The sequence below is a fragment of the Chiloscyllium plagiosum genome, unplaced genomic scaffold, assembly GCF_037043375.1.
Source record: "Chiloscyllium plagiosum isolate Xiang-an unplaced genomic scaffold, Cpla_swu_hap1 HiC_scaffold_5, whole genome shotgun sequence".
NCBI lineage: Eukaryota > Metazoa > Chordata > Chondrichthyes > Orectolobiformes > Hemiscylliidae > Chiloscyllium > Chiloscyllium plagiosum.
In genome coordinates, this window is record NW_028270143.1 from 99,134,739 (window position 1) to 99,278,917 (window position 144,179).

The 144,179-nt window shown below is 42.0% G+C and overlaps 1 protein-coding gene and 1 long non-coding RNA gene across 2 annotated transcripts; both read right to left on the reverse strand.

Annotated features, from left to right (window-relative positions):
- Positions 1–5,659: 5,659 nt before the first annotated feature.
- Positions 5,660–82,604, reverse strand: LOC148149995 (uncharacterized). The gene is made up of 3 exons (XR_015757261.1): positions 82,547–82,604; positions 14,629–14,677; positions 5,660–8,512 (listed from the first exon to the last, which is right to left on the reverse strand). It is a non-coding gene; the product is annotated as an uncharacterized LOC148149995 (long non-coding RNA).
- On the reverse strand, positions 21,930–25,294 carry LOC122550089 (frizzled-8). Its single transcript, XM_043690646.2, has one exon. It carries the CDS (start codon positions 24,286–24,288, stop codon positions 22,510–22,512), a length of 1,779 nt encoding a protein of 592 aa, XP_043546581.1. The 5' UTR covers positions 24,289–25,294; the 3' UTR covers positions 21,930–22,509.
- Positions 82,605–144,179: the final 61,575 nt, after the last annotated feature.

Below are 144,179 nucleotides of genomic sequence, written 5' to 3' on the forward strand. Positions count from 1 at the left end.
CTCCTCAATGTTTCCAGGGGTCAACAGCTTACACTGTTGTGTTCAGCTTCCACGTTCCCTTACCAGCCCGCTGCTCGTCCTGTAGGTGACAGTCGGCCAGCAGGAGGCATTGGCCAGAGAAGAACACCGGCTTGACATCAGTGGATCTGACCGAGAGACTTCGGGACACAAACAGGTAATCTATCCTTGAGCGGATAGACCCGTCTGCCCGTGACCAGGTGTATCTACGCTGCGCTCCATCTGCAGGGGTGCTGAAGACGTCGTGCAGCTTGGCATCTTTTACCGTTTCCATCAGGGCTTTGGACGTGGCGTTCAGTAGCCCAGTACTCTGCATTCCTGTCACTCCTTTCAAAGTGAATCACCTCACACGTTTCCACATTAAACTCTATTTGCCACCTTTGCAGCTTATCTATGTCTCTCTGTAACCTACAACATCCTTCGACACTGTCCACAACTCCGATGACCTTAGTGTCAACCGCATATTTACTAACGTATCCTTCTATGCCCTCATCCAGGTCATTTACACAAAAGGCAAACAACAGTGGACCAAAACAGTGGATTCTTGGGGTATCCCACTAGTAACTGAACTCCAGTTTGAATATTTCCCATCAACCACCACCATCTGTCTTCTTTTGGCGATCCAATTCCTCATCCAAACAGCTAAATCACCCTCAATCCCATGCCTCCATATTTTTTACAATAGCCTACCATGGGGAATCTTATTAAAAACTTACTGAAATGCATTTACACCACATCAACTGCTTTACCCTCACCCACCTGATTGGTCACCTTCTCAAAGAACTCAGTAAGGTTTGTGAGGCACTACCTACCTTTCACAAAACTGTGTTGACTATCACTTAACAACTTATCCCTCTCTAGATGATTATAAACCCTATCTCTTATAATCCCTTCCAACACTTTACCCACAACCGAAGTAAGGCTCACAGATCTATAATTTCCAGGGTTGTCTCTACTCCCCTTCTTGAACAAGGGAACAACATTTGCTATCCTCTGGTCTTCTGGCACGATTCCTGTAGACAATGACGACATAAAGATCAAAGCCAAAGGCTTGGCAATCTCCTCCCAGACTTCCCAGAGAATCATAGGATAAATCCCATCCGGCCCATGGGACTTACCTATTTTTAAACTTTCCAGAATTGCTAACACCTCCTCCTTATGCACCTCAATCCCATCTAGTCTAGCAGCCTGTATCTCAGTATTCTCCTTGACCACATTGTCTTTTTCTAATATGAATACTGACAAAAAGTATTCATTTAGCACCTCCCCTATCTCCTCTAACTCCATGCACAACTTCCCAGTACTATGCTTGATTGGCTCTAATCTTATTCTAGTCATTCTTTTATTCCTGATCTAGCTTCTCATGTCTCCTCCTGACTCTTCTTAACTTGCTCTTTAGGTCTTTCCTGGCTAACTTGTAATTCTCAAGCGCCCTAAATGAGCCTTCACATCTCATATTAACATAAACCTTCTTCTTCCTCTTGACAAGAGATTCAACTTCCTTAGTAAACAACAGCTCTGGCGCTCAACAGCTTCCTCCCTGCCTGACCAGTACATACTTATCAAGGACGTGCAGTAGCTGATACTTGAATAAGCTCCACATTTCAATTGTGCCCACCCCTGCAATTTCCTTCCCTATCCTATGCATGCTAAATCTTGCCTAATCGCATCATAATTACCTTTCCCCCAGCTATAACTCTTGCCCTGCAGTATATACCTATCCCTTTCCAACACAAAAGTAAAAATAACTGAGTTGTGGTCACTATCATCAAAGTGCTCACCTACCTCCAAATCTAACACCTGGCCGGGTTCATTACCCAGTACCAAATCTATTGTGGCCTCGCTGCTTGTTGGTCTGTCTACATACTGTGTCAGGAAACCGTCCTGCACACATTGGACAAAAACTGACCCATCTAAAGTATTTGAACTATAGCATTCCCAGGCAATATTTGGAAATTAAAGTCTCTCATAACAACTACTCTGTCACTCTTGTTCCTATCGAGGATCATCTTTGCTATCCTTTCCTCAAAATCTCTGGAACTATTTGGAGGTCTATAGAAAACCCCCAAAAGGGTAACTTCTCCTTTCCTGTTTCTAATCTCAGCTCACACTACCTCAGTGGAGGTGTCTTCAAATGTCCTTTCTGCAACCGTAATACTGTCCGTGACTAACTGTGCCACACCACCCCCTCTTTTACCATTTTCTCTGTTCTTACTGAAACATCTAAATCCCAGAACCTGCAATAACCATTCCTGTCCCTGCTCTACCCATGTCTCTGAAATGGCCACAACATCGAAGTCCCAGGTACTAACCCATGCTGCAAGTTCACCCACCTTATTCTGGATGCTCCTGGCATTGAAGTAGACACAATTCAAACCAACTTCTTGCCTGTCGGTGCCTTCTTGCAATCTTGAAATCTTAGTTCTGACTTCACTACTCTCATCCTCCCGTATACTTGGACTACAATTTCGGATGCCATCCCTCTGCTGAATTAGTTTAAACACACATGAAGAGCATTACCAAATTTCCTTCCCAGGATATTGGTATCCCTCTGGTTCAGGTGAAGATCACTCCATTTGTAGAGGTCCCACCTACCTCAGAATGAGCCCCAATTATCCAGGTGGCTGAAACCCTCCCTCCAGCACCATCCCTGTAGGCACCTGTTCAACGCCTCTCTCTCAGAGAAAGTGAGGACTGCAGATGCTGGAGATCAGAGCTGAAAAATGTGTTGCTGGAAAAGCGCAGCAGGTCAGGCAGCATGCAAAGAGCAGGAGAATCGACGTTTCGGGCATAAGCCCTTCTTCAGGACTGAGGAAGATGTGCCAAGCAGGCTAAGATAAAAGGTAGAGAGGAGGGACTTGGGGGAGGGGCATTGGGAATGTGATAGGTGGAAGGAGGTTAAGGTGAGGGTGATAGGCTGGAGAGGGGGTGGGGGCAGAGATGTCAGGAAGAAGATTTCAGGTCAAGAAGGTGGTGCTGAGTCCGAGGATTGGGACTTTAACTCCCCCTCCCACTCCGCCAAGAACATGCAGGTCCTTGGCCTCCTCCATCGCCAGACCATGGCAACACGACGCCTAAAGGAAGAGCACCTCATCTTCCACCTAGGAACCCTCCAACCACAAGGGATGAATGCAGATTTCTCCAGCTTTCTCATTTTCCCTCCCCCCACCTTATCTCAGTCCCAACTAGTACGTGGCATTGGCAATAAACCAGAGATGACAAGTCTGCTTGTTCTAGCTCTAAGCTTCCACATCAGCTCCCTGAATTTCTGCTTTAAATCCTCATCTCTCTTCCTACCTAAGTCATTGGTACCTAGGTGAACCAGGACTTGGTGCTGCATCCTTCCCCATTAAGGATCCCGAAAACACGATCAGAGACATCACGAACCCTGGCACCTCGGAGGCAACACACCAACCGTGAGTCTCTCTCATTTCCACAGAAACTCCTATCTGTCCCCCTAACAATGGAGTCTCCAATGATTAATACTCTTTCCCCTTCCCTTCTGAGCAACAGGGACAGACTTATGCCAGTGACCTGTTCCCCATTGCTTCCCCCAAGTCTGTCGTTCACCCCCAACAGTATCCAAAATGGTTTATTTGTTGTTGAGGGGAACGGCCACAGGGGGATTCCTGCCGGTTCCCTTTCCATCCCCTGGCGGTTACCCATCTACCTTCATCTTTTACCTGAGGTGTGACTACCACCCTGTAACTCCTCTCAATAACCCCCTCTGCCTCCCAAATGATCCGAAGTTCATCCAACTCCAGCCGCAGGTCCCTAATGTGATTTTTGAGGAGCTGGAGTTGGATGTACTTCCTGCAGATGCAATCAGCAGGGACACTAGTGGTGACCCCTACCTCCCACGTTCTGCAGGAAGGAACATTCAACTGCCCTAACCTCCATTCCCACAATTCTAAATTGTGGGAATTGTGAGACTACTGAAAAACTAACAAAAAGAAAAGAAACCAGTCACCTTACTAATCGATGCATAGAACCTTGTATTTTGGTTAGAGGAGGAGGACAGCTGGGAGACACTACCTGAATAGTGGTTCGGGTAAAGCGACGACCCAAATAAAATCACTTACCCAGCAGACCCGCGTCTGCTCCTGCTCCCTGTGCAGTCCTCCTATACACATCAGGCCGCTGGTCATTGCTGTAGCTCCTCCCACTCCAACTGCCTCTGAAGAAAAATGAAGAATGCTGAATTCCTGAAGTAAGCTTTTATATCTTTTAAAATGTACCTTCCTGTCGGGCCTCTGGCCATGGAATGAGCGCATTCCAAGATTGAGTCCCTTGGCCTGAAAATTACTTGTCGGCCAAAGAAAAACGGGATTGACTCCAAGGTGAAAAGGAATTGCTTTTGATAAAATTCAAAGGCTAGATAGAGTCATAGAGTCATAGAGATGTACAGCATGAAACAGACCCTTTGGTCCAACCTGTCCATGCCAACCAGATATCCCAACCCAATCTAGTCCCACCTGCCAGCACCCAGCCCATATCCCTCCAAACCCTTCCTATTCACATACCCATCCAAATACCTCTTAAATGTTGCAATTGTACCAGCCTCCACCACATCCTCTGGCAGCTCATTCTATACACGTACCACCCTCAGCGTGAAAAAGTTGCCCCTTAGGTCTCTTTTATATCTTTCCCCTCTCACCCTAAACCTATGACCTCTAGGTCTAGACTCCCCGATCCCAGGGAAAATACTTTGTCTATTTATCGTATTCACGCCCCTCATAATTTTGTAAACTTCTATAAGGTCACCCCTCAGCCTCCGATGCTCCAGGGAAAACAGCCCCAGCCTGTTCAGACTCTCCCTGTAGCTCAAATCCTCCAACCCTGGCAACATCCTTGTAAATCTTTTCTGAACCCTTTCAAGTTTCACAACATCTTTCCGATACGAAGGAGACCAGAATTGCATGCAATATTTCAACAGTGGCCTAATCAATGTCCTGTACAGCCGCAACATGACCTCCCAACTCCTGTACTCAATACTCTGACCAATAAAGGAAAGCATACCAAACGCCTTCTTCACTATCCTATCTACCTGCAACTCCACTTTCAAGGAGCTATGAACCTGCACTCCAAGGTCTCTTTGTTCAGCAACACTCCCTAGGACCTTACCATTAAGTGTATAAGTCCTGCTAAGATTTGCTTTCCCAAAATGCAGTACCTCGCATTTATCTGATTTAAACTCCATCTGCCACTTCTCAGCCCATTGGCCCATCTGGTCCAGATCCTGTTGTAATCTGAGGTAACCCTCTTCGCTGTCCACTAACCTCCAATTTTGGTGTCATCTGCAAACTTACTAACTGTACCTCTTATGCTCGCATCTAAATCATTTATGTAAATGACAAAAAGTAGAGGACCCAGCACCGATCCTTGTGGCACTCCACTGGTCACAGGCCTCCAGTCTGAAAAACAACCCTCCACCACCATCCTCTGTCTTCTACCTTTGAGCCAATTCTGTATCCAAATGGCTAGTTCTCCCTTTATTCCATGAGATCTAACCTTGCTAACCAGTCTCCCGTGGGGAACCTTGTCGAACGCCTTACTGAAGTCCATATAGATCACTTCTACTGCTCTGCCCTCACAAATCTTCTTTGTTACCTCTTCGAAAAACTCAATCAAGTTTGTGAGAAATGATCTTTGAAATTCAAGTGTTGATAAAGCTTTTGAAAGTGCGGAGGTTTTTATGAAATTTCATGACCATCTGCATTTGAAATTTTTTAAATTTTAGAAATAACTTTATTAATAAAAATGTCTTTGCATTTATACATAGTCATAAATGCAGTATGGTTCTACACAGTAGCATATCAAGGAAAGAAACGAACATTGGAGTTTATCTAAACAGACCAAGATCATCTCTAACTTTGTACAAAATTATAGTTGCATGTGTTTGAGGCACGGGTGGAAGGTTTGGGGATAACAGAACATACCCCCATTTACCTTCAGCAGAACGATCTCAGATGGTGGTCTTTCCCCTCTGTGCCTTGGCAGTAGCTACCCCAAGCTTTAGGACGTCCCTCCGCACATAGTCCTGGACTTTGGAATGTGTCAGGTTGCAACCCTCAGTTAAAGTCAATTCCCCTTGTTCTGGAAGACCAACAGGTTTTGGGCAGAGCAAAGAGCATTTTCACTGAGTTGATGGTCCTCCAGTCGATATTTGTCTTGGTGTGTGAACCGCCCCATACAGCACAGTAGCATATCAAGGAAACAAATGAACATTGGAGTTTGACCCTGGGGAACAGACTGTAGAGCACAGAATCCAGCCTCACAGAGCTACTGAGGAAAAACCTCGACAAAAGCCCATGTATCTTATTCCAGACTTCTTTTGAAAGGCACACTCCAGAAGGGGATGTGTGATAGTATCAATCCCTTTGAGGGCAGTGACCATTGGAACAGATCCATTGGGTGTATATGAAGGATCTCACAGGTACTGCCCTTCTCACCAGCAGCCAAACAATATCTTGATGCTTGTTGGAAAATTCTGGTGATGAGGAATTCTGCCAAATGACTTTGACATTCTGCTCAGGGAACCACACTACAGGATTCACTCTCTCCTTTTCCCGCAGGGTCTCAAGGATGCTACCTGCTGACCACTTCCTGATGGACTTGTGATCAAAGGTGGTTTTCTTTGCAAATTTCTCCATGAAAGACAGGTGTGAGGAAAAAGTCCAACTAGAGTCCCATCCTTTGAAACACCAGGGACAAGTAGAACCTCAATACTTGGTGACACTTGGTGCTTGCATACCGAGGGTTTATGCACAACTTAATGCAGCCATACACAAAGGTGAGGGTGACATTGCTTGTGTTCATTTGAGTGGGTTGCTAAAGGCATCTGGCTTACCACCTCCATTACTTGCCGCGCTCTGCGTGGTGATCCATCTATGTGTATCTGTCAAGCCATATTTACATCATGTTAATACTGGATGTTACGGTAGAAGTTGTTTTAAAAAAAAGTAATTGATTTTAGGCCTTGCTTGTGGGCTTTTTGGGTGGACCTACCACAAATAAGTTGCAGTGGTTCAAGAAGGCAGTTTACCACCAACATTCCAAAGGAAACTAGAGATGGGCAATAAGTGCTGACTCAGCCAATGACACTCATGTCCCTCAAAGTAACTGAAGAAAAGAAATCCTCACAAATGCACACACTCGTTCACCATTAAGATGGTTTGCCTCAGGTATTATGGTAGGAAAGAAATCCACTGACAGGGAAAACGTAATTCTGAAGATCAAAAGGCCAGATCTTTAGGATGGGTAAGTTGTCTCACAATGACATTTGATTTCAGCAATGATGGCACTTTCATATATAAAATGATGGTAATTTTCTTCTTCAATACTTGATCTACTGACCCTAGGTCTTCTCATTAATATTCTTTTTCTTAAGATTTCTTGCATTTTCCAGCTGTTTATCCACATGGATAGAAAGTGGGGGAGAGAGAGATGTTTTCAGACTGCTGGGTCTGAATGTCTCTGGCCTCCCTTGCACTTGCAGCTTTGTAACATACTGCAACTCAACCAGAAAGCTGTCATCAGACAGACTTTCCTCAACTTAAAGACTCCAAGTGCCACAAAATGTCTCCCTCACTGCTTTTAAAAGCAATGTTAACTTGCACATCTAAAAATGTTCAGCACTTGATTTTTCTAAGTGGCAAAACTTGCCTAGTGTTTAAATGATATAGCAGTCTGGCTTCCATTTCAACTTATAGTCCCAAAAAGGAAATATATGTGATCATTTACACAGCAAAATTAGCAAAATCTATCTTCCCACTGGTGCATGCTCACTGGCACAGATGAGACTGCAGAAATGTGTGAAATTGAACTTATTGTTTATGATTTTCAGGGCAGTGGATGGAAATGGGGAGTGCGTCTCATCATGTTGCTCTGTCAAAGACTGGCACAGGCAGACCACACTGAATGGCCTTATTTGTGCTGTGTGAACTCATTCATAACAAATGCAAAAGTGTATTCATGGGGTCAAAAAAATATGTTTGGCAATATGCTCCCTCCCTTGTTCTCCCTTTCCCTTTATATTCTACATTGTCATGGTTTGTTAAGTCCAAAACCAAACAGTGAGCTGTAAGAAGCTAGCGCAGGGAGTAGGAGTTTGATTTGACTTCCATTCTTTGCTTCAGCATTGATTGGAAATATGTAATTGAATCCCCAATTACTTAGTAAAATGCTTGATAGGTCTAAGATCCAATTCCCTGTCTGACAAAAATTAACTGACTTTGATGAACAGCATTCAAACAATTAACCTCTCCATATCTCCTCTTCTTGTCTATTTCTCTTCTTCTCCTTGAAGTCAGGTCCAACCATGATCTCCACCATGGGAAGGGCAAGGAGGCGGGCCCTCAATCCAGGCCACTCAGAAGGAGGTCAAACCCTGTGTTGTTAGCATGAATCAGGTCCACACAGGTCATTCAATCCATCGCCTTTCCAAGGAATACGTGCTGTGCTGCTCTGTGCCAACACATCCAAATACATGGACCTATGGAAAGTGAAAGTAGAGGCTCCAAATTCTTTCCATCACATGGTTGGCCAGCAATTTCTCATGTTTTTACCACAATTATTGGCATGTATTTGCAGGATTTACAAGTTGGTAATCTGGAGTGTAACTTCAATCCAGAGCTCCTTGGCCCTCAGTTGCCCCTCAGGTTTTTAAATCTTTCCCCTGTCAACTTAAACCTGTGCCCTCTAGTTTTAAACTCCCCTACCCTGGGGAAAAGACCTTTACTATTCACCAAATCTATGCCACTCATGATTTTATAAACCTTGATACAGTCACCCCTCAACCTCTGACTTTCCAGGGAGAAAAGTCCCAGCCTCTCTAGCCTCTCCTTATAACTTAAACCCTCCAGTCCCGATAACGTCCTTGTGAAACTTTTTTGCACCCTTTCTCATTTCATAATCTCCTTCCAATGGCAGGGTGACCAGAACAGTACGCAGTATTCCAAGAGTAGCCTCACCAATGCTCTGCACAGTTGTAACATGACCTTCCAACTCCTATACTCAATGCTCTGACTAATGAAGGCAAGCATGCCAAATGCCTTCATCACCACCATGTCTACCTGTGATGCTACTTTCAAGGCGTTATGCACCTGAATCTCTTGGTCTCTCTGTTCAATAACACTCTACTGGAGTATTGTGTATAGTTGTGCGCATCATAGGTGAGCTTTGAAGAGAGTGCAGATGCAATTTACAAGAATGGTTCCAGGAATGAGGTACTTCAGTTATGAGGAAAGATTGAAGACGTTTGGAATGTTCTCCTTGGAGAGAAGAAGGCTAAGAGGCGATCTAATACCGGTTTTCAAAATCATGAACGAGCTGGACTGAGTAGATAGGAAAAAGCAGTTCCCACTTGTAAAAGAGAAAACAACAAAGGGGCATAGATTTAAAACATTGTGCAAAAGAAACCAAGGTGATGTGAGAAGAAGTGTCTTCATTCAGTGAGTAGTTAGAATATGGAATGCAATGTCTGGAAGTGTGATGGAGACAGTTTTGTTTAGGCATTCAAGAGGACAATAGATGATTATTTGGGTCAAAATGGTGTGCCAGTATATGGGGAAATGGTAGGAAATCGGCACTAGGTATGAGAACTCAGAGTACATACGACCTTGGTCAGATGGGCTAACGGGTTGAGGAGTGGCAGATGGAGTTTAATTTTGATAAATGTGAGGTGTTGCATTTTGTAAGGGCAAATCATGGCAAGACCTATACACTTAATGGTATGGTCCGAGGGAATATTGCCGAACAAAGAGACCTTGTTTATATTTCCTTGAAAGTAGAGTTGCAGATAGACAGGAGAGTGAAGCTGATATTTGGTACACTGCATTGAATAAAGAAGTTGGGAGGTCATGTTGTGGCTGTACAGGACATTAGTTAGACCACTTTTGGAATATTGTGTTCAATTCTGTTCTCCCTGCTATATGTAAAATGTTGTGAAACTTGAAAGGGTACAGAAGATATTTGCAAGGATGTTGCCATGGTTGGAGGGTTTGAGTCTGAATAGGCTGGGGCTGTTTTCCTTGGAGCGTCTGTGGCTGAGGAGTGACCTGAAAGAGGTTTATAAAATCATGAGGGGAACAGGTAGCAAGGTCTTTTATACAGGATGGGTGAGTCCAAATCTATAGTGCATCGGCTTAGGGTGAGAGGGGAAAGATATCAAAGGAACCTAAGGGCAACTTTTTCACACAGGAGAGTGGTGCGTGTATGGAATGAGCTGCTAGAGGAAGTGGTGGAGGCTGGTACAGTTACAACATCTAAAAGGTTTCTGGATTGGTACAAGAATAGGAAGGGTTTAGAGCGATATGGGCCAAATGCTGGCAAACATTTAGAATATCTGATTGGCATGGGCAAGTTGGACTGAAGGGTCTGTTCCGTGCCGCACAGCTGTACGACTCTATGACTCTATACCTGATGCAGGAAAATTGGGCCAAATGGTCTCCATTTGCACCATAACAATTCTGTGATTGTGTGAAATTGTAGGCTGCATCATTTATGTTCTCTCTACCCGACTCATCACAACAGCTCCTGTGTAAAAGGAAAGAACTGAGGCAAGAGACAGAATTTCCTTCCTATTGGAAGGGTGTTGTGGAACTTGAAAGGATTCAGAAAAGATTTACAAGCTGTTGCCAGGTTTGGAGGATTTGAGCTATAGGGAGAGGTTGAATAGAGATGTACAGCACGGAAACAGACCTTTTGGTCCAACCCGTTCATGCCGACCAGATATCCCAACCTAAATCTAGTCCCACCTGCCAGCACTTGGCCCATATCTCTCCAAACCCATCCTTTCATACACCCATCCAGATCCTCTTTAAATGTTGCAATTGTACTAGCCCCCACCACTTCCTCTGGCAGTCATTCCATACACGTACCACCCTCTGCATAAAAAAGTTGCCCCTTAGGTCTCTTTTATATCTTTCCCCTCTCACCCTAAACCTATCCCCTCTAGTTCTGGTCTCCCCCACCTCCCTGGAGCGTCGGAGGCTGACGGGTGACCTTATAGAGGTTTATAAAATTATGAGGGGCATGAGTAGGATAAATAGACAAAATCTTTTCCCTGGAGTGGGGGAGTGAAAGAAAGTGTACACTGAAGGCTGTAGAGACAGAGGAGTATATTCTCTAGCATGTTGTGCATGTGTTGGCATGGAAGATACGCACACATATTCAAAGCTGATCCCTGGTGTCATGGATTTGAGTTAATGGTAATGACAACAAAACCTCAAGGGATCTGAACCTTTTGGCCCACAGAAGGGATGTCAAAGATGAGATCCAACAGAGGGTATAAAAGATAATAATTGTCATGCTAAACATTAATCTGAAAAACTTTTAAATGAAACTGTGGCAGAAGATATAAGGTCACAGATTCAAAGTGACAAAGACAAACTTTAGGATTGATATCAGGAAGTTCATCTTCATCTGGAGAGTGCTCAAAACACTTGGGACTTGGAATGATACTTTCAGGCAAAGTAGAAGAGATGAAATCATTTAGAAAAACATACATGCAGCAATGGGTGAGTGCAGGGCACCATGAGATGGATTACTTAATATGATCTGAATAACTTTTCTCATTGTTATATAAAGTACCTGCTCTGTATACCTGCTGAATTTCATTCTGTAATGATAATATTACTCACAAGGGGGCAGCAATGGCTGAGTGAAGAACGGGTCACAGCTATGGATTCTGTGGGTATAGTCTTCTACTTAAATCCTCTCTTCAATGTCCTGATCTTCTGTCAAAGTGATCATCTCTAATCAGCAAACTTTGTCAGTCAGTGCTGGTGAGTATTTAAATATCGTTTTAATCCTATTCTGATGTGACATTGATAAATGTCCTTGTCCAGTATAGTTTATTGAATAGTGACTGGGAGTAGGAAACTCAGTTGACCTCTAAACCAGGGATACAAAGCCAAGTGCATGGCTGTACTAAGAAAAAAAGCAATAGCACAGGCTTGGGGCTAAACATGGGATTGTCCTGTTCTGTGTGGATCAGGTGGATATGCTGGATAAACTCGCTGACCCCTTTGGGAATCCAATTTTCCTAGTATTGATAAGACTTTCCATCAAAGTACAATAAGTCGATTTGAAAATAGTTGTGTGCGCTATTTGATTCCTACTTTGGACTGAGTTGATTGTGAAATACTAAACACACTGAACAGATGTGTATTCACATTTTTTTCAATCTACCTCGTGTTTTATGACCTGTCAAGCTATAAACAGCTAACTCAGCACAAACACAAGTGTTCTTATTCTGGAAACACTTCCAGCGTAATCTGATTCAATTCCTGATTTTCTTTTTGTCTTGTCAAAACTACTTTTCAATGCACCCCCTGAAAGCCCAGCCCTACTTCTTGACCTGCATTATTATCTCATATCTTTCCCATCTTGTCCAATGACCTCTGCAAGTTCATTTTGATACGCTGCTTCTTGACTGCATTACCACTAAAGCCCTGACTATTTAACTTCCTTTCTTTGGCCCGACAGTTCATACTCCTTCGGTGGTACTTTTCAAAGATACCATCATAACCCTCAGCAATCAGCAGTAAGTAATCTGACAGGTTAGATTCCTGAAGAAGGGCTTATGCCCGAAATGTCGATTCTCCTTCTCCTTTGATGCTGCCTGACCTGCTGCGCTGTTCCAGCAACACATTTTTAAGCAGGTTAGATTGGTGTCTACTGAGGGAAGGTAACCAATGACTGCTGTTGCAACTGTGCCCTTTCAGTACAGAACGGAAATTATACAGACATAGCAGATAGGAGCAGACGTAGGTCATTCAGCCCTTTGAGTCTGTTCTATCATTCAATATTATGACGGCTGATCATCAAGTTCATTACCCTTTTACTGCTTTCTCCTCATTCTGTTCGATCCCTTTAGCTCTAACTTCTTTTGGAAACATTCATTGTATTGGCCTCAGCAACTTTCTCTGCCTGACAATTGCACAGGCTCACCATTCTTTGGTGAAGAGAATTGCCATCATTTCAGTCCTAAATGGCCTTCTCCATATCCTTAAACTGTGATCCCTGATTCTGGATTCCCTGGTCATCAGGAACATCCTTTGTTCTGTGATGGTTTTATATTCTTCTAAACACCAACACATATAGTCTTAGCTGGTTCAGTCTCTCTTACTATGTCAGTCCTGCCATCCCAGGAATCAGTCTGGGAAATCTATGTTATACTCCTTCCATAACCAGAAGATTATTCTTCTGGTGAGGAGATCAAATCAGCACACAATGCTTTGGGTGTGGTCTCGCTGAGGCCCTATATAACAGGACATTCCTGCTCCTGTACTCAAAATATCTTGCTAGGAAGGCCAACATGGTGAAAGGATAGTTGAAGCAGACACCCTTATAATATTTAAGAAGTTCTTAGATGTTTATTTATAATATCGAGACTAAAGACGAAGTGTTGGAAAATTGGATTAGAACAATGAAATGGTTGTTCTTAACCGGTGAGGACAATGTGGGCTGAAGGGCCTTTTCCTGTGCTAGAGACATCTACAACATGCCATTTGCTTTCTTCACCTCCTGCTGCAGCTGTGTGCTTACTTTCAGTGACTCATGTACAAGGACGTCCAGGTCTCATTGCATCTCCTCTTTTGTCAATCTGTCATCATTCAGGTAATAATCTGCCTTTGTGTTTTTGCGACCATATTGGATAACTTCATATTTATCCACATTGCACTGTGTCTGTCATGTCATTTACTCACTCACTCAGCCTGTCCAAATCACACTGAAGCATCTCTGCATCATCCTCACAGCTCATTCTCCCACCCAGCTTTGTGTCATCTGCAAATTTATAGATATTATACTTAGATCCCTCATCTAAATCATTAATGTATGTTATGAATGGATGGGGTCTCATTTATCTCTGACATCTCATCAGTTGCTGCCTACCATTTAGAAAAAGATCCATTTATTTGTACTCTTTGTTTCCAGTCTGCCAACCAGTTCTCTATCCACGTCAGTAGTCTGCTCTCAATCCCATGTGCTTTAATTTCATCATCCATTGGGATCTTGTCAAAAGCCTTCTGAAAGTGCAAGTAAACCCCATCCACTGGCTCCCCCTTATCAACTCTACTAGTTTCATCCTCAAAAAAATTGCAGTAGATATGTCAAGCATGATTTCCCTTTCATATATCAATGCTGACTCTTTCCAATCCTATCACAGTTATTAAATCTTTAATAATCTACTACTAAATCTTTTATAATGGAATTCTCACGTTTCCTCCACTACCGATATCAAGGTAACTGGCTTGTAATTCCTTGTTTTCTCTCTACCTCCTATTTCTAAGGAGTGGGGTTACATTAATATCCTCCAATCCATCAGAACAAGAGATGTAACTAGCAGAGTAATATTTTGTCTTTACATAACCACTAGTGGGAATTAAAACTCTAACTAAATGAGATACTTGATACCATTAAAATATTTTTGCATGTTTATGTGCTGCAGACAAATTGGCATTCATGTACCACACTGTGCCTGACACAGATGGAAGTTATGAAGCTCTTCAGAAAGGAGTCTTATTAACAGGGATATTTTAGAAATTAATGTAGGGATAATTTGAAAATATTTTACCTGTGTCACTTAACATTCATAGTGCTTACCTCTAGGCTGATCTTTAAGATAAAATCATCTCCTTTAGTATAAGGGTCCCTAAAATAATAATAAAAAAGAAATGTTTATACACAAAATCATGTACAACAATGGTGTTATGAAATGTCAATAAATAATTAGTGCTTGTGGAATATGTGTTAGGACTTGAAATAAGTCATATGGGTGTAATGGGATTTATCATTAGACACATGAGATCATTATGAATGTGCAGAAGAATTGATCTAAAACATAAATTAATGCTGCTTAGTTTGGTCTTGATAAGCAGAAGCACAGGTTGCCAAGGAGTCATTCATGGTAGTAAAGTATGTCTCCCTTTTAAATCTATTATTTGTTTTAGGCAAACAAAATGCAAACTGAGCTGCATGTTACTTGGATAGAATCAGGGCACCTTATAAACATAATTATCAAATTAAAATTAATAAGTAAACAAACTCTAAAATTAGTACCAATGCTATCATCCAACTTGTGGATTAGTTAAACCCCTAATTCACCAGATTTGCTCCGCTGGTTAAAATCACAATGAGAAACCACTGGACAACTGGTTTAATCCACAGTGTGGCAAAATGTTTAGACAGCACCCAACTCACAGAATGGACCACTCAAGAACAGAACACTTATAAAGTATTTTTAATGATGCAAAACGATTTGAAGTATGTCATCTTCCTTGTATGGTAGTTTCGATCATCCTCACAATCATCCACACAAATTCCTGGAAATTACATTGCCTGCACTCTCCTGTGTGTGTGTGTGTAGTGTGTGCGTTTTGGAGGGCTTAGGGGCCTGGTCAGTCTTTTCATTGTTTTTACCTTAAGGACAGCCCAGTCCAGGCAATTCTCTAGAGACACATTTATATCGACCCATGCTTTGCAGCTCCTCTTCCACTCTTTAAATCCCTCCATGCCTATTATTTTATATCCTTTATTATTCAGGTTGGGGGCACGTCCTACGGTTCACCCCTGAAGGATACCACTGTATCATTATAATGATGACAATTAATAGTCGGCGCACTAATTTGAGTCCCAACAGCTCTGCATTTCGCTGAGAATTTCTCCGGACGCATGAACCAGTAACACGCACAAAGTAATTTTGCGCCAGGGGAGAGTATGACTTCCCATAGCCACCTGATGGCAGCAGCGACTAAACAGTGAATCCTGACCGCTCGAGATAGATTTTCCCACAGATTCTTACAGCGACGCTTTCTTGGATAATGATACTGTACGATCGAGTTTTCTTTTTCATTGTAACCAGTTACTGGTCCATCATTTTGCTCGCTTCAAAGCTGCCAATATTGTGTGAGGCGCCGTAGACATCGTTTCACACTGAACTCTGGCGGAAGGTGTATTATATGGATGTTGACTTCCAAGAGAAGACCATTTCAAGATACCTCTGTCTATTTGTAGTCATGAAAAGTTTATGGACGATGTAACCTTAAATTTAGAAAGTACTGGCTGCAACCCAACAAACTTCATCTTAAAGGTCAAATCGGGAGGCTTTCCACTGACTTTCTTGGAAGCACGTTCTTAACCACTTCATTGCTGAAAGGAGCGAGTCCATAGGGAGAAGTTGAAAAAAACAATCGATTTAGGAAATGGGTTCATTTATTTTGTTTTGACAAGTATGTTTTATAATACAGGAATGGATGTCGTTAATAACGTGTAAAACTAAGAGAGGAAGTCTACTGTTAAGTCTGGGGCCTTTTTGCAAACCCACTCAACAATTATGTCTTGTATTAGGGGTGGCAGAATGCCAACAGAGTTGGCAAAATAATCATTTCACATTCACATATGCCAGTTTCTGCACCAGGAGCGTCCATCAATTTATATAGAGGTTGTCCTAAACAGGAAATATTTTATTCCTAAATAAATCAGTTGTTACTGTGTGTGTGTCTGGGAACCTCACAATACGAAGGGAAGAACGAACACTGTCGTCCTGTTTTCCCATGTCAACCCCTTCCCTCTGAAACACACATACACACACATCGACCAACCTTTAGCTATATAGTGTGAAGATAATTTGCTGGGAGAGACGGCCGTGGTAAATACGTGGATACGCTAAAGCCAGGAGATAGTGTTACCAGCGGGTCTTGCAGTGTTAAGGCAGACAGTACAATTAGCCCCTTGTTGTACAAGCACATCGCCAGAAGCCAATGTCTCCAAGGCGTCCATGTAGGACAGAAAAAAGAATTGCATCATTGTTGAGTGATAAATTTGTCAAGAATATGTTTACAGCGACTACATTTTTTCACGATTAATTTTGACAGTAGCTGTAACTTGTTTAAACAAAATTGCGTCGCTCGTGTGCCAAAAAAACGTCTTTATTTATCGGCCGTTTGTTCGGGACGTGACAGTAATACACTCGAATCAGACGTTTTGAAACCAAAAGAGAGAATGCTGGAAAATCTCAGCAGGTCTGGCAGCATCTACAAGGAGAGAAAAGAGCTGACGTTTGGAGTCTAAGTGACCCTTTGTCAGACGTTTTGATGTGGGTGTTTATACATCGAGAAATTAAAGTATTAACCAACTCCTGCTTTAAGACGTTAAACGAGGTGATTAGGAGGATGAAAGCCGGGATCATAAAATGTGATTTATCACCGCTTTTTTTTATACACAAAGGTGTATCTGAGCAGCACATAATCCGGGTCCTTCGTGAACTGTGCTGTCCATTATATGTTTGACATTTTGGGTTACAGGGTTTGGAAAGTCTATGAACATAAATCATCGCGGAATGAGGAAGTTAGCCGCTGCTTCGATTACACGGGGCATCCTACCAGTGATTTATTTTTGGAGCTGGCGTTCAGAACTGTGTTCCTTGGAATATAAACCCTTTCTTTCAAGAGAAGGTTCAGTTCTGTTGGCTGTACCTACAAACTACAGGCCAATGCCACGAACCATTGAAAGCCAGAAATGATGATGTCCCCAGCAACACTGAACTCTTGTACTGATTCAAGCCTCTTCAGTTTTTGCCCTGAGTACATAGAATTATGTAACATATCGAGATAGGAGGCATACAGTCACAGAGCTGTACAGCACGGAAACAGACCCTTCGGCCCAACTCGTCCATGTCCACCAGCTATCCCAAATTAATCTATTCCCATTTGCCAGCTCTTGGCCCAAAGCCCTATAACCCCTTCCTATTCATATACCCAATCAGGTGTCTTTTATATGTTGTAATTGTATCAGCCTCCACCTCTCTGGCAGCTCAATCCATACACGCACCACCCTCTGCGTGAAAAAGTTGCCCCTTTGGTCCCTTTTAAATCTTTCCCCTCTCACCCTTAACCTATGCCCTCTAGTTTTGGACTTACCCCACTCCAAGGAAAAAACCTTGTCTATTTATCCTATCCATGCCCCTCATGATTTTATAAACCTCTATAAAGTCACCCCTCAGCCTCTGGCGCAACAGGGAATACAGCCCCAGCCAGATATTGGAAAGTTAATTTCCCCACATCAGTTACCCAATGCCATGTTGTACAATTGCTCGCATTATTCCATAGGACTCAAATCTTTCAACACTAATATAGATTGATCGGTTCATCCAACGTACAGGTCATTGAAGGAAGCACCCAACGTATTAATGGTTTATGTTAAGAAGTGGTAATCGGAAGGTACATCGCGCACAATTATCTTTAAAGCTCCTACTGCTTGGCCATAAAAAAAAGTGTTGCGAATGTGTCTCTTGTACATTAGTGTGAAATGATTTGTAAGCGGCATCTGGCAATTTGCTGTCCAAGGTCACTTGAAAAGGTTCAGAAAAGATTTACAAGGATGTTGCCAGGGTTGGAGGATTTGAGCTAGAGGGAGAGGCTGAATAGGCTGGGGCTGTTTTCCTTGGGGCGTCGGAGGCTTAAGGGTGACCTTATAGAGGTTTACAAAATCAAAAGGGATTTGGATATGGTAAATAGACAAGGTCATTTCCCTGGGATGAGGGGATCCAGAACTAGAGGGCATAGGTTTCGGGAGAGAGGGGAAAGATTTAAAAGGGACCCAAGGGGCAACTTTATCACGCAGAGAGTGGTGTGTATATAGAATGAACTGCCAGAGGAAGTGGTGGAGACTGGTGCAATTACAACATTTAAAAGGCATCTGGATGGGTATATGAATAGGAAGGGTTTAAAGGGATATGGGCCAAGTGCTGGCAAATGCGACCAGGATAGGTTAGGATATGAAGAAGTTGGACCGAAGGATCTGCTCCGTGCTGTAAAACTCCAAGGCTCTAACCTAAGATCTGGGAGGAAATATATTATGTTGCTGAGTTTTCAGTTCTCCAGGGGTAGAGAGATAGACCAGGAGAGAGGGGGTTTGTGGGGAGGACAGCAGTTATAGATTAATGTGAGGGCAGTAAGTTACGATTGAAACAGGAGGTGCCTGAGGTTAAAAAAAAACTCGGTGACACTAAGACGTGTGAAAGCTTGCAAAACAACCCTGGCAAAAGGAACCAAGGATAATACTGTAAGTAACAAAAATAATTGGCGCGATGTTTATCTGACCCAGTGCAAAGGACGGTCAATAACCATAACGGCGCAGAAAATCTCACAGAGGATTCAGTGAAAGATTGAATTTATGATTGTTATTGAATAGGTCTGTCAGACAAGTTCGCCCAGAGCAAATGACGCGGCAGCTTTAAGAAATTCCCATTGTTGAACTGACATCTTTCTGTGAGCAGGCACTCGATAAAGAGACAGCGTGTATCTCTCCTCCTCGGGTTTCAGCCCCTTTATTAATTACCCCGCAGGTCTCTGGAGGCCTTGCAGTGGGCACTTCCAATAGAGTTGCCCGTTGCTATGACCGTTTTTTTTTCGCACAAGGAAATAGCATCGCAGTATTTTAAGAATCCAGCGGGCTGGACCACGATTTTGTCAAGGGCTCCATTCCCAAGATTCCCCGCATTGCACCAGCTAATGCCGTCAAGCCAAGTCGCTAAAGGAATGTAAATACTGTACTGGGGTTGGTCTTCATTGGGACGGAGATTTGGAAAACTCCCCACCGCTTACATGGGATATTGCTCCGCCCAAAACCCGAAATTGCTGGAAAAGCTCAGCAGGTCTGGCAGCATCTGTGCACAGCTGAGCTTTTCCAGCAATTTCTGGTTTTGTTTCTGATTTACAGCAATTCTTTTGATTTTCGTTCTCTTTGTGTCGGTGGTAGCGCTTGGCAGGAGGGATATTTTCAACATTTTATTTCACCAATCTACCTGTCTCCTGGCGCCTTGCAATATGCATCTGTGAAAATGGAAGATCTTTGTACACCAGGCAAAGAAAACGAACATGCGTTTATAAATCTGTGGCAAAGGTTTCAATGGTGTCCTATTTATTCTAATCTACAGGCAGAAAACAACATAGGGCACTGTCGAGTTGTACTGCACCCATTTGTGCTTAACTCCATAAAGGTCCACACTCCTGCCTTGTATTCAATTAAAAGCTTGTCCTTCAGATAAATATCCGTTTCTGGTCAATCCTTTAACTACACTGAAACTCAACTTGGGCCCTGTCCTAGCAGTTTTACCTATTAACACGACCTCAGCAAAAATAACCACAGTGGGTTGCTGCAATTCCCAGAGACCAGGACCTCTGAAAGGGCTGCTGAGGAAGTTTTATTATAAATAGTTAAAAATCACACAACACCAGGTTATAGTCCAACAGGTTTAATTGGAAGCGCACTAGCTTTCAAGTTACTAGTGTGCTTCCAATTAAACCTGTTGGACATTAACCTGGTGTTGTGTGATTTTTAACTTTGTACACCCCAGTCCAACACCGGCATCTCCAAATCATTATTATAAATACATTGGGATGAACCCTTTACTTCACATCAACAGGGCTGCCAAATCTCGCCTCGCTGCTGCGGGACGGCTCGTGTTTGGCATCCTCCAGCCGGTTTATTTACTGAATCTGTTGACATTTTCTGATTAAATTCAGTGATAAAATGTACACACGCCACCCACTGAGCCCTGGCCCCTGATGGTTCTACAGGTCTCCATAAAGAAAAATGGTAATAACCAGGGAGAAATAAAGTGTCATACATTTTATTGGGAATTCTTGACATGGTTTTAAGAAGTGATCCCTTTCAAGTTGTAAATTATCTGTTTCGTGTAAGCCAAACGTCCAGTAATATAAAAGTGCATTGCATGACTGAATTCATACAGCACCTGTTCACAAAATTAATACTTTGGAAATAATTTTGCATCATCCAGGTGGAATGGAGAAATGCAAACTTTAGATTAACATCATCATGTTAAACTTGATGAACTTGAATCTATAAAACTTTAGTAAGTGCTGGCTTGCATTAGTGTTGGTTTGGTCACTAGCAGGACTGATCCCAGTGATGGGACTGTCCCTCTCTTATCTTGATTGACAAACGTTGGACCCGGGGGCATTTTTTTTCGTACTAATGCGCAGCCTTCCCAATTACTTTTAAATTATCACTAATCTGCCATAAAATTGCGTGTGTGCTGAGCATAGATTCTCTTTATGTCCGCCAAACTGCTAAAAAGAGTGAAATGCCCTTTTATGAGGAGCGCACACTCGCCTGAACAACGCTGCCATTCCGTTGATCTGCTTGCAACTATAGTCCAGGCAATTGCCATGCAGTTTTTTTTTAAAAAAAAACAGCTTGTATTCTATAATTCTTGCCTATTGCTTCAATTAGGAGCAAAAAAGAGAGAGGGCTTTGTAATGCAATTGTCTTGCAAAGGAGAGCGCCTTAAATTGGGGGATTATGCGAGCTGGACCACCTGTAGGGCATTCATGGGCATTTCTCTGTGTTCAGGCCTATGCCTTGCTGCCTGCAGTCTGGGCAACAATGCAGAAAAAGCTGTTTAAAATACTGTTCTCCGTTCCCTTCATGCTCACTAACTGTTACAAGTCGTTCTCCCCCCCCCCCCCCCCCGTTTAAACGAGTTAAGTCTCAGAAACGTCCCTTTTAATTCATTTTTTTAGGCACCATGATGGCGGCCGACGTCCTTGAAAACAAGGGAAGCTAGAAATGAAGGGGGAAGGGGTAGGTGGGAGGAGGAGAAAGAGAGAGAAGTACTTCAAGCTTGGAAACGAGACATCAAAGTTACTCGATTCAAAAGGCTCACTCCCACAGATTAACCCTATTGAATTGAGCCTCGTTTAAGAAATTATGTACTCAACCAGTAGGCAGCCAGGTAAAAAGTTCAACAATTACCAAAATGTTCAGTTGCTCCTAAACTAACATCTCAACAAACTACCCCACCAGTAAAATGCACATTTCTCTTCCCACCCCTCACCCCTCCCAGAAAATAGCAAGATTTGCCGAGCGTGTTCCAAACGTAATTAAAATCAAAGTTGTTTTATTGCCAAAATAGAATAATTGTTTCAAATAATTCTGGTGCTCCTGCAAGGCAACCACTAAACTTTTTTTTATATACAAAAAAATGTACATACTCTGAATATACTTCAAAAAACGCTTTTGTTATGTACACAATTTACAGATTTGTGTTCATAGTACAAATAATTATATAAATACAACTTTGCAAGAAACCCGTATTACTTGGGGATACTAAAAAAACAGGATTTTTAAGGCAGGTTGATGCACCCAGGCTTATAACCATTACGACCTGTGTCAAGTACTCCATTCGTTCCTCTATTTGAATTAATGTCAACAATTAAAAAATGAAGAACCGACTCCTGGCATGATCATAAAATCGCGACCGGCTGAAAAGGTTCCTGGTCAGGGACACGACTTAACTCCTTTCCCTCTCACATTTCTGACAGCGTGTGCATACCAAACGGTTAAGAGTCAAGAAGTATCAGCGCCCAGGTACATAGTTGCGGTCAGTCCTTCACTTCTGACTAATGGATACCATTAGAAGTCCGCTGACGAGACGCCGGGTTGAGAGAACCATCCCGAGTGTTAAACTTGGGATAACGGCACTTGTTTGGGGTAAGACACCGAGCTGGCGGTGCCAGATCTCCAGGTGAGTCCGGTGCTGGCGTCGCTGTACATGGAGCCGCCGGTGCCTTTGCTGCCCCAGCAGCAGCGCGTCCAGAAGGCCTTCCAGGACTCCAGGGTCTTGCCCGACCAGATCCACACGCCTGAGGTGATGCCGACCAGCAGGCACATGAAGTACTTGAGCATGAAGACGGCGTAGTCCGGCCGGCGGGCCTCCTGCTCGCCCAGGCAGGAGCAGTTGTGGGTGAGCTCCCAGTGCGGGCGGTTGTGCTGCTCGTAGAAGTAGCAGGCGACCACGATGGTGGCGGGCACGGTGTAGAGCACGGTGAAGACGCCGATGCGGATCATGAGCTTCTCCAGCTTGTCGGTCTTGGTGCCGCCCTGCTTCAGGATGACGCTGCGGATGCGGAACAGCGAGACGAAGCCGGCCAGCAGGAACATGGTGCCGATGAACAGGTAGATGACCAGCGGCGCCAGCACGAAGCCGCGCAGGTTGTCCAGGTTCTGGTTGCCCACGTAGCAGATGCCCGCCACCGGGTCCCCGTCCACCGAGCTGAGCGCCAGCACCGCGATGGACTTGACGCTGGGCACCAGCCAGGCCGCCAGGTGGAAGTACTGCGAGTAGCCGGCGATCGCCTCGTTGCCCCACTTCATGCCGGCGGCGAGGAACCAGGTGAGGGACAGGATGACCCACCAGATGGAGCTCGCCATGCCGAAGAAGTAGACCAGCAGGAAGACCAGGGTGCACAGGGCCGGCCCCGTGGTCTCGTAGTGGACGTGCGGCTCCGAGGGCGCCGCCGGGCGGCTGCACGCCACGCTCTCGTGGCCCGCCACCAGGCGCACCAGGAAGCCGGCGGACACGAACAGGTAGCAGGCGGACAGGAAGATGATGGGCCGCTCCGGGTACTGGAAGCGCTCCATGTCGATCAGGAAGGTGGCGACGGTCGCCAGGGTGGAGACGAAGCACAGCACCGACCACAGGCCGAGCCAGAAGGCGGTGAAGCTGCGCTCGTCCGCCGTGAAGTACGGGTCGTGGCACGGCACCGCGCAGTTGGCCGCCTCGCCCGTCCGCACCCGGTTGTACAGCGGGTGCCGCTCGCTGCGCACCGGCACCATCGGCGCCCGGCACTGGCAGGCGGGCTCGCAGCGGCCCGGAGGCCGAGGAGGGAGCGGCGGCAGGGGCGGGCCGGCGGCGGCAGGGGGCCGGCGGCTGGCTCCGGGAGGGGGAGCGGCGGGCGGAGCGGCTGGAGCCCGGGGCCGGTGCGGGAACAGCGGCGCCGCCGTGGTGGCCTCGGTGCGGTTGTAGTCCATGCACAGGGTCTCGGGCTGTCCCTGGCGGGGCAGCCGCTCGCACTTCATCCTGTCCGGCCAGGCGAAGCCGTACTGGCGCATGAGGGGCGCGCAGCCGGCCTTGGCCCGCTCGCACACGCTGCGGCACGGCGGCAGCGGCTTCTTGTAGTCCTCCAGGCAGATCGGCGTGTACATGCTGCACAGGAAGAACCGCAGGTCGGCCGAGCACTGGATCTCCACCAGCGGCCAGAACTGGTGCACCTCCAGGCCCGCTTCGTCCTGCGAGTCGTGGTTGAACTGGTTGGGCATGTAGGTGTAGTTGTAGCCGATGCCTTTGCACAGGGGCACGGTGATCTCCTGGCAGGACAATTCCTTGGCGGCCGAGGCTCCCCTCGACCTCTGCAGCCACGCCACGACCAGCAGCAGCTCCAGCAGGTAGCAGCACTCCATTGCACACCCTCCAGGCTTGGTTATTTATTTGGGGGGGCGGGGGGAATAAAGATTCTCGCAACCAGCACCGAGCACACCGCCTCCTCTTCTTCCTTTACACTTTCTTTTTCAACAAACGCCAAGGTAAAATCCTAGGGTCCAGCAGCAAAGTGCAGATTGTCTCCTTCTCCTGCTGCTCCTGCTCCACTCCTCCTCCTCCTTCCAGGAGCAGCCAGCCTCTCGCCCCCCACCCCAACCCTCCACCTCCGGATCTCAGAACAGCATGCGGATCAGCAGCCGACACTCATTTAGCCTGGGCATCGGCGCTGCGCAGCACTTCATGCAGAGGGCGAGCAGTGAAACGTTAGCCTCCCCCTCTCTCGCAGGTCTGTCTGACTTAAGATGCCCACAACTGCACCTTTCTCTCACCCCTCCCCAAAACAAAACTTCATCCAAGTTCCTCCTAACTTTTTTTCTTTTCCCCTCTTCTTTGAAAGGACACGGGTTTCTTCCTTTTTGTTTTGGCTGGTCAAAGGGGAAAGCGGTCCTGGGTTTTGGAAGGTGGATTCCTTTCAGTCTGACTACCGATCCCGCTGTGGCCCTCCTCTTCCCCAAATAAAAACAAATTCTCCAGGACTGAATTTCAGCGCCGCGTCCCATGAAATGATCACCGAGTGCTGAGAACCTAATACTGTTGTATATTTATAATGTGAGACAAGCCAAATCCCACCCCTTCCCTGGCCCGGGTTACCAATCACACGGTGACAGGGGCGGAGGGAGATGGGGGTGGGGGGACACAGTGTCTGTCAGTCCATTCTCGCCTCAATGAAGAATCCCACAGTGACAGCTTCCAGAGGGGTTGGGCGGTTAGCAGGTTAATTTTCGCTTGTTAGTTCATCGCAGGGGGCTGTCTTTAAAGCTCCCGCCTCCTCGAACAGGAATTGTTTGGGTTTTTTTTCGTGTTTGAATTGATGTTTCATTCGACCAGGGATTCACGCAGAAGCTGGGTTTGCTGCATCTTTAAGAACGGAAACTCGAGTTAGTTAAAGGCGATGGGCATTTTAGAGATAAATACATTAAAGAACAATGTCGACATCTCCTGCTGGGTATTTCCCAGCATTTTTCTGTCTCGAAACAAGAGTGCAGGTGGTGGGTTTCGCTAGATCCTTTTGTGCAGTGGAGGGAAATACAAACAGCGCGAAAAAAGGACGGGAGCTGAGCGAGGGATTGTAAATAAATGATTGCTGATGCGCGTGTCCTTCTAACAGTTTAACTATTGGGCAAGTTTTAGCCGCGCTGTAGTAAGTTTAACGATTGTACACGTGTGCCGTTTCGGATGAAGTTTAACTGATATAAACTTTCTATTTTTTTCTTTTGTTCATTTCAGTACTGCCCGTGTCGTTTGATCACACCCGTCTGTGTATTTCAGCAATTTGCACTTCGCCAGTGAATGTTGGCGTTTATTTTCTCGCCTTATTTCTGAAAATGCAAAACGGGAGGACCCTCATCGTGGTGTGTGCATTTTTTTGAGCTGGGTTGAGGGTCCGTAGCCTCGAAGTGCAATCCAAATTTTCTCCATTTTTGTCTCCTGCCTCGCCACACCCTACCCGAAACTCAAGTGACCGAACCACAAGGACTCCTTCAGTATTTCATTCTCACAGAAATATCGTAAGGCATTCAGACGCGATGCTTTTGAATTCTGTGAAATGGATTTACACATGATTAATGGGAGCCATACTGTTCATGTATATACCCTGTGTTATTACACAGTGAGTAACGTTAGTAGCAGCTCTGAAATAGTACAGGGATTAGAGACCGCTTGAGTATCTGAAGACTGGTCGCCTCCGGTTTCCCTCCAATTAAATCTTTGAAGCACCACATTTAACAAATCCTTATTCTAATAGACTGATGACATTGGGTGCAAAGTGAATTCGCTGGTTAATGTGGTTTTTAGTGAAGGAGTTACTAAAAATGCAATACAGTGATCATATTTCAATTAGCTTCCATTCACATGCAATAATGTTAGCTTCTTTGAAAAATGATGCTTATTCAATAGATAGTTACAGCCCCACCATCCGCCTATGTTATAATCTTTTGCCATGGTCTGGTCTAAGTACAACAAACCTAACTATATTGATGGTAAAAAAAAAACTTAAGAAACTTTGTTAAAGATTCATGTCAAAGACAGGGTCTTCCGTATCATGTTAGCAAGGTAAAAACAATGACTGCAGATGCTGGAAACCAGATTCTGTATCAGTGGTGCTGGAAGAGCACAGCAGTTCAGGCAGCATCCAATGAGCAGTGAAATCGACGTTTCGGGCAATTTTATCCTGTATTTCCTATGGCTAATCCATCTAACCTGCACATCTTTAGACTGTGGGTGGAAACCAGAGCACCTGGAGAAAGCCCACACAGACACTGGGAGAATATGCAAACACCACACCATTTTCCAAGGGTGGAATCAAAACTGGGTCCCTGGCACTAGTGAGCCACCATACAACCCATTTGGCTTCAGTACCTTTGTGACGGAGCGGGGGAGACTCCTGATTGCTAGGCATTAATCCGAGACAGTTGGATGTCAGTTGTGATATGGAATATCCTCCATCACCTCTCATGCCACTTTCAGGAATGTAAGTGAGAATGTTTAGAATGGAAAGGACTTCATGCTCAGGTGAAGCAGACAAAAATTAGGGAGTGCCGTCTCTGTTGTCCCAGACTGAATATGTATCATACTCCTGGCTTCAGAAAAATGCCGTCTACTGTAGTAGAGAGACATTATATCAGCAGTTTTGTCAACCTCCTTGTTTATAGTGACACATGGCAACTACCTTACAAAAATAAAGTAATAAAATGAATATATAGTGCCTTCTATCTCTACAGTAGTTGTTTGTTTACAGGAAGGATCCTACAAACAGTTATGACCTGAACATTTAGTAGTTCTATTTTGTTTCAGTGTAGAAGATTGGTTTACAAAACACTTCACTGTATCTTCAAGACATATATCTATATATGTGACAAATAAATAAATAATTCATTCATTTGTTATTGGAGAAATCACTGCATTTTCTTAATCCTTTCATGGCTCTATGATATTCACTTAAACAGAACACGCATGATTTTCACATTTCACCCAAAGGACAAAACATCTGAGAATCCTGTAATAAAACACTGTAGAATTATGGATATTTTCCTAATCAAACCATTCAGAGATATTACACAGTTCTGAAATCACTGGGATTTGAATCCTGGATCAGAGGTAGGGACATATCCACTGCACCATAAGAGCCCTCCTAGGCTGCTGTACATACTTTAACTTGTGAAGACATGCTATAACATGCCTTGAGAGCAGGTGGACTTGAATCCAGGCATCTGGCCCAAACGCTGGGATACTACCATTGCACCGCAAAATACCTTCTCCTAGAGTCATATGTTCAGATTTATGAGTGGCATTTAAACTCACAATCCTCTTAATGCAGTAATGAAATTGCTTCATCAACTTTCGTTATGCTGATACGAGCACTTAATGATTAAAGGAGGTGATTTAGCTGATATTTGATATCACAGATTACCCTAACTTATTGTATTATTGGAACGTAGAAGGCTCAACTAAAGGTGACGATTGAATCTGAGACAATCACAAAGTTTAACTGGCAATTATATCAGTACGAGTGAAAAGATGTTAATGTGGAGTCTACATCTACAAAATACTACTGTCCATATTGAAATTGTTTATTCTGTAATTTCTGTGATAAAAACAAAGCAAAAATGTATCATGTTCACAGGGACATGAATGAAAGCTTTTGAGAAATCTAAATGTTTTGATACATTTTGGTAGGTTTCAAAGTAATTGTTTGCAATGGTGCAGTACTATCCCTGTGTTAACTGAGTGTATCAAACCTTAGTTGGCAGGCCAAGAAGATAGGGAAGAAACAAATGATTCACCTACAGTTAGTTGGGTTTGGCAGCTGGCTGATGATAAAATCAGGAGGATGAAGTGAGGACTACAGATGCTGGAAATCAGAGTCAAGAGTGGGGTACTGGAAAGTCACAACAGGTCAGGCAGCATCCGAGGAGCAGGAGAATCAACGTTTCGGGCAAGAGCCCTTCATCAGGACAAAATCATTAGCTCTTCATGATGACAATATCACTTAATTTAACATTAATCGGTGAGTAAGTATTTACCTAGATGTTAATTGTGGTCAAATTGTAGCACTGTCATCTTTAAAACAAATGTTTGTGGGTTCAAATCCCACTTGAGACTTGTGCATAGAATCTACTGAAACTTGAATACAGTACTGAGGAAGTGCTGCATTGGAGACATTAAATGGTGATCCTATCTGCTGTTTCATATTGATATGAAAGATTCTATGGCATTCCATATTTTGAAAAGGAACAGTGGAACTCTCTCAATATTTGTTGCTCACTCAGGATCACTAAAATAGATTATTTGGTTATTATTACTGTGTTGTTCCTGGCACCTCAATGTGTTCAAAATTGATTGCCAAGTTTCCTTCATTACAGTTGTGACTGCATTTTAAAAGTACTTAATTGATGTAAAACCCTTTAACAGCCTGAAGTCATGAAAGGTGCTATAGAAGTATAAGTTTATCTTTTAGTTTAAACACAGAAATTGCAAGAAAATCCCAATGGTCTGGAAGAATTAACTTAATTTTGAGTCTTTTGATTCTTCATCAGAACATTTTATTTTTCTTTACTTATCTTTTAGTTCTTAATTTAACCTTAACATATTTCATTAACATTACAAAATACAACACAATATACTTGGTCGAGAATTATGTTTGCATGTAGTGAATATTTTAGGCTGCAGATTTTAAAACTAGTAGAGAAACAAACACTTGCTTAGTTTTTAATGTTTATTAAAAACTTCAGTAAACATTGCTTCTTTTTTTTTGGAACAGCAGTTATTGTGGTAATGGTTCTGATTTTGTCATATTTAGTTCCTCCAGACACATATGTCATCTCTTCTTTTACTTTCCACATTGTCACAAACCATTCAGTTTCTTCCCTTTCATTTCTTAACCTTTCACCTGCCTCTGTACTCACTTTAAACATAGGGGTGGTATGGCAGCTCAGTAGTTAGCACTGCTGCCTCACAGTGTCAGGAACCTAGGTTCAATTCCACCCTTGGGCGGCTGTCTGTGTGGAGTTTGCACATTGTCCCTGAATGGGTTTCCTCCCACAATCCAAAGATGTGCAAGTTAAGTGGATTGGCTATGCTAAGATTGCCCATGGAGTCCAGGTTTGTGCAGGCTAGGTGTGTTAGCCATGGGAAATGCAGGATTAATGGGGTGGGTCTGGGTAGGATACTCTTCAGTGGGTTAGCGTGGACTTGATAGGCCAAATGGTCAGCTTCCACACCATAGGGATACTATGATTCTTCTATGAAACCTGCTCACATCTCTAACTCTGATGTAAGGTTGCTGACTTTGAAAAGTTGACTCCTTCTCTTGCCACAGATGCTACTTGGACTGCTGAATGATTTTCAACATTTTCTGTTTTATTTCAGATGTCCTGAACTGTCACTGATTAAGAGAGTAGACTGGATTTTCTGCTTGGGTGGAATCACAGCGTGTATAATGGAGAAGCACACTTTGTGTCTGTTTGCTGACATGAATGCTGATTTTGCCAGAGTTCCGAGCATCAGCAAAACATGCATGAGCATTGCAAACTGCAGAATGCAATTCACTGTGATCTTGCTATTAGATGCACCAAAGTTTAAAGGTTGGCAGCAGCTTAAGAGGCAATTCCAACAAAAAAATGTCATATCTGTACAACTTATTTATTTATAGGCAGTGTCTGGGTTGCACACTGGTTCTGTCTTGAGTCAGTTCACAAGTTGATTTGTGCACATAGGACAATATGAAATAGCTTTTCATAAGTACAATCAATGTTCATTTGTTAGATCTTTAAAATTACATCTCTTCGTGGAGCTGTGTTTGTAAGTATGGATGTTCATAGCTTGGATGTTTGTAAATCAGGGACCCCTTTATTAAACATCTCAGATGTTTCTGAAGTCTTGCAGGAGGGTTAAAAGCCTACAGTTTAGGCAAGAAAGTAGTGAATTCACTAAGTAAGCAAAACAAAATCTGCAGTATTGATGCACTGGAGAGGCATCAGCCCAAAAGAAAACAGCACACAATAACAATAGCAGGAAGTGTCCAGCAGAGTGAATGCCAACAGGACCACATCGCTTGAACAACTCAATGTCTCAAGCAAAATAAAGGCGTAAGCAGCATTTTGTGGGAACGACAACGACAATAAGGGGTTACCACTTACTTTGCCTCTTTGTTAAATTGACAAAGTCATCAGTGTTCAAGACAAATCATAGTAACCTTTCCCTTCAACTTTCACCTGAAAATGTTCCTTCTGTCACCACTCTGCATGCAACTTATCAATACAGGCAACGTACTTATGTTTCCATGCTTAAAGTCTCTCCACACTTCTCTCCTGCAGAAGATAGGAGCAGAAGTAGGCCATTGACCCCTCAAGCCTGCTCCGTCATTCAATATGACCAGACTGATCATTGAGCTCAATACTCTTATCCTGCCCTCCCTTTAGTCACAAGAGCTACTTCTATCTCCTTCTTGAAAATATACAATGTTTTGGCCTCAGCTACATTCTGTGGTCATGAATTCCACAGGCTTATCCTTCTCTTGGTTAAGAAATCCCTCATCCTTAAACTATAATCCCTGGTTTTGGACTCTGCCATCATTGGGAACATTCTTCCTGTATCTAACCTGTTAGAATTTTATAGGTTTCTATGAGATTCTTCTCATTGTTCTAAATTCCAGAGAATACAATCCTAACCGCCTCATTCTCTCCTCATGTGTCAGTTGTGCCATTTTAGGAATCAATTTGGTAAACCTTAATTGCACTCACTCTATAACAAGAATATCCTTCCTCAGATAAGGAGAACAAAACTGCGTGCAGGTGTGGCTTCACTAATGCTCTGTACGATTGCAGCAAGACATCCTTATTCCTGTACTCGAATCCTATCGCTATGAAGGCCAACATACAGTTTGTCTTCTGTACTGCCTGCAGCACTTGCACGCTTACTTTCAGTGACTGGTGCTTGAGGGCAGCCAGTCTTGTTGAACATTCCCCTCGTTCAATTTACAGTCATTCAAATGATAATCCGCTTTCCCATTTTTGCTACCAAAATGGATAAGTTTGCGATGCATTTGCCCACTCTCTTAGCCTGTTCAAATCACACTGAAGCATGACTGCATCTTCCTCACACCTCATTCTTCCACCCAGCTTTGAGTCATCAATAAATTTTGATGTATTACACTTTAATTCCCTCATCTAAATCATTAACATATTAAATATCAAGACAGAGCAACTGCACATATTCGTTCAAATCAGATAGTGAGAGAGAACATGAGATAAGGGATAAAAATATATGCTTACACCATTAAATCATCTCCCTTTGTCAAAGTTGCCTGCATTCAGTTGGAGTGTATTAAATTCTAGCTTTTTAATAATTTCACAACTAATAACCCTATCTGCTGGCACATTATTGTGTTTGTATGTTTTGTCAATTCTGCCATATTTGGATTATTTACATTTTTATAGCTATTTTGCTCTCTTTACTTTTCCTTCCTCTTTAATATAATAAATTTGCAGATGACATCAAAATTGGGGGTGTAGTGGACAGCGGAAATTGTTACCTCAGAGAACAACAGGATCTTGATCAGATGAGCCAATGGGCCGTAGAATGGCAGTTAGAGTTTAATTTAAATAAATGTGAGGTGCTGCATTTTGGAAAGGCAAATGAGGGCAGGACTTGTACACTTAATGGTAAGGTCCTGGGGAGTGTTGCTGAAGTAAAAGACCTTGGAGTGTAGGTTCATAGTTCCTTGAAAGTAGAGTCAAAGCTAGGTAGGACAGTGAAGAAGGCGTTTGGTATGCTTGCCTTTATTGGTCAGTGCACTGGGTATAAGAGTTGGGAGGTCACTTCTGGAGTATTGTACTATAGGAGGAGGAATGTTGTGAAACTAGAAAGGGTTCAGAAAAGATTTACCAGGATGTTGCCGGGTTTGGAGGGTTTGAACTTTAGGGAGAGGCTGAATAGACTGGGACTATTTTCCCTGGAATGTTGGAGGCTGAGGATCAATCTTACAGAAGTTTAGAAAATCATGAGGTGCATGGATAGGATGAGGGTGGGGGTGTCCAAAACTAGAGGGCATAGGTTTAGGCTGAGAAGGGAAAGATTTAAAAAGGACTGAAGGGGCAATCTTTTTCACAGAGGGTAATGCATGTATTGAATGAGCTGCCAGGGGAATTGTTGGAAGCTGGTATAATTATAATATTTTGAAGGCATCTGGATGGGTATGTCAGTATGAAAGGTTTAGAGGGATATGGGCCAAATGCAGGCAAATGAGACTAGATTTGTTTAGGCTATCTAGTTGGCATGGATGAGTTGGACTGAAGAGTCTGTTTCTGTGCTGTATATCTCTATGACTCTATGACTGTTTTCCGTTAATTGATCCCTTGCCCACAATTTAGTTTAAAGCCTTTGCTACTCCTCTAAAATCATGAGTCACCAGAACACAGGTTCCAGAATAATTAAGGTAAAGAATGTCCCATCTGTACAACTTCCTTTAACACTGAGTGCCAGTCCCCTATGAATTGAAAAATCACCCTACTTGATTTACACTCCATGCATTCCTTTAGACATTCACTGCCTTGAGCACAGTGCTGGCAGAGTGCAGCATCTACAAGATGCACTGCAGCAACTCACTAACAGGAATTCAACAGGACTTTCCAAACCTGGAAACTCTAACGCCTAGGAAACCATGGCTTACAGATGCATGAGATAAGAGTTCCTCTCCAATTCACAATCATCTTGACTTGGACATATATTGCTGTTCATTGTTAAGGGTTAAAATCCTGGAACTCCCTGCCTAACAGCACTGTGGGTGTCTCTACACCCCATGGACTGCAGGGGTTCAACAACACAGCTCACCACTAACTTCTCAAGTGGAATTAGGGTTAGGCAACAAATGGTGGCGAGCCAGTGGCTCCAACATCCCTTGAATAAATAAATTGAAAACACAATAACTGTGACATTAAGAAAGAACGACACAATTGCCCGCCAAACTGGTGAAACATATTTGACTGTGAGTAACAAACCTCAAAACTCTACACATGCTTTGCTGCTGCCGATGTGACTTGACAAGATTTTTGTAGTTGACAATTGACCTGAATGCCATTGACTGAAAGGGTCTGAGGCATTCTATATATAAACAATGGCCAATTGAAGTGAGACTTGCACTGAAAAAAGACAATGACGGCTCTATCTGTTATGGCTTTAATTTCCATGACATTGATTTCAACAGATCAGATGATGGACTAAACCAAGCAGAACTAATTGGAGTTGTTTCTTGGCTCCCTTGCAAGATCTACGTTCTCTTTCTTGTTTTAGAATAAATCTTGATGTTTTATATTTACAATTACAAGATTTTAGTGTGCATGTGTTGTCACATACAATGAGAATTGAAAGAAGAAATGGCAGTTTGAAAAGACTATACATTATGACTCATTTGTAACATGTCACAAAGCCAGTCTTTAAACTATGTCTATTCAGTGTAATATGTTCAAAAAGAACATACAAAGTTATCCCCAAATTCTTTCATGTGCATTATATGAGGAAAATCCTTTAGTTTTGGGAATTCCTAAGATTGATTTTTGGAAGCTTCATAGATGTGATTCTTGTTGACATACAGCTCATCAGTGGTTTTATTTTAATCATTCGACTATTAGCCATTTGTGCAAAGTTTCCTGCACAAATACAAACAATTAAAGATTGTCAAGGGCAGAAGTATTTATGTTTATGATTTTGTAAAGCATACAATATACAGGTTTGTAATCCTGTGCATGTGTGAAAAAACTACTTAGAGAAGTAACTACTGTTTTCCAATAATTTTTCATTTTAGCTGAAGTATAAAAGGTTGTGGAAAGGAACCATTTGGTTACTAAGGGCACATAGCATCATTACTAAGCATGGCACTACCAACTGGATGCATTACCATTTGCATCCGTTACTTCCCCAAATAGTTATTATTCATGCATGAACCTTCGCAATGTATGCTGCACCCAATCATATCCTCACTCAATGTCCACACTTCGAATGGCAATTGCCGCATAGTAACCAGGACAATTTACCCTTGCTGATTTCCTCCTCAGAAGTGCCAAAATAAACAGGATCACATCTACAGTGACAGACATTTAAAAATGGTTTAAGGCAACTTGGGCTGTAAAAATCATCGTATCAATGGAAGTCTTTCTTTGTTTGTTGTCACCTCAACTTAAATTGGAGCTCAGTATAGACCAGGAATTTAATTTGAACCCTTATCAAATTAATGCTCCAACACTGGCTAAGGTCACTGTGCCAGAGGTGCAGATCCATTGGCAATTCAACTATGGGATGACATTCAGATAATATCCAGGTTCACATTTCCAGCACTGTTAAGATGAAATTTGTTCTTTCTCTCTTCACTTGGAAATGCTGTTTCCAGTTTCAAGGACACTCCGTTTGCACTTCAGGACGTTGGTTAACTCAAAAAAGATCAGGAATCAAATCTTGTACCTTGTTTCCTATTGTCAGTACAGCTTAATTTAATAGATTTAATCACTTAAGTTATTTGGTCTTTCTAGATGGAAGCAACAGTAAAAATTGGTTTTACATGTGGTTAAGCAGCTATGTTTACCCTTAGAGATGAGTGATGATTAGATTTCTCAGTGAGCAGATTACTTGCCATGATATGGTATGGTTGTTTGACTGGAATTTTTATAAAAAAAGAAATCTCAATTACTGGAAATCTGAAGAAAAGTTGAAAATTGTACAATCATATAGGTCTATCGATTTGTTTATTGTCTGCATGCTTCATGAAAACTAATGAAGTGGATTTTTCTACAAACTCTTTTAATACAGTGAATATTTTCCAATGGCATTTGTTAAGGTAAACTCACAGTAAGCGCATAACAAAAAAAATCAGGACATGTGGAATCAAGAGTCAAGTAATTGAATAGATAACCAATTTGCTACAAAATAGAAAGCAGACTATGAGGGGTCAAAGGCAGTTATTTGGATTGAAGGAAAATTGATATGTAATGTCCTACAAGGAACAGTGTTGGGGCCACTGTTATTCCATTCTTTACACTGATAATTTTGCATAGGAATACATATTTCTAGTAATATGCAATTTGAAGTAATGAAGTTTTACTAGACTTGAATTGAACTCTAGTCAGGCTGAACTTACTGTGCACAGTTCTAATTTCTACACTATGCAGAGATTATTAAGGCACAAAAGAACACACAAAATGATTTAGAAGTTTAGAACCAGAACTGTAAAATTATAACTTTCAGGAAAGATTGAACAATTTGGGGATTTTTTTCTTTAGAAAAAGAAGACGTTATAAGAGCACCAAAGAGATCTTTAAAATTGTGAATTGTTCATATGTGGTAAATGTGAAGAGAATGCTTTTATTAAAGACCTAAATACAAGACAGTTGTCAATAGATCTATTAAGAAAAGGAAAAGTTTATTTACTCAGAAGTGATCACAAATTGGGAATCACTTCCAATGATTGTGATAGAGGCAAAACTGCTTAGATACTTTCAGAAGAAAACTAGATAAGTTTGAGGAAAAAGAGAATAGAAAGATATGCTGAAAGGATGAGTTAAGGTAGATTCCATGAGAGGAGACTTGTGTGAGTATGCAGGTTGCTATGGGCTAGTTGTGCTGAATGGTCTATTTCTTCCCCAAATGTCATATGTAATTCTATATAACGGACTAAGGCCCAAGGAATTTATTGAAATAAATTTACTTCAATTTACCAAGGAAAGGCAGTAATGTAGAGGGTGTAGATTCACTGGGTTAGTAATCTCGCTTCCCCCCCCCCTCCCCCCTCAGGCAAATATTCTAAGGGATGTAGCTGTGGATGCCATTACAGCAGATGGTGAAATTTTAATTCAACAAAAATCTGGAAATAAAGGACAGTCTAATGGTGACCATGTAATCATTGTCAATTGTGCTAAAAAAAAAATTTCTGGTTTAATAATGACCTTTAGGAAGGAAATCTGCTTTCCTTACTTGGTCTGGCCTACACATGACTTCAAATCCACAGCAATGTGGTTAAATCTTAACTGTCCTCTGGACATTTAGAAATGAGGCAATAAATACTGGTTCACCCATTGATGCCCCGATTCATGAATGAATAAAAAAATTCAGATGATTCTGTTTTCTGATATCTTCGCTGGTTGCTATTTAAACTAGACGTGTATTTTTTTCAGAAGGTCTTGTTAGCATTCCAAATGTAATTGAGAATCTCTAGAAACTGTGATATGAATGAATGGTGGAGACAATGGGAAGTGATTTATTATTGTATAAATCCACTCAGAAATTGGCATCCTCATTTTCTGTAAGATGTTTTGTGAAAAGACACAGAACTTGTCTAGAGTGTTAGTCCATCTGAAATCATCAGCTCTATGGTGACAAAACATCAAGAGAAAGATTTGTGTGCACTATTTGTAGCAAAATTGTAAATGTGTTTTTATAACTAAGTTTGCAATTACCTTGTAGCCCATGGAGAAAAATCTCTCAATCATATGTTGTGCTACTAATTCAACCAGAATGTCGATTAAACACAAATGCCAGTTGCATTCAATAGTAATTAATTGTTTGGACAAACCACTATTGGCAAAATGAAAAGAAATCAGGTCACAGATTCTATTTCCTTTTAAGTAAAATTACAATTCAATTTGCTGACTGCTGTTTATTCAACTGGCTAAACTTTGAGTCAAAGTTTATCTGGTTACTTATATCATCAAAGCAAATGTTAGATTGCTTCTAAGATTATAGCAAGACAATCAGAAACCTGGCTCCTTTCAACTTAATTTCTCCATTTAAAAACCAAGCACAAATATACTTATGGTTAAGTCGAAGGAAGTCTCTGCACAACTTTAATCACATTACACTATTTCAAATTATAGAGAAAATCCTTTCCGTTCATAGCCACCTTTTCCATTACCCAACCCTGGTACTTATTTGCTTATGGCTTTTCTAATAATCAGTCACAGGTGGAACTGGGTGCAGCTGGGCCTTCTAACAGCCTGTTGTCTGGCCCCTTGCAGTGTTAGCACTATGAGCTTTGGATGTGTACACCTTGTATGGTAATCCACCTTCAGCTCATTACTTCAACAAACACAAAATGCTTCTCTGTGTTTCTGCAAATTTAACTATCAATTCATAGAATTTTATAGCACAGGAGGAGGCCACTTGGCTCATCAGCCCTCTGCCAGCAATTTTGAAAGAACTATCCAATTTACCACACTTAATTTATCACTGCGTTCTGAGGAAACATTTTGAATGTTGTTTGAACTTCCTCAGAGAGTTTAACAAACTCACAAATTCTTGCATGAGAGAAACATCAATTTTATACTAATTGAGGGTTGTACATTGGTATGGACTTTATCAATGCATATTTATTCCTGCACCGGTTGTGGAATGTTAAGGTAAGATGTCTCACTGTTGGCAAGTGGAACACGGTTCCAGCTTTGGCACCCAGTCATAGCATCAATCACTTTGATACCAGGTGTAAATCAAGTTAAATTCAGATTAAAGCTTTCTCTGCATTGCTCCAATTAGACCAATGAAGATTCTAGTTCCAAGAGTGTAACATAAGGATGTCGTAGGGTGTATTTTCCATCTTGGCACTGAAGTGTCAGAATACAGCCAACTGAGCTCTGCATGTGTTAAAATTATGCATGACTGACCTCGCAAATTTCCCAAGGCCAGCCTAATTGATACTTAAAGTAAGCTTCTGGCCTGGATTGAACCTTTTGGTGGGAGCTCATGGCCAGTGGGGGTTCAGAAATAGCGTGCACACTTAAAGGAATACAGTTACTTCCTAAAAGTAAAGACTTACCAGTCTGCCGAACATTATTTTTAAAACAATCTTCATCTTTTCCTTTGCCCTTTGAGCAATGATAACCATGTTAGGCTGATTCGATCCTCCAAACACACACACTATATATACCTACACACACACACATATATATATATATATATATATTCCTCTGGGGAGGTTTTTTGTTTTAAAAAAAGTAAAATTGTTGGTCAGAGAATTTTCTTGTAGAGATTATTGAAAAATAACCTTTTTACAGATTGTATATTTAGATGCTTCTTCAGGAGTGAGATGAAATTTGGAGCTCCAGGGTATTCTTCCCACATGAGCCATGCACACCACTACCTCCCAGAAGGGCAAGAGAAGCAGATGGATGTGAACACCACCATTTGCAAGCTCCCCTTCAAACAATCATTTGCTGCTGCTCGGTCAAAATCTTTCTCTTTACAACATTGTGGGTGTATCTATACCACATGGACTGTAGCAATTCAAGAAGGCAGCATACCACTATCATCTTGAGGGCAATTAGAGAGGGGCAATAAAGGGAGACTTAGCTAGTGATGCCTGCATTCTGTGAATAAACTTAAAAATACCTTATGAGATGGTTGTTCAACATGGTATTAAATGCTCAGTGCTGCAAAGAAGACTTCCTGCTCTTTTTATGCCACCAGCACTTCACTCTTCTACTGTAACTCATGCAGTGCCACATCCTTCTGCTAACAATTTAGATCCTCTGCATTTTGATGGTAGTCTAGTGCTTGCAAAGTTGCTTAGAGCATTAGAGTTATTTTCGATGGGATGAGACACTGATGGTCTCTGGGTTACTGGCAATCCATGTCTCTGAGAAGATGAATAAAAGTTAGTGGGTTCACTATAAGAGATGCATTTTCAAAACATGTTTTCATTTTAAATATAATATAAGCATTATGTTTGTGTTTCTGCTTGTGAGTAAAGGGTGAACTCGCCTGAGAACACTATCCCTTGAGTTGAGGATGCATCTGGTTTCTCTATTTCCTACCTCTTCCTTCATAAGTCAATGATGTTAAATCTTAAATTAATTTGAGGGTTTTAACTATCTGGACTTGGCTTCTATTTGGGTCTGTTGCTATTTGTTATGTGCCAAAGTGTCATGATGGCAGAGAAATTGTCCTGAGAAGTTACAAGAAGCTCATAAAGATGTCTAACCAGCAACCCATTATCTTTTTCAATAATATGTCTTCAATAATGTTGGAAGAATTTCCTATGCAAAGTCCCCTAAAATTTCAATGCTTGTAACAGTTTCAAATGTATGTTTCACTTTGTAATTGGATGAAGATGCATGGTAAACATCCAAATTACTGGAAGATTGTGTATTAATAAGAGTAATGACATTCAGGACATAATTTAAGGCATTGTGCTTGGGACGGCTACTTCACAGAAATAATGACACAATGATTTAACCTTTCCCTGAAGATCATCCTGCAAGGATGGCAGATTTCATGAAATTGTGCAAGGGTAACCATAACCATTTGCTAGTTAAATGTAATCTCTGAAACCACGAGCACCACCTATTCATGCTTTCATAGTAATATTGTCCTTGGCTGATCTGCACTTGAGTTTTAATGCTATCCACAACTTTCACCACCTCCAGACCCAATTATCCTAGTGTTGTCCTTAGCTCTGGAGGAGTTCAATCCTTTGCAAATGACAACTTATCCAACACACAACTACTCTCTTTTTTCCCCAAAATGCTCCTGTGTAGCTATTCATTGAAGTCATATATACTAATTAAAAATCTTCTTGCACACATCTTCAAATTTCTCCAGTACCTCACCCTTTCCTACCTGTACAACCTCAATCAGTTGTGATATTCTTTATATTCCCCCTGCTCTGCTCCTTATAGTGCCTGCTCCCATTGTTCTGTTCACTGAAGACTCTTTAGCCATTTCAGCCTTGCAGGATTGAACCTTCAGTCTAATCTCCTCTGTATTCCTACTTACCTCCTTGAAAAAAATGTGTTCAAAAATTAACTTCTTCAATCTTGACTTTGATCAGCGCCATTATCTTTCCTCCATTCAATGTTTCTGTGAAGTGCTTTAGGACATTTTATTACATACCTCTGTTGTGTAAGTATAAATTGTTGCAATTTTATTGACTACCACTTTTATTTTTATTTTCAAAATGAATGGTTTTGGAGTTATCTCCTTAGTGCAGTCCTGAAATGCAGTCCAAACACTTGTCAGATATTGGTCATATTTTCTGATATCAAGTTACAGCCATCTACCTTCATCAGTGGATGCCAATTCTTACAATGGATGTGAGAAAGGAGATGCAGGTACTAAGATCACTCTATATCTTTCTTTGTTAAGTCTTAAAATTCCTGTTCACATCATCCTTGCTCATTATGCAGACATATTCAATCAAGAATCAGGAAGCTTTTCAACTTTTGTCCTGGTTTATATTTATGCCATTAAGATGCATTCGATGAGAGAGAAAATGTAAAGCAGATCACACTGATGACAATTTTTAAAAGCAATCAAACATTACAGTTAACATAGCAGAAAAAAAGGCTTGAAAATCTGATCAAAATGCTTAAATCAACTTCTCCCGTGCCTCTCCTATCCCATGCCACATTCCCACAATAGATACGATTAGATGATATATACAATTAAGAATGGCAAGAATGTATAAAAGGCATTAATTAAATCAAAGATAAGAGGGTTCTGGAGAGGGGTATGGGTACACTTAGGTTTACAACAAAAAAGATTATGGAGCATTGCAGGGCAACTATTTAGTCAGGCTGACTGGAAGGAACGCAGTGTGCAAGTACTAAAGAAAATGGCAAAGGGGAAAAAGGTAGTAAAAAGGCAAAAATATTGGCTCTTTACTTAAATATAAATAGTATTCAGAGCAAAATAAGTAATTTAACAGGATAAATAGATGTTAATGGGTCTAATGTTATCGGCATTACACAGAGATGTTTACAAGGAAATCAAAACTGGGAACTAAATAATCAGGTCTATGTGGCTTTTGAAAGACCAGGGAAAAAGGATGGTGGGGTGACTTTGAAGCCATGAGATGGAATTAAATACAATGATTGGATTAGAGAATGTGAATCCATTTGGGTGGAGGTAAATAATAACCAGAGAAAGAAGACACCAGTGGGTGGAGTTTATAGACCCCTAACAGTTGCTATGCTGCAGAACAGAGAGTAAATCAGAAGATATTGAGGACAGCTAAAAGAGGCAGTACATTAATCATGGGTGACTTTAATCAACTGTGATAACCTTAAATCAGAGTCATTACAGAGGCATGAATGGAGAGTTGGCTGGAATGGACTGGGAAAGGAGTTGGAAGAAAATGCAGTTGAGCAACAGTGGTACATGTTTAAGAAAACCATGTATGACTCACAACAATGATATATCCCAGTGAGGAATAAAAATTTTAGGATGAGGATAACTCAAGCAGGATTAACCAAGGAGGTTAAGAACAATATTGAATTGAAAGAAAAAACATATAACGTGGCAAAGATTAGTGCCGGATGATTGGGAAAGTTTTGTAAACCAGCTAATGACGATCCGAAAAAAAAAGAAAGAGAAGATAAAATTTGAGGGTTAACTAGCAAGTAATATAAAAAGGGATAATAAGGTCTTCTTTAAATACACAAAGAGAAAGAAAAGCCAAAGTGAACATAGATAATGAGGCTTGGGAAATAATAATGGGGACCACAAAATGGTGATGAATAAAACTTTTCATTAGTCTTCATGGTAAAAGAGTCTAAAAGCATTCTGAAATACCAAATAATCAAGGGGCAAAAGTTGTGGAGGAAATAAATATAATAACTATCACTAAAGAAAAAGTACAAAGGAAACTAATGGGACTAAAGTCTGACAAAGTCCCTGGACCTGATGAGTTGCATTCTGGGGTATTAAAGGAACTAACTGGCGGGGGATCCAAGATGGCGGCAACCCAGCAAGTCTGAGTCTGTAGTGTTCTGCCCAAGACTCAGGCAAAGTGGGCTGCCCGCCTCCACCACACCTGCCAAATCATTTAAACTAACTTTTATTTAATACAGCTAGTCATTTTACACCAAACTTGAGTAGTTTAGTGCTCTGTTCAATGACTAAGGGAAAGAATGCCCGCAGCTCGCAGCACACAGGAACCCCTCCCCCACCGTCCCCAGCTGCAGCAGAGGTGTCCGCAGCCGCCCTGGGGGACTTACCTATGGTGGCGAGCCTTGTTGCAGTGATTTCCAAGCTTGAAGAGAAAATCAACGCCTTTATAGAAGAGTCCAGGAGCAGGTGGGAATCGTTGTCGGTCACGCTGCGAAAGCACGACCGAGACATAGAAAAAAATCGAACGGAGCTAAAGGCTGCGACCTCCGAGGCTGCTGCAGAATCGGCCGTGGGTCGGGTCCGGACTCTCAAACAGCGAGTCCGGGCCTTAGAAGATCACATCGACGACCTCGATTCTCGAGATCATCAAACAAATATTTGTTTGCTGGGCCTTCCCGAACAGGAAGAGGAAGGCCAGCTTGCAGTGTTTCTGGAGCAGTGGCTCCCTCAGATGTTGAAGCTGGAGGCTGGATCAGGCCAGGTAAGGGTAGAATGGGCCCACCAGGTTGCAACACACAGGCCTGGGTCCGACCAGTGCCCCCGCCCGGTCCTGTTCTGGCTTCAGTGTTACAGAGAGAAGCAAATGCTCCTGGAAGCCTCCAGAAATCTTGGGAACGATCCCCAAGTCATGACTTACAAAGGATACAAGATTATGCTGTTTCAGGGTTTTTCCCCAGCTTTGGTCCGCAAGAGGAGGGTGTTTGATGAAACGAAGAAGCGTTTAAAGGATTTAAACATTCAATACTCCCTGCGCTACCCAGCGACGCTGCGTTTTAACCACGAAGGATCTGTCTATAACTTCAGATTGCCGGAATTTTTGGACTCTCTTAAATAAATTGTAAGAGTTCACTTGTGTGGTGAATAATGTTGTTCTGCCCCCCCCCCCCCCCACTTTCCCTGGTTTATCCTTTTTTTCTCTTATTACCTTTATTGCTTAATACTATCTCCAGGGGGTAGAGAGGGGGACTTATTTGTTCTCCACTTTGCGATTTTCCCTTTTTTTCTATGTATAAGCTGGGTGGTCGAGTTGATTCAGGTGAGGAGGTGTGCTTGCCTTGTCCTACCTTATCTCTCTTTTAGAGCGGGTTTGTTTCCCCTTATTATTTTGTGTTACTATATTTAATTATTATCTGCTGAGACTGTAATTTTATAGTTTTATATGTTTATATGTGGTATTAACGTTACCAAATATATCTAGGTGTTGGTGTGGGTGGGGAGGGGGGGGGTTGGATAGGGTACTCACTGTTAACTTTAGCTTTATAGTACACTTGAATTTTCTTTATTTTATTATGGGGTGCCTGGGTTGAGGGTGGGGCACTGGTTGGGAGAGGTTATGATGGGTTTTCGGAAAGCAAGTGATGTTCCCTGGAAACAAGGGGGAAAATCTCCGTTTAAATATGTTTTATATTTTTTCTATTTAGAAATTTTTTTTATTATATTGGTGTGAGTGCATTAAAGAATCTCTATTTTTGTGAATTTTCTATGGTCTGTGCTCGGGATGTTTTGGATGGGGTTTCTCCTCCTGGGGGGTCTTGGACTTGCCTGGACAATTATGGATTAAATGGTGCACCTGGAATGTCAAGGGGAGTAATTCACCAGCCAAAAGGAAGAAAATACGATCAAACCTCAAAAAAGAAAGGGTTGATATAGCTCTCCTACAGAAGACACATTTACTGGGTAAAGGACACTTGAAATTACAACAGGGTGGATTTGATCAGGCCTTCTTTTCTTCTTTCAGCTCAAAAAGTAGGGGAGTAGTCATTCTTATTCGGAAGAATCTCCCTTTTAAAATCCTAAGTCAGATAAAGGATGAATCTGGATGATATATACTGATTAAAGCCCTTATAAATGGAGAGGAATATGGGATTTTTAATCTGTATTGTCTCCCGGCGTATCCTTTCAAATTTATAAGGGAAGCCTTCTTCAAACTGATGGCTCTTGGGGCTCATCATACAATTATAGGGGAGACTTTCATTACATTATGGACCCGGGGGTAGACAGGATACCCAAGAGTACTGCAAGTGTATCCCCCACATTCAGGCAATTGGGGGATTTGAATAAAGAGTTAGGATTAGTAGATGTGTGGAGGTGCCTCCACCCGCAAGGCAGAGATTTCTTTTTTCACTCTAATCCACATTAATGTCATACTAGAATTGATATGCTTTTTGCCCTCTCGACCTTTTTGAATTCCATATCATCCTGCAAAATAGGTGATATAATAATTTCTGATCACGCTGCTGTGTATATGGAAATCAAGGCTAGGAACAATGAGGCATCCCCCCGACATTGGCGTATGGATTCCTTTTTAATGAAGGATAGTAAATTTGTAAAATATTTTTCTCAAGAATTTAAAACTTTTTTGGAAATTAATCCAGGTACAGCTAGTAACCCGTCAATGATGTGGGAGACCATTAAGGCTTATGCGCGAGGTCTGATCATTTCATACTCGGCGATCCAGAAAAAACTAAAGGGAGAACAATAGCGTCTACTTGAGGCTCACATAAAGGCAGCTGATACAGCGTACGTTGATAGACCTTCTATTGCTAAATTACAAAGGATTACGGCCCTTAGGATAGCCTTGAATATCGCGCTTACCCAAATGGCAAAGAGGGAAATATTATTTGCAAAGTAATTATATGAATTTGGCAATAAACCTGGTAGATACTTAGCATTTCTTGCAAGGAAATAAAAGACCCCTCAAGCACGTCCATCAGGGAAAGTGCTAGTACTCTGACTCACGATCATAAAAGGATCAACACAATCTTCAGCAAGTTTTATTCTGATTTGTATAAATCGCAGGATTGTGAAGATAGAGCCAGGAAGATGCAGTCCTTTTTTAAAAGCCTGGCCTTTCTGGACTTAACCCCGGAACAGGTATCGGTCCTGAATGCTCCCTGAACAACCCAGGAAATACTTGACACAATCAAGCAGCTTGAGAGCGGTAAAACACCTGGCCCAGATGGATTTCAGGTTGAATTCTACAAAGAGTTTACAGGAATATTAGCTGGTCCGCTTATGGACATGTACAACTACTCATATAGTCAGGGCTGCCTCCCGCCTTCGCTGAAAGAGGTGAATATCTCTCTTATTCTCAAAAAAGGAAAGGACCCAGAAGATTGCGCATCATATGGACCAATATCCTTGCTAAATGTAGATTTTAAAATTCTTTCTAAAGCATTAGCATTGAGGCTGGAGAGGGTATTGCCATATATCATAAAAGAGGATCAGATGGGGTTTATCAAGGGCTGTAGATCATCTAATAATATTAGAAGGGTTTTGAATGTGATTCAAGTCTGTCATCAGGAAAAAATACCGGGAATAGTAGTCTCATTGGATGCGGAGAAGGCATTTGACCGGGTTGAATGGTCATACCTGGTCTATACATTGGAAAGGTTTGGTGTTGGAAAGGTATTTGCTAAATGGGTCTCAACATTGTATAATGATCCCAAAGCAGTTGTGATCACCAATGGATTAGGCTCGGATAGCTTCAGTGTGGGTAGGGGCTGCCGTCAGGGATGTCCTCTCTCACCGTTGCTATTCATTCTAACAATTGAGCCACTAGTGGAAGCTATACGGGCGGACTCTAATATAACAGCCCCGAGGGTTGGTACAGGTAAACATAAAATTACCCTTTATGCAGATGATGTTCTCCTTTTTCTTAGTAATCACCTGATGTCCATGCCTCCCTTAATCCAAATTGTTAATATATTTACTGCATTCTCAGGCACTATTAATTTCTCAAAATTGGAGGCCGTGCAAATGGGTGGCCTCGCTAGTATGTCCTACTTATTGGATGGATCTCACTTTCCCTTTGGGTAGTCTCTGGAGGGTTTCTTATATTTAGGCATTTTTTATCACCCCAGTATTTGGCCAAGGTCAATTTTGTGCATCTACTGGAAAGGATAAGGCAGGACCTTCAATGCTGGGGGATCCTCCAATTTCGTGGCTACGTAGAATAGCCCTAATTAAAATGAATGTCTTGCCCCGTCTCTCATACCCTATGAGAATGCTCCGAGTGATGCTGCCGAGGCCGACACTGTGCAAATTGCATGGTTGGCTGGGTTCTTTCATCTGGAATCATAGACGGCCCCTCATTAAGTTAAGGAAGCAACAGCTTCCACAGCTAAGGGGAGGGCTGGATTTTCCAGACTTTAGGAAGTATCAGCTGAGTTCCCTATTAAGCTACATTGCGAGTCAGACGCGACCCAATCTGGCTGGACATCGAGGCTTCTCAAGTAAAGTGCCTTCTTATTTTTAGATAAGATGAAAATCATTATGGACCACTGTAAAAACCCTATAGTATTAAACACAATTAAAGCCTGGAATATAATGCGGCAAAACAAGGGTATATCACATAAAACATCCCCCTATACTTCTATAGTGGGGGCATGGGGTTTTCAACCGGGGCTCACAGACACCACATTCAAATCCTGGAGGTCCAGGGGTATCTCCTGTTTAGGGGATCTGTTTGAGGAAGGGGTCCTGATGTCTTTTGAACAGCTGCATCAGAAATTTGGACTACCTAATGGAGACCTCTTTCGATACTTCCAAATTCGAGATTACATACAAAAGAAGACTATGCTATTTGATCGCCTTTATAAATCAGGTAGAGAACGTAGAGTGTTGTGGCCAATAGGTGTACTCTTGGTCATCACTCTTTATCATTTGTTACATAATGAAGTGTTGGAAGACATGGACCACCTGCTTAGAACATGGGATCAGTGGCTGGAAATTTCTGCAGAAATGTGGGATGACATCTTGGAAAATGCCAGAAAAATCTCCATTTGTAATAGAACCCAGGCCATTCAGTTAAAGATACGCCGTAGGGCTCATATGGCACCGAAACGATTGGCAAAATTTAGGCAGGAGCATCTCCGATGTGTCCCAAATGTAAAACAGTGGTGGGCACTCTTACACACCGCTTAAGGACATGCCATAAGATCCGTAAATACTGGACCAAAGTAGCAAATGCTTTGACAGAAATCTTGGGAATGGAAATTAGAGTAGATCCAGTATCTCTTCTCCTGGGCTTCTCGAGCTTACCTTCGCTGGATGTGCACAGGGGGAAATTATTTTCCATTCTCTCCTTTTGTGCAAGGAAAAATATCTTAGTAAACTGGGTGGCTGAGGGCCCTCTAGGACTTCCGAATTGACACAGATTAATCATGGAATGTATTCCCCTTGACCTCCTTACAAATATGGTGCACCAAAAAATGGAATTATTCTATAAAATATGGCAGCCCTTCTTGAATTACATAGATACAGATATTTCGGCCATTTTGTCAAGGGCTTTTGTCCGGTTGGGGTAACGGTTCTGGCTGGTCTGGGGGCCCTTGGGGGAGGAATCCCGCATGAATACGGGTTTTATTACGAGTTGATGTTAATTCATTCCAAACATGTACTTCACTGTTTAATTACTATGCTATACTTTGTTTTTCTCTTGAGTAATGTAAGATATTTGATCATACACTCTGGTTAGTTATAGGTTAGATTAGTAGTTAGTTGAGTTTTGTCTTTTTTTTTCTCTGTATCTCTTCTTTTTGTTTGACAGACTTTGGCTATTATTTATTTAAGATTTAATTGTATATTAGTGTTTGTACTTGAGTTTTTAAAATTATTTGTAACCTTGTAAAAACATGTTAAATTTTCAATAAAAATATCTATTAAAAAAAAGCAATTAGCTGGCAATAATCTTCCAAGAATCATAGATTGCTGAAAAGGCCCAGAGGACTGGAAAATTGCCAGCCTAACACCCTTATTCCAAAATGGACAGAGACAAAAAAACCCAGTAACTATAGACCAGTTAGTTTAACATCGGTCATTGGCGAAATGCTGTGATGTACCATAAAGGATGTAATAATAGAGCATTTCAACGTACATAATATATATAAAAAGAGTCAGAATTGCTTCACGAAGGGGAAATCATACCTGATACATATATGCAAGTTGTTTGAGGAGGAAAGAAGCAGAATAGCTAAAGGGGAACTGGTAGATATAACATATTTATCTTTCCAAAGGGTGTTTGATAAGGCAATTTAATAAGACAAGAGCACGTTGTTAGCTATAGTATATGAGTGTGGACAGAGGATTGACTAAAGGAAGACTGAAAATTGGGATAAGCTGGGCATTTTCAAGATGGCAACCCGTAACTCGTAAAGTGCCACTATAAGCAGTCCTGATGCCACAATTATTTACTATATATATATTCATGTCTTGGATGACGGAAGTGAATGTACCATTACAAAGTTTGCTGATGAAACAGAAATGGGTGGGAAGGCAAGTAGTGAGAATGATATAAAGTGTCTTCAGGTAGCTACAAATGGATTAAGTGAGTAAAAACTTGGCAGTTGAAGTGTATTCCATCCAACTCATCCATGCCGACCTAATCCCACTTGCCTGCGTTTGGCCCATATCCCTTTAAATCATTCCAATCACATACCTGTCCAAATGTATTTAAAATGATGTAACTGTACCTGTACCTACTTCCTCTGCCAGTTCATTCCACATATGAACCACACTGTGTGAAAAAGGTACCCCTCAGGTACTTTTTAAACCTTTCTCCTCCCACCTTAAAAATATGTCTCCTAGTTTTGAACTCCTCAACCGTAAGGAAAAGAAGTTTGCTATTCTCCTTATCTATACCCCTCATGATTTTATAACCTCTACAAGGTCACTCCTCAACTTCTCCACCAAATGCAATTTGAAAGCCAGGGATATGATGGAAACTTCTCCACTTTCCTGGTTGAGGCTGGTTCCAAAATGCCCAATAAATAAAAGCAAATTACTGCAGATGCTGGAATCTGAAACCAAAAAAGAGAAAATGCTGGAAAATCTCAGCAAGTCTGGCAGCATCTGTAAGGAGAGAAAAGAGCTGATGTTTCGAGTCTAACTGACCCTTTGTCAAAGCTCGACAAAGCTTTGACAAAGGGTCAGTTAGATTCGAAACGTCAGCTCTTTTCTCTCCTGACAGATGCTGCCAGACTTGCTGAGATTTTCCAGCATTTTCTTCCAAAATGCTCAAGCTTGACACCACAAAGCAGCCCACTTGATTGGCAACACTCACTCCCTCTACCATTGATGCACAGTGGCAGAAATGTTTATTATCTACAATGTGCACCACATCGATGCACTAAATCTGCTTCTTTCAAACTTCATATCTCTACCATCTGGCAGGACAAGTGTATGGGAATGTCACCACCCAAAAGATCCCCTCCAAGACACGTACCACACGTACCATCCTGACTTGAAAATATTTTGCTGTTCCCTCACTGTGGCAGTGTCAAATCCTGGAACCCTTTTCGTAATAATGCTGTTGATTTACCTGCACTAGGTGGACTGCTGGTGGTTCAAGGGGGAAGCTTACATCCTTTGCCAGGGCAATTAGAAACTAGTCAAGCCAGGGATGCTAACTTCCCAAAAAGAATAGGGAAATGGACCCTATATGTGTTATAGACATGCTCAATGGTATTTTGAAATGGGAATAAATTTAATTCATTTCAATTCAAAGTCTAGATCATCCAATGTCAGACAGGTCTCAATGGTGGAGGGCCAATGAGAAGCCCTCCACCACTCACATCTGACAATGGCTAGAGGAATGGTCAGGCAAGTTTAGTTTTGTTTCTGAAACAGCCACAGCTACCTGCAGCGGAGCCCCTCCAGTTGCTATGGTCAGGCAGCTATCACTGATTACAGTCAGAGAGCTCCAATGCTTGAACAATCATCGTTCTATTCTTATCCCACTGCTGGGAAACCACAGTTGTCATGTCTCCTTAACTGAACTAACTTGCAGATAATTCTGCTTGTTGCCACTACTTGTTGGAAGGCAATCAATGAACCATGGCACAGCCTCTTTGAAAAAAAGCTTGGGGTTGGGATGATGCTGGGAAACTGACTCAATGGTTGACTTCACCAAATTATCGGCCTCATCCAAATCCTGACCCTGATTGAAAATTTGGCCCTCGGTGTTATTGATTACTAATGGCTTCCACCAGGGAGGATTAATGACTTACGTATAATTTCTGCACATATATGCAATCATAAGCAACAGTTATTTGGAAGTCATGCAATACATGCAGATTTTAAATCATTTACCGTCTGTTGCAGACATAGCAAGTTAGCATATAAGAGATGTCACAGGCAAACAAAATCCTAAATATTAATACTAATACTAATAATAAATGTTCCTGGTAATCATGTCCAATTTTGAGTAAATTGATATTTCCCAAACAAAACATATAGCTTAAGTGCAAATCAGACTCTTTTTATAGCCACAAGCAACTGTTCCTCTTGGAAAATGGCCATTTTGTGAGCGCTCAGTGCATAGTTTTACCAATGAAGATGTGATTCTTAGAAACTTAGAATCAGCCTCTCCCCATACAATGAGATTTTTTAAAAATGAGTCAGACCAAGATCTCTGCTGGTGGTTTGTAACTTTCCATATCAGTTTTTGGTGAGATTTGCTTTCCTCAGTTTCTCTCCCTTCTTTGATATTATTTCTAATTCCTTCCCAGTTAGCTAATCCAATTAAATAGGCGTAGAGTCCTTTGCATTTCATTCCACCATTCATGCATTTTCCTGGTTAGCAAAAGCATAGGTAATCAGTAATTGGTATGTTTGCTACCCTCAGCCTATCAAGCATTATACATAAAAAAGCTGATCCCAGGATTTCTAATGGGCATCAGTATCAGATCGTATTAGTATGAAAGTCCCCTTCTCACTACACCTTTGGAACCTGGCCAGCGAGTACAGTATCATCTCTTTGTATTAACTGAAAATAGCCCTCTTCTATTGAAAGCTGTTTATCGCAGTGATGAGTTGATACTTGAGAGGTTTGACACACACACACAATACTATTTAGCAGTTCACTAATATCACTTACATGTCTAACATGTCCCACTCTTTCAGGAATATTGCTTTCAAGATTGAATAAACCTATTGCATCAAAGCTGGAAGTAAAGAATAGTCTAGAAATTGCTATTAAGGATATCAATGTACAAATGTTTAACATGACATTCCAACTCGGCTAAGTCAACAGTTAAGCTCTTCAAAGTAAATTGGCTAACACCGCTCATAAAATAGTGTGTGAAAGAATGTCACACTCACCGACGTGACAAGCAATAATTAAATGATGGAAAAAGGTGAGAATCAATGCTTTTGAACACCCCTAATGTTACCTTATACACTGCATTTCACCTTAGACCAAATGTTTGAAAGAGGTAAGAAAAGTTAACATAGGGACAGGTTGAGGCCAAAATATATTGACAAGATACATGTGAACACTGAGTTCACGTAAGATAAACTGCACAGAGCAAATGTTTGCAGATTATTGTTTGTTCTTAGGTCAACAAATGATGCCTCAGGCATCATTTGACTATTGATCTCAGTGGAACTGTTTATTCTCTCCATTGTAATCCACAGACTCATTTTCTGAGGTGAAATTCAGAGGGAAAGAAACACCAGAGATTGCTTAAACTGAAAAATCACTTCTGTTTAAAGAGACTTTCCCAGGAACCTTAGACATAGATGGGAAGCTCCAATGTGTAACATTTCTGTTGAATTCTGTATGCATGGAAGTCACAGCAACATGTTTCCTATGTCATTGTCCTTTTACCTGCCCACTAGGTTCCTTCAAATAGAATACCACCAATAAAAATAAACCTTCATGATTCCAGCCGGTCCTTTCAGATCAAAAGATCAGTAAAGAGATTGTTAGCAAACTTCAAACTTTGCAGACTTTGTGTTTTGTAGGTCTGTAAAAAAGAGCAGCAGAAATATTTCTGAAATCAGGCAGTCACTTCTGAAACTGGTGACTATGAATACTACTGTACATCAAGTTGTGCAAAAATTAATTGAAATGGGAGACTCAATTTTACTCCGATGGGATACAATGCCACAAAGCACTGGCCAATTTATACCAGATGGGTTGGGAGGAAAAGAATCAGTTTGGATTCTCACTTCTGATTGCTATCCTGTGTTTTATTCTGAAAAAAAATGTGTGGAACTTGCATGAATGCCAAGACGGACTCAGATGTGAATTCCTCAATTGCTATGGCTGAATACGTATTTAATAAGCATGGGAGTAACTAGCTACTTTTAGTTCCTGCACCTCCAGGATCTTTCAACAAAAAAGATAATTAAAATAAAACAAGAGAGTCTTTCAAATGCAGTTTTAACTTCATTGTCTGAATGATGGGTATCAATGGATTTCACATTGCGGGCGTGATAATTTAGGTCAATGCGAGGTGTTGCATTTTGGTAAAACAAACAAAGGAAGAGCTTATCAAGTTAATAGGAAAGCCTTGGGGAATGTTGGTGAATAGAGAGAACTAGGAGTGCAGGTACATAGTTCCTTGAAAGTAGCATCACAGGTACTCAGGGCGGTGAAGAAGGGGTTCGGCATGCTTTCCTTCATTGGTTCAAGCACTGAGTCGGGACACCATGTTGTAGATGCACAGGACATTGGTGAGGCCACTTTTGGAGTACTGTGTACAGTTCTGATTGCTGTGCTAGAGGAAGGATGTTATTACACTGGAAAGGATGTTGCTGAGACTGGAGGGTTTGAATTATAAGGAGAAGCTGGATTTCCCTGGAGTGTAAGAGGTTGAAGAGTGACCTTATAGAGGTTTATAAAATCATGGGGGACATAAATAATGTGAATAGCAAAGAGCTTTCTGCCAGGACAGAGGAGTTCAATACGAGAAGGCACAGGTTTAAGGTGAGAGGAGTAAGATTTGAAAGGGACCTGAGGGGCAACTTTTCCCACGGAGGATGGGATGAAATGAACTGCCAGAGGAAGTGGTTGAGGCAAGTAGAGTTACACTATTTAAGAAATATTTGGGCAGGTACATGAACAGGAAAAGTTTAGAGGGATATGGGCCACCACAGGAAAGTGGGACTAGTTTAGTTTGGGAACCCTGGTCAGCATGGACGAGTTGGACCAAATGGCCTATTTCATGCTGTATAACTCTGTGACTCTAAATCAGTGCTAAAAAAGGTTCAAATGCACTATTTTACTTTTTTTAATGTGGCCAAAAATGCCCAGTTGGGGTAACCCTGCAGGCAAGCTGGGCTTGGAAAGCAGACTTACCATTTACTGAGTATTAATGCAACTTTTCCACTAGTACCCATCTGCCAGCCGACCAGAACAAAGAAGGAAATTGACTGGTGTGACTTCAGCATACCTGCGATCTTGTATCTTCAACATGCCACCCCGAGAAGGCTTTGAACAAAGTCTAGCTTTCTCTACACGGCACGGTGGGCGGCACGGTGGCACAGTGGTTAGCACTGCTGCCTCGCAGCGCCTGAGACCTGGGTTCAATTCCCGCCTCAGGCGACTGACTGTGTGGAGTTTGCACGTTCTCCCCGTGTCTGCGTGGGTTTCCTCCGGGTGCTCCGGTTTCCTCCCACAGTCCAAAAGATGTGCAGGGTCAGGTGAATTGGCCATGCTAAATTGCCCGTAGTGTTAGGTAAGGGGTAAATGTAGGGGTATGGGTGGGTTTCGCTTCGGCGGGTCGGTGTGGACTTGTTGGGCCGAAGGGCCTGTTTCCACACTGTAATGTAATGTAATCTAATCTAATCTAATCTACAGTGACAGTAGAGGAGGGACAAGCAAGTTGGTTAACCAGAATTGAGTCCTCCTACAGGTTCACCAGTGGCCATTTGAAATGTAACATTATTAAGATGGTGACAGTGGACCTCTAAGTTTGTTCCCAAAAGAGACTTCAAGGGAAAAGGAGAAAAAGAAATATAAAAACATTCACTGAATCATAGAACTTTTACAAGAAGGCCATTCAGTCCATTATGTCTGCATCAGCTCTCCAAGTGGGAAAAATGTCAATGTCTCTACATTCTCCTTTTTAAAATAACTATCGAATTCCCTTCTGAGTACTTCAATTGAACCTGACTCCACTACATTCTCAAGGTGTACATTCACTGTGTAAAAAGGATATTTTTTTCAGATCACTTATTCTCATTTTACAAATTCATTTTAATCTGTGCCCTCTTATTCCTCATTTCAAGAACAGGAGTACTTTTTGGAAAAGCGCAGCAGGTCAGGCAGCATCCAAGGAATAGGAGAATCGAGAATGCCCGAAACGTCGATTCTCCTGTTCCTTGGATGCTGTCTGACCTGCTGCGCTTTTCCAGCAACACATTTTCAGCTCTGATCTCCAGCATCTGCAGTCCTCACTTTTTCGAGGAGTAGTTTTTCCCCTTCTACTCTGACCAGGTCTCTCATGACTTTGGGGACACCTCTATCAAATCTCCTCTCAGCCATTTATTCTCAGTCACAGCTTTTCTAAACTATCTAACATTCTCATCCTCAGAATCATTTCCATGATTATTTTCTGTACTCTGCCCAAAACTTTTCAATCTTTCCTGCAGCATGGCACCCCAGAACTGTATCCAATGCATCAATATTGAAAACAATGGGCTGAATCTTATGATTTTTTTGGTTAAGTGTTCACTTTATCAAGTTAGCTTTCTCTCTGTGAGGCCTAGCAAGTTTTCTCATGCTATTGTCCCAAGCTTATCTCATTAGCGATCTACTCTATTTCTCTAGCATTCCTGTCGTTTGGTGCTAGCCCACTTCTGCCACTTCCCATACCTTATCCAAGCCCCTGCCTGGATAACTCAGAAAAGACCAACATCCCTGGCACTGCTGCCATCTTTAAAAGGCTGCTGCATACTTGGGCAAGCGCTGTCAGTCCGGATCTGCCCTGCACAGTTCATTATCACTCCTCCAGACGTGATAGAAGAGCTCTTCCTGCTGAAGGGCCTGTGCTCAAAACGTTGACTCTCCTGCTCCTCGGATACCACCTAACCAGCTGTGCTTTTCCAGCGCCACACTTTTTGACTCTGATCCCCAGCATCTGCAGTCCTCACTTTCTCATGGTTGAGGAGGGAAATTTGTTACTTGCCATAGTAGGGCAGAAAGGGGACATGGCTGGTGGGCTGCCCAGCATTTAGAGCTTTACCTCTGGTGAGGAGGCAATCTGGACTCTCGCCATCCCTAGTGGCTGACTGAGTGTTCCCAAGCTCGTGGACTAGTATCAGGGCTGCCTTTCACCTTTTGTGTCAGAACCCCTGACTGAAGGCTCTCTTCACAAGGGACCACTGACAGCCATAACAAGCTTCCTGACTTGTGTCTCTGCTAAAATGACAAGGATTGTGGTGCTGGAAAAGCACAGGTCAGGCAGCATCCAAGGAGCAGGAAAATCGACATTTCAGGCAAAAGCTCTTCACCAGCCCTTCATTCAGGCTTTTGCCCGAAATGTCGATTCTCCTGCTTCTCGACTGCTGCCTGACCAGCTGTGCTTTTCCAGCATCACACTCTTGACTCTAACCTCCAGCATCTGCAGTACTCAGTTTCACCTAAAATGGCAAGGAGGCAAGATGGATGCACTGTGACCCTGGTAGTTCTGGCTGAGGGGCCAAAAGCACAAAAAGGCAAGGCAGGGACGCACCCAGGTCAGCTAAAATAAGTGTTCCCGAAGAAACCAAACAAACAGCTCTGGGATACAATTTGACCCACTCTGGGTGCCTGTGTATGCACAACGTGCCCTTGCAGCCACTTTGCAATGATTAAAGCTGCTGAAGTGTCCCAAGTTGCAGTTTTGAAGCTCAATGTGAATGGATTGGTGATGTGGAGGGGCTGAGAAGTGTCCAATGCTGTGAACATGGGTTACATGCATAACACTACCCATGGACTACTCCCTGAGATACTGGTACTAAGATGTCTAAGAGGGAGGTCGTTCACAGTAAGCAGCAAACTGGAATCACCAGGTTCCCACTCAGATGCCCATGTTTGTGTGGAGCAGATGGTGGGATAGGAGTGTGCATATTAGTAGGAGTGTGCAGTCAAATAAGTTGACAAAATCAACAATTCCCCATAACAAGCATCTCACCTCTGCCAAGTGTGAGTCTTGTCTTGACACCTGGAACTCTATTGGAAAATGCATGTTGCTGCTCCCAATGTTGACATAGGCCTTGCAGAACTTCTCCCACAATTCTCCCAGACTTCTTGCCATAGCCCACATTGCTCAGGCCTTTATAAAATTCCACCCAATATTTAATTTCAAGAATTAAACAAATCACTGTCTAATTGTAGTTTCTGTAAAATTCTTATCAACATATTTCTGATTGCAGTGTAGGTGGGAGTCTTATTTGTCTCAGATTATCAGTTGCCATTTTTGAACACCATTGAAAATAGCTCTGCATTGCATCTGTTATATGAACACTCTTCTCAAATAAAATGAGTAGCAACATTCAGAAATAAAATATCACCGGTTGCTTAAGAGGAGCCAGCCAGCAGCGTAATTTGAACTCGTTTCTATTTCTTATTTATCACCTCCTGCGGTTTCTCTGATGTAACTGACAGCTCTTGTGTTTCTTCCCCCTCCCCTTTGACAGGATCAGCCTCACCAAATACTCCACTTTCAGCTGTGCTCTTAAACTGTGGAATTCCCACCCACTTCAGTTATTGCTGAATCAGATCAACTCTCAAAATACACACCTACCAAACACCAGCTTCACTGCAGAAACTTCTCCTCTATACTCTCCCTTTTAACTACTGCTGGAAATGTGCAGCAGCTGCGTGAGCAATAGAAAGAGCAAGGCCTTTGGATGGGGAGTAGCACTCACCAAGGATGGTTTTTGACAGGTTTTCAAATAATTCTGGGAATTTGGCAGGTAGGGAGGTGTGGGGTGTGTTGAGCATCAGTGGAGGGTACTGGATTATGGAAATCTAGTCTTAGATTTCCATTAAGTGATGTTTCCTTTTCAAATACTGATTGACCTAGGTAGAATCCCTACAGCGTAGAAACAGGCCCTTCGGCTCAACAAATTCACACCGATCCTCCAAAGACTATCCCACGCTGACCCATTCCCCTACATTTTAACCCCTGACTAATGCACCTAACCTACACATCCCTGGACACTATGGGCAATTTAGCATGGCCAAATAACCTAACCTGCTCATCTTTGGATTGTGGGAGGAAACTGGACCACCCGGAGGAAACCCACACAGACACGGGGAGAATGTGCAAACTCCACACAGACAGTCGCTCGAGGCGAGGATTGAATCTAGCTCCCTGGCACTGTAAGGCAGCAGTGCTAACCAAATGAGCCACTGTTCCAACCTACTGGGCATTTTCAGGATTAGAGTCATAGAGATGTACAGCACATAAACAGACCATTTGCCCATATCCCTCTAAGCCCTTCCTATTCATGTACCCATCCAGATGCCTTCTAAATATTGTAATTGTATCAGCCTCCACCACTTCCTCTGGTAGCTCTTTCCATATGTGCACCACCCTCTGCATGAAAACGTTGTCCGTCAGGTCCCTTTCTCTCTTTCCCCTCTTACTTCAAAGCTATGTGCTCTAGTTTTGGACTCCCCTACCCTGGGGAAAAGACTGCGATAATTTACCCTATCCATTCCCCTTCTGATTTTATAAACCTTTATGTAGTCAGCCTTTGATGCTCCAGGGAAAATAACCCAGCTTATTCAGCCTCTCCCTAAAGCTCAAGCCCTTCACCCTAGCAATATCCTTGTAAATCTTTTCTGCACCCTTTCAAGTTTAACAACATCTTTCCTTTGGCCGGGAGACCAGATTTGAACACAATATTCCAAGAGTGGCCTAACCAATGTCCTGTACAACTGCAACATGACAACCCGACTCCTGTACTCAGTGCACTGACCAATAAAGGCAAGTGTACCAAAAAGCTTCTTCATGACCTTATCTACATGTGATTCTACCTTCAAGGAACTATGAACCTGCAGCCCAATTAGATTAGATTTCTTACAGTATGGAAACAGGCCCTTCAGCCCAACAAGTCCACACCGACCCTCCAAAGAGTAACCCACCCAGACCCATTCCCCCTGACCAATGCACCTAATACTATGGGCAACTTAGCATGGCCAATTCACCTGACCTGTACATCTTTGGATTGCAGAGGAAACCGGAGCACCCTGAGAAAACCCATGTAGACATGGGGAGAATGTGCAAACTCCACACAGACAGTCACCCGAGGCTGGAATTGAACCCGGGTCCCTGGCGCTGTGAGGCAGCAGTATGAACCACTGAGCCACCGTGCCACCCTAATTCTTTTGTATCTCTTTCCAAATTTTAAATCATATTTTTTTTGCAGCTTAGAAGTTGAATTACTTACAGCAAAATTTGTAACAAATGGGTTATTGTGTTTACATGCAAATCTTCATTCGCTTGGTTGGTAGCACAGTTGCCCAATGTGCTAATTTAGCAAATGTATCTTCCCCTAACGTTCATGTTCACTTATTTTCCACTGTCTCATTATGTTTGGAATGTTACGCTCTTAGAGAATAGCTACCTACTGCTTACAAGTCAACATGTGGGTGTTCGATTCATGTCATTCCAAGAATTAAAATGTCTCAACAACTTCTGGAGCATGTGACACTTTCGATCTATTTCTATTCTCAGATGAAAACATGATGACCATTATGACAACAGAAGTTCAACATCAGAGATTGATTGTTTGAGATATTGAATAAATAAATGAAGATGTGTAAATAATTTTTGTAAGTTAAGTTACAGAATCTCCATTAGCATTAGCAATATGAATTGTGTGTGCTAATTTATTTCTTATTATATGATGCATATAATTCTCAAAAAACTTGAAGTTTGTGAAAAGCATTACATCTGTGAACACTCCAAGCCTATTATGACTGCTGTAAAACACTCAGCCGTAGCAACAACAAGTCGAACCATGACCACGCCTCAGCACATACTAGAAGTGAAATGGGACTGGAGAATGCAGGCGCAATTGGGTTTCAGTCAATTAATGCTTCCTGTCAATTTTCAAATTGCAATAACAGGTGATTGACAATTAAGGTAATTTTAAAGGGCTGGACTTTCAACTCTGAGCAGCTAAAATAAGAAAATACAAATTCCTCCAGTGGATGAAGATAGTCAGTTTATGTGAGGGCTGAAGGCTGGATGAAAGTGCGGCTCTGCTCCTTTAAGACCACTTCCACAAAGTATGATCATGACCCTTTTTTATTAACTAGATGGATCTGCATTGATTGAATGACAATGAACTATCTGTTTGGGGCCCCATGTCTCACCAACCCCAGATGTTCATAATGCCGTGATTGAAAATCACTGCTGTTTCTGTGCATTGTGTGGTGTGGTTGGCGCCACATGAGAACAAGAAGAGGGCATAAGCCATAAGGCCTTGCAAACTCTGAACTTCTTTCTCAGTTCCACATTCCCATCCCAACTTCCCCTTATATCCACTGATTCACCCTAGTGTCCAAAAATCTAGTGATCTCGGTGACTGGGCATCCACAGCTTTCTGCGGGCAAGAATTCCATCATGTTACAACATGGAGGCCTGTGACCAGTGGAGTGTCACAGGGATTGGTGCTGGGCCCTCTACTTTTTGTCATTTACATAAATGATTTGGATGCAAGCATAAAAGGTACAGTTAGTAAGTTTGCAGATGACACCAAAATTGGAGGTGTAGAGGACAGCGAAGAGGGTTACCTCAGATTACAACAGGATCTGGACCAGATGGGCCAATGGGCTGAGAAGTGGCAGATGGAGTTTAATTCAGATAAATGCAAGGTGCTGCATTTTGGGAAAGCAAGTCTTAGCAGGACTTATACACTTAATGGTAAGGTCCTAGGGAGTGTTGCTGAACAAAGAGACCTTGGAGTGCAGGTTCATAGCTCCTTGAAAGTGGAGTCGCAGGTAGATAGGATAGTGAAAAAGGCGTTTGGTATGCTTTCCTTTATTGATCAGAGTAACAAGGCAATCTGCCTGCCATCTCAAATAGGGTTGTGAGTCTTTTGTCAATTCCACATCTTTTACACAGATTATCTTTTTTGCTTATGCATTTACCCAGACTGCCATGTTTCCACTTACCAAGAGTTTGTGGAAAAACTAAAAAATGCAGTGAATATTCAGAGACTTTTCTCAAAGCTAATCTTTGATCATCCTTGATGTTAAAATGGTTGCATTTGATTAATTTTACCAACAGCGCTTTTAAGACTTCAGGTGTGTGGAGATTTCTGTCATGGCCTCTGAAAATGCTCCAAATGGGCTTGGAACCTCACAGTCGCGAATTAATAAAGGAAGATCCCAGGAAGTTCTGGCCCAATAGCAATGCTAAAAGTCAGCAAGCAGTGCATTTGCTGGATTTATGCCTGTTTTTTTTCTGATTTCTGGAGAATCAATGGTCATTTGAATTCATCAAAGTAAATTTTGTTGATGACCATTAATCTGGTCTTATGGCCTTTACTTTTCTCTCAAGAATACCTTGTTCTTGTCACTCTCCCATCTGATTGTTCTTGAACTTTTACTTCAGGAGTAACTACCCATCAACATTGTGAAATTTGAATATATTGCTGCATTATAATGGTGACCATGCATAAAAAGTATTTCATTGAGTGTGAAACAATTAGGATCTCCATTAGCACCAGGTAGATATCAGTCCCAGTTTGTTCAGGACTTTTCATCTTTTTAGATCTTTAACAACTTTTAAATTCTGTCCCTAATTCTGAGATGTGTTAATTCAGGATAACTGCCTTGTGTTCTCTCTACCCTGTTCCTTTCTCAAATCTTCTCTTGACAGCAATATCCTAATTTTCCTCACAAATAAACTGCACAATCATTCTTGTGTCTCAAATCTATCTCAGTTAAAAACTGGTTCCCAACTATAATCTTTTTTTCTATTAGATTCTAATTATTAGGCAGCTCAAATACTGTATATACATTTTTTTTCCCAAACAAGAACTCTTTGTCTGCGTGTAATAATAAAGTAAATTTACGCACTATTCTGAAGGAACTCATTTGGCAAAAAGCACTTTAGAACTTCTTTGGCCAGAGAATTGGTGTGAGCTATAATTATGTCTCATTAATAGTTACAGTAATGCAGGAAAGCTATAAAGAGTGTGCCATTAGTGGTCTCAGCAATGAATGGGCCAGTTAATCAGTGAACAATAGACAAGGCTCAGGAGCCATTAGCCAAAAAGGAAGTGTTGCTATTGTCACAAGCACTAAGAATGCATGCATAGAAGCTTAAACTAAGGCTTCCCTGGCAGGAGTAAATTGATGAGACTTTAGTTTAGCCTTGTGTTTGGTAGATTCCTTCTTTAATGCTTTTGGATTTGTATTTACAAACTCCTGAGGATTTCCACATGCTTTTATTCCTAAGAGTAAAGATCTCTAAGCCTTGGATAAAATTTTGTGTTCCACTTTTTCTTTTCAATTAACCCCCTCAGTCATTTTGTTAAAGTCAGGAATTGTGTCACTCCCGCATTACCCACAGGTTGCTTACTGTTTCCAAATTTTTAACGAAACTTCCAAACATTATTCTACAAAGCTAGATAAAACGGTGTGTGGCCGACAAGTTATTACGTTTTACGAAGGTAGATCCAATCTGCTTCTTTAGTCTTTTTGAGGGTTAATCAAACTTGAAAAATTTAAAAAGCCATTTGTTTTATGGTGCTGATATTTTGAGTATTATTGAAGGAGAAAAAACTTGTGCTAAATGCATAAGATATAACTTCTTATTGAATGAAACAAGAAAATGAAATAATTTTACACTGTCTGAATTCATTAAAGAGGCTTGCATTCATGTTATAATGTTGCTGGTCCACACATCACTGAATAAAACAATGAAAATCCCATTCTCTTACAATTTATAATCCACATCTCCAGCAAGTATAAAAAAGTTAAAGGGCAGAGTCTGAGTGATGTGGGCTATACTGGGAATTGTGACAGGTTCGGGAGCAGTTCTCTCCATTTTTTACTCTTTTGACATGTGGCATGGCAGTGATGATTTGCCAATTAAGGGGGAATTATTGCTTGCTAAATGCCTTATTCATGGCCCAGTACACTACATTAATATTCAGCATTCTATCTTATCAAATGCCAATCAAGGTAGACATTTACCCAGAAGACAGAGCAGGTACCTATAGACTTGCTGTGAAGGACTTGTACGTTGGACACTGGGTACCAAATCTTCAGGCACACTCCATGGTCACTGGCCAAACTCACTCCATGATTATTAGCATCCAACCTGTGCCAGCCTCTGAGATCCCACATGACACACATGACAGTTATAGACGCTTCTGCATTTCAGTATACCTCAGGCTGCACTGGTAACTAAAACTGTAATGCCACAGCAAAGGCATTGTGCACTCAGGGAAACACGCAATCAGCTCATGGTCTGGACCAGACTACATCCTGGGGATCTTCACTTGCTGACATTGTTTTCAGTCATTTTGGGCCTACCTGGAAGCTCAGAGCACCCCTGCCTTGCATTGGCTTGTCTTACCTTTGTGCTACTTTGTCCCCCAGGCAGAGATACCAGATTGGTATAACTTCTGCTTTTCATGCCATCCAAAGTAGAAACTTGCCATGGTTGTCTACAGGCCTCAGTCAAGTAAGGGGGGATAGCCTTTACTCAGAGAGTCCCATCATAGTAAGTCAAGGGCAATCTCCAATAACGGTCTGTAGACTTGGAACAGTCAGGCAGCCACTAGCAGCCATTGGCAGTCACTGGCAGTCAAAAACAAGATGTTCTCCGCAAAAGGAGAGAGGAGCCAAATGTTGGATAGTTCACCACCAGTCTTGACTCTTTCCACCCTAATGGGGACTGTTTGCTCCTAGATGTAGATGAGAGCGTGAGGGAAAGAGCTGCAGGCAATAGTTGAGATGATCCTCGATTGCAGATGGAAGGTGCCTACTATAGCAGAAATAGAGTGAATGTGAAGTACCAGAGAGAAGATGGCGACATTTACACTGATGCAGTGAAAGGGACATTGGTCGTCCTCCTACAGGGCCAGTCATCCCCCCGATTGCTGAGAATGGCTTGACCCAGGTGGCAACCTCAACCAGGCTGGCATAGTTTGGTTTTGTGACCTCCTCCGCATAATCCAGGGGAGGAACAGCAAACATCACTCTGCAACATCCGATCCAGGAGGTCCCTGTCCACACTGTGGGGTGCTTACAACCTCCTGTCTGCCATGTCTGGGGCAAATGTAATGAACCATGCAGGCAGCCTCCAGACTGGGTGCTTGCCTGGGTGCACAACAGTTTTTTAAAAATATTGTGAGCAAGGGATCTTTGTTAATTCTGAGATATCCTGGCAGTAGCGAGTTTTCTAGGAATGGTATGATGAAACTGCAATTGGATGTGAGAGATACCATAATTTGTTAATAAGGCAAACTTGGTAAGATATGGCATGAAAGCTCACCCTACCTCATTGTAGAAATCATGCAACCCCTAGAGTGCAAGGACAGGCCATTCAGCCCATTGAAGCCACACCAACCATCCGAGGTGCACACAGACCTGGTTCCCCCACCATATCCATGTAACCCTGCATTTCCCCTGGCTAACCCACCTTGCCTGCACATCCTTGGACACTATGGGACAATTTAGCATTGCCAATCCACCTAACCTGCAAATCTTTGGACTGTGGAAGGAAATTGGAGTGCCCGGAGGAAACCCACGCAGACATGGGGAGAATGTGCAAGCTCAACACAAACAGTCACCCAAGGCTGGAATTGAACCTGTGTCCCTGGCACATTGCCAATCACTGTTGTACTGAAATCTCTTCAAAATATTTGATGTGGCTCTCACCTAGCTGATAAAAGGCTCAGCCTATAGGCTTTCTTATCAGAAAAATTTAGTCCATGACTTCCAATATCTCTGCTGTGGAACTTCAGCCTCTCTCTCTCTCTCTCTCTCTCTCACACTGACACCTCCAACCTCTTGGTTTGCCTCCAAAAAATCTCCCATAAGTGTTTCCTTACTGCCCTTGGCCTGAAGCTGCTTCCACCAATAGATTGTCTCCTCTCACTCCTCTTTTCATTCCCTGCTATGGTGATCCTCTGCTCTCTTGAGTCCATCCCAGTAAGTTTGCTGACTGACTCCCTATTTCCCCTTGAGCTCCCATGCTAATTAACATGTATTGTACCCATTCCATTCATAATTATTACAATCATTCACATCCTAAAGAAAGAAACAAAAATCAAGGCAAAATACAGTGAATGCTGGAAACTTAAATAAAAATAATGGTGGAAATAATCAGCAAGTTTGGCATCATCTACAGAGAGAGAGAGTAAAGTTAACATTTCAAGTTTGAATATGACTCTTCTTTACAATATATTCTCCACCTATTAACCTCCTTCACATTTGCCAATATTTTCAGATTTCAGGATTCATCCTTGTTCCCTACTTTTCTTCATTGACACGCTACTCTTTGGCCATTATCACCCACCGGCTGAATTTATATCCACCCTGTTGACCATCAGATTGACCTCTTCATCATTTCACCTGCTCAAATCACCATCTTGGTGCCATCAACTGTTTGTCAAAATTTGGTGATCCACACTGCCATCAGTTATAGATTGTGAAAAGCAAAGCTATTGTCCTCAGTTCTTGCCACAAAAGCTGTAGATTCATCACCAATTCCATTCCCTTCCACCGCCTTTGTCTTTATCTAAATAAGATTGCTTACAATCTCATCACCATCAAACATACCTTCCCCCCTCCTCGAATTCAGCATTGTGAAGAGACCACTTCCACCATAACCCACTCCAAAGTCACCTCTGACGTCTCCTCTTTTCCCTTCAGTCCCTTCCCATGCCAGTGCAGAAGACCCATACCCTTGGCCTTTTAAAACCCTACTTCTCAATGACCACATCCTTAAACACTCCTTCCAAGTGATGAAGCAAATTCTGTGTGTTTTCATCAATTTAGATTCCTGTGATTCTCTGTTTACAATGTGGCTTCCTCTACGTGGGGAGACCATGCAAAAGGTCTGAGAAAATGGTTGAGTCATTTGCTAGTGCACCTCAGTCCAGTCCACAAGCATGACCCAGAGCTTCTGGCTGCTTGTCATTTTAATTCTCCATTTCGCTGAAATTGTTAGTGTTGGCCTGTTCCAGTAAGGCATCATGAAGTTTGAGGTACAGCACCCCACCTTTCGATTTGGCACTCCAAAGCCTTTGGAATTCAAAGCAAAGTTCAGCAATTTTAGATTGTAACTTCCGCCTTCATTTTGTTCCATATGTTTTATCCTTTTCTGTTACCCATGTTAATTTGTTTCTTTCTTTATTCCTTTATATTGCATTTAGTTGCTTCCTGTATAGCCATTTTTGTCTCACGTGAAGGCAATTGTGCATAAAATAATGGTGCTAGAAGGGTTAATGTTGGAGAGAGTATTAAGCTCCGTCCAATCTGGTGATATCATAAGGACTTGGGTGGGGAAAGAGAGCACTTTAGAATATTGTAGGGATGTTAGGGAAGGAGTCCACTAAACCTCAGTTTTACTTCATTGAGACATTTTTACCATTTCTGATGTGAAACAAAATGTAGCACTCTTGGTCAATTACAGACAATGCTGGAAATACATAGCAGGTTCAGCGCTAACGATGCAAAGAGGAACAGGTAAAATGTATTTGCTTTAGTAGTTTCTAGAGATGATTTCTTAATTGTCAGTTTCCCTATCCTGTTAAAGACAGTGGGAGGGTTCTGGATAATGCTGGTCCAAACAGAAGGCTCAGCACCCATTGCTGGGAGATGTGAGCACTGTGAGCCAGGCTGTGGGTTGAGAGGGTATGATAAACAGAGGCATCCTTGTTGGTTGAGATCCAATTTAAAAATTACGAGAGCTGAAACAGAGCAACAGAGCAGAGCAGAAGGGAAAGTCCACCAGGAGAAATATTTTTGCAGTGACCCATTTTGTATTCCCAGCACCAACCACATTTTAGACATGGAATGTTTGTCTCAAATAGACCTTGCCTGTCACAGGAGATGGGAAAGTGACCTCCTTACGTGGTGCTCTGCTGTTGGTAAAATACCAGTAAGACTGTATAATCAGCCCCAGATCGGGCTTTAACCATCATTATTGGTTGATAATCCTGATTGAATGGTGGTCAATCACATTCCCTGCCTGACTGTGGAAAAGATCCTGGTGGTGGGAATATTATAGGGAATTATTTTTAAGAACCTTTCCTCCCTATATTGACTCACCTCTTCATCTTCCATTCCATGTCTGTTCCTCAGACTTTACAATCCAATATTTTAGGCATGTGCTTTTCTTTTTCTCACAGCTCTGATAATAGGTCGTTGACCTGAAGTGTGAACTCTGTTCCTCTCTGCAGATATGTTCCCAGACCTTCCTGAGTATTTCAAGCATTTTGTCTTTGTTTTTCAGATTTCCAGCCTCTACAACATTTTGCTTTTGCAGGTGATTATTGTAGTTTAACTTATTTTAACCTCCATTCCTTGTTCACATTGCATTAATGTCACAAAATGTGAACTGAAATAAGGAAGATGCTGTGTTGCAATGACTAATGAGAGGAAGTCGTCCACATGTTGCTAAAATGGAAAAGTACATGCTAGCCCTACTGCACTTTCTAAAACTGAATTATTTGTTGATTTGTCCATTTTGTGTTGCGTTTCTAAGCCCAAATGCTTTATGTAAATTGGAAAGAGTAGTGATTCCAGTGCTGAGCCCTGAGGGAATCTTCTACTAATTAGACACCGTTGTCTTTACAACTGCTCTTTGTTTTCTCCTCCCTCATTTCTCGTCCATTTCCAGTTTTATCTTGAGTTCTGACAGCTCCAAACCTCGTTAATTATCATTCATTTCAAAGACTGTTACAGGCCTTTGGAAGTCAATGTACACCAAGCCATAGGGTTGCAATAGTTCACTTGAGTCCATTACCTTGAAGAAGTCAGCCAGGCAAGATCCTCTGCTTGAATTACAAGCTAACTACTGTTTATAATACTCAGTTCTCAGGTATACTCCTGACAACTCATTCAAAGATTTTACAAAGAATGGGTCTGTAATTGCCTGTTGTCTGTCTTATCATCTCTTTTGATTATGTTCACCACATTAGGCTGCTTCCAATCTTTTGGCAGATCCATCCAATTATGCCATCATAGTGTCAGCTTCACAAATCCCTTCCCCCATCCCTTTCATTGGATAAATACTTCCTATCCAAGAGGATTTGATTCTGACCTCCAGCATCTGCAGTCCTCACTTTCTCCTCAGATTTATTTGCTTTGAGCCATAATGTTCAGTTAACTAATATCGTTGCTTGAAAGGACCTGTTCCTCATACCTTCATTTGGATTAAACAATAATTGAGAATATTTACCATTTTATGTCGGTTCTCAGATTCAAACCTATTTTCACCTTTTACTGTTTTATTTGATTGGCTTTTTGCTGTTTTTGATATCATTCAACTAATAGTTGCTTGTTTGCCATCTTGAAATTGCATGTTAACATCTGTGTCTGTGAATACATGCATGAGTACATGTGTGCGGTACCCTATTGGATATGGTGCTGCAATTGGGGACAACACTGCAGCTACAAAAGAGGTACAACTGCAACCCTCTCAAAATAATTTAGCCTTCACTCTTTAAGGATAAAAAGCTTGGTGAGTACTAACAACAAAAAGGTACTGAAAGTGGATCATTTTGTTTTGACATCAGCTTATCAAGTGTTGCTTAGCTCTGAGTCAGAAAACGATGAGATTATAATCCCCACCTCGTGCAGTTTTGAGGAAGTCAAAAACAGGAATTCAATAGGTCTGGCACCATTTGTGGAGAGAAAATAGCGTTAATGTTTTGAGTCTAGATTAGAGTGGTGCTGGAAAAGCACAGCAGTTCAGGCAGCATCCGAGGAGCAGGAAAATCGACGTTTCGGGCAAAAGCCCTTCATCAGGAAGTCCAGTGATCTTTCATCAGATGTTCTGAAGAAGGGTCACTGGACACAAAATGCTAACTGAAGAACTTCTGCAGAAAGGTTGCTGGACTCAAAACATTAACTCTGCTTTCTCTCCACAGATGTGCCAGAGCTATTGAATTTCTCTCTCAATTTCTGTTTTTGAATGTGACTTTTTGTCGACGCCTTCTGAGGTGGATTAATAGATTCCAAGGCACTGTTTCGAAGCAAAGCAGGGGAGTCCTTCTTTCTGCCTTGATCAACAATTAACTCTCAAGTAGCACCACTAAAATTCCAAGATGGTGGCAGAGTAGGACGCTTCAGCTGAAGTTCGTTTGCTCTGTCCATTTCTTTTTCTTTTTTTCTAATTTCTTCTCTTTGTGGCTATCTTTCTATCTTCTTTCTTCTCAGTGGTATCCTGCCTGAACTCCTGCCTCCCCATGGACTCAGACCCTCAGCCTCAGCAAGGACCCGGCGAGGCATCCTCTCGGCATAGCCCAGTGGTCTCTCAGCCTGGTGTGGGCAGTCTTTCAGCCCTGCATGGCAGTCACTCAACCTGGCCAGGCGATCTCCCAACCTGGTGTGGTGGTCTCTTGGCAGTTTAGTGTGGTGGTCTCTCATCAGCTGCTCGGTTTGGTGGTCTCTCAGCGGCTCCTGACGGTCTCTTAGCCCAGCACGATGGTCTCTCGAGGTCTATGGTGATCTCTTGGCCTGACGTGGCCTCAGTGTGGACCTTCAGCCCCGAGGTGAAGCCTGGCACCTGAATTAAGGCCTGGTGCAGACAGGAGGGTAGGTGCTAGTGTGGACTGGAATGGAAGGCCTATTGTTCTGAACTTTTTACTTCTCTATTTTCTAATTTATTCCTATGATCTGTCATACTGCACTTTTTATTTCTTTATTTTTTAATTTTTTTAAAAATAGGAATTGTACTGAAGAATCTATACCTAGGTACTTTGTACCTAAGATGGTGCCATAAGTCGCAACTTGTAAACTTTACAGTTTCGAGGAAGGGTCACTCAACCTGAAATTTTAACGCTGAAAGCTAATTCAATTCAATTAAACAGATTATCTGGGGCTCGTTGGTCTAGGGTTTAGTGCTCGCTTTGGCCGTTCAATGGTGGATCTATGCAAGAGGTCCCGAGTTCAAATCCTGGACGAACTCTCATTTCTTAAGATGGCATAGTGGCTCACAGCAGCAGGGACCTGGGTTCTATTCCAGCCTCAGGTAACTGTCTGTGCGGAGTTTGCACATTCTCCCTCTGCATGGGTTTCTTCTGGGTGCTCTGGTTTCCTCCCACAATCTGAAGATGTGCAAATTAGGTGAATTGGCCATGCTAAATTGCCCAGAATGTTTCAGGAATGTGTAGATCAGGTGTGTTAGTCAGGAGTAAATGTAGGGGGGTGGGTCATTCTTCAGAGGGTTGGTGTGGATTTGTTGTGCCAAAGGGCCTGTTTCCACACTGTAGGGATTCTGTGGTTGTTTTCTCACTGTTGTGTATGAGTCTTTGCTGTGCACAAATTGACTGCCACATTCTCTATTTTACAGGTACTCAAGGTCTGTAAAGTGGCCTGAACTCTCAAAGAGCAGCAACACAGTTTCCATATTGTTACCTGAATGATTACTCTGGTGACTTCAAAAGTTATTTAGTATCTTGGGCAGTTCTGACTTTGTGAATAATGCTATATTAATGCAGGATATTCCCAAAACTAATAGCCAACATATTGTTCTGTTGCATTACTTATTTGGATTAAATGGGAAGACTGTCAAACAAATGCTAGTATTTGTTTTGAAGCCAGTTCTATAACCATTAAGGCAAAAAATCCTGCAAAACCAACTGTGTTCAACAGGACACTGTGTCCAAATGGTTGGAAAGTATCTCCCCCCCTTCTCAACTCCAAACCGCAAGCATTCTGGGGTTGGTAAACAACATGCTACATAAACACTCTGAAATTCACCTTGAAGAATAGCAGAATTGACATGAATGGCTGGAAAGCATTTGGCACAAATCATTCAGAATTGTGACAATCTTGGTTGCATCATGCTTTGACTCCAAATGGCTTAATTTCGAAGTGGAGCAGTAGCAGAGAAGGAAAGAAAAGAAAGTCCTGAACTCTGGTCCCATTAGATTAATTACAGTGTGGAAACAGGTCCTCCAGCCCAACAAGTCCACACCGAGCCGCAACCCACCCAGACTCATTCCCTTACACCTAACACTACTGGCAATTTAGCATGGCCAATTCACCTAACCTGCATATGTTTGGACTGTGGGAGGAAACCCACACAGAGAATGTGCAAACTCCACATAGACAATCATCTGAGGCAGGAATTGAACCCGGGTCTCTGGCGCTGTGAGGCAGCAGTCCTAACCACTGTGCCGCCCATTACTTCGTGGGATGGCCTGTTCCATGTGCCTGAAGATCACAAGCCAAGATTTGGCCTGTCACATGAAGAGCACGGCAGGAACTTTCAACCCTGAACAAACAGTATCATTGAATTTAGGGGCAGGAGACAACGATATCAAGACAGTTCCTTTCTTTCCACTGGGTGTGTACAGACCTTCATACAGACTAATCCCTGCACTGGGAATGAACATAGAACATATAGAAGAATACAGCGCAGTACCGGCCCTTCGGCCCTCGATGTTGCGCCGATCCAAGTCCACCTAACCTACACTAGCCCACTATCCTCCATATGCCTGTCCAATGCCCGCTTAAATGCCCATAATGAGGGAGAGTCCACCACTGCTACTGGCAGGGCATTCCATGAACTCACGACTCGCTGAGTAAAGAACCTACCCCTAACATCTGTCCTATACCTACCCCCCCTTAATTTAAAGCTATGCCCCCTTGTAATAGCTGACTCCATACGTGGAAAAAGATTCTCACTGTCGACCCTATCTAAACCCCTAATCATCTTGTATGTATGAAAATTAAGAGGAATTATGTATGTTTAATTAGGAGACTCAGAAAAAGGTGTTCTGCAAATACAGGCATTTCACTTCTTTTCATTGCATGACCCAGGAGCAAAGAGGTAAAAACAATGACTGCAGATGCTGGAAACCAGATTCTGGATTAGTGGTGCTGGAAGAGCACAGCAGTTCAGGCAGCATCCAAGGAGCTTCGAAATCGACGTTTCGGGCAAAAGCCCTTCATCAGGAATAAAGCCTTTATTCCTGATGAAGGGCTTTTGCCCGAAACGTCGATTTCGAAGCTCCTTGGATGCTGCCTGAACTGCTGTGTTCTTCCAGCACCACTGACCCAGGAGCAAAGCCAAAGCACCAGAAACCCTAAGATATTAGGGAATTGCTTTAGCTTAATGTATTTCCCCATTATAAACAGTCAGTCAATTATATATCCTTTGGGCATTGGCATGCTAAACTAGTGAGCATGGCATTCACTCAAACAGAAGTATAAGAACTCCCGAGAAAATCTCCTGAAACAATTAATCAACACAGAGCACCTTACAATTAGCCATACATTATATAAACATTAAAAGGATACGATTTCTGTCACAAAGCATGGACAGCTTTCCCACAAAGGGGAAAAACGAAACTGCAGGAGTTTAAACTTAGTTGTTAGGTGATAATGATTATTTTACACCTTACTAACAAGAATAATTAACACGTGTTCGCTACCAAGTAGATGAAGTGCTGTTCTGCAAACAGATTGAATTGTCTTGCTAATAGATGCATTGTGTTGGCTGATAGTGTGATACTTTTTCATTAGCAGGAAAACCTACTGTGGTGATTCTGGGGGAGGCTTATGTATTTTAAGTGAACACATTTTGTTGGAGAAATCATTAAGCACAAACACCTTGCCATTGGTCATCAGAAAGTTGCCAACCATAAAGGGGGTTGGGAAACTGTCTAATCAGTGTTTGTAATTTTTGTAATCTGCTGTGTTTCCTCTGTCACTTGTTTTCATATTGAAACACAATTAAAACTCCAGCTATGCATTTCACTTGCATGCTGAGTAAAGTTTTCTTGTCATGATAAGAATTGTCCTGCAAAGTTAAATCACTAGAAATAGAAATGACTCATTTCACTAATTGCACGTAGTGGTATATAGTAGATTTAAACATATGTTATCTAATCTGGTGGATAAACATATCTAAAATGCTTTGCCAAATGTTGTACCTATGCAAAACAGAACCATAAAATGCAGGCTTTTCTTTTGTGATAGCGTGAAGAATAAAGTCCACATTGTGGTAAGGCTGACAGAATTATTTACACTCCAAGTGCCTAGTTAAATATTAACACAAATTTGTACGCCCTGTGGTATGTGGTTATTATTTAACTTCTGTCAAAACTGATTCTCAGAAAAACATCTTCAAACCACACTTTGAAATGTAGTATGCTTTTAATTTTGCTACAGTAGGCAATCATCAAATTTCAAATGTCATTTATCACTAAAACATTTGGACTCAAATTTACAGCAACATTGACTTGACTGAAATCTGTTATATTTGTAGTTTACAAACAGCTCCTCAGTTTGTAAAGTGGTAACATCTTCATAAATGCATTTGTAAAACAATCCTCTGTTGCAATTGTAACAAAATTACATGTTCTGAAAGAGCAAACTTCTCCAATTTCACCAGAAATACCAGAAGAACTCCTCCCAATGCATATGTGATAACATGGAACTAAAGTACTCACTTTAAACCCAGCAGAAATAGTTTGAAAGCTGACCAATGCTGCATAGTTTGGTTTTGCACAATTAATGACTTTTATGTGTGTTAGACATCTTTTTTAAAATTCCCTCATTAGTGGGATATGACTTCATTGGCTACACCAGCAATTGTTGTACCTCACTAATTACCCTACACCAAACAAGTCACTGCTCATCCTTGAAAACTCCAGTGGAAACAAGTCCAGCCTGCCCAACCTATCATAAAACAATTCACTCTTTCCATTGCCAATCTAGTAAACCTGCTTTGAACCGTCTCCAATTTATATACATCCTTCCTTTAATAAGGAGACCAAGACTATGCACAGTATTTGAAAAGTGGTCTCACCAATGCCATGTATAACTGAAACATTACAATCTTACTTTTATGTTCAATCCTCTTGTTATCAAGAATAGCATCCCATTAGCCTGCTTGATTACATGCTGGACAAACTTTTCGTGACACTAGCACCAAATCACCTATATCCCTCTGCACGTTAGAATTTTGCAGCCGTTCCCCTTTTAAGCAATACACTGATTTTATATTCTTCCGGCCAAAGTGAACAACTTCACATTTTTCCACCTCTAAACTCCATCTGACAGATTTTTGCCAACTTTCTCAAACTATTTATATTTGTCTGCAACTTGTTTACATTTATTTCACAACATATCTAATCTAAGTAATCTAATCAGTAAATGTAGGGGTATGGGTGGGTTGTGCTTCGGCGGGGCGGTGTGGACTTGTTGGGCCGAAGGGCCTGTTTCCACACTGTAAGTAATCTAATCTAATCTAATCTAATCTAATATCACAGAAACAGAGACAGAAACTCAGCAGGTCTGGCAGATTTCCAGACCAAAGCTGTGGTGATGGGTATCCGCAATGGTCCCAGTTATATCTCTCTCTTTGTGGAGTACATGGAACATTACTTGTTCCAATCTTGCTTGAGACCCTTCCAAGACTCTCTGGTATATTAATGATATTGACAGTGTTGCTTCCCTCTCTCAATCGGAACTGGAAAAGTTTATCTGTTTTGCTTCCGATTTCCACCCTGCTTTCACCTTCATCTGGTCTACCTCTGACTCCTCCCTTCCTTTCCCCGGCATCTTTGTTTCCATACCTGAAGATAAGCTGACCACCAATATTTACTACAAACCCATCAACTCCCACAGTTACTTTGACTATAAATTCTGCTTCCTCTATTCCATTCTCCCACATCCTCCATTTGCATCGCCTCTGTTTCGATGGTGCTAACTTTGACAAGTGACCTCTGAAATATCCACTTCCTTCCTCAACTGTGAATTCTTAACCACCATGGTTGACAGGGCCCTCAGCTCCCATACCTTCAGCACGTCAGCTTTACCCCTTCTCTTCCCTCCTACAATAGGGTCCGCTAACCCTCACAAGCTACTCCACCAGCATTCACTTCCAAAGTATCATTAGCTGAAATTTCACCACCTCCATTGGGATGCCAACACCAGATACATATTCCCGTCCCTTTCCTTGTTAGTATTCCGCAGAGATCGTTCCCTCTGAGACAACCCAGTCCACTGTTCCCTCACTCCAAACATGGCCCCACACCCCTATGGCACCTTGCCATGGAATTGCAGAAGGTGTAATTCCTGTCCGTTTACTTCCTTCACCTCAACTATCCAAGGCCCCCAGACACATCAAAGTGTTTTACCTTCACTTCCCTCAATGTAGTCAATGTAGTCTACTGTATTTGGTGCTCACTTTGTGTTCTACTGTACACTGGGGAAATAAAGCGCAGACTGGGCAACTGCTTTGCAGGACACCTATGTTCTTTTCACAAAAATGAGCTTCCAGTTGCCTACCTGTTCAACACACCACCGTGTTCCTTTGCCAACATCTCTGTCTTAGGGCTGCTGCAATGCTCCAGTGAAGCTCAGCACAAGCTGAAAGAACTGCATGTCATTTTCCGCTTGGGGACCCTGCAACTTTCTGGAGCTCAATATTGAGTTCAATAATTTCTGAGCCTCAGCACCTGCTCCCATGTCCTTACCTGAACCCTTACACTTGAGTCCTTGTCATCACATCAGTTGCTACCACAACTAACTCAGCCACTGATGGTCCCCATTAGCAGCTATCGATTCTCTTAGGCTGACCTTTACTCAGTCCTTTGTCTGCCCAACTATTGTTCTTCCTCTCTGGGCTCCATCTCCACCTATTGTTCACTCCTCCCCTCTAACCACCCTTCTTCAACATATATACAAATCTTTTCCTAGCTACAATCACTGGACCCAAAATGTTGACTCTGTTTTCTTCTCCGCAGATGCGGTCAGACCTGCTGAATTTTCATAGCAATCTCTGTTTATGTTTCTGATTTCAACCCTCAGCAGTTCTTTGATATTGTTTTTATCTTCGTGTCATCGGTGAATTGAACTACCATGCCCTCACTCCCCTCATATAAATGATTGTTATAAATTATGCCAAGCTGAGGACCCAGAATGGAGGCAAAAGTGAGGACTGCAGATGCTGGAAATCAGAGTCTAGATTAGAGTGGTACTGGAAAAGCACAACAGGTCAGGCAGCATCCGAGGAGCAGGAAAATCAATGTTATGGGCTAAAGCCCTTCATTAGGACTGAAGGTAGGGAGCCTCCAGGGTGGAGAGATAAACGGGAGAGGGGTGAGGCTGGGGCAAAGGTAGCAAAGAGTACCTGGGAGTTGCAGTGAGAGAGAGAGAGACTCATTGAGATTCTTGAGGAGAGAGGAGGAGAACGTCTTCAAGGGAGGCAAGGATGTCTACCTTGCAAGAATGCCTAACTTGAATTATGCTGACTCTTCCTGAATACCTTGAGTTTGTCCATTTGGATAGACATAATCTCTGTAATGATCAATTTGAATGTCTTCCCTACAACAGACATCAAGCTAACCTCCCTATAACTTCATGTTTTCTGCCTCCCACCCTTCTTAAATGGAGGTGTTATATTTGCTACATTCCAGTCTGATAGCACCTTTTCAGAATTTAGTCAATTTTGGAAAATCAACACCAATGCATCTATGACTTCATTAACAACTTCCTTTAAGAGCCTAGGATGAAATTCATCTGAACCCAGAGACCTGTTAGCCATTTGGTCAAACTAGGCCATTTGGGTCATCAAATCTATTTCACCATTCAATGAGATCATTGTTGATCTGATAATCTTCAACTTCACTTTCTTGCCTTTTCCTGACAACCCTTTACTCTCTTACTGATCAGAAATCAGTCTATCCCAACCCTTAATATACTTAACAACCCAACCTGTATAGCCTCTGCAGTAAAAAATTCCACATATGTTTTTATCATGTTGTGCCAACTAATAGAGGAGAGCTGAGTTAATGGCTCATGTATCCCAGGCCTTGTGTCCGTGAAGGTCCAACCAATTCGAAATGCAGGAAGGTTCATGGAAAATGTATTCACTCTAAGAATCATTTCCTAATCATGGTTAGAGATGGTTCTGTGGTGAAGCATCATTACCACAGACCATTGCCTGCAGTAACTATTTATATTTTAAAACAAATCTGGATTTGAGAAGCAGCATTTGTGTTTGTAGAAATACAGAAATAAATATTTGGAAATGTTAAAGAAAAGAATTCCAAATATTCACTATCCTCTGGCTGAAGTAGTTTTGTCGATGGGGGTTATGAGATCAGCCACAATCTCAGTGAATAGTGAAGCAGACCTGATGGGTCTTCTTCTGCTCCTAACTCTTATGGTATGTTTCTCATTATTTTCCTACATTAAATTCCACCTCTTAAGTTTTTCTCCACTCACTTAACCTATCTATAATCCTCTGCAGACTCTTTGTAGACCATTGCCTTCTCACATACTTTTGAGTTATCTACAAACCTGGCTACTGTACATTCAATTTCCTCATCTAAGTCATTAATAATTGTGATAATTATTGGTAATTGTAAACAGTAGCTGTGGCACTCCACTAGTTACTTGTTGCCAAACTGAAAGTTGGGGAGGCAATGGCCTAGTGGTATTTTTTAAGACTATTAATCCAGAAACTGGGGACCCAGGCCCATATCCGACCATGATAGATTGTGAAATTGGAATTCAGTGAAAAAAATCTGAGATTAAGAATCTACACATGACAGTGGAAACCATTGCTGGTTGTCAGGAAAAAATCCATCTGGCTCACTAATGTCCTTCAGGAAAGTAAATCTGCCATTCTGAGCTGGTCTGATTTACATGTGACTCCAGATCCACAGCAACATGGTTGACTTTCAACTGCTTTCTGAAATGACCTAGCAAGCTGCTCAGTTCAATAGCAGCCAGGACCAGACAATAAATGCTGGCCAGCCAGTGATGCCCATGTCTCACGAGTGGCTAAAAAAAGTGACCCTTCCTTATCTCAACTCTGTGTCTTCTACAATTTAGCTAATCCACAATCCATATAAGTATATTACCTCAAAAACCATGGGCTCTTATCTTATTAAATTGCTTAATGTGTTGTATCTTATTAAATGCCTTCTGAAAATCCAAGTGTATTATATCCATATGCTACTCCTTTCTTTGCGGACTCTGTTAGGTCGTATTATATGTTTGAGGAGAAAGTGAGGTCTGCAGATGCTGGAGATCAGAGCTGAAAATGTGTTGCTGGAAAAGTGCAGCAGGTCAGGCAGCATCCAGGGAACAGGAGAATCGACGTTTCGGGCATAAGCCCTTCTTCAGGAATTCCTGAAGAAGGGCTTATGCCCGAAACGTCGATTCTTCTGTTCCCTGGATGCTGCCTGACCTGCTGCGCTTTTCCAGCAACACATTTTCAGCACGTATTATATGTTTCTAAATGTTCTGCTATTACATCCTTTATAATAGATTCTAACATTGACAATGACAGATGTTAAGTTAAATGGCCTGTAGTTAACTGTTGTTTTTGTGTACTTCCTTTCTTTTAAATAATAGCGTTAAATTGTCAGTTTTCTCATCCTCTGCGACTTTCCCGGAATTGAAAGATTCATGCAAGATTCATATTAATTCATCCATTATCTCTGTAGCTACTTCCTTTCATAACTTAGGATGTATCCCATCAAGTTCATGTGCCTTATTGGTATTCAGCTCCATTAGTTTCCCTAGCACTTTTGCTCAGTGATAGTTATTGTCATTTCCTCTCCTCTTTAAGCCCCTCGATCATTTAGTAACATTGGAATGTTATTAGTGTATTTTATAGTGAAGACTGAAGCATTTATTCAACCCTTCTGGCATTTCCTGATCGTCCATTATTATTCCCCCTGCCTTGTTCTGTGAGGGGCCCATGTTCAGTTTTGCTACTCTCTTTTTTATATATTTAAAGAAAATCTTGCTGTCCATTTTGTGAGGTTCTCCATTTTGACTGGAACAATAGAGGAGCTAAATATTATTTAAATAGAGAAAGACTGCAGAAAGCTACAGTACTGATGAATTTGGGGTCCTAATGCATAAATCATAAAGTGATGGTGATGGCCTAGTGATATTATGACTAGACCCATTAATTCAGTGACCCAAGTAATGGTCTGGGGACACAGGTTCAAATCTTGTTCTGGAAGATGGTGGAAATTGAAGTCAACAAAACAATCTGGAATTAAGATTGTCAGGAACAATCCACCTGTTTAATTAAAATGCCCTTTAGAGAAGGAAAACTGCTATCCTGCCCTCATCTGGCTTAAGTGGAGAAAGTGAGGACTGCAGATGCTGGAAATCAGAGCTGAAAATGTGTTGCTGGAAAAGCGCAGCAGGTCAGGCAGCATCCAAGGAACAGGAGAATCGACGTTTCGGGCATAAGCCCTTCTTTCCTGAAGAAGGGCTTATGCCCGAAATATCGATTCTCCTGTTCCTTGGATGCTGCCTGACCTGCTGCGCTTTTCCAGCAACACATTTTCAGCTCACCTGGCTTACACATGACTCCAGAACCACAGCAATGTGGTTGACTCTTAGCTACCTTAGGCAATTTGGAATCAGCAATAAATGCTGGCCCAGGCAGCATTGCCCTCATCTCATGAATGGATAAAAAATATAGAGAAGGCAAGTTTGAATACTGCAAACAGTTTTGTTCCACTTACCTAAGGGAAGATATTCTGATCGGAGGCAGTTCAGAGAAGGTTCACTAAGCTGATCCTGGGTATAAAGGGATTGTCCCATGAGCTGTGGTTGAGTAGGTTGAGCCTATACTCATTGTAGTTTAGAAGAATGAAAGTTGACTCATTGAAAGTACAAGATTCATGGAGAGCTTGACAGAATAGATGTGGAGAGGTTGTTCTTTTTCGAGAAGGAAGATGTGAGGGAGGCTCTTAGGATCAGAGGGCATAATGTCAGGATAAGAGTTCACCCATTTAACACAGAGGTAAAGAGATATTTCTTCTTTCAGATTGCAATGAATCTGTGAAATTCTTCACTGCAGAAGGCTATCAATCTCCAAGTCAGGATAATTTGTGGCTTGAAGACAGGCTTGGAGTTAATGGTGTTCCTATGCATATCCTGAGCTCGCTCTTCTCATTGATAGAGATCAGGGGTTTGGAAGGTGCTGTCTAAAGAATCTTGGTGAGTTTACGCTGTGCATCTTGTGGAAGGTTCATACTGCTGGCACTGTGGTGATGGTGATGAGAGAGAATGAATGTTGAAGGCTCATATTGACACAGATTGCTTCCATATTTGAGGAGTTATGACTGTACTGAACATTGGGCGATGATCAGAGAACATCTCCGCTCTGACATTATGATGGTGGGAGCTGCTAAAGATGATTAATTCTAAGACATTATCAAGAGGAACTCCTGCATTGATATCTTAGGATGAAGACAATTGCCCTCCAACAATTACATCCATCTTCCTTTGTGCCAGGTATGATTCCAATTATTGGAAAGTTTCTCCATGATTCCCATTGATCTCAGTTTTACGAGGACTTCTTGATGCCACACTTGGTGAAATGATGCCTTGGTATCATGGGCAGTCACTTTCAGCCCTACCTTAAGTTCAGTTCCTTTATCCATATTTGAACAAGGCTGTAATGGAGTCAGAATTTAAAATACTCAGGGAGAACCCAAAATGATTGTCAAAGAGCAGTTTAGTATTGAGTCACTATCATTATATAGCACTGTTGAAGGCTGCCCCCATCACTTTGCTGATTATTGACTGTAGTCTGATGGTGTGGTAGATGGTCTGATTGGATTATCTTGCTTTTTGGGTGTACCTGAGTGATTTTCTACATGTTTAGTAGATGCGAGTGTTTTAAAGATGCATCAGAGGCTGAGAAGTAACTTTATTGAGGTTTATCAAATCATGACAGGCATGGATAGGCTAAATAGACAAAATCTTTTCCCAGGGTAGGGGAGTCCAGAACTAGAGGGCGGAGGTTTAGGGTGAGAGGGGAAAGATTTAAAAGGGACCTATGGGGCAACATTTTCTCAGAGTTTATGGTGCGTATATGGAATGAGCTGCCAGAGGAAGTGGTGGAGACTGGTACATTTGAAACATGTAAAAGGCATTTGAATAAGGTTATGAATAGAAAGGGTTTAGAAGGATTTGGGCCAAGTGTTGGCAAATGGAGCTTGATTAGTTTAAGATATCTGGTTGGCATGGATGAGTTGGACTGAAGGCTCTGTTTCCATGCTATACATCTCTATTACTTTATGACTCTATGTACAAGAAGAGCAAATGGCAGCTAGTTCTGGAGCATCTATCTTCAGTACTACTACTGAATGTTGTCAATGCCCATACTCTTTGCAGTATTCATGCTAAGAATACACGGACAACTTTGAACATTCTCTGTACTGTTCAATCACTTGAGACTTTGGTGAAGCAGTAAGTACATGAATCAGATAGAACCAGGCCAGCACCACCAGGGATATATTTCCCTCCCCACCCCTTTCCGCCTTCCGCAAAGACCGTTCCCTCTGTGACTACCTGGTCAGGTCCACGCCCCCCTACGACCAACCCTCCCATCCTGGCACTTTCCCCTGCCACCACAGGAACTGTAAAACCTGTGCCCACACCTCCTCCCTCACCTCTATCCAAGGCCCTAAAGGAGCCTTCCACATCCATCAAAGTTTTACCTGCACATCCACTAATATGATTTATTGTATCCGTTGCTCCCGATGCGGTCTCCTCTACATTGTGGAGACTGGGCGCCTCCTAGCAGAGCGTTTTAGGGAACATCTCCGAGACACCCACACCAATCAACCACACCGCCCCGTGGCCCAACACTTCAACTCCCCCTCCCACTCTGCCAAGGGCATGGAGGTCCTGGGCCTCCTTCACCGCTGTTCCCTCACCACCAGACGCCTGGAGGAAGAACGCCTCATCTTCCGCCTCGGAACACTTCAACCCCAGCGCATCAATGTGGACTTCAACAGCTTCCTCATTTCCCCTTTCCCCACCTCATCCTAGTTTCAAACTTCCAGCTCAGCACTGTCCCCATGACTTGTCCGGACTTGTCCGACCTGCCTAGCTCCTTTTCCACCTATCCACTCCACCCTCTCCTCCCTGACCTATCACCTTCATCTCCTCCCCCACTCACCCATTGTACTCTATGCTACTCTCTCCCCACCCCCACCCTCCCCTAGCTTATCTCTCCACGCCTCAGGCTCACTGCCTTTATTCCTGATGAATGGCTTTTACCCGAAACGTCGATTTCGCTGTTCGTTGGATGCTGCCTGAACTGCTGTGCTCTTCGAGCACCACTGATCCAGAAATTCTACAGTTCTGTTCAGGTTTGTGCAATCATGGGTCAGGTCTTTGATCTGCCATTTTGTCCTCCCCATGACCCACCCTAAAGTTCAGGAAATAGTCTTTAAAGAATTCGATCAGGTTGTTTTCACCTTTAAAGGCCCTGACACCATTCAAGTTCATATTGTGTTGATTTAAGAATATTGAGGTTGTTAGGATGGGAGCAATGCTGATGCAATGTGTGACGTGGTTGTCGAACATTTTGTAGAGAGTGGAGGTCATGAACCTTAATGGGCTGAAAAGTTAATAAATAACTTTTGCACAGAAAATGGTGGCCAGCAGTAGAAACATAAATCAAAGTTTATGTAAAACTTTAGAGAATGTCAATCTTATTAATTCATAGTAATTTATCCAACAGAACACATTAAACAGTCAAGAAATTGCTTACGTTTCATTTTGTTAGTGCTTTGGTGGAAGCAGGATGTGTCAGAAGCCAACTCAAAGATCATAATTCATATTCTTTCAGTTTTACTGTAACGTGAGAGCAATCTAATTGTTAGTTGAGCGGATGTATGTTAAGGAAAGAATATACCAGCACATGTTTTATACATCTCATGAATTAATCAATATGTATTGCCCAGAGGACAGACATGTCCTGAATTGTTTTCTTTAAAGTTAACATTATCTTATATAATTATTTTGAAAAGGATTGACTCTTGCTAGATTAAAAAAAAGATGTCTGCTGTCGAACAAAGAATGGGCAGGTAGGCTGCTTCAAGAAGTTTCTGGCAACTACCAGGACAAATGCTAACTCATGACTACTCTGGAATGTCATATCATTTGTATGACAATTCCAACTATGCCAACATAAAATATATAGTGGGCGAGACATCTATCTCAGCGAGTTCTGACCAAAGGAAACCATTGAAGCACATTACATATGAAATGGCTAATAAGTCTGTAGATATCTGTCATAAAACATGATATGTTTCAGCTAGGACATCAAAAACCACCCGATTTGATTGAATGGCTAAGCTAGAAGTTGGAGTCACTTGACTGAAACTGGTGGTTTATTTCAATCATCTACAGTTTATGACTTCTTTCTCAATCTGCTTGTAACACAAAAAGAGAAAACAGACAGTAGATCCATGCTTAGCTAATAGCTGCCTTTGATCTTAATCTCACTCAAGAGTCTAATTTCTGGAAAGAATACTGTATTTTACTTGTGAAGTGAACCAATCCCCAGTTTACAATTACTGCACCATCACCAGCAATTCGACTGCATCTGAGTCCTTGTGAACGTGACCAATATGCAGAGTTCACTGAAAGAAGCACCACTGGACATTGACCTATTGTAATCTTTAATTGACGTAATTCCAAAACATTTGACTTTAAGTATTTTGTAATGTATAACTTCTCTCTTTTCTCATGTCTCTGTGTGTGCCTGCGTGTGGACAATTGTTGCAAATCATTGTCCCAGTTATGGTTTTGAATACAGCAATAAATCCTTTTTTTAAAGTCCTAAATAATTTGCAGTAAGCCATTTTAAAATCGGACTTCACAAACAGGAACAAACACAGAGAATGCTGAAGAAATAGAGTTAATGTTTCAAGTGTGGTATGACTTTTCTCCAGAACTCTCCTTCACAAATAAAGTTTGGGATATATACCACTGCCGATTTTTAAAAGGGAAAAGAAAAATAGAAGAAAATAAATTCAAAACTACCTCTGTTATGGACAGAGGAGGAGAACAGTGGAAACAAATTGAATTTCGCTCACCTTCTTCTCTCTGCCATACTCACATTTTATTCATGGCCCCGATCAAATACTGTAGTCAAAATCCCTGCTGTTTGTTCTTCAGTTTTTGGATGTTGATGTTGCTGGTAAAAGAAGCATTTATTGGTTATTCCTAAATGTCCTGAGAAGGTACATTGGTGGGTCTGAACTTCCGCTGCTAACATTGCAGATTCAAGCTTCCTGAATCAGAGAATGCCCATCAAATCCATCCAATAAAAACAAAGAACTGCAGATGGTGGACATCTGAAAGAAAAGTAGAAAGTGCTGGAGAATCTCAACAGATGTGGCAGCATCTGTAGAAAGAAAAGCAAAGTTAATGTTGGAATCCAGGGCCTCAGCATCAAAACTGACCCCATCAAATTAATGACTGTTTAAAATTTGGTCCTTATATGAAGACAATTTTTGCCCCTAATCTTGCTCTTCCTTAGTATTATTTTTAAGGTTAGATTAGATTCCCTCCAGACCCTTCGGCCCAACAAGTCCACACTGACCCTCCGAAGAGTAATCTACACAGTTCCATTGCCCTCTGACTAGTGCACCTCACACTACAGGCAATTTAGCATGGCCAATTCACCTGACTGGCACATCTCTGGACTGTGTGAGGAAACCGGAGCACCTGGAGAAAACCCACACAGACACGAGGAGAATGTGCAAACTCCACACAGACAGTAGCCTGAGGCTGGAATCGAACCTCTGTCCCTGATGCTGTGAGGCACCAGTGCTAACCACTGAGCCACCGTGCCACCCAATTAAATTACATCCAATACTTTTTCTCCCAGCTCTGTGGCTATTTCTGCATCTGTATATGCTGTGAGGTCCCAGAGAGCTTTCAAAGCTGAGCAGCTTTTTTTTCACCATCTCCTTCCTTGGTGTTGTTTAAGGACCACAAAATCTGTCCTGTGGTGCATCTAGAAAGGTGGCAATCAGGATGAGGGAAATGTGGATACTGGAGGATATCTAGAGGTTTGCACATTGCTTCCCTCCAGACATAGTTCATTTTCTGTCTCCAGTTAAAGTGAAAATGGTTTGGGTGAGTGCAAGACGTAAAGGTAGGTTATAAGTCAGATCTGTGACATATTAGGCAACATTAAGAGTGCTTCATACCTAACGGCCAAGTTATTTACAATGAAGCTGGTGCATCACTCCCACGTGCCCAGTTTCTGATTCACCTTGGCTATGCACTCCTTTTGGCTTTTACTCATTTAAAATATGCACAAGTTTACCTGCACTCTATTACACCTGAAAGTGGGGTTGTGATTGGCAAGTTCAGAGTTAAATGCCTGTTACTGTAATGTGAGGAAAATGACAATTTATTTAAACAGGACTGCAATGCATGGTCCTGCAGAAATTTGGAATGTGTGTGCCATCTCACGTTCTTAAGAAGGCATTAGGCATTAAACGTAGTATTTACAATAGCCTAAAGGGGAAAGTTTGAGTAGAAAATACTTGGCTTCACTCAGCGAATTCCTGGTTGATGCTTTCACTGAGTCATGGAGTCATACAGCACAGAAACAGACCCTTTGGTACAATTCATCCACGCTGATGAGACATCCCAATCTGACCTAGTCCCATTTGCCAGCATTTGGCCCATATCCCTCTGAACCCTTTTTATTCATCTACCCATTGAGATGCCTTTTAAATGTTGTAATTGTAAACTGCTGCCAGGTTTGTGTCGAATATTGTTGGTTTGTTTCTCCAGACCATGAAGAAATGTTCTCATGTTAATCACCAAACAATTTCAAGACTCCAAAATGGTTACATTTTTATTGCGTGCAAAACTCCAGGACATTTCCTTTCTCAGAGCCAAAGCTCTGATTGTTGAAATAACCAACACTGAGCATTTTCAAAATTTACTTGCAGGATGTGGAAATCACCAGCTAAGCCAGTATTTATTGTTCATCCCTAATTTCCCAGAGGGCAGTCAACCACAATGCTGTGAGTTTGGGGTCATATGTTGGGCAGATCAGGTAAGGACATCAGTGAACCAGATGGGCTTTTTCAAGAATGATGGTCATCATTAGACTCTTATAATCCCTACAGTGAGGAAAGAGGCCATTGAGCCCATCAAGTCTGCACCAACCTATCAAACAGCATTTCACCCAGACCAGCCCCTTTCCCTATCTCTACAATCTTGCATTTTCTATGGCTAATCCACCTAGCCTGCACATCCCTGGACACTATGAACAACTTAGGTAAAAACAATGACTGCAGATGCTGGAAACCAGATTCTGGATGAGTGGTGCTGGAAGAGCACAGCAGTTCAGGCAGTATTGGAGGATCAGTAAAATTGACGTTTTGGGCAAAAGCCCTTCATCAGGAATAAAGGCAGAGAGCCTGAAGCGTGGAGAGATAAGCTCGAGGAGGGTGGGGGTGGGGAGAAAGTAGCATAGAGTACTACAGATGAGTGGGGGAGGGGATGAAGGTGATAGGTCAGGGAGGAGGATGGAGTGGATAGGTGGAAAAGAAGATAGGCAGGAAGGACAAGTCATGGGGACAGTGCTGAGCTGGAAGTTTGGAACTAGGGTGAGGTGGGGGAAGGGGAAATGAGGAAACTGTTGAAGTCCACATTGATGCCCTGGGGTTGAAGTGTTCCGAGGTGGAAGATGAGGCGTTCTTCCTCCAGGTGTCTGGTGGTGAGGGAGCGGCGGTGAAGGAGGCCCAGGACCTCCATGTCCTCAGCAGAGTGGGAGGGGGAGTTAAACTGTTGGGCCACAGGGCGGTGTGGTTGATTGGTGCGGGTGTCCCGGAGATGTTCCCTAAAGCGCTCTGCTAGGAGGCATCCAGTCTCCCCAATGTAGAGGAGACTGCATCTACATAGAACATAGAACATAGAAGAATACAGCATCGTACAGGCCCTTCGGCCCTCGATGTTGCGCTGATCCAAGCCCACCTAACCTACACTAGCCCACTATCCTCCATATGCCTATCCAATGCCCGCTTAAATGCCCATAATGAGGGAGAGTCCACCATTGCTCCTGGCAGGGCATTCCATGAACTCACGACTCGCTGAGTAAAGAACCTACCCCTAACATCTGTCCTATACCTACCTCCCTTAATTTAAAGCTATGCCCCCTTGTAATAGCTGACTCCATACGTGGAAAAAGATTCTCACTGTCGACCCTATCTAAACCCCTAATCATCTTGTACACCTCTATCAAGTCACCCCTAAACCTTCTTTTCTCCAATGAAAACAACCCCAAGTGCCTCAGCCTTTCCTCATACGACCTTCCTACCCTACCAGGCAACATCCTGGTAAACCTCCTCTGCATCCGTTCCAGTGCCTCCACATCCTTCCTATAGTATGGCGACCAAAACTGCACACAATACTCCAGATGTGGCCGTACCAGAGTCTTATACAACTGCAACATGACCTCAGGGCTCCGGAACTCAATTCCTCTACCAATAAAAGCCAGTACGCCATATGCCTTCTTCACCGCACTATTTACCTGGGTGGCAATTTTCAAAGATCTGTGTACATGGACACCAAGATCCGTCTGATCATCCACACTACCAAGTATCCGACCATTAGCCCAGTACCCCATCTTTTTGTTACTCTTACCAAAGTGAATCACCTCACACTTAGCTACATTGAACTCCATTTGCCACCTTTCTGCCCAGTTCTGCAGCTTATCTATATCCCGCTGTAACCTGCCACATCCTTCCTCACTGTCAACAACTCCTCCGACTTTCGTATCATCCGCAAACTTGCTCACCCAACCTTCTAACCCCTCCTCCAGGTCATTTATAAAAATGACAAACAGCAATGGTCCCAAAACAGATCCTTGCGGAACATCGCTAGTGACGGCACTCCAAGATGAACCTTTGCCATCAACTACTACCCTCTGTCTTCTTCCAGCCAGCCAACTCCTAATCCAAACCTCCAACTCACCCTCAATGCCATACCTCCAACTCACCCTCAATGCCATATCTGGAGCAACGGATAAAATAAATGATATTAGTGGATGTGCAGGTAAAACGTTGATGGATGTGGAAGGCTCCTTTAGGGCCTTGGATAGAGGTGAAGGAGGAGGTGTGGGCGCAGGTTTTGCAATTCCTGCGGTGGCAGGGGAAGGTGCGAGGATGGGAGGGTGGGTTTAGGGGGGGCGTGGACCTGACCAGGTAGTCACGGAGGGAACGGTCTTTGCGGAAGGCGGAAAGGGGTGGGGAGGGAAATATATCCCTGGTGGTGGGGTCCGTTTGGAGGCGGCGGAAATGTCGGCTGATGATTTGGTTTATGCGAAGGTTGGTAGGGTGGAAGGTGAGCACCAGGGGCGTTCTGTCCTTGTTATGGTTGGAGGGGTGGGGTCTGAGGGTGGAGGTGCGGAACGTGGACGAGATGCGTTGGAAGGCATCTTTAACCACGTGGGAAGGGAAATTGCGGTCTCTAAAGGAAGCGGCCATCTGGTGTGTTCTGTGGTGGAACTGGTCCTCCTTGGAGCAGATACGGTGGAGGAATTGGGAATATGGGATGGCATTTTTGCAAGAGATAGGGTGGGAAGAGGTGTAATCCAGGTAGCTGTGGGAGTCGGTGGGTTTGTAAAAAATGTCAGTATCAAGTCGGTCGTCATTAATGGAGATGGAGAGGTCCAGGAAGGGCAGGGAGGTGTCAGAGATGGTCCAGGTAAATTTAAGGTCAGGGTGGAATGTGTTGGTGAAGTTGATGAATTGCTCAACCTCCTCTTGGGACCACGAGGTGGCGTCAATGCAGTCATCAATGTAGTGGAGGAAGAGGTGGGGAGCGGTGCCAGTATAATTACGGAAGATCGACTCTGTTCTATGTAGCCAACAAAGAGACAGGCATAGCTGGGGCCCATACTCTCTGGAGTATGGGAGGAAACTGGAGCACCAAGTGGAAATCCACAAGGAGAGCATATAAACTTGACACAGTCACCCAAGACTGGAATGGAATTTGGGTCCCTAGTGCTTTAAGGCAGCGGTGCTAAACACTGAGCCACTGTGCTGCCCTTAATTCGATTTTTAAAAATTGAACTCAAATTCCACCATCTGCCATGGTGAGATTCAAAACCAAGTCCTTATAACATTACCTGGGTTTCTGGATTAAATAGTCTCATTATAATTCCACTTCCTTGATGGTACCACTCCACTAGTGGCATCAGTAACACTATACCATTACTCTCCAAGGCCCTGGAAGAACATATCCTTCAATCCTTCTTGTTGATTAACCTATCCTCATCTCTTGCTTCAGGACAGATCCAATGATTGGAAATCATGTCATTACTGTAAGAGCTGGCCAGTTGACATAGATTTTAACCAGACCGAGCAATGGAATTATTATTTATTGTGTTGCGATGAATGAAAGATAAATTTCAAAATTCAGATGAAGAATGAAAAACTCCAAAGATGCAAATATTGTCATCAATTTTTGGGCCAATCACCTAGCCAGGTTCTTCACTTGTTACCAGGCTCTCCTACACCTTTGCCAGCTCCACATTGATATCATGGTTGTTGTCTTCAAACTAAACAAAAATATTAACACAAAGACTTTCCCATGCCTGTGTTCTGGTGCACTATGAAGTAGTTTCCCATCCCTAAATGCAGATCGTTGCCTGCTTGTTACATAGAGTGTTTAGATTTCTTTCAATTTAATATAATTTTCCAATGTTTCATTTTTTAATGAATTTGCATTGTTGGCAAGGCTGACATTTGTTACATGTCTCTTGTGCAACTGGATAGCTTGCTAAGTCACTTGGGAGATCAAGTTAAGAATCAATCACGTTGGTGTAGGACTGGAATCACATGTGGGCCACACAAAATGCTTTTCTTTTTGAACATCCTGTTTTTTCATTCAGAAACATTGGGTCATATTTGATTTGATGCAGTTTCAGAAAGGAAAAAGAGAACTTGTCAGTAAAATAAGTCTAATTACACTTTCTGAACACCGTTCTGGCTATTTAGTGATGGGAAATATAGGGGAGTACATTACTGCCTTGCAGAAAAATTGGGTGAGGAAGTTGTAAGCATTGAATTTGTAAGGAAAGGTTAAAGAGGAAATTCTGAGGTGATTTAACTAAAAGAGGTCAAACAAAGTGATTCGGGCAAATTTTTCACAGTTTCGTGTTTTAACGTTATGGGACAGAAGTTAAAAATTAGAAAGTTGGCACTTAGAAGGGAAATCAAGCAAAAAATATAAAGGAAAAGGCTAATTGATTTATGGAATAAGTTACCAGGGACTACAATTGAAGCCGAGTGTAAACAAAGCTAAGAAATAATTGCAACACCAACTTGTCCTTTTATACGAACATGTAGAACATGTAGCTGAATGTTTTGAAGGTGTTTTACAAGAAAACCACAGGGCATGGGCAAGAGGAAGATAAAAATTAGGTAATGAGCTTGAAAGCTCAATCTTGACGTAAGTTTGGAGGAAGGTGAGAGTTAGCCAAGTGGTAGGATTTTATAAAGAATTGAAAAAGAAAAGCTGTTCCTATTAGCTGAAGGTCAAAAGGCTAAGAGGCACAAACTTTAGATTTTGATTGAGAATTGCATGGAGAACCTTTTATGCATTTACTGATAATGACCTGGAACTTGTTACCTATGTGGGTGGTGGAAGTGGAGGCAATGAAGAATTTTTAAAGGAAGTTGGATGACAACCTCAGTGAAATAAACTTAAAGGTTTTAACAGAGAATGGAAAACTGTTGCACTACAAAGAACCAAAGTGAGAGATGATTATAAGATAATTCCAGAAGTCAGACGTATGTTGTATTTGAGTGGTTAAAACTGGGGATGCATGAAATTCCAGAAATACACCAGTGTGGATATTCTGGATAATTGTGAGGCTGGAGGAAGTTACAGATATAGGGAGGACGTGAGGCTTGTGGAGGATTTGAATAAAAGGATGAGAGTTTTAAAATCAAGATAATCTGGACTGGGAGCTAATATAGGCTGAAAAACATAAGGGTGAGAGGAGTCTGGAACATTATTGGTGTGAGCTAAGACGTGGACAGCAGAGTTTTGGATGATATTAAGTTTGGAATATATGTTAAAGTTTCAGTTTAATTCCTCATGGACACAGGCTAATGGAAATTTGAAGAGTAAAATTAAAAACATGAGTTTCAAGTGTTGGAGATCTGATTTAAATATAGAAAATGCTGGAAGTTCACAGCAAGGTGCCTGGCAACTTTAAAATCAAACAAGTTATGTTATAAATTTTCTTCGGAAATTAAGAACGCCAGCCTGGTCTGTGATACTCTTTGCTAGTTTTCTTGGGTTCTTAGTCACAGTGTGAACCACAGGTGTAAATAACTACATCATTATCCATGGGACAATCCACGAGTGAGAAAATAACTTGTGCAGAACATCATAATGCAATACTGATGCAGGGATGAGAATGAGGGCATGCAGATTTTTGATTACTTTACTGGCCAAGAGTAGGCATAAGCTTATGAGCTTTCGAAAACTAGGAAGGAAGAAAATAGAGAAAATAATGAATGTCATTGAAACCAAGCATTTAAATCCTCCAAGGGATTAATTGTTTAATTGGAATTTTCATCAATGATTTAGCGAGAAGTATATTGTAGTCAGGAATGTCGAGGCTGTGTTCGATACAGGGGTCTTCAATTCCATGTTGACCATCTGTACAACTCCTTCTAAGATCCGGGGATTTTTGGCAATTTCTCAGTCAGTAAGAACACATTACAGGCACGTCAATTGCAGCAGTCTGGTGTATTGTTAATCAGATTTAAATAACTTGAGTACATAACAATGATAAGTACAACTATTACTTCCCATAAGGTACATATCATCTCTAGGTTTTAACGTCTCAGGTTAGATTTACCATCTTCTCTGTTCTTGCTGAAACATCTAAATCATGAACTGTAAGAATCCTTCATTTTAGTGTGCTTTTGTCTTATGTATACTTGTCTTAAAGAGAGTTCACCTTTAAAGACTTCATGTGCTGCGTGTACTGTATACAGTGCTATGACTCTGCCTGGCGGTTAGTCTGCTTTGGTTAACAGAAAAATCTATTGTGTTGAAACTTCTGTTTCAGAACTTGTGTCTTAATGTCTTTAATAAACTAAGAGCTAATCAATCACCCTAATGAGTGTTCATTTCATTTCTGTGAGATCAGGGATAGGTTTACAAGGTCGCAGGAGGTCACCGGCAATCAGGATGTTGGTTTGAAATGTGTGTACTTCAATGCCAGGAGCATCCGGAATAAGATTTGTGAACTTGCAGCATGGGTTGGTACCTGGGATTTCGATGTTATAGCCATTTCAGAGACATGGCTATAGGAGGAACAGGAATGATTATTGCAGGTTCCGGGATTTAAATGTTTCAGCAAGAACAGAGAAGATGGTAAAAGGGGAGGGGGGCATGGTTTGGGCTGAGGTTAGAAACAGGAAAGGGGAGGTCACCCTGTTGGGAGTTTGCTATAGGCCTCAGAATTGTTCCAGGGATGTAGAGGAAAGGATAGCAAAGATGATTCTTGATAGGAGCGAGAGTAACAGGGGTAGTTGTTATGGAAGACTTTAACTTCCCCAATATTGACTGGGAATACTATAGTTCAAGTAGTCCAGATGGATCAGTTTTTGTTCAATACGGTAAAGAGGGTTTTCTAACAGAATGTAGACCGGCCAACATGGTCTGATGCCATATTTGATTTGGTACTGGGCAATTAACCCGGCCAGGCGTTAGATTTGGAGGTAGGTGAACACTTTGGCGATAGTGACCACAATTCAGTTATGTTTACTATATACCACAAGGAAATAGAGATAACTGGGGAAAAGGCAATTATGATGCAATTAGGCAAGATTTAGGATGCAAAGGATGGGGAAGGAAACCTCAGGGGATGGACACACTTGAAATGTGGAGTTTTTTTAAGGAACAGCTGCTGCGGGAGGTGTTGGAAAAGGTTAGAAGAAATAGGATTTATAATCATGTGGAATGGAATAATTTTATTAGAGATAGTATATACAGTTTTGTGGAGAATAGGTCATGCCTAACTCACCTTATTGAGTTCTTCGAAAAGGTGACAAAACAAGTGGATAAAGGTAAAGAGGTTGATGTGGTGTATCTGGACACCAGTAAGGCATTTGATAATGTTCCACATGATAGACTATTACACAAAATACAGAGTTTTGCGATTAAAGGTGAATTAGCGATTTGGATCAGAAACTGGCTAGCTAAAAGAAGACAGAGGGTGGTGGTTGATGGGAAATGTTCATCCTGGAGCTCAGTTACCAGTGGTGTGCTATAAGGATCTGTTTTGGGGCCACTGCTGTTTGTCATTTTTATAAATGATCTGGATGTGAGCGTAGAAGGATTGGTTAGTAAATTTGTGGATGACACTAAGGTAGGCAGAATTGTGGGTAGTGCAGAAGGACGTTATAGGTTACAGAGGGACATATATAAGATGTAGAGCTGGGTGGGAAAGTGGCAAATGGAGTTTAATGCGGAAAAGTGTGACGTAGTTCACTTCAGAAAAAATAACAGGAATGCAGAGTACTGGGCTAATGGTAAACCTCTTGGCAGTGTTGATGAACTGAGAGATCTCAGTGCCCACATGCATAAATCTCTGAAAATTACCACCCAGGTTGATAGGATTGTTAAGAAGGCATATGGTGTGTTGGTGTTTATTGTTAGGGGGATTGAGTTTCGGAGCCAGAAGGTCATGCTTCAGATGTCCAAGACACTGGTAAGGCCATACCTGGAATATTGTGTACAGTTCTGGTCATCGCATTATAGGAAGGATGTGGAGGCTTTGGAAAGGGTTCAGAGGAGATTTACTAGGATGTTGCCTGGTATGGGAGAAAGGTCTTACGAGGGAAGGCTGAGGGAACTGAGGCTGTTTTCATTGGAGAGAGGAAGGTTGAGAGGTGGCTTAATTGAGACAAATAAGATAATCAAAGGGTTAGATAGAACATAGAACATAGAACATAGAAGAATACAGCGCAGTACAGGCCCTTGGGCCCTCGATGTTGCGCCGATCCAAGCCCACCTAAACTACACTAACCCACTATCCTCCATATACCTATCCAATGCCCTCTTAAATGCCCATAAAGAGGGAGAGTCCACCACTGTTACTGGCAGGGCATTCCATGAACTAACGACTCGCTGAGTGAAGAACCTACCCCTAACATCAGTCCTATATCTACCCCCCCTTAATTTAAAGCTATGCCCCCTTGTAATACCCGACTCAATACGCGGGAAAAGGTTCATACTGTCGACCCTATCTAACCCCCTAATCATCTTGTACACCTCAATCAAGTCACCCCTAAACCTTCTTTTCTCTAGTGAAAACAGCCCCAAGTGCCTCAGTCTTTCCTCATACGATTTTCCTTCCATACCAGGCAACATCCTGGTAAACCTCCTCTGCACCCGTTCCAATGCCTCCACATCCTTCCTATAGTATGGCGACCAAAACTGCACACAATATTCCAGATGCGGCCGTACCAGAGTCTTATACAACTGCATCATGACCTCAGGACTCCGGAACTCAATTCCTCTACCAATAAAAGCCAGTACGCCATATGCCTTCCTCACCGCACTATTTACCTGGGTGGCAACTTTCAGAGATAGGGTGGACAGTGAGAGCCTTTTTCCTCAGATGGTGAAGGCTGACATGAGGGTATGTTTCTTTAAATTGAGGGGTGATAGATATAGGACAGATGTCAGAGGTAGTTTCTTTACTCAAAGTAGCAGGGGTGTGGAATGGCTTGCCTACAACAGTAGTAGACTTGATGACATTAGGACATTTAAATGGACATTGAGCATACATATAGATAATAAAGGTACGGTGTAGCTCAGATAGGCATCAGATTAATTTCACAGGTTGGCACAATAGCCAGGGCCGGAGGACCTGTACTGCACTGTAATGTTCTATTTTCTAAGTTCTAACTACATATCGGCTTGATTGCATCTAAACTATCACATACCACTTGACATTGAGTACAACTCAAATGTAAGAAAGGTTGCTGCGCTGAGGGTAGGGTTCGGAAGTTATCAATTTGCAAGCCTAAAGGCTTTAAGCAATGCAATAGTAAGCTGAAGGAACAGCAGATGAGCATTGTGTCAGGTAGCTGTAACAGAGAACTTATGCAGCATTTATAAAGAATATCTTCCAGAGGATTGGGAAAATGCAAGAAAAAATGGTGTAAAGCATTGGAAGTCAACGAAAAAGAAAAAGCAGAATACTTTGATGAGGCCAAACTTCAAATATTGCTGAATGGATACAGGAGGGAAAATACTTAAAAATTATGCCACAACTATTAATTTTCCCAATTCACTTGCAACCTTGCAGAATAAAAAAAAACACTTACCAGTCAAGTTGTTTAAATTTACTTTCCAAAGTCCACTTTTCCAAACAACTGGCAAGTAAAATTGGATTTATCACATTAAAATTCCAGAATTACAGTGGGCCAGATATATTGGAAACTTCATAGAGCAATGATATTTGCCCTGGCACTGAGCCAGGATGTACCAAAGGAGTCTTTCTGTGCTGACCCACTCTGAAACTCTACCCCTGATGTAACAAAACCATTGGCCTTTGTGTCAGTGTTACTCAGTGGAACCCTCTGCTCATTGATAATGAACTTAAACTTCTGAGCTATCTCTAGCTTAGCTAATAGCCTAGGAACATGCCCTCAATATATCAAGTTCAAGTGGCCCCCTACTCGGTTTGGGGGGTGGGTGGGGGCAAGTTACATCAAGATTGATTAGCTGAGGTGGCAACTGAGATTCTTAAGAAAGCCCAGAGTTGGTGTGGTCAGTGAAATGGTGACTCACTGTAGTTCAGACGTTTTATGTGAAGCAAGATTCTCACTCCTCTAGCTTCCATAGTAAGTTATCAGATCAGATGTACCTTTATGCTGGCATTCAGCAAAAGCAACAAAGCTTAATTCACACAGGGGACTTTCAAACCAAAGCTAGACCACTTATGTATGACCTACTCATTCCTGATGAAGGGCTTTTACCTGAAGCGTCGATTTTCCTGCTCCTCGGATGCTGCCCGACCTGCTGTGCTTTCCCAGCACCACTCCAATCTTGACACTTATGTATTACACCTAATGCCTGCTTTAGGTCTATGCTTCTGATGTTTTTGGAAGAATTGTTTCTACCATGATGAGCATGGACTTCTGGCACAGAATGATCATACAGGTGATATCATGTTGGATCTCTTTTAATGGGTGCAGTGCAGTCCAGTGTCGAGCTTGTGACTCAATTTAGTAAAAATAATAGCTGAATTGAAAAAATGCTCCAAGACATCAGTAAAAAATGCTACAATGTCATACACTGAAACTTTGGCTTATTTCAATTATTATTTGAATAATTGCAAAACACTTTGAGGGTTTAAATTCTGCTCGAGTCAGCCCCAATTCCAAGCCACAGCTTCCTAAAATGTGGGTTGCTACTCCATGTGGGATTGTAGCCTGGAATGTTGCAATCACAGGCTCCGATGCAGCAGTGATTGCCACTGAACTCTGACCAAGCTCAAGGCCACTTTATCTCCTCACAATATGTCTGTCCTAACTGGCCAATTTCTGAAGTCTGATTCATGTCCTGAGAAGCCCAGTGTTTTTAATTTAAAAAGCCTTCAGGATAGACAGCAATAGCTGGAAATGTGTTGCTGGAAAAGCGCAGCAGGTCAGGCAGCATCCAGGGAACAGGAGAATCGATGTTTCGGGCATAAGCCCTTCTTCAGGAATGAGGAAAGTTTGTCCAGCAGGCTAAGATAAAAGGTAGGGAGGAGGGACTTGGGGGAGGGGCGTCGGAAATGTGATAGGTGGAAAGAGGTCAAGGTGAGGGTGATAGGTCAGACTGGGGTGGGGGCGGAGAGGTCAGGAAGAAGATCTCAGGTTAGGAAGGCGGTGCTGAATTTGATGGATTTGACTGAGACAGGGTGGGGGGAGGGGAAATGAGGAAACTGGTGAAATCCGAGTTCATCCCTTGTGGTTGGAGGGTTCCTAGCCGGAAGATGAGGCGTTCTTCCTCCAACCATCGTTTTGTTGTGGTCTGACGATGGAGGAGTCCAAAGACCTGCATATCCTTGGTGGAGTGGGAGGGGGAATTGAAATGTTGAGCTACAGGGTGGTTGGGTTGGTTGGTCCGGGTGTCCCAGAGGTGTTCTCTGAAACGCTCCGCAAGTAGCCGGCCTGTCTCCCCAATATAGAGGAGGCCACATCGGGTGCAGAGGATGCAATAGCTGATATGTGTGGAGGTGCAGGTGAATCTGTGGCGGATATGGAAGTTTCCTTTGGGGCTTTGGAAGGAGGTGAGGGGGGAGGTGTGGGCGCAAGTCTTGCACCTTCTGCGGTTGCAGGGGAAGGTGCCGGGAGTGGAGGTTGGGTTGGTGGGGGGTGTGGATCTGACGAGGGAATCACGGAGGGAGTGGTCTTTACGGAATGCTGATAGGGGAGGGGAGGGAAATATATCCTTGGTGGTGGGGTCCGTTTGGAGGTAGCGGAAATGACGGCGGATGATGCGCTGTACATGGAGATTGGTGGGGTGGTAGGTGAGGACCAGTGGGGTTCTGTCCTGGTGGCGGTTGGAGGGGCGGGGTTCAAGGGCGGAGGAGCGGGAAGTGGAAGAGATGCGGTGGAGGGCATCGTCGACCACGTCGGGAGGGAAATTGCGGTCCTTGAAGAAGGAGGCCATCTGGGTTGTGCGTTTTTGGAACTGGTCCTCCTGGGAGCAGATGCGGCGGAGTCAAAGGAATTGGGAGAATGGGATGGCGTTTTTACAGGGGGCAGGGTGGGAGGAGGTGTAGTCCAGGTAGCTGTGGGAGTCGGTCGGTTTGTAGTAGATGTCCGTGTTGATTCGGTCGCCTGAGATAGAAATAGAAAGGTCGAGGAAGGGGAGGGAGGAATCTGAGACTGTCCAGGTGAATTTGAGGTCGGGGTGGAAGGTGTTGGTGAAGTGGATGAACTGTTCAACCTCCTCGTGGGAGCACGAGGCGGCGCCGATACAGTCATCGATGTAGCGGAGGAAAAGGTGGGGGTGGGGGCAGTGTAGTTCTGATGATGGAGGAGTCTCATCTTCCGGCTAGGAAATGACGGTTGGAGGAAGAACGCCTCATCTTCTGGCTAGGAACCCTCCAACCACAAGGGATGAACTCGGATTTCACCAGTTTCCTCATTTCCCCTCCCCCCACCCTGTCTCAGTCAAATCCATCAAATTCAGCACCGCCTTCCTAACCTGAGATCTTCTTCCCGACCTCTCCGCCCCCCACCCCAGTCTGACCTATCAACCTCACCTTGACCTCTTTCCACCTATCACATTTCCGACGCCCCTCCCCCAAGTCCCTCCTCCCTACCTTTTATCTTAGCCTGCTGGACAAACTTTCCTCATTCCTGAAGAAGGGCTTATGCCCGAAAAGTCGATTCTCCCGTTCCCTGGATGCTGCCTGACCTGCTGCGTTTTTCCAGCAACACATTTCCAGCTCTGATCTCCAGCATCTGCAGACCTCACTTTCTCCTCCGGATAGACAGCAATACCTGATCTCTTGGCTCTCCACGCCCATTTTCTGACCCCACCACCACTTCAACCCTCATCTACGGTTATGGCCTTTTATAAGCTTCAAAGTGGAGTCTCAATGGGAACAGTTAAGTACTGTTTTGGGCACTGATGCTGCTCTGTAAGAGTTCCAAAATGGCAAACAGTTGGAATGTCTCTGAATGTCTGACAAAAAGTGTGCCACTCACCATAATCATAAAATCCGTTGTGTGGAAGCAGACCATTCAGCCTATTGAGTCGCCACTGACCCTCCGAAGAGCATCCCACCCTGATCCACATTCCTGTATTCCTACTCCTGTAACCCTACATTTCCCATGGCTAATCCACCTAACCTGCACATCCATGGACACTGGATAATTTAACATGGCCAATCCACCTAATCTGCACTGGAGTACCCAGAGGAAACTGACACAGACACAGGGAAAATGCGTAAACCCACTCGACGGTGGAATCAAACCTGGATCCCTGGTGCTATGGGACAGCAGTACTAACCACCCAGGCACTGTGCCAGCCTATGGACAATCCAATAAAAGCTGTCCCTTACCTATGCCTTACACAACTATTACACCTTTCATAAGGTGGCTTCTGCCTGTTGCAGGCACTACTTTCCAATCTTGGTTTGTTTTTAGGCTGCCAAGACTAGTGTTGACTGCTTCAGGAAAAACAAGTGCAGACATCATATACATAAAAGAATAGCAAGACCACTTATCATAAACACATCTACATTTCACTCCCTGATGCCCATGTCCCAAACCTTGAAGATTTAAACACTTCTCTGCTAACCCATTGTCCCAAATGTAAATCATAGATCTTGTGTGGTATTCCTAACTGGCTTCATTTTACTACCATACATTGGCCAATATAAACTACATGAGAACTAGGATTAGCAGAAGGCAATTCAACCCCTTGAGCCTACTCCGGTGAGCTACCTCATGCTGGGATTGGGAGAGGGTGGGGGCTGCCTTGTTTTTGTGTTGCATAACATCCATATTGCCACACTCAATACTTGTCAACTCATTGCGGGCTATGCCATAGGACATCACTGACGATATAATAAAAATACCTCGCATACATTTGCTGTCTGCCACATTACACTTCACATTAAATCCCTTCCTAATCCTTGTCAAAAATATTGTAGCTGATTGAGCTGTATCCAAATTTACTCCAGATTTTATATAAATTTTGAAAAAGATCTCGGAGCTCCAATGTGAAATAGAGAAGAAATGTGTATACCAAAATAGTTGAATTTTAGTTTTTGATTAGGTATGTTATCCTGATGAGTTAATATTTCTTGAGGGTTTCTCTTAAAACAATTAGAATCATACAATCATATGGCAGAGGCAAAGTAATACTGTATACTGTGCCTATGCTGGATTTATGCAGAAGCAACTTAGTTCATCTACTCTGCCTCATACTGCAGGCTCACTTCAGCAGTACATCCATATCACAATGGCCGGGACATCATAAAAATGATAGCAAATCGGAACATGAATAGCCCATGTGGTTCCTCCAGCCTGCTCTATCATTCAATATGATCATGACTGCTCCTTAGCCTCAATTTCATTTTCCAGCTCAACCCCACATCCAATGTTTCCTAAATGTTTAAAAATCTGTCCACCTCAGCCTTAAATATATTCAGCACTGTATTTAACCCTCTGGGCAGAGAATCCCAAAGATTTCTTTTGAATGGTGAAATTTTTCATCAGATCCGTAATTAATGGTCCCTTATCCTGACACTGTGATCATTCTTTTAACTTGCCCTCTCAAGCCTGTTCATAATTTTGAACATTTTAATGTGATTGTCTTCTCCTTCTAAAGCCCAGAGATTGTAGACACAGTTCTCCCAGTTTCTCAATGTAGGACAATTGTCTCAAATAAGAAACAAAGCTTCACTACACTGCCTCCAATCCAAATACATCTTTCTTAAAAATGGAGACTGAAACTGTGCATAGGAACTTGAGTACACCACTCAACCCATTGATGATTCAATATGATCATGACTGATCAATACTTCAAAACTGAAATTACTGCACAAAAGCTGATATTTACATGTCGAAAAGTGTGGTGCTGGAAAAGCGTTGACTGTCCTGCTCCTCAAATGCTGCCTGACCCTGCTGCGCTTTTCCAGCACCACACTTCTCGACCCTGATCTCCAGCATCTGCAGTCCCCACTTTCTCCTTTACTTACATGTGCACCGTGCACTGGTTGTGGCCAGACAGCTCAGAGTCAGTCTCCTGAACTGAGCAGATTCTAAATCCCTGTCAATTTTTTTTCTCCATTTTAGATTTACACTTTTCTATTTATTTATTTTTACAGGCAGTGCACAGAATAAAAGATATATTGTGTTTTGTGAAGGCTGCAAATGGCATTCATTTCAATCCCTTTTTATATTTTCTTTTGCTTTTTTTTTACATTGTCGTTTTCTCAAAGTAAAAGAAAAAAGACTAACACACAGGCTGCAACCAGCCAGTGAAATAACAGTTTCCTAATGAGAACTGAATTACATCTGAAACACATTGTATAGATCAGAGAGTTAGAAATCAATCCCCAATAAAAAAGGAATACCAGTTAACAAACTGGCTACATAATCCAGCCAGTTCAGGAATCAGGTTTCCTCCAAAAAAAAGCTGAAATCAACAGTAGTAGTAACACACTGACTGTGGCCCAGCCAGCAGAGTCAGTCCCCTAAACTGAGGAGACACTAAATTTCCTGGTTATACTTTTTCCTTTTTTTAAAAAAATTCACCCCCAACTACCACCTAACAGTTTTGATGTTTATATTTTTCCCCAGCACCCATGTTGTGTGCATGCATGTGATCTCCTGGTTATGTTGGTCAGTCAGGGCTTCCTGGTTGGCCCAAGTTAACAACTAGGAGAAAGTGAAGACTGCAGACGGTGGAGAATCAGAGTCCAAGGTCCCAAAGGATGTTTTCTCATTCAGTAGAGATTTTCCTGAACATCCAGCTACCTCACCTACTGCATCTATTGCTCTTGATGCGGTCTCCTCTACATCAGGGAGACGGGACGCCAACACACAGAGCATTTCAGGGAATGTCTCTATGATACATGCACTAAACAATCCCACTGCCCTGTGGCCAACCACTTCAACTCCCCTTCCTAATCCCCCAAGGACATGCAAGTCCTGGGTCTCCTCTACCAACAAATCCAAGCCACACAACAACTGGAGGAAGAATGCCTCATCTTCTGCCTTGGGACCTTTCAACTACATGGCATCAACATCAATTTCGCTAGTTTCCATATCTCCCCTCCCCCCCCCCTCATTCCAGAGCCAATCCTCCAACCTGGCACCACCCTCTTGACCTGTCCTACTTGTCCATTTGTCTTCCCACCAATCAGCTCCAACCTCTCCATTGAGTATCACAATTAATCCCCACCTGCACCCACCTATTGCCTTCCTACCTACCTTCTTCCCCACCCCACCCATATTTATCTCTTAGCCCCCTTCCCCCTCCACATTCCTGATGAAGGGTTTATGCCCAAATCATCAACTCTCCTGCTCCTCAGATGCTGTTTGACCTACTGTGCTTTTCCAGTGCTACACCTTTTGACCCAGGTTAACAACCTCAATCAAGGATCTCAGTCATTGAGCTTCAGCTGGTTCTAATCATGATCAATACACTTCAGTACCTTTCACCACCCCAAACCCTGCTAATGGTATGCCAATTGTAATCAGAAATCTGTCAATCTCTACCTTCAACATACTCAAGCACTGAGCCTCCTCAGCCCTCTATGGCAGAAAATTCCAAAAGTTAACAGCCCACTGAGGAAATACATTTATCCTCATCTCAAACCTAAATTACATCCCCATATTTTTAAATTGTGCCTTTTGGTTCTGGACTTCCCAACAAAGAAAAATCTTAACAGCATCTATCCTGATTATCCTTTCAAGTACTTTGTAAGTTTCACTGAGATCACACTGCATTCTTTGAAATTCTGGAGGACATATGCCGAGTTTGCCCAATTTCTCCTCACAGGACTTACCCATCATCCTAGTGCTGAGAAAGGGTCACCAGACCCAAAATGTTAACTTTGATTTCTCTTCACTGATGCGGCCAGACCTGCCGAGTTTTTCCAGCAACTTCTGTTTTTATCTCAGGAACAAATCTGGTGTACCTTAATTGCACTCCTTTCTATGGTAACAATTTTGTTCCTGAATTAAGGAGACCAAAATGGCACACAGTGCTCCATCAGTGGCCAAACCAGGCTCCTAAACAGTGAAGCTAGATTTTACTATTCCTATACTCAAATCCACTTGCATTAAAGGTGAATATTCTGTGAGTCATCCTAATAGCTCGCTACATCTTCAGATTAAATTTCAGTGATTTATCGACAAGCTCACCCTAGGTCACTTTATGCATTCATACTTGGCAACTTCCTACTCTCCAAGCAATACTCTGTACATCTGTTTCTCCTACAAAAGTGGATAACCTCACATTTTTTCACATTTTATTTCCATCTGCCATGTTCTTGTCCACTCACTAAGCCTACCTAAATCCTCCTGAAGCCACTTTACATCATGCTCAGAACATATTCCCACTTAGCTTTTAATGATCTATAAATTGAGAAATACAACATTTGGTCCTCATGTCCAAATCATTGATATTTATTGTGAACAGCTGAGACCTAAGTACTGATCCTTGCAGTTCACCACTAATCGCAGATTCTCAATTCAAGAATGACCTATTTATTCATACTCTCTGTTTACTGTCCATCAGCCAATTATTAATCCATGCCAACACATTATCTCCTATTCCATGTGTTTAAACATTTCTAACCAGCCTTCTGTGGGGTCTCTATCAAAAACCCTCTGAAAATCTGAGTCCATTGGCTTTCCTTTATTAGCTTTATTTAGCGAGGTTTGAGAAGATTTGTGGCTCAGGTTGAGGTTTTGGATGTAGGTTTGCTCACTGAGCTGCAAGGTTCATTTCCAGATGTTTCTATACCTTACTAGGTAACCTCTTCAGTGAACCTCATGTGAAGCGATGCTAAAAAATTCCTGCTTCCTATTTATATGTTTGGGTTTGTTTGGGTTGGTGATGTCATTTCCTGTGGTGATGTTATTTCCTTTGGTGAAATCACTTCCTGTTCCTTTTCTCAGGGGGTGGTAGATGGGGTCTAACTCAATGTGTTTGTTGATAGAGTTCCGGTTGGAATGCTATGCTTCTAGGAATTCTCCTGCGTTTCTTTGTTTGGCTTGTCCTAGGATTGATGTATTGTCCCAGTCGAAGTGGTGTCCTTCCTCATCCGTATGTGAGGATACTAGTGAGAGAGGGTCATGTCTTTTTGTGGCTAGTTGGTGTTCATGTATCCTGGTGGCTAGTTTTCTGCCTGTTTGTCCAATGTAGCGTTTGTAGCTTTATTTGTAGCATCTTCAAAATCTCCAGCAAGTTTGTCAAACACAATTTCACATTCTCAAATCCATGCCGACTGTGCCCAATCAGATCATTGCTAACCAGGTGTCTATTTGTCCAAAAGACACAAAAACAGAAATTACTGGAGAAACTCAGCCGATCTGGCAGCATCCATGGAGAGAAAGCAGAGTTAATGTTTCAGGTCCACTTACCCTTCTTCAGAACTCTAAAACATCACATCAGGCTCACAAAGATTGATTACATCTCAAGTTGCAGTTCTAATGTAAGATTAAGGCCTGCAGCTCCCTGCTTACTATCTCACTCTTTTCTTAAATAGTGGGGTGACATCCAGTACCTTGAAATCTCCAGGAATCATTCCAGAATCTATAAAATTTTGGAAGATAATGGCCATGTTCTGACTATCACCATAGGTACCGCCTTCAACTTCTGGAATGAAGACCATCAGGTCCCAAGGATTTATCAACATTCAGCCCCATTAATTTCAGTATGTTACAAACATTTGTGGTCTCACTTAACACCACACAATTGGAGCAAGATTTCCTTATTCTTGTACTCCAATCACCTTGCAATGAAAGGCACCATGTCTTTGGCTTTCTAATCGCATGGTATACCTGCATGCCAACCTTCTGCACACCTTGTACAACGATGTCTCTGAGCATCCATAGCTACACTATTCACACCTTTTAAAATATATTTTGCCATTCTGTTCTGGCTACCAGAGTGAACCTCACATTCCCATGTACCATACGATTGGGCAACTTGTTGGCCAATCACTTGACCAGACTTCTGTTTGTGTCTTCCTTGAGCTTGCGTTCCTGTAGTCAGATGACTCATCACCTCCAGGGTTGTTACAGAAATATTGACATTTTTTTCATCAGCTTGGATGACTAAAAGTCGAAATGTAGAAGCCAAATTTAAAGCTAGTTGGACTCTGCAGTTTACAAACAGAATAACTGGCTTAGGCTTTGGACAATCAGCTTCCCATCAAAACCACACAGGCCTGGAACAGCCTGGCCATGTATTAACAAGCCATTATTTCCACCTCCAGTGAACCTGCTTTGTTAGAGGAATGCTATGCTGACTTTGTGGTGCCCAGCTCAGCAGAAGGCATAGCGTGACAAGCTTGGCACGTGACAGTTGAAGGTTCAAAACCATGCTTCTGTCAGCTCTGAATATGAAATGTAGTCACTTCATTGGATTCGCCTGCCTCCGCCCGCTTCTAGCATTGACACAGGCCACAGCATCTTTGAGAAGGGTGTGGAAAAGAAGGGGAATCAAAGGATCCCCAGCTCTTTTTGCTTTATGTATCTTCTTCATTGATAACTCCAGCTCCTTGTACCTCGAGGTGAGCATCATCAGAATGGCCAAATCCAGTAGGCCACCTTGGTGAGAAAACCTGAAGACCAGAACTAGCCCATTATGAGAGGGGGAAGCCAAAATCCTGAAACATGGGCAGAACCTCAAAGAGTAAGGAACAGCCTGTCCCAGACAGCCCTTGGAGTGACAGACCTGAACTTCACTCAGGAAGAGGAATGGAATATCAAAGTAATTATGTTATTTTTTCAGTTATACAGGGTATATTGTAGTGACCACATCTTGAACACTGTGTGCAGATTTGCTCTCCTTAATTATAGAAAGATTCAAATGCGTTAGAAGTCTGGAGATTTAAGTTCTCCCTAATTATTACATTACAATTGTTACAAGCACCAATAAATTCTTGTTTAATATTCTGTCCAATGTTATAAATACTTTTAGGGGACTTATAAACTGCTATGACTTTCCTGTCTATACCTTACATATGCTTCCTTCTTTTTCTTAACCAAACCCTCAATTTCTCTAGTCAACCAGTATTCCCTACACCTACCAGCCTTTCCTTTCACCTTAACAGGAATATACTGTCTCTGGGCTCTCGTCATCCCATTTCTGAAGGCTTTTTAAGAATGGTGGTAAGGTCAAGCCAAGGAACTATAGACCAGTGAGCCTGGCGTCGGTGGTGGGCAAGTTGTTGGAGGGAATCCTGAGGGACAGGATGTACATGTATTTGGAAAGGCAAGGACTGATTAGGGATAGTCAACATTGCTTTGTGCATAGGAAATCATGTCTCACAAAGTTGATTGAGTTTGTTGCAAAAGTAACAAAGAGGATTGATGAGAACAGAGTGGTGGATGTGATCTATATGGACTTCAGTAGCCATTTGTCAAGGTTCCCCATGGGAGACTGGTTCACAAGGTTAGATCACATGGAATGCAGGGAGAACTAGCCATTTGGATACAGAACTGGCTTGAAGGTAGAAGACAGAGTATGATCATGGAGGGTTGTTTTTCAGACTGGAAGCCTGTGACCAGCGGAGTGCCTCAAAGGTTGGTGCTGGGTCCATTACTTTTCGTCCTTTATATAAATGATTTTGATATGAACATAGGAGATACAGTTAGTAAGTTTACAGATTACACCAAAATTGGAGGTGTAGTGAAGAAGGTTACCTCAGATTACAAAGGGATCTTGATCAGATGGGCTGAGGAGTGGCAGATGGAGTTTAATTTAGATAAATGCGTGGGGCTGCAGTTTGGGAAAGGAAATCTTAGCAGGACTTATACACTTAATGGTAAAATCCTATGGAGTGTTGCTGAACAAAGAGACCTTGGAGTGCATGTTCATAGCTCTTGAAAGTAGAGTCGCAGGTAGATAGGATAGTGAAGGCAGAGTTTGGCATGCTTTCATTTATTGGTCAGAGCATTGAGTATAAGAGATGGGAGGTCATGTCACAGCTGTACAGGACATTGGTTAGGCCACATTGGGAATATTGTGCACAATTCTGGTCTCCTTCCTTTTGGAAAGATGTTGTGAAACTTGAAAGGGTTCAAAAAAGATTTACAAGGATGTTGCCAGGGTTGGAGGATTTGAGCTATAGGGAGCGGCTGAATAGGCTGGGGCTGCTTTCTCTGGAAGGCTGAGGGGTGATTTCATATAGATTTATAAAATCATGAGAGGCATGGATAGGATAAATAGTTTTTTCCTGGGGTGGGGGAGTGCAGAACGAGGGGGCATCAGTTTAGGGTGAGAAGGGAAAGGTATAAAAGGGACCTAAGTGGCAACTTTTTTATGCAGAGGGTGGTTCGTGTGTGGAATGAGCTGCCAGAGGAAGTGATGGAGGCTGGTACAATTACAACATTTAAAAGGCATTTGGATGGGTACATGAGTAGGAAGGGTTTGGAGGAATATGGGCTGGGTGCTGGCAGGTGGGACTAGAATAAGTTGGGAAATCTGGTTGGCATGGATAAGTTGGACTGAAAGGTCTGCTTCTGTGCTGTATATCTCTATGACTCTAATGTCTGCTGATCCCTGTTATTCCTAAACTCCACCTAGAATGATTGTGTGTTTTGGTCTTCTGATGTGGAAGTGCCAGTTTTGGACTGGGGTAGATAAAGTTAAAAATCACACAACATCGGTGCCTACTAGTTACCTGATGAAGAACAGCGCTCTGAAAGCCAGTACTTCCAAATACATCTCTTGGATAATCTCTTGGTGTTGTGTGATTTTTAACTTGATCTTCTGAGTTAAACTGTTTCTTGCTATTACTTAGTAGCTTCCCTTAGTGGTAGTGCTACTCTTCTTCGAATCAGTGAAAGTTCTGCCCTGGAAAACCTGCAGAAAATGATATTGACTTGGATTATCAGTTTGCATTTTTGGCTGAGGTTCCTGTAGTTTTGAATTGAGGCCAATTGTGGTAAACCAGATGCAGCTATTCAGGTACGGGGAGCATCTGGATGAATAGTTCTCGGAAGCATGTTTTTTCACATCTTCAGTGAGAAATTATAAACGCAAAAATATTGGTAAATATTCTGAGTAGACACATTTTACATTATGTGTGAAAATCACAATATAACGCTTTCAACATATGGAACACATTTAATGACAGTTAACTACAAGGAAAATGTGCTTTTAATCTGCACACATTGGGATACCAAAGTGCAAGCTTGGCAAATTTGCTGGCAATATTAAGCAGCATGAGAATACAACAGAAGGCTTGAAGGCAGATTTTGGTGGGTTATACAATTGGCAGACAAATAATAATCAGAGCTGAAAATTGATGCACATAAAATGATGGCAGCCTTCTGTCTCATACAACGAAGGTTTGCACTGTGGTTGCGAACTTTGTGCTCCGATTGACCTGCTGGGTGTGGTTTAGGAGTCTTACTCTAACGTGGAAAGTCCCTTCCAAATTTTCTGCAGAGAAAGACAACAGGTTGAGATTGCACACAATTCATTGGACTCTGTTTTCTCTGGGCTCTCTTAGTTAGTTGGCCTCTTCATTTCTGCTTGCCTTTTCCAAAGCCCTTCAAAACAGTAAGCCCCTTGAGGTCATGCCAATCAGCAACAGTCTCTCCATTGTCATTGTTCTCATCCACTATTCTTTTGCAGAGGGGAGATGATGGCATAAGACTATCAATCCAGAGATCTTGGTAAGGTTTTGGCAATTGAAGTTTGAATCCTGCCGTGGCAGATAGTGGAATTTGAATTCAATAAATATCTGGAATTAAGAGTCTAATGATGACCATGAAACTATTGTCAATTGTCAGGGAAAAAAAAACCCACCTGGATCACTAATGTCCTTTTGGGAAGGAAACTACTTACATGTAGACTCCAGACTCACCAGCAGTGTGGTTGACACTTAAATGCACTCTGGGCAATTAGGAATGGGAAATAAATGATGGCCTGGTGGCCTGAATTATTTTTTTTTAAAATGCCCTTGTAGTGGACATATGGGATGTTGTGACTCTGTGCCTAGTTGATCATACAGAAAGTATTTGAGCATGGCCAACATACAACATGCAAATGGCTGAGTCAGCGCAGCCATGTTTGGCTCTGGAATGAGGAGAAACACTGATTTAGAATTAGAATTAGAATCCCCACTGTGTGGAAACAGGCCCTTTGGCCCAACAAATCCACACTGATTCTCAGTAGAGTATCCCACCAAGACCCATTCTTACATTTACCCCTTGACTCGTGCACCTAACCTGCATATCCCTGAACACTTTGGACAATTTAGCACAGCCAATTCACCAGACCTGCACATCTTTGGATTGTGGAGGAAACCCACACAGACACGAGGAGAATGTGCAAACTCCACACAGGCAGTCACCCGAGGCTGGAATCGAACCCGGGACCCTGGACCTGTGAGGCAGCAGTGCTAACCACTGAGCCACCGTGCTGCCCCATTTCATAACTTTGTCCAGGCTTTTAAAAATTCTTTCATAGGCTGTGGTCATCAATAGCAAGTTTAGTATTTATTACCCATCAAGAATTTTCCTTGAACTGAGTGGCTGGCTGTGCCATTTCAAAGAGTAGTTAGAAGTCAACCACATTGCTATGGGGCAGAAGTCACATGTTGGCCTGTTCAAGTCAGTGCGGAATAATTCCTTCTTGACTGGGTTTCAGTGAACCAAATGGGTTTTTACACCAACTGATAGCAGTTTCATGGTCACTATTACTGAGAACAGCTTTTCAATTCCAAATTTAACATTTAACTTCCTCCAGCTGCCCTGATGGAATTTGAATCATGTTCTGACAGCTTTAGCCTTGGGCCACAGGCACCTACTCCAGTGACTACTATCATGACACAAACATCTCCCACAGGAGCACCTTTTCCTGCACAATCTTTGTATCTCTTGGTTTTTATACATAGAATTCTGTCAAGTTCTGTCTTCAACAGCAGCTGAGACTCTATAGCCCTCAAGGATGGAGAATTCCAAAGTTCACCAGACTGAAAAGAGGAATGTGCAAAGGAATATAATTCTATTAGTATTCTATTTCTCTTTTCAAGTTTTATCATTTTACATGGAAATCTATGACTAAATCTTATACCTATGATCCTATGTCGAGGATATTATATTTGGGGAAGTTGCCAGGCCAGCTTGGAGTTTCTTTCCAGCCGCCAGGGTTTAGGTCCAAGGCAGACTGTGAAAGAAGTGAAAAGGAAGGATAACTCAGGAGGCATTATTAGAAATGTGGGAAATCATGAGGGTAAGCAAACTAGCATTAAAGGCACTTTACCTGAATGCTTGTAGCATTCGTAACAAGGTTGATGAGTTAACTGCACAAATCATCATGAATGAACATGATTTAGTAGCCATTACCAAGACATGGTTACAGGATGGTCACAATTGAGAGTTAAATATCCCGGGGTATTTGGAAGGACAGAGAGGAATGTAAGGGAGGTGGTGTAGCTCTGATATTCAAGGGCAACATCAGAGCAGTGCTGAGAGATGATATAGGTTCTATGCAGAAAAAGGTTGAATCCAGTTGAGTGGACATTAGAAATTCTAAGAAGAAAAATGTCACTGATAGGCGTAGTCTATAGGCCATCAAATAATAACATCACATTGGGACGGGCAATAAACAAAGAAATAACTAATGCCTGTAAAAATGATATGGAGATTATCATGGGGGCTTTTAATCTGCATGTAAATTGGTCGAACCAGCTTGGTCAGGGTGGCCTTGAGGAGGAATTTGTTGAGTGTATCTGTGATAGCTTTCTTGAACAGTATGTAATGGAACCAACGAGGGAGCAAGCTATCCTAGATCTCATCCTTGTAATTCATCCATGTAATGAGACAGGAATAATTAATGATCTCACAGATAAGAATCCTTTTGGAAGGAATGATCACAGTATCGTCGAATTTAGAATACAGGTGGATTGTGAAGGTTAAATCCAATACCACGGTCTTGTGCTTAAACAAGGGAGACTGTAATAGAATGAAGGAGGACTTGGCTAAAGCAGACTGGAAACAAAGATTTGATGGTGGGACAATTGATGAGCATGGAGGACTTTCAAAGCAATTTTTCAAAATGCTCAGCAAAAGTATATTCCAGTGAAAAGGAAGGACTGTAAGAAAAAAGGTAATCTGCCACGGGTATCTAAGGAAATAAAAGGAGGCTATCAAATTGAAAGAGAAGGCATAAAAAGTAGCCAAGAACAGCAGGAAATGACAAGATTGGAAAAACTTTAAAGGGCAACAGAAAGCCACAAAGAGAGCTATAAAGAAAAGTAAGATAGAACATGAAAAAAAACTAGCACAGAATATAAAGACAGATAACAAAAGTTTATATTAATGGATAAAAGGAAAAAGAGTGGCTAAAGTAAACATTGGTTCTTTAGAGGATGAGAAGAGGTGATTAGTTATGGGATATGATGAAATAGCTGCGGCATTGAACTGGTATTTTGCATTAGTCTTCACAATGGGGGGCACTAATAATATGCCAGAAATTGACAAAGAGATGAAGGTAGGTGAGGACCTGGAAACAATTATTATTACAGAAGAGGTAATGTTGGGCAGGCTAATGGAGGTCAGGATAAACAAGTCTCCTGGCCCTGATGGAATGCATCCCAGGGTACTAAAAGAGATGGCAGGAGAAACAGCAAGTGCACTGATGGTAATTTTCCAAAATTCGCTGGACTCTGGGGCAGTACCAGCAGATTGGAAAACAGCAAATGTGATGCCACTATTTAAAAAGGGAGGTAGACAAAAGATGGGGGATTATAGACCGGTTAGCTTAACCTCTGTAGTGGGGAAGATGCTTAAATCTATTATCAAGGAATAAATAGCAAGGCATCTAGATAGAAAACACCCCATTGGGCAGATGTAGCATGGGTTCATGAAGGGCAGGTCATGCTTAACAAATCTTTTGAAATTCTATGAAGACATTACAAGCAAGGTGGACAACAGCGACCCAGTGGATGTGGTGTACCTAGAGCTCGAAAAGGCCTTCGACAAGGAAAGATAGCCACACAAAGTCTTTTGCAGAAGAACAGCTTAGTCTTGTTGATAGAGTAGGTTTATCACATAGCACTTCAAAGCTAGTTATGTCTCACCTGTGTTAAATTGGTGTGCTTTGTGAGACCTCAGGCTAAATTAAAGAGTATGTTTATTGTTTATTACATAGAACTTAACACTGAATGTGCAAGCGGAACTGGAACTGTTACTGAACCTAAAACAGGTTACTCCCTCACAGGAAAAGTCCTTAATGTCCTGATGGACAGAACTTATCTCACAATGTTATTGGAACCTTTTAGGGTACTTACTGCCATATACAATGATTACAGCTGAAGGGTGCTATGTGTGTGAACCATAGTAAATACATAAAAGAAAGGAACCAATGTTGAGGCAAATGGCTCTGAATATACTTGTGCACTCACTTTCAGACAAAACAATCAGCCATATGTAACAATGCCCATTGGCTGCTTGAATGTTGACACTCTCATAGAAATAAGGCCATTTGTCAATGTCATAGGAGACAAAACATTCACCACATTTCAGGATTATCCTATTCTCTACAAACCAGGGAAACTGAAAATCTTCCCTTACAACACTGACAAACCACCAAAGGATTTGAAACGTCAGTCTCATTCAAAAGCACTGGAATGAATGTTGCATTTTGGATCATGGCTGGAGAATGTGTCGCAATTATTATCTTCCAAATGAAAATAATGTGTTCATAACTGTAGTTAGAGAAATGGTTTATATGCATACCAACAGCATTTGTAAGTTGTATGCTGACTGCTTCATTGATACCAAATTGAAAGATGTTCCATGCAGTTTGTAGGTAGACCCCAATGTGCCCCCAGCCAAGCATCAATTGTGATGGATACGATTTCATGTCAGAAAGCAGGCAGAGCAGGAGTATTTACTTGGCATTGATGGTATTGAGAAAGTTGGGGATGAGCCTACCCCAGCCTTTTACCCACACAGTTGTCAAGAAATTCAAGAATAGAGCTAAGTTAGGATCTGTATTGACATGTGGGCTCCAAACCAAGACATAAATTGAGAGACATACCTAAGGCTGACAACTAATGATATAGAGAAATTGAGTGATGTTAAATCTGAATTCCTGATGCATGGCTTTTATGTTGATTTTCCTACTCCACAGATCCTGCCTGACCTGCTGTGCTTTTCCAGCACCACTCTAATTTAGACTCTGATCTCCAGCATCTGTAGTCCTCACTTTTGCCTAGATGATGTTAAATCTGTGCTAAACTTGCTGTTATATAAGTTAGTACCTGAAAGGTGGCATCGGTGTTGCTGGATGGCTGGTTTACAGAGTGACACCAATGGTATGGGTGCAATTCCTGTACCGCTGAGGTTACCATAAAAATCCTGCCTTCCCAATCTCACCCTCACCTGAGGCAGGATGACCCTCAGGTTGAATTCACCACCAGTTGTTTATCTCTCTCTCTATTGAGAGAGTGGGACTATAGTGACTTTGTTTGTTATAGGAGGTAATCTCACTTTGAACAATGACAAGTGTTTGATGCGAGTAGAATTGAGTTCATTCCTGAAGAAGGGCTCATGCCCGAAACGTCGATTCTCCTGCTCCTTGGATGCTGCCTGACCTGCTGCGCTTTTCCAGCAACACATTTTCAGAATTGAGTTCTTTAGTCAGGTATTCAGCAGTGAAGGAGTAAAACCTGATCCATGGAAAGTTGGAAATGCAATGGATCCTACAAATGTGAGGAAATCCAAAGTTTGCTAGAAATCATCTTATACTATAGTCACTTCAGACCTGATCTTACTATGTTACATACTGCCGATGTGATCTGACAAAAGAGACATCAAATGGGAGTGGGCTATAGCACACAAACAGTTGTCAGCAAGGTTGTATTTCTTCTTTCATAGGATATGGGCATTGCTGGCTAGGTCAGCGCTTATTGTTCATTACTAATTGTCTTTGCGAAGGTGGTGGTGAGCCGCCATCTTGAATTACTGCAGTCCAAGTGGCATATGGACATGCCCAGTGCTGTTAGGAAGGGAATTCCAGGAGTTTAACCCCAAACAGTAAAGGCATGGGAATATCATTTGAAATCAGAATGATTCGGGGCTTGGAGAGGAAATCTTACAAAAGGCAGTGTTCCCATGTATCTACTATCCTTGTCTTTCCAGATGGTCGAGATCATGGGTTCTTAAGATACTGTCAGGAGAACCTTTGCGTATTTCTTAGTAGTGGAGGAAATAAATGTTTAAGCTGGCAGATGGGTTGCTAGTTAAATGGGTTTCTTTATTCTATATGGCATTGAACTTCTCAAATTTTCTTGGAGCCGAACTGATCCAGGCAATTGGATAGCATACTTTGGTCACTGGGAAATTAATCTCTTTTTATAACATTGTTGGTCTCAGAGGATTGTAACAACTGACATATTGAAAGAATGGCTAGATGAGTGAGGTACTAAAGATTTGTCATCTCAGTGAAATAGTGGAGATTGCTTTCTGTGGCTTCACTTTGCACATGTAAACTCCCAAGTATTGACAGTGGGTCAAGAAACTATTGTAGATTCAAGTCTAATATAATACTTCTGCCAAGTTGGGAATGCAAATTCACTAGCTTGCTCCAACACATTTGAATAAGTGCAGGGATAACTGGAAACATTGACAGGTAGCTATTTGGATTTTTGGCATCTTTTCAACCTTACGTTTTCACCAACCCCAGGTGGCCTGCATAAGTAAGCACAGGTAGGGCATTTTAAACAAAGATTAAGTAATGGTTGTGAAAAGATCAGAGGAATTAAATTGATAGATAAAAGTGACTAATGCAACGAAATGACAAGTTTTCATTGTAGTTTGCTTCCTCTTTAAGATATTAAATTGATAAGTACTTTGATCTTTTGGAACAGAGTTATATTTATTATTTCATTCTGTATGCACATGGCATACCTGCCTGCAACTGCAGATCCGCTTTGGATCCGAAGAAAGAAATTACTGCTGGAGGTTAATTATCAACTTTCTAGTGTGATGAGTGACCACCTCTTACATTCATTAAATTGGTTAAAGGCATGTACTGGCAAATTTAAAACATATTGAGCATATTTAATCATTGACAGTGTTTTTTATTGCATTGAAGCTCTGACATGCAATAAAGGACACTTGGTGGGGAAACCATTTTATTTATTCATAAGTGTATTCATGCACATTCTGTAACCTTGTGATACGAGTTACCCTTCAGTCTGCTATTATGGTTTTTATCATAATATAGATAGACGGTTGGAAGCAGGGAAGTCAAAAATGAGTGTTAGATTCTGGGGGTTCACTTTTATTGTAAGACTTGCGATAATTACAGTTGGGAGAGCCAGTGTAACATATCTGCTAGTCTTGATTAATTGCAAGCACCAATTCCAGGTACAAATATGTTTTCACAAGTTTTACAGAATCACCAAAATTAGTACAAAAGAATTGATATTCAGTAAAAACATTGGTTTTGAATTGATTGACTTCAATACAGCAACTCACATTTCTGGCTGACTGGGCTCATGTCTGCTGTTCTGTTCTGTCGACAAAAGTTGTCCTCTTAACTTGAGTTTTCTTTTAAAAATCACACAACACCAGGTTATAGTCCAACAGGTTTAATTGGAAGCACACTAGTTAAACCTGTTGGACTATAACCTGGTGTTGTGTGATTTTTAACTTTGTACACCCCAGTCCAACACCGGCATCTCCAAATCATGAGTTTTCTTTGTACACCAAACTACAAGAATCACTACTTATTAACACTTGCTAGTTACTACCCACTCTGTGCATATTCATAGACATCTGAACTCTAACGGTTTTGTAGTTCATGGGCAGTATACAATTAATCTCAGGTTCAACAAAATGCATATGCCCACTTCCTCATTGCTGTCTTTGAAAGTGATAGTCACCTTATTGATATCACTTCCTGTTACTTCCTGATTTGCTCCTGAAATATCAATCACATCTCATTTACAACAGCTTGTCCCTCTTAGTTTACCAAATTTCTAGAGCTTTACCAAGATAGTGTGATACCAGTATAGTAATTTGTGCGCTTCTTTCAGAGTATGTAGTGTCACACCCATAATTACTTCATTATCATCCCAAAGTCTAATGTAATACATGTAAGCATTTTGAAAAATTCCAAATGCTATCAATACCCTTTAACTATAAGAACTGTCTGTGTGATTCCACAGTAGCTGTTGATGCTTGAAACAAATTCCCTGAAGTTAATTGAAAGACTGTACAGGCTTTTGTTGTTTTCCAAATGGTCCTGTACATACTTTAAGTTATAAAATGAATAAATTTTAAAACACACCAGTGTCTTTGAGTAAAAGTAAAATTCTTTTTACATATGTTGGCTTATGTTTAACTTAGCTTGGGCCGCAGAAACAGATATAAAACTGCAAACACATTACCTTACTTTTTATCTCAGTCTTTTAAAAAAATCATTCACACAATGTGGACATCACTGGTTAGGCCAGCATTTATTACCCATCCCTAATCGCCCAGAGGGCAGTTAAGAGTCAACCACCTTGCTAGAGTCACATGTTGGTCAGACCAGGTGAGGATGGCAGTTTCTTTTCCTAAAGGGCATGAGTGAACCAGGTGGGGTTTTCCAACAATCGACGATGGACTCATAGTCATCATTAAAATCTTAACTCCGGATTCTTATCAAATTCAAATTCCACCATCTGCTGTGGTGGGATTCAAACTTGGATCTCCAAAACATTACCTGGGTCTGTGGATTATCAAAGCAGTGGTAATACAACTAGGCTATCACCTCCCCCTAATATGTCTATTCTTCTGTACAGAAAATATTTTACAACTAGCCCCAATTAAAGAGGATAATGATTTAATTCCTCGCTTGCTTAATCAGGTCAAAAATATTGGAAACCAACTTAATCCTCCATGAAGAAGAATGAAAATTTCGTAAATCATACATGCAAGAGTATATGGTGCTCACTTTGACCTTCACGTTGGGAACTGTCATTGTTTCAACATGCAGAGTAGGAGAATGAGAAGCTGAATATCATTGAGGAGAGATGACATAATAATGAGGATAATAATGCATATTAATGTAGGGAAATAAGGGCCTAGCAAGAATCTTGTCTTACCATTCAACATTTGGTTGGAAAATGGGAGTGTTTGTTCTCCATGGCGGGTAGCTGCTCGCTAGCCATCTCATGCAATTCTCCCAACTTTCTCGTCATTTAGGGACTGGGCCCGATATTACCCGAGATTTTTCCATCATTGTCAGACCAGTCTTAAGACTAATCAAAACTTAAACCATCCCTTTCCAGTCGCTTCTCCTAAAAACATTTAACTTTTGGCTTGACATCAAATTCTTGTCAGATTATTCTCTTGTGAAACATCTTTAGTGTTTGCTGCATTAAAAATAAATTAAAATTACAATTACATAAGATTAAAATCTGCATGTAAGGAAGGGTAGCTTATTTTTATGTATCAGGTGCTTTTAAGAGCTTCTTCTTTTTCGGCTTAATGTCACTGAGGGCATTCGAGAGACAGAGAGAGGTTAGTAGATTTAGAGAAGTAGTTACACAGCAGGGTCAGTGTCGATCAGTGTGGTGCTGGAAAGGCAGCATCCGAGGAGCAGGAGAGTTGACATTTAGGGCATAAGCCCTTCATCAGCATTGTGGAGGGGGAAGGGAGCTGAGAGATGAATGGGGGCTGGGGCTGGGGGAAAGGTAACTGGGATGGCGATAGGTGGATGCAGTTGGGGGGTGATTGTGTTAGGTCAGTAGGGAGGGTGGCACAGGTAGGTGAGAAGGAAAATGGACAGTTGGGACAGGTCATCTTCCTACCTGTCCATCTTCCTTCCCACTTATCTGCTCCACCCTCCCCAATGACCTATCACAATCATCCCCTATTTGCATCCACCTATCACCTTCCCAGCTGCCTACCCACCCCAGCCCCACCCCCATCATCCTATTCCCTTCCCTCCACATTCCTAATAAAGACTTATGCCCAAAACGTCGACTCTCCTGCTCCTTGGATGCTACCTGACCTGCTGTGCTTTTCCAGTGCCACACTTTGCGACTCTGACTCTCCAGCATCTGCTGTCCTCACTCTCTCCACACAGCAGGATCAGTCAGACAGATGGATGATTGTCAGGAAATACAAGAAGGTAGTTCAGTGGCTATTCCTCTCTCAAACAGATATTCTGTTTTGGGTGCTGTTGAAGGGGATAGTCTCTCAGAGGAAAACAGAAGTGGCAGTCAGATCTTGGACACAAAGAATGAATTCTATGTTAAACAGGGTTTGTCAAGATTTAAATGAATAATTGTTATAAGGGACTCTCCTTTCAGGAGTGCAGACAGGAGATTCTGTGGCTGTCAGTGTGATTCTAGGAAAGTACAATGGCTTCTTGGTGCCAGGATTAAGGATGCCTCAAAACAGTTGAATCATATTGTCAAAGGAGGGGAGTGAGAAGCTGAAAGTTGTTAAACACAAGGTAGAGACGACAGTTCGGAAAAACGTTAAGGCTTTGCAGAGTGAATATAAAGGTAGAAGGTTAAAAGCAGAGGTAGTAACATCTGATTTTGTCCGAATGCCATGTTTTAATGAAAGTAGGAATAAAAAAAAGGGCAGATAAATCAATGGCTGAAGAGATGGTGCAATGTGCAAGGTTTCAGATTTTTGGATCAATGCTGTCTCTTTTGGGGCAGAAAAGACCTGCTTAAAAGGAATGGGTTTCACCTGAACTGGAAAGGGACCAATGCCTGGTGGGAAGTTTTGCTAGTTTTATTTCAGGAGCCTATAAATTAGTATGGGAGGGAGATGGTGGCGGTGGAGGGGATTTAGGTGGAGGTAGTGGTGTCGTGGTGAACTGGGGGTTGTAGTTCCTAAGTAGCAGTAAAAACAGAAAGACAAATGGGGAAGCACAATGGCTCAGTGGTTAGCACTGCTATCTCAGAACACCAAGGGTGGGGTGAATTGGCCATGCTAAATTGCCCATAGTGTCCAGGAATGTGCAGGCTAGGTGAATCAGCCATGGGAAATGCAGGATTACAAGGATAAGGTAGGGAGGTGGTGGGTTTGGGTGGGATGCTCTTTGGAGGGTCGCTGTGGAATCAATGGGCTGAATGGCCTGCTTCTACACTATAGGGATTCTATGAGAATATTCTGAATCAGAAAAGTGCAATTTAGTTTGAAAAGGCAGACAAGAGCAAGTCAGAGAACGAAGTAACTCTGAAGAATTAAATTGCATTTATTTTAATGCAAGGGGCCTTACAGGTAAGGTTGATGAACTCAAGGCATTATGGGAACATGGGACTGAGACAATATAGCTGTTACAGAAACTTCGCAGAGGAAAGGACAGGACTGGCAGCTCAATGTTCTGGGCTTTAAATTCTACAGGAAGGATAGAAAGGGAGGCAAAAAAGGAGGGGGAGTGGTGTTTTTGATTAAGGAAAGTATTACTTCTGTAATTAGAGAGGAATTCCTGAGTGATTGTCCAGTGAAACTATATAAGTAAAAATTAGGAATAAGAAAAGGATGTTCACCTTGATGGGATTGTGCTGTAGGCCCCCCATTAGTCAGAGGGAAATTGAGGAGCAAATATATAGAGATATCTCAAATATATGTAAGAATAATAGAGTTGTAATAGTATGGTTTCCAATTTCCAAACATCCACTGTGACTGCCCCAGTGTTGAAGGTTTGAATGGTGAATTTGTTAAATGTGTTCAAGAAAACATTCTTTATCAATCTGTACATGTTCCTACCAGAGAAGAAGTTAAATGTGACATTCTCTTGACAGGGCAAGTGTCTGAAGTGATAGTAGGGCAACACTTTGGGTCTCATGACCATAGGTCTACTAGTTTTAAAATAGCTATGGAAAAGGATAAGCCTTCCATCAAAATTAAAGTTTTTAATTGGAGTAAGGCAAATATTAATGGTATGAGACAAGAACTGTCAAAAGTTGATTGGAGTAGACTGTTCGCAGGTAAAGGAATCATTGACAGGTGGGAGGCTTTCAAAAGTGTGATAATGAGATTCGGAGGCGTTATGTTTGTGTTAGAGTGAAATGTAAGGCTGGGAGGAGTATGGAATAATGGATGAATAAAGATATTGAACTTCTAGTCAGGAATAAGAAGGATTCATATATTAGATATGGATGACTAGAATCAAATGAATCTCTTGAAGAGTAAAAAAAGATTGTAAGGGCATTTGTGAGAGGGAATTCAGGAGGACAAAGAGGTGATTCTACAAGTACATTAAGAGCAAAAGAACAACTAGAGAGAGAGTGGGGCCCATTAAAGATCGACAAGGTCATCTATGTGTTGAACTTCACATGGATGGGAGAGATACTAAATGAATATTTGCATCAATTTTTACTGTAGAAAAAGAAATGAAGGCTGCAGAACTCAGGGAAACAAATATTGATGCTTTGAAAACAGTTTAGATTAGAGAAGAGGAAGTGCTGGACATCTTAAAAAGCACAAAGGTGGATAAATCTCCGCGACCTGATCAAGTGTATCCCAGGACACTATGGAAAGTTTGGGAAGAATTTGGAGGGGACCTTGCAGAAATATTTGTATCATCTATAACCATGGGTGAGGTTCCAGAGGACTTAAGGGTGGCTAAATGTGGCTATTTAAGAAAGGCTGTGCGGAGAAGCTCAGGAACTATAAACCTGTAAGTGTGACATCGGTGGTGGGTAAGAGTTGTTGGTGATGATTCTGAAAGATAGGATTTACATGCATTTATAGAGGCAAAGACTGATCAGGGATAGTCAGCATGGTTATTTGTGAGGGAATTGTATCTCACAAACTTGATTGAGTTATTTGAGGAAGTAACCAAAAAGACTGATGAGGGCAGAATGGTGGACATTTATACTGACATTAGTAAAATCTATGACGAGATTCTACGTGATAGACTAATTAATACAGTTAGCTCACATGGGATTCAGGGACAGCTTGCCAATTGGATTCAAAATTGGTTTGCTGGTGGGGTCAGGGTGTTGGGTACAGGATTGTACAGAAGTGGTGTTTGACAGAGTAGATATGGACTTGGTTCAATTTTGTTTGTAATTTTTATAAATGATTTGGATGAGAATATAGAAGGTATGGTTAGTAAGTTTTCGGATGCCACCAAAATTGGTGGTATGGTGCACAGTGAATAAAGTTATTTAAGATTACGAAGAGATCTTGATCAATTGGGTTAATGGCCTGAGGAGTGGCAGGCGAATTTAATTTTGGCATTGCCTTTTGGTGAAACACAAAAAGGAGTAAGACTTATACAATTAAGGTAGGGCCCTGGGTAGTGTTGTAGAACAGAGAGACCTAGTCGCACAGGTACATAATTCTTTGAAATTTGCGTCACAGGTAGACAGGGTGGTTAAGAAGGCATTTAGCATGCTTGTCTTCATTGCTCAGATCTTTGAGTATAGGAGTTTAGAACCTCATGTTGAGGTTGTACAGGACGATGGTGAGGCCTATGTGCAGTTATGGTCGCCCTGTTATAGGAAGGATATGATTAAATTGGAGAGGGTTCAGAAATGATTTACCAGGATGCTGCTATTAATAGAAGAATTGTGTTATAAAAATAGGCTGCATAAGTTGGGACTCTTTTCACTGGAGCGTAGACGGTTGAGGAGTGATCTTATAGAGTATTATAAAATTATGAGCGGCATGGATAAGGTGAATAGCCAAGGGTTTCTTGTCCCTAGGATGGGGGCATTCAAAATTAGGGGGCATATTTTAAGTGAGCGGAGAATGTTTTTTTTAACATGAGTGGCAACATATTTACACAGAGAGTGGTTTTTTGTAGCATGAACTGAGGAAATGGTAGATGCAGGTATAGTTACATCACTTAAAAAGCATTTAGATAGTTACATGAATAGGAAAGGTTTGGAAGGGCATGGGGCAAATACAGGCAGGTGGGACTAGTTTAGTTTGGGAACATGGTTGGCATGGATTAGTTGGACTGAAGGGTCCGTTTCTATGCTGTATGACTCAATGATTCTAGAACATTAAGCCTGTGGTTCAACTTGGTTCAATAAGTAGTGTAGCAGAGCAGCAGGCACAGCTTAAAATTAGGTGTCAACCTGGTAAAGCTACGACAAAGTACTGAATGCATAATATGCAGCTGAAGCTGGAACATTCAGTAGGTATGAGAAGGGGATGGACAGATTTTTAATTATTTGGTTAAAGAGTTGCAGAGAGGGAGCAGGAAAGCAGGGTTGAGGCCAAGATTAGATCAACCATAATTGTACCGAATGCCAGAGCAGGTTTGCGGGGCTGAATTGACTACTTTTGATCCTAGTTCTTATGTGAGACATGGCTAAGTAATCCCATAAACCAATGAATCATAACAAAGCGATGGAGTCCTGTCACAGTCAGTCATAATTGGTGGTGTACATCTAAACAATTCACCAATGGAACAGGCAGTGTGAATATCCCCATACTCAATGATAAGGGAGTTCAACGTAAATTCTAAGCTGAAGCATTGTCTTTAATCAGAAATACCGAATGGATGATCCATCTTGGTCTCCTCCTGCAGTCCTCCACAGTATAGTTTCATAGACCTCAGGAGAAAGTGAGGTCTGCAGATGCTGGATATCAGAGTCGACAGTGGGTGCTGGAAAAGCACAGCAGATCAGGCAACATCCGGGGAGCAGGTCAATTGATGTTTCGGGTATAAGCCCTTTCTTCCTGATGAAGGGCTTGTGCTCAAAATTTTAATTCTCCTGCTCCTTGGATGCTGCCTGACCCGCTGTGTTTTTCCAGCACCACGCTCTTGATTTTCATAGTCCTCAGCCAATTTGATTCAGTCCACGTGACACAAAAGGTAGTGAGTGCCTGCAACGTGCTGCCAGGGAGGTGGTGGAAGCAGACACAATAGCAGCATTCAAGAAGCACCTGGACAGATCATGAATAGGAAGGGAATAGGGAGAGATAGGGACTGTTAGTGAAGGTAGTTTTAGTATGGAAGGGCAAAATGTGTTGGTGCAGGCTTGGAGGGCCAAATGGTCTGTTCCTGTACTGTCTCGTTCTTTCTTTTTGTGAACGTCTGAGAGCAGTGGATATAGTAAAGGCTATAGCTGCCTGACTAATATTAACTGAAGGAGTCAGAGAGACCACTTACCCAACGGGTCAGAGAGGTACTGGGACCTGAGAGTGAGCAGCTGCTGCTCCCAAACAACATGAAAAAATAGCGTTACATCACAGGAAAACAGTAAGGTCATTGCTTGGTAAGAAATTGCTGTTAAGGATTGTCTACAAACTGCTGTAAATTAGAGAAGTATAATTCCTAAAACAAGTGTCTTTATCTGGATTTATCCAAGAAAGTTAGGGCCAATATAATAAAGTAATACAAGTAACACAAGGGAAATAAACTTAAAGAGTTCAATGAAGTAAGGTCTTTGCATTGCAGTGTGAATGCCTAGAATGAAACAAGATCCCTAGCATGATTAGTGTTCTTTAAAGGGAGTAACTAATAAGTTTAATCTGAACAGAAGTCATGGCTGTGGAGCTCACACCCCTGATGTGTTCCTCCTGCACCATCTGGCAAGTCAGCATTGCTGGTCACCACGTGTTCAGGATGTGTGTTCAGCTGCTGGCTATATGTGCTTTGGAGCTGGAGATGGTGGAGCAACTCACTGTGAAGCATCCATCAGAGCTGCTGTGATTGTTGTGTACAGCACGTTTGGTGAGGTGGCCACACCAGAAGTACAGATTGAACAGGCAGGAATGGGATGAGTGATCAGCAGGCAGAGTAAAGAAAGGTAGGTCGTTCAGGAATGCCCTGTGGCTGGCCCCTTCTCTAACAGATATATCATTTTGGATACTGTTGGAGGAGGAGGGGGGGTCGTGGTTATTATTTGGGGATCACAATGGAAGTCAACTATGTGACCCCATGACTGGCTCTGGTGCACAAGAATTGGGGTTGAAGAATACCACGGCTTTAGTAATAGGGGATTCAACAGTAAGAGAAACGGACAGGCATTTCTATGGCTGCAAAAAAGACTTCAGGATGGTATGGAGCCTCAAGTATATGAGGGTCAAAGATGCCTGAGAGAGGGCATTCTGAATGAGCGGATAAACAACTAGTGTTCATGTTACATGTTGCCATCAATAACAAAGGTGAAAAGAAAGGATGAGGTCCTTGTGAGAATGTTATGGCTTTAAGAGGTAGATTTATTCCTGGTTTCTTTTAGAAAGAGGTTAGTGGACAGGTGACAAGCAGCTTATGAGAAAAGAAAAGCTATGAGTGCTTGGAGTTTTTTTTAAAGTTGGAACAATAGAAGTAGCCTGAGTGGGTGTGGTCAAGCTCTCACAATCCAGGATTTTTAGATAGCTTTCGGAAGTTGTTGCTGGGGTCACTGCTGGGCTGGAAGGCAGTGAATCTCTCCCAGCTTCTACATTCTCTCTGGGGAACTGCTGCATGTATCGCCTCCTTGCTGATAGGATTGCACATTTTTCTAAATTTGCTTTTTTGCCAAGAGTGTGTTTGTGGCATGTTACAACATTGCAGCAGCTACTGTTTAGTAGCTAGCTAATCTATTATTCTGTTAAGTTTTCCAATACAGTTACGGCGAAGCCAATTCTTTCCTTTATTCTTTGTTTCATTGTATTTTACCTGCAGTGTTTGAATAAATTGTGCTTTGCATAATGTTGAGCAGTTTGACCTATTGAATTCTATCTGGAACACAGCATTTCACATTTACCTCTAAAATAAGAAAAGGTTAGGGTCTCGGCTACCTTCTTAATATATTTTGAGAGGCTCTGCTCTTGTCCATAACGTCTAAAAGCAGAATATATGGAATTAGGGCTTAATTTGAAAAGTAGGACTTTAAAAGTAGCAATTTCAAAATTACTACTGTGCTTTGTGCTTGTGAAAGTAAAAATAATAGGCTATATCAGATGGATATGTGACTGCAGCAATGGCTACTAGGAAAGGATTCTAGTTCCTGGGAAATGAGACCAGTTCTGGGGAAGGTAGGACTGGCGCAAACAAGACCTGTTGCTTCTGTGTGAGATTGGGATCACTGTCTTAATGGGGGCTTTTTGTAAATTCTTGTTGTGGAGGGTTTAAACTAGGAAGGGGGATTGGGAACCTGAGCAGTGAGACAGAGGAGAGAGAAGCAAAGCTAGGAAGAGGAAGATTTACTCAGTGTCTCACCCTGTGCTGTTCCTGTCCAGGGAATGTTTGATGGGGGCAACATCAGGGAGGCATAACTTTCTATTTATATTTAGGTTAAAAGAGTAGAGAGAGCTTTACCTCTGTATTTAACCCTGACTGTCCCTGTCCTGGGAATATTTGATGGGGTCAGTGTCGAGGGGGCTTTATTTCCAACATAAAAGAGTAAAGATACAATTGGTCCTGATCTAGGAATGTTTGCTAAGAGCAGTGTAATGGGAGGTTAACTCTATATCTTACCCTGTAGTCTACCTGCCCTGGGAGTGTTTAATGGGGACAAAGTTGAGGAAGCTTAACTTACAGTTTAAATTAGTAGAAATAAAAGACTGAAAGATACGAGGGGAAAGTGGAAGCCAGAAAAAGCAAGGGCGAGAAATAAATGGGGGCATTGTGCACAACAAAGCTAACTAACAAGATTAAAAACACAGCTTTAAAGACTTTGTTGTTTATTACACAGAGCATTTATAATTACATTGTTGAAATCACAGTGACATAGGATCCCAACAGTGTGGAAGCTGGCCATTTGGCCCCTTGAGTCCACAGTGACCCTCCAAAAATCAGCCCACCCCCACATTTCCCATGGTTAATCCACCCCTGGACACTATTGGCAATTTAGCATGTTCAATCCAACTAACCTGCACATCTTTGGACTTGGGGAGGAAACTGATTCAGAGGTGAAAAAATTTGTAATCTTCATGCAGACTCTCACCCGAGGATGGAGTCGAACACGGGTCCCTGGTGCTGCAAGGCAGCAGTGCTCGCCATTGTATCACCATGCATGGGAGGTAAAAACGGATGGGAATTGAATATCAAAAGGTATTCATTGTTGTGGAAAGACAGACTGATTCTTGACACGATATCTCAACAGTACAACCAGAGAACAGGTTATATTGGATTTGGTTTTGGGAAATCAGTCTGGCCCAGTGAGTGAAATTTCAGTGGGGGAGCATTTCGGGAGTAGTGACTATAACACCATGAGGTTTAAGATATTATTGGATAGGGATAACAGCAGTCCTTGGGTGAAGCTGGGAGCGGCTTGGTGGCTCAGTGGTTAGCACTGCTGCCTCACAGCGCCAGGGACCCGTGTTCAATTCCCACCTCGGACAACTGTCTGTGTGGAGTTTGCACATTCTCCTCGTGTCTTTGTGGGTTTCCTCCGGGTGCTCCAGTTTCCTTCCACAGTCCAAAGATGTGCAGGTTGGGTGAATTGGCCAAGCTAAATTGCCCATTGTGTTAGTCAGGGTGGATTGCTCTTCGGAGGGTCAGTGTGACTTGTTGGGCCAAAGGGCCTGTTTCCACATTGTAGGGAATCTAATCTAATCTAAAACCGGGGGAAGATGAACTACAATAATATTAGTCAGGAACTGGAGAAATTTGATTGGAGACAGCAGCTTGAGGGTAAATCTACATTGGACATATGGGAGTATTTCTATTGGCAGTTGATAAGAGTTCAGGAGCAGTATGTTCCTGTGAGAATGAAAGATAAGTATGGCATGTTATGTGAACCTTGGATGACCAGGGATGTTATGACCTTGGTCAGAAAGAAATAGAAAGCATATGTAAGGTCTCAGGCAATGGGAACTGATGAAGGCCTTGAAGTAAATAAGGAAAGTAGGAAAGAACTTAAACAAGGAATTAAAATGGATAAAAGGGGTCATGAAAAGTCATTAGCAAACAGGATTAAGGAGAATCCCAAAGTTTTTTATACATACATAATAAGCAAGCGGGTACCCAGGGAAAGGGTTGGCCCACTCAAGGGCAAAGGAGGGAATCTATGTGTGGAGCCAGAACAGGTAGGTGAGGTCTTAAATGAATACTTTGTTCTAGTATTCACCAAAGAGAAGGAATTGGTGGAGGATGATCTCAGGGAAGGGAGTTTTAAGTTTCTAAGCCAAGTTGCTACTAAAAAGGAAGAGGTGGTGTCTGTCTTAAAATGTATTAAGGTGGATGGGCCCCCGGGTCCTGATAGGATCTATCCCAGGATATTGAGGAAGGCAAGACAACAAATTGCTGCAGCATTGACATACATCTTTGAATCTTATTTGGCCACAGGTGAGGTCCCAGAGGACTGGAGAATAGCCAATCTTGTCCTATTGTTTAAGAAGAATAGCAGGGATAATCCTGGAAATTACAGACCTGTGAGTCTCATGTTGGTGGTAAGGAAATTGTTAGAAAAGATTCTCAGGGACAACATCTGTTTGAATTTAGAAGCAAATTGACTTATTAGTGATAGACAGCATAGTTTTGTGCAGGGGAGGTCATGCCTCATTGACTTGATGAGTATTTTGAGAAGGTGAAGAAGATGACTGATGAGGGAAAAACAATTGATGTTGTCTATGTGGACTTCAGTAAAGTCTTTGACAAGATCTCTCATGGCAGAGAACGTGTCTGTGAGAGGGTGTGAGGGTGGGTGTGTATCTGAGAGAGAGGGTCTGTGTGAGTGTGATCATGTATAAGAGTGTCTATGTATGCATGTGTGTGTGCTTATACGTAGGTATGTGTGTGAGAGTGTATGGTGTGGTGGGGTCACCTGTAGTGTGAACCCAAGATCCTGGTTGAGGCTATCTTTGTGGATGCCAGACTTGGCTTTCAGCCTCTCATCAGCCACTCTGTGTTGTTTTGCCTTGGAGGATGGTCACCCGAAGATCCGAGGCCGAATGGCCCTGACTGCTGAAGTGTTCCCCGACTGGGAAGGAACACACCTGTCTAGTGATTGTTGCGTGGTGTCCATTTATCCTTTGGTGTACCCTCTGCTTGGTCTCACCCATGTACCTTGCTTCAGGGCATCCTTGCCTGTAGCGTATGAGATATACAACGTTGGCTGAGTCACATGAGTACATGCCGCGTACATGGCAGGTGGTGTCCCCATGTGTAATGGTGGTATCTATGTTGACACTCTGACATGTTTTGCAGTGGTTGCCATGACAAGGTTGTATGGTGTTGTGGTCAATGTTGTCCTGAAGGCTGGGCAGTTTGCTGAGAACAATGGTCTGCTTTAGGTTTGGTGGTTGTCTAAAGGTGAGAAGTGGAGGTGTCAGGAAGATCTTGGCAAGGTGCTCATCCTCCTTCATAATGCCTTGCAGGCTGCAAAGAACGTGATGTAATTTCTCCGCTCCCGGGAAGTATTGAACAGCGATGGGTACCCTATCAGTTGCATGCCTTTGTCTGTCTCCTGAGGAGATCATTATGGTTTCTCGCTGTGGCACATTGGATCTGGCGATTGATAAGTTGAGCATCGTATCCTGTTCTTATGAGGGCGTCCTTCATGGGGGTGTCAGTTGCGACTAGACAAACCAAATCTTAATAGAATTGTGGAGGAGGATTTCCTGGAGTATATATATGGTGATTTTTTTTTAGATCAATATGTTGAGAACCAACTAGAGGACAGTTTATTGTGGACTTGGTGCTATGCAACGAGAAAGGATTAATTAATGATCTTGTTCTGTGAGGACCTTTGGAGAAGAGTGACCCTAATAAAATAGAAGTTTTCGTTAAAATTGAGGGTGAAGTACAAGAATTCAGAACTAGGATCCCATATTTAAATAAAGTTTAAGGAGCAAATTGGCAATGATAGATTGGAGCACATGACTGACATGTTGACAATAGGCAATAATTCGTATTCAAAGAACGTGGATATAAATTACAATTAAAAAGAGGAAAAGTGGTTCAACCATGGCTTACAAAATAATTTAGATTAGTATTCGATCCAACGAAGAGATATACAATTTCCAGAAAAAGCAGCAAGACTGAGGATTCAAAGCATTTGAGAAATCAACAAAAGAAGGCAAAAGGTTTGTTTGAGAAGTGTAAAATAGAGTGAGGGTAAGATTGTAGGGAGCATAGAAACTGCTGGTAAAATTTCTATAAATATGTGAAGAGAAAAGTATTAGTGTAGACAATTGTAGATGGGAAAATTATAATGCGGGCCAATGAAATGGCAGAAGAATCAAACACATACTTTGGTTCTGTCTTCACAAAGAGGGCAGAAAGAATTTCCCAGAAATGTTAGGAAACCAACGGTCAAGTGAGAGGGAGGAATTGAAGGATTAGTAAAAATGGTGCTGGGGAGATTAATGGGGTTCAAGGCTGACGAATCACTAGAGCCTGATCATCGACATGCCAGAGCATCAAAGGAAGTGGCACAAGAAATATTGGATGCATTGGTGGCCATCTTCCAAAATTCTGTAACTTTAGTAGTTTCTACAGATTGGAAGGTGCAGGTGAGCTACTTCAAAAAGATGGGAGAGAAATAAATTGAGATTAATGATTATTAGTCTAACATCAGTTGTGAGGAAAATACTAGTTTATGATATAACATGTAGGCATTTGGAAAGAATTAGCAGGATGGACCAAAGCCAGCATGGGTTTATGAAAAGCAAAGTATGCCCCACAAATTTGCTGGAGAATACAACTTGTAGACTAGATAAGGGAGAACCAGTGGATGTGGTGCATTTGGATTTTCAGAAGGCTGTTGATAAGTGTGAAAAACCGAGAAAGAGTTTTCGTCTAATGATATATTAGGAAGTATGGATGTACAAAAGGATCTGGCTGTCCTTGTACAAATGTCAATGAAAATCGACAGGCAGGTGCTGCAAGCAATTAGGAAAGCAAAGGATATATTGGGTTTCATTGGAAGAGGATTTGAGATCAGAAATAAGAGATACCTTAATGCAGTTATACAGGGCCTTGGTGAGACCACACCTAAAGCATTACATGCAGCTTTCATCTCCCTACCTAAGAAGGGATATATTTGTCATAGAGCAAGATCAGTGGAGGTTCACTAGGCTGACACCGGTGATAGCAAGACATCATATATGGAGAGATTGGTTCAATTGGGCCTGCATTCACTAGAGTTCAGAAGGATGAGAGGAAGTCTGAGGGGGGCTGGACAGACTAGCTGCATGGAGGATGTTTTTCCTGGATAGGGAGCCTCAAACTGGGTCTCAGGAATTAGTAGACTATTTAGGACTGAGTTGGAGTCATAGAATCATGGAGATGTACAGCATGGAAACAGATCCTTTGGTCCAACACGTCCACGCTGACCAGATAGCCTAACTTAATCTCGTTCTTTTTGCCAGCACTTGGCCCATATCCTTCTAAACCCTTCCTATTCATATACCCATCCAGATGCCTTTTAAATATTGCAGTTGTATGAGGCTCCAGCACGTCCTCTAGCAGCTCCTTCCACACACGCATCACCTTTTGAGTGAAAACGTTGCCCCTTCGGTCCCTTTTAAATTTTTCCCTTCTCACTTTCAACCTATGCTCTCTAGCTCTAGAGTCCTCCATTCCAGGGAAAAGGCCTTGTCTATTTACCCTATCCATGTCCCTCAAGATTTTATCAACCTCTACGGAGAAAGATTTTTTTCACTCAAATGGTATTAAACCTGAGAAATTCTCTACCACTGAAGACAAAGGAGGTCAAGTCACTGAACATATCAATAAATAAATAGATACATTTTTGGAGATTAAATACATCAAGGAGAATGGAGGGTGAAAGGGGAGTTATGGTACTGTGATAGAGGATCAGCAATGATCACATTAAATAAGGGAGCAAGCTCAAGGGGCCAAATGGCCTACTCCTACTCCTAGGTTCTATGTTTCTAGGATGACCTGTATTCCAGAGCAAGCTGTATTACTACGCAAGCTGCTCCGGTACTGTTCCAACCCTGGCATCTACTGACAAGATGGAAAATTGCCCAGAAAAGAAACAGCATTAATCCAAACCAGCTAAGTCCTATCACATTTATCACCATCAGTCACTATGAGTGCTAATAGGCAGCATTTACTCAACAATAATATTGTCCCTGATGTTCAGTTTGGATTTAACCAAAAGCCATTTCACTCTGAATTGATCCAAACTTGAACAAACAACCTGAATTCCTGAGGTGTGTTGAGAGTGTGTTCACACCAAGACAACATTTAGACCAGAAAATCATAAGTTATCGCAGCAGAATTAGGCTAATTGGCCCAATTGAATATGGTCCACCATTCAATCATGTCTGACATGTTTCTCAACCCCATTCTCTTGCCTTCTCCCCGTAACCCTTGATTCCCTTCACAGTCTTCTGTGGCAATCAGTTCCACAGATTCGCCACTTCCTGGCTGAATAAAGTTTTCCTCATCTCAATTCTAAAAGGTTGTCCCTTCACTCTGAGGCTGTGTCCTCAAGTCTTAGTCTACTAGTGGAAACATCTTCTCCACATCTGCTCTATCAGGCCTCTCAGTATTCTGTAAGTTTCAATGGGATCCCCCCGCCCCCCCCCCTCATGCTTTTAAACTGTATTGAGTACGGACACACAGTCCTCAACTGCTATTCATATGACCGGAATCACTCTTGCGAACCTCTGCTGGACCCCCCCCCCCCCCGCCCCCCCCTCCCGCTCCAAGGCAAACATGTTCTTCCTTAGAATTGAGGCCCACATCTGCTCACACTATTCCAAATCCAGTCTGGCCAAATTCTCATACAGCTATATACTTCTGCTTTTGTATTCTAGCCCTCTTGAAATGAATGCTAACACTGCATTTGCCTTCCTAAAAGCCAACTGACCCTATATTAACCTTAAACCAATTCTAAACTAGAACTCCTAAGTCGTTTCATTCATCAGATTTCTGAAGTCTTCCCGCACTTAGAAAATTGTCTATGCCTCTCTTCTTTCTATCAAAGTGCAGAGTTTCACACTTTCTCACATTGTATTCCATATGTTACTTATATACCCGTTTGCCTACTCTCCAAGCAGTGTCCAAGTCCTTCTGCAACCTCTCCGTTTCCTGAACATTACCTGCCCCTCCACATATCTTTATGACAAATTTAGCAACAATGCCCTCAGTTCCTTCATCCAGATCGTTAATGTGTAATGTAATAGTTGTGGTTCCAACATGGACCCCTAGGAAACTCCATTAGTCACCAGCTGTCAGCCTGAAAAAGACCCCTTTACCCCTCCTGTCTGCCTTCCGCCAGTAAGCCATTCTTCTATCCATATCAATGCCTGAAGGGCTCTTGCCCAAAACTTTGATTCTCCTACTCCTTGGGTGCTGCCTGACCTGCTGTGTTTTTCCAGCACCACACTCTCAACACTAACACCACATGCCATTGTCTGATATAGCAGTCTCTTGTGTGGCGCCTTGTCAAAGATCTTCTGGAAATCCCCATAGATCTTATCCATTGTTCCTCCTTTCTCTAACTTGTTCAGTATCTCCTTAAAGAGTTCTAACAGATTTGGCAGGTGTGACCAGGCATTTTCTGTGGGCTGGAATTCTGTCAGGAGTAATTCATCTCCTTACTTTCCAAATTCTTTTCACCATTTGGAAAGCAGTGGTCCAGAGTCCAATAGTCTGCTTGTCTGGATGAGGACACTTTAAAATCTTAAACAATATTCTCTTTTTCATTGGCACAATGTGGCAGCAGTTTGTACCATTTACAAGATGCACTGTAACAATTCACTGAGGCTCCTTTCAAACCTAAAGCCTCTAACACCCAGAAGGACAATGATAGCAGATGCACAGGGACACCATGTCTGCAAGAGGAACACACTTTCCTGACTTGGAACTAATATCACATTTCTCCGCTGTCACATGGCCACAGTCATGAAACTCCCTTCTTAACTGCATTCTTGTAGCACCCACACCAGAAGAACTGCAAGAGGTGGGTCACCATCAAATTTCATAAAGGCAAGTCGAGGTGCCCAACAAATACTGATCCAAGCGGTGACATCCACTTTGCATGAATGCATAAATAATAGATCAACAAAATAGAAATATAAGAGAAAACAAAACGATATATCCGTGGCAAAATTCTTTACTGCTATCACTATTTGGATGATTAGATATTGTTCTGCATTGTTCTTTTATTCCAACAATGCTGCTGTTCAGGGTTGAGACTTGTGATAAGAATTTAAGAACATTGACCTTCCAGTTTGTTTTTGCCTTTGGTCCTGTCCCATGTCATGGCTAGCAAGACACTTTAATGGCCTTTTCCAACATCTGTTCACAATGGAAGAATCTCCTTCTTCCCTTCTTTACTCACATGTAGTTTCACAGGTGTCAATCACTCTCCAGTGAGCATTCTTTATGGGGTGAGCCCAAACAGTGAGATGCAATTCAACCCTAGAAGCATCACACCCGAGCTACATCCTAGCTTTACCTGACAACCCTGACAATCTGTAAAGAGCAACTGTTAGCGTCTTGTTATGTCTCACAGCTAATGTGCAATACACCTTCAAGGGGCATGCTTGTAATTTCATCATTATATCATAGCATGTGAACTCAGTCTCCATCTTACAGCATGATATACTGAGGGAAGCTTGATATCACTTGCATCCTAATGATTTATTTTGAGTCCAGATAGGCAAGTACCCGTGATTGTATGTACAAGTGGATACCAGGGACTGCAATAAAAGTCTACTGAATGCTTCAATGGTACTACATCACTTATGTCATGTTCTGGTGTTGTGGGAGCTAACATAAATATCATCTCATTCAGTATGAATACCTAACTGAAGATAAAAAGCCTGTTATGACATTTACAAGAGATCATGAGGGCACAGCAGACCTTGGTGAACAGCAGTGGTCCTTTATCAATAAATGACTCCCAGGTCTCATAAACTACAACACCATGTCACATTAGTAGGGGGTCAGGAGCAGGAATCCATCTCTACAGCTAAGAAACATTGAGGTGAATTGCAGTGCCTTTCGTGCTGTTCTGAGTGAAGTATAGCCCATGACTTAAAGTGCACACATCATATCATGTTGACAGCCATGTGTCTCAAGAATGTGTAAATGATGGAGTATTGGATAATTCAGCCACTCTGTGATATGCCAACTGCATGACATAACTATCACTGCATCTCCAAACCCAGGTGGAAAATGAAACTTTAATTCATTTTACAGTGTGTGTGTGTGCATGGAGTTGGGGGGGGCGGGGTGTGTTGGAGTGAACGGTGCAAATTTATGAAGAATATTTTCCCCAAATATTAAACAAGTGGATTCATGATCTCTTTTATGAAATTATATACATGCCCACATTTCGACAATTTGTCTGTATGTTTGACAGAAAGCTCCACCCAGACTTCCTTTCTGCGGTTTTGGAAGAATATAGATTTCTTTGTTTTTATCACTGGTTAAATAATCCCAAGAAAGTCAGCCACGGAAGCAACAGGAGAACAGTTTACATTCCCTTCTCATGGAGAATATTTTATAAATTGCCTGAAGGACAAATTAATTTGAATGAAAACACTGTGTGTGCAGTAAGTGTCTTGTGAAGTGTGTGTGACAGTTTGATAGACTACCTTAATGTTCATAACTCAGAAATGGCTCAAATAAAATGTCAAGGCCTAATTTCTAACTTTTAAACAGAAAATGAAACACTTTAAAAATGTGAAAACTTAAGTGAGATCATTTGTTCTTGCTTGGCACACTTTACTGTACATGCCAAAACTTTAACAATTGTTTATTGCAATTAGAAACACTTTTCATTTTTCTGCACAGCAGCTTTAGCTTGTGGCCAAGAGTTTCTACTGCACTGGACAAAAGTGATGAGGTACCTCAATGGGTTCCTTCAGTTGAAAATACAATAATCAATTTATTCAAAATACAATTTATTACATAAATTGGCAAGCACATACACAACTACAGGGATACCTGTATCTTATATCAATAGGTTATAGATTAGGTTTGATTATAGATATCTATAGATTACAAACAGAGGAAAATTTGATACGTCTTTCAGTGTTAAAGGTCACACTGAGCGACACCCATATGGGGATGATGTAATTTGATGGGACTAGTAGGAAGTTTGTGTTGAAAGAATTTTAACAATTAGAAACTAAATTAAAAAGTAGAACCTGCAAGATAATAACTTCAGCATTACTCCCTGAGCCACAGGCTAGCTAGTATCGGGTAAATAAAGTTGAGTTAAATGTGTGACTTAAAGATCGGTGTGGGAGGAATGGGTTTCAGTTCATGGGGTATTGGCATCAGTACTAGGTAGAAGGGAGCTATTCTGGTGGGAGGGTTTCACTATAGGAAGGGCTTTAAGCTAATGAGGTGGTGGAGGGAGTATTCTGGAGAGGGCATATATAAATTTATAGAACAAAAGGATATGGTAGTATTGTATAAAGCATTACATACACTTGATCCCCAACTCTAAATCATCTGTGTAAATTGTAAACAATTGCAGTCTCAGGGATCAGTGTTGGATCAGTATTATTTAGAGTTTGGGACTAAGTGTGGTCTGTCAAAGTTAACAGATGACACTAAGATGAGTGATAGAGCAATGTATGCAGAGGACACTGAAAGTTTACAAACAGGTATAGATATGTGAGTGGGCAAGGGCCTGGCAGATGGATTACAATGTTGGAAAATGTGAGGTCATGCATTTTAGTAGGAATAACAGTAAAATGGACTATTATTTAAATAGTGAAAAATTGCAGCATGCTGTTGTGCAGAGGTGCCTGGGTGTCCTTGTACATGAATCACAAAATGTTGCTTTGCAGGTGGATGAGGTGGTCAGGAAGGCCTATAGCACACTTGCTTTGATCAGTTGGGGCTTTGGATATAAAATTAGGCAAGTTTTATGTTACAGCTATATAAAACTTTGGTTTGGCCACTTTTGGAATATTGCGTGCAGTTCTGGTCGCCATATTACCAGAAGGTTGTGGATGCTTTGTGAAGGATACAATGAGGCTTTATCAGGATGTTGCCTGGTCTTGGAGGGCTTTAATTATGAGGAAACATTGGATAAACTCAGATTGTTTTCATTGGGCTGAGGTCTATAAAATTATGAGAGTCATAAATAGGGTGGATCGTCAGAGGTGTTTTCCCGAGCGTGGAAAGGTCAACCACAGGAGGGCATAGGCTCAAGGTAAGGGGGATAGTTTAGGAATGAAGTATGGGGAAAATTTTTCACATAGAGGGTGGTGGCTACTTGGAACATACTGCCAGTGGAAATGGTGGAAACAGGCACATTAGCAATGTTTAAGGCATATCTACTTAAACACATGAATGGGAGGTGAACAGGAGGATAGATACCACGCATGGTTTAAATTAGGGCTAGGAATCAGCGCAGGATTGATGGGCTGAATACTGCCTGTTCATGTGCTGTATTGTGTTGTGCAAACACAGTATATATTTCCAAAAGTAGCTCATGAATCACAACAAAGCTATATTCCAGTGAGGAAGAAGGATACTAGGAAGGGGACAAACCAGCCATTGAGGTTCAGTTTGAAAGAAAAAGTATACAATGTGAAAAGCTTAGTGGTCAGGCAGAGGATTGGAAATAAAACAACTAAAGAAGACCAAAAAAAGAAGAGAAAATAATCTTAAAGCGTACATTAGTTAGACATATAAAAAAGAATAGCAAGAGTTTTTGTAAGTGCATGGAAAGGAAGTCAGTGGCCAAATTGGATATCAGCCCCTTAGAGAATGAGGCCAGGGAAAGAATAATAGGGAACCAAGACATGATAGAGGAGTTGAATAAATATTTTAATAGAATACATTAATAGTATTCCAAAAGTACAAAATATTCAAAAAAAATTGGGGAAAGGAAATAAACACTGTAGCCATCATGAAAGATAAAGTACTAGAGAAACTAATGGGGCTAAAAGTGAGTTCCTTAGACTTGTTGGATTGAGTCCTCAGATATTAAAGGAAGAAGTACCTAAGATACTTGATGATTGGTAGCTATCTTCCAAGAATTATTAGTTTCTCATAAAGTCCCAGAGAATTAGAAAACAGTCAATGTAGCACCCTTATTTGAAACAGGAGGGAGAAGAAAATCACAGTTAACTATCAGCTGGTTAGGTTAACATCAATCATTGAGGAAATATTATAATCTATTATACAGGATGTTATTGCAAAGCATTTAGAAATGCAACATATAATCCAGCAGAGTCAGCATGGCTTCATGAAGGGGACGGCATAATTCAGAAATTTATTAGAATTCTTTGAGGATGTAACAAACAGGATAGATAAAAGGAACCAATGGTTGCAATATATGTCGATTTTCAAAAGGCATTCAGTATGGGGTTGCACATTCAGCAACTTAATAAGACGAGAGCCCATGGTGTTAGTAGTAGGTTGGTGGTTAGTTTGGAAGAGGATTGGCTAACTAATACAAGAGTTGGGATAAGTGAAGGCTTTTTTTTCCTTTTTGTTCTTTTTTTTATAGGTATTTTTATTGAAAAAAAATTTTAAAACATTTTTTACCAAATTACAAAGTAATATAAAAAGTATAAACACCAGTATAAAATTAAATAGATAAGAAAAATGAAATAAATAATAACTAAAACACAAAAAAAGGGAAAAGCCCAACTCATACTAATCTATCCTACAAACAACCAAAACATAAAATAGAATATCATACATTACTAGCGAAAAATAACGGAATAATTAAATAACTAAGCGCATGCTCAAAATGGATTTACATCAAGTCATAATAAAACTCATATTTATATAGGATTCCTCCTCCCGGGAGCTCCCGGACCAGCCAGAACAACTACCACAACCAGACAAAAGCTTGGAGGATAATGTGGCAAGATGAGGGCTCGATATAGTGTCGATATAGTTCAAAAAGGGCTCCCATATTTTATAGAATAATTCAGTTTTTTGGTGCACCATATTTGTGAGGAAGTCAAGGGGAATATATTCCATGATTAACCTGTGCCAATTCAAAAGTCCTGGAGGGCACTCAGCTGCCCAGTTCACTAAAATATTTTTCCTTGCACAAAAGGAGAGAATGGAAAATAGTTTCTTTCCATGCACGTCCAGGGAGGGAAATTCTGAAAAGCCCAGGAGAAGAAGCACTGGATCCAATCTAAACTCCGTACCTAAGGTCTCTGTCAGGGCATTCGCTACTCTGTCCCAGTATCTGCAGACCTTGTGACATGTCCATAGACAGTGCGTGAGACTGCCCACTTCTATTTTGCATTTAGGACACATTGGGGATGCTCCTACCTTAAATTTTGTGCATCGTTCAGGTGCTATATCAGCCCTATGGAGTATCTTTAATTGAATAGCTTGAGTTCTATTACAAATAGAGATCTTTCTGGCATTTTCCCAGATGTCCTCCCACATTTCTAAAGGGATTTCTAACCTCAATTTTTGGTTCCATGTTTTAAATAGTTGTTACATGTCTTTCAATAACACATTATATAATGAGTGATAAAGAGTACTGACCGAGGGTGACCGCATTGGCCGAAGCACTCTTCTTTCCCTATCCGATTTGTAGGGACCGTCTATTAATGTGGTCTTCTTCTGTATATAATCTCGTATTTGGAAATACCGAAAAAGGTCCCTGTTAGGCAGTCCAAACGTCTGGTGCAACTGGTCAAAAGACATCGTAACCTCTCCATCGAACAGGTCCCCCAAGCAAGAGATATCTCTGGACCTCGAGGTTTTAAATGTAGCATCTGTCAGCCCTGGCTGAAAACCCGATGCTCCCACTATAGGAGTATAAGGAGAAGTTTTTTGTAAGTTACCCTCATCTTGCTGCATTATCCTCCAGGCTTTAATTGTATTAAATACAATAGGGTTTTTACAATAGTCCATAATAGCTCTCATCTTATCTAAAAATAAAAGATTGATGAGGGGACACTTTGCTTGGGAGGTCTCAATGTCTAACCAAATTGATTGTGGGTCACAAGAGACCCAATCAGCTACATAGCATAATAAAGAGTTCAACTGGTACCTCCTAAAGACTGGGAAGTCCAGTCCTCCCCTTGCCTGTGGAAGATGCGGCTTTTCTAATTTGATAAGGGGCCGTCTATGACACCAAATAAAGGAACCAAGCCAGCTGTGTAGCTTACGCAATGCCAGTCTCAGCAACATCAGAGGATATGGGAGACGAAGTAGAATATTCATTTTAACTAGGGCTACTCTGCCTAGCCAAGATATTGGGAGATCTCCCCAGCGTTGTAGGTCCTGCCTTATTTTCTCTTGTAGGTGCACAAAATTGGCTTTATACAGCTGACCAAATACTGGGGTGATAAAAATACCTGAGTATAGAAAACCCTCCAGTGACCACCGAAAGGGAAAGCAAGATCCGTCCGCTAAGTTGGATATACTGGCGAGACCACCCAACGGCATGGCCTCCAATTTCATCAAATTGATTTTATAGCTTGAGAACATACTAAATAGATTGATTACTTTAATTAGGCGGGCATGGATATCCAAGGATTACTTAAGAAAAGGAGGACATCATCTGCATAGAGAGTGATTTTATGTTTACCCTAACCAATCCTCAGAGCCGCTATATTAGGGTCAGTTCGTATAGCTTCCGCTAGTGATTCGGTTACTAGCGTGAATAGTAATGGTGAGAGAGGACATCCCTGATGATAGCCCTTACCAACACTGAAGCTATCTGAACCTAAACCATTGGTGATCACAGCTGCTTTGGGATGATTGTATAATATTGAGACCCATTTAGAAAATACCTCTCCGACACCGAACCTTTCCAGTGTATAAAAAAGATTTTCCTGCTCCTTGGCTGCTGCCTGACCTGCTGTGCTTTTCCAGCACCACTCTAATCCAGACTTGGGTTTCCAGCATCTGCAGTCCTCGTTTTTACCTATAAAAAAGATATGACCATTCTACCCGATCAAATGTCTTCTCTGCATCCAAGGAGACAACTAGCCCTGGTATTCTTCCCTGTTGACAGGCTTGTATCATATTTAAGACCCTTCTAATATTGTTAATTGATCTACGGCCCTTGATAAATATTGTTAATTGATCTACGGCCCTGTCTGGTCCTCTTTTATGATATATGGTAAGACCCTTTCCAATCTTAATGCTAACATTTTAGAAAGGATATTGGTCTATATGATGAGCAGTCATCTGGGGCCTTTACTTTTTTAAGAATGAGAGCAATATTTGCTTCCCTCAATGAAGGCGGGAAAGAGCCCTGACTATGTGAGTAATTATACACGTCTATAAGTGGAGCAGCCAGTTCCCCTATAAATTCTTTATAAAACTCAACCTGGAATCTGTCTGGTCCAGGCGCTTTGCCACTCTGAAGCTGTCTAATTGCATCTAATGCTTCCTGGGTTGTCAGGGAACATTCAGGATGGACACCTGTTCTGAGGTTAAGTCCGGAAAGGCCATGTTTTTAAAGATGGACTCCACCTTCTTAGTTCTATTCTTACAGTCCTGTGATTTATACAATTCAAAATAGAACTTTCTAAAGGCTGTATTGATCCTTTTACAATAAAAAAGTTAGAGTACCAAAAGTTACAATCACAAGTTAGAGTACCAACACTTTCTCTAATGGACGTAATAGCTTGAGGAGTCTTTTTTTTCCTAGCAAAATATGTTAAGTATCTGCCAGACTTGTCTCCATATTCATATAATCTTTGCTTTGCAAATAATATTTCCCTCTTTGCTGTTTGGGTAAGTGCGGTATTCAAGGCTGCCCTAAGGGCTGTGATCCTTTGTAGCTGAGTAATAGAGGGCCTATCAACAGACGCTGTCTCAGCTGCCTTCAAGCGAGCCTCGAGCAGGTGCTGTAGTTCTCCCTTATGTCTTTTCTAGGTTGCAGAATACGAGATGACCAAACCTCGCACATAAGCCTTAATGGTCTCTCACATCATTGACGGGTTACTGGCCGTACCTGAATTAATTTCCAAAAAGGTTTTGAATTCCTGAGAAAAATATTTTATAAATTTGCTATCCTTCATTAAGAAGGAATCCATATGCCAATGTCGGGGGCCTGTCCCATCGTCCCTAGTCTTGACTTCCATATATATATTGCAGCAATGACCAGAAATTGCTATATTACCTACTTTGCAGGACAATATGGAATTTAAAAGGGTCGAGGGAGCAAAGAACATATCAATTCTAGTATGACACTTGTGTGGATTAGAGTAGAAAGGAAAGTCTCTGCCCTGGGGGAGAAGGCACCTCCACATATCTTGGCTCCTTATTCAGACTGCCAATTGTCTAGATCTAAGAGATATACTCATAGCACTCTTAGGTATCCTATCTGTCTCTGAGTCCATAATACAGTTAAAATCTCCTCCTATAATTATATGGCGGGCCCCAAAAGCCATCAACTTAGAGAACACTTCTGTTACATATTTGAAGGGGTGTAGTGGGGGGAGGGGGGGGGCAGTAAAGATTCAAAATTCCATACTCCCCTCCATATTAGGGCTTTGATCAGTATATACTGTCCAGACTCATCTTTTATCTGGCTTAAGATTTGGGAAGGAAGATTCTTGCGAATGAGAGTGACTACTCCCCTACTTTTGGAACTGAAAGATGAGAAAAAAAGCCTGATCAAACCCACCCTGTTGTAACTTTAAGTGCTCTTTATCAAGTAAACGTGTCTCCTTTAAAAGAGCTATGTCAACTCTTTCTTTTTTGAGATTTGATAATACCTTCTTCCTTTTGATTGGTGAATGACTCCCCTTGACATTCCAGGTGCCCCACCTAAGCGAATGGCTAGCCATGATCGTCCAGGCAGGCCCAAGACCCCGCAGGAGGAAGAACCCCACCCAAAACACCTTGAATAAAGACCATAGAAAATTCACAAAAGCAAAAATTCTTTAAGATATTTACCAACACAACTAAAAACAATTCCTAAGTAAAAAATAAAAGCAAAACACATTTAAAAGGAGACTTTCCCCCTTGCTCCCAGGGGGCGTAACTACCTGTCAATAACCTCACCATAAACTCGCCTAACTGGTGCCTCGTCCTCGGCTCAGGTGTTATAGAATAGGATAGACAAATTCAAGTGTACTATGAAACCAAAGTTAAAAGTGAGTGACCCCCTCCCCCCCTCCACACCAACACCTAGGTGCGTTTAGCAAGCACAATCCAAAATATAAATATATAAAACTACAAAGTTACAATCCCAGCAAGTATTAGATAACTAAGTAAAATGTCAGAAGAAAACCCTGCTCTAAAGATAAAGGTAGAACAAAACAAAACCCCCCTCCCACACAAATCGAATAAGCCACACGACCTGTAAAAAAAAAATCAAATAGCGAGTAACAAATAAGCCCCCCTTCTCGCCCCCCGGAAAGGATAATGAAAAAAAGATGAAAAAGGAGGAAAGGGAAAACCAATGGAGGGGGCAAAGTAAAATCGTTATCCATAAGGTTTAAGTCCCATAGTCTATTTAAGAGAATCCAAGAATTCTTTAGCCTTTTCCGGTGATCCAAAGTTATATCGGGATCCTTCATGGCTGAAGCGCAGCATTGCCTGGTAATGCATAGGGTATTGGATATTTAGGTCTCTTAGACCCTTCTTCACCTCCTCGAATGCCATCCTCTTGCAGATCACTGCTGGAGAAAAGTCCTGGAATAACATTATCCTGGAACCTTTGTGCACCATTGCCTGGGGATCCTTCCCCAGGATTCTGGAGGCTTCCAGGAGCATCTGCCTCGCTCTATAACATTGGTGCCGGAATAGAACTGGGTGGGGGCGCTGGTCCGACCTGGGCCTGCGTTCAGCAACCCGGTGGGCCTACTCCACCCGCACCTGGCCTGGTCCCGACTCCAACTTTAATATTTGTGGGAGCCATTGCTCCAGAAAGTCTACAAGGTGGCCTTCCTCTTCCCGTTCGAGGTCGTCGATTTGCTCCTCCAAGTTCCAGATTCGCTGCTCGAGAGCCTGGACCCGGCCCACGGATGACTCGGCAGCAGTCTCCAAGGCTACGGCCCTTTGCTCCACCCCTCCAACACGCTGTTCAAGTTTTTCGATGACTCCCACCTGGACCTGGATTCCTCGATAAAGACTTCGATCCTCTCCTGCAGCTTGTTGATCATGGTGATCAGGCTCGTCTATGCAGGTAAGTCCCCTGAGGTGGCCGCGGGCGTCTCTACTGCTGCCGGAGGGGTTGGGGGAGGGGTCCTTGCTTGTTGCGAATTACGGGAATTTTTGCCCTTAGTCACTTTAAAAACAACACCAAACTGTCCAATTTTGATGTAAAATGACTAAACTATGCTGGGTAAGAGCTATTTTAAATGATTTAAAAGGTGTGGTGAAGTAGGGTGCCCCACTTTGCCCGAGCCTTAGGCAGAGCACTACAGACTCAGACTTGCTGGTTCGCCGCCATCTTGAATCTCCCGTGAAGGCATTTTTAGGATGGCAACTTGTGGAGTGCTGCAGGGGAGCAGTGCTGGGGCCATAATTATTTTTAATATACTAATGTACTTGAATGTGGGTAGTGAATGTACTATAGCAAGGATTGCAGGTCATGCAAACATATGTTGGAAATCAAGAAGTGAGGACGACAAAGATTCCACAGAGGTATATAGTCAGGTTATGTGAATGGCGAAAAATTTAGCATACAGAAATAATGTGGGAAAATATCAGGCTGTGCAAAATGGCAGTAAAGATAAGAGGGGCTGACTATCACTTGTATGGATAATAACCACAAAAAGCTACACCACAGAGAGATTTGTCAGTATAAATCACAAAAAAAAACAGAATTCAAGTTCAGTGGATAATAGGGAAGGCAAGTAGAATGTTAGTCTTCATTTCAAAAGGCATGGAGCATAAAGGTTTAGCTCAAATTATATAATGCACTAGTTGGACCAAAACTGAGCAATTTTGCACCCTGATCTTAGGAAATGTAAACTGGAATTAGAAGTAGCCCAGAGAAGTTTCGCTAAGTTGATTACAGGCATAAAGGGATTTACTTATGAGGAGAGGTTGAATTGGTTAGATCTGTATTAATTGGGGTTTAGAAGAATGAGAGGAGACCTCATTGAAACATATAAGATTCTTATTGAACTGGACAATGTACTTGCTGAGAGATTGTTTTTCTTGTGTGAGAATCCAGGACTGGAGTGCATAATCTCAGAGTAATGAATCACAAATTTAAGACACAGATGAGGGTGAATTTCTTCCCTCAGAGGATTGTAAATCTGTGAAATCCTTTACTGCAGGCTACTGTTGAGGTTGGGTCATTATGTATATTCAAGGTTCAACTGGGGAATTAGACTGAGAAATAGTAAATGGAGTTTAATATAGATAAGTGTGAGGCCTTGCATTTTGGAAAGTCAAATCAAGGTAGGAGTTTCATGGTGAATGGTAGGGCTTTAAGGAGTGTAGTAGAACAAAGGGATCTTGAAGTTCAGGCTCACAGTTCTCTGCAAGTGGAGTCATAGGTAGACAGGGCAATGAAGAAGGTTTTAGACACACTGGCCTTCATCAATCAGGGCACTGAGTACAGAAGTTGGTAAGTTATGTTGCAGTTATGTAGGACATTGGTGAGGTCACACTTTGAGTATTGTGTTCAGTTTGGTCACTTTGTTATAAGAAGGATATTATTAAAGTGGAAAGAGTGCAGAAGAAATATACAAGGACATTGCCTGGACTCAATGACCTGAGTTATAGGAAGAGGTTAGACTAGTTAGAACATTTTTCTTTAGAACATGGGAGAGAATGGACCTTATCAAAGAATAAAGAACGAAGAAAATTTACATCCCAGGAACAGGCCCTTCGGCCCTCCAAGCCTGAGCTGATCCAAATCTACTGTCTAAACCTGTCACCCAATTCCTAAGCATCTGTACCCCTCAGTTCCCCAACTCCTCATGCATCTGTCCAGAAGCATCTTAAATGAATCTACTGTGCTTGCCTCTACCACCTCTGCTGGCAACGTGTTCCTAATGCCCACCACCCTCTGTGTGAAGTACATGCCGTGTGTATCCCCCTTAAACTTTCCACCTCTCACCTTGAAAGTGTGACCTCTTGTTATTGAATCCTTTACCCTGGGAAAAAGCTTGTCTCTATCCATCCTGTCTATACCCTTCATGATTTTGTAAACCTCAATTAGGTCCCCCCTCAATCTCCTTTATCTAATGAAAACAAACCTAACCTACTCAACCTCTCTTCATAGCTAGCACCTTCCATACCAGGCAATATCCTTGTAAACCTTCTCTGTACCTTCTCCAAAGGGTCCACATCTTTTTGGTAATGTGGCGACCAGAACTGTACACAGTATTCTAAATGCGGCTGAACCAATGTCTTGTAAAATTTTAACATGACTTGCCAGCTCTTATACTCAATACCCCATCCAATACTATATGCCTTCTTGACCACTCTATCCACCTGTGCAGCAACCTTCAGGGTATAATGGACCTGCACTCCCAGATCTCTCTGTCCATTAACTTTTCTCAAGGCTCGTCTGTTCATTAAATAATTCCCTCTAGAATTAGTCTTGCCTAAATGCACCACCTCAATCAATGTCTGGATTGAAATCCATCTGCCACTTTTCCACCCAATTCTCCAGTCTATCTATATCCTCCTGTATTCTTTGAC

What these genes read in the sequence shown, in the direction of transcription:
- LOC122550089 (XM_043690646.2), bottom strand. Translation starts at nt 24,288, where the DNA reads ATGGAGTGCTGCTACCTGCTGGAGCTGCTGCTGGTCGTGGCGTGGCTG.